Source organism: Dama dama, chromosome 11, assembly GCF_033118175.1.
Source record: "Dama dama isolate Ldn47 chromosome 11, ASM3311817v1, whole genome shotgun sequence".
Lineage (NCBI taxonomy): Eukaryota > Metazoa > Chordata > Mammalia > Artiodactyla > Cervidae > Dama > Dama dama.
This window is the reverse complement of record NC_083691.1, coordinates 12,966,608-13,110,786: the sequence shown is the minus strand read 5'-3', so window position 1 is coordinate 13,110,786 and position 144,179 is coordinate 12,966,608. Positions and strand designations below refer to the sequence as shown.

At 40.1% G+C, this 144,179-nt stretch overlaps 9 protein-coding genes and 1 pseudogene across 9 annotated transcripts; 3 read left to right on the top strand and 7 right to left on the bottom strand.

Annotated features, from left to right (window-relative positions):
- Nucleotides 1–6,826: 6,826 nt before the first annotated feature.
- LOC133065269 (olfactory receptor 1J21-like) lies at nucleotides 6,827–7,762 on the top strand. Its single transcript, XM_061156087.1, has one exon. The coding sequence runs from the start codon at nucleotides 6,827–6,829 to the stop codon at nucleotides 7,760–7,762; it is 936 nt and encodes a 311-aa protein (XP_061012070.1).
- A 5,244-nt stretch (nucleotides 7,763–13,006) lies between these two features.
- Nucleotides 13,007–13,948, bottom strand: LOC133064514 (olfactory receptor 1J1-like). Its single transcript, XM_061154731.1, has one exon. It carries the CDS (start codon nucleotides 13,946–13,948, stop codon nucleotides 13,007–13,009), a length of 942 nt encoding a protein of 313 aa, XP_061010714.1.
- A 12,599-nt stretch (nucleotides 13,949–26,547) lies between these two features.
- On the top strand, nucleotides 26,548–49,748 carry LOC133065433 (olfactory receptor 1N1-like). The gene is made up of 2 exons (XM_061156194.1): nucleotides 26,548–27,052; nucleotides 48,811–49,748. Exons 1-2 carry the CDS (start codon nucleotides 26,548–26,550, stop codon nucleotides 49,746–49,748), a joined length of 1,443 nt encoding a protein of 480 aa, XP_061012177.1.
- Nucleotides 32,513–33,507, bottom strand: LOC133064214 (olfactory receptor 1N2-like). Its single transcript, XM_061154037.1, is given in 2 exon segments — nucleotides 32,513–33,483; nucleotides 33,486–33,507. Coding segments are annotated over 2 exon segments (993 nt in total).
- Nucleotides 49,749–58,437: 8,689 nt separating the features above from the next.
- On the bottom strand, nucleotides 58,438–64,173 carry LOC133065268 (olfactory receptor 1J4-like). Its single transcript, XM_061156086.1, is given in 3 exon segments — nucleotides 58,438–59,064; nucleotides 59,066–59,393; nucleotides 64,088–64,173. Coding segments are annotated over 3 exon segments (1,041 nt in total).
- A 4,412-nt stretch (nucleotides 64,174–68,585) lies between these two features.
- LOC133065432 (olfactory receptor 1J4-like) lies at nucleotides 68,586–80,854 on the bottom strand. Its single transcript, XM_061156193.1, has 2 exons — nucleotides 80,358–80,854; nucleotides 68,586–69,528 (listed from the first exon to the last, which is right to left on the bottom strand). The coding sequence occupies exons 1-2, from the start codon at nucleotides 80,852–80,854 to the stop codon at nucleotides 68,586–68,588; spliced, it is 1,440 nt and encodes a 479-aa protein (XP_061012176.1).
- Nucleotides 80,855–88,144: 7,290 nt separating this feature from the next.
- On the bottom strand, nucleotides 88,145–100,433 carry LOC133065430 (olfactory receptor 1J4-like; annotated as a pseudogene).
- An 11,929-nt stretch (nucleotides 100,434–112,362) lies between these two features.
- LOC133065267 (olfactory receptor 1J4-like) lies at nucleotides 112,363–137,871 on the top strand. The gene is made up of 3 exons (XM_061156085.1): nucleotides 112,363–112,854; nucleotides 118,131–118,144; nucleotides 136,932–137,871. Exons 1-3 carry the CDS (start codon nucleotides 112,363–112,365, stop codon nucleotides 137,869–137,871), a joined length of 1,446 nt encoding a protein of 481 aa, XP_061012068.1.
- LOC133065429 (olfactory receptor 1N2-like) lies at nucleotides 118,565–119,512 on the bottom strand. Its single transcript, XM_061156192.1, has one exon. The coding sequence runs from the start codon at nucleotides 119,510–119,512 to the stop codon at nucleotides 118,565–118,567; it is 948 nt and encodes a 315-aa protein (XP_061012175.1).
- On the bottom strand, nucleotides 127,018–127,965 carry LOC133065428 (olfactory receptor 1N2-like). The gene has a single exon (XM_061156191.1). The coding sequence runs from the start codon at nucleotides 127,963–127,965 to the stop codon at nucleotides 127,018–127,020; it is 948 nt and encodes a 315-aa protein (XP_061012174.1).
- Nucleotides 137,872–144,179: the final 6,308 nt, after the last annotated feature.

Below are 144,179 nucleotides of genomic sequence, written 5' to 3'. Positions count from 1 at the left end.
ACCCTGATCCTGGGAAAGATTGAGGGCAGGAGGAGAAGGGACAGCAGAGGATGACTTGGTTAGATGTCATCACCGACTCAATGGACATAAGTTTGGGTAAACTCCAGGAGTTGGTGATGGACAGGGAAACCTGGCATGCTACTCTTCATGGAGTCACAAATAGTCGGACATGACTGAGTGACTGAACTGAACTGAACTGACTGCATAATTAGTATTTACTTGTGTCCCTACAAAACTCATACATTGAAACCTATTCCCCAATATGATGGTATTTAATGTTAATTAGGTTATGAGGGTGGAGCCCTCATGAATGGTATCAGTGCCCTGAAAAAGAGACCCCAGAGAGCTCCCTTGCCCCCTGTGCCCAGTCAGGACACAGCAAAAAAATGACTGTCTATGAGCTAGGAAGCAGGCTCTCACCAGACACCAAGTCTGTTAGCATCTTGGTCTTGAACTCCCCAGCCTCCAGGACTATGAGAAAACAATGTTTGTTGCTTAAGTTACCCAGTCTTTGGTATTCTGATATAGTAGCTGAAACAGATTAAGATATGCTCTTATCTACAAAAAGAAGAAATAAAGATGCAAGGTGGCCAAGATGACAGAGTAAGAAGACCCTGAGCTCCTCTTCTCCCACAAGCACACCAAAATTACAGCTATTTACAGAGCAATTATCTAAGATAATGACCTGAAGACTAGCAGGAAAGATTTTACATAACTAAATATATAAAGAAGGAAACAATGAGACAAGTAGGAGGGATAGAGATATGATATTGTCAAAATCCATATCTCTGGAGAGGTGACCCACAAAAGGGAGGGTAATCACAATTGAAGAAGTTCTCACCTAAAAGCCAGGAGTCCAAGCACCACATCAGGCTTCCCAGCCTGGAGGTTCTGCACAGGGAAGACAGGCTCCCAGAAGGTCTGGCTTTGAAAGCCAGCAGGGCTTGCATGTGGGAGAGGGCTGCAGGAAAGAGACTCTACTTTGAAAGGGCACATGCTAAATCTCACATGCTCTGAGTCCCCATGCAGAGACAATAATTTGAAAGGAGCCCCTCAGATTCACTTGCTGATCTTGGAGAACCTTCCAGAGAGACAAGAGTCAACCAACTAGGACTCCATCTGTGAGCATAGTTGCTGGCAGCAGCCATTCCTAGAAGCTTGTTCTACCATAAGAAGACAGCTGCTGGCAAGTGCCATGTGGGGGTTCTCCCTCTAGTCCATTAGCACCAGAGGTTTACCCAACCACCAGTCCCAGGTCCCTCAACAGCCAGTGGCCTAGTTACCCCCACCAGTGGGCTGACACCAACCCAGGGATGACTTAGTAGTCACACCAGGCCTGGCCCCAACCAGCCCCACCCAGTTGGAGCCAGCAGCCAACACGTGAAGAAGAGCCAGGCAGCCAATTAGATAAGGACCACTCGTACCTACCAGTTTCCTACAATAGCCAGTCCTTCCACAGCAGAAGGACTCACACAGCCCACATAGGGGGCATCCCTAGAACATATAGCTTAGATGGCCAGGGGGTAGCATGCTGTTAAGCACATAGTACATCTATATGTAGGATCTCCAATACTGGGAAACACAACCAATGTACCTAATACATAGAAGTAAACACAGAGAATTAGGCAGAAGAGGAGACAGAAGAGTACATTCCAAAAAAAGGAACAAGACAAAGCCCCAGAAGAACTAAGGAAAGTGGAGATAAGGTAATGGTCACTGTCATTTAATTGCTAAGTCATGTCCAACCCTTTGTGACTCCATGGACTGCAGCATGCCAGGCTTCCCTGTTCTTAACCATTTCCCAGAGTTTGCTCAAACTCATGTCCATTGAGTCAGTGATGCCATCCAACCATCTCATCCTATGTCACCCCCTTCTCCTCCTGATCTCAATCTTTCCAGGCATCAGGGTCATTTCACATCAGATGGCCAAAGTATTGGAGCTTCAGCATCAGTCTTTCCAATGAATATTCAAGGTTGGTTTACTTGAGGATTGACTGGTTGGATCTCCTTGCAGTCCAAGAGACTCTCAAGAGTCTTCTCTAACACCACAGGTCAAAAGCATCAGTTTTTAGGCACTCAGACTTCTTAATGGCCTAACTCTCACATCCATACATGACTACTGGAAGTGCCATAGCTTTGACTAGATGGACCTTTGTCAGCAAAGTGATGTCTCTGTCTATGTTTGTCATACGTTTCTTCCAAGGAGCAAGCATCTTTTAGTTTTGTGGCTGCAGACATCATCATCAAGTGATTTTGGATCCCAAGAAAATAAAGTCTGTCACTGTTTCCTTTTTCCCCATCTATTGGCCATAAAGTAATGGGACTGGATGCCATGATCTTAGTTTTTTGAGTGTTGAGTCTTAAGCCAACTTTTTCACTTTCCTCTTTCATCAAGAGGTTCTTTAGTTCCTCTTTGCTTTCTGCCATTAGGGTGGTAACTTCTGCATATCTGAGGTTGTTGATATTTCTTCCAGGAATCTTAAAGATGCTCAATGAAATTAAGAAAAGAATAGATGAACATGGTGAGATGCTTATGAGTTAGAAAATATAAAGAGATAAAAGAATACAAAACAGATCTAAGAGTACAAAAACTGAAATAAAAATATACTAGAAAGAATCAATGGATCAATAGATTAGATAACACAAGAAAGTGCAAATCACCAAGGTGAACAGAAAAAAAAAAAAAGAATTTTTTAAAGTGTGGATGAGTTAAGAGATTTCTGGGACAACTTAACGTTCACATTATAGGGGTCCCAGAAGGAAAAGAGAGAGAGAAAGAGTCAAGAACTTGTTCAAAGAAATAATTTCTGAAAACTTCTTTTACCGGGGGAAGTAAACAGGTATCTAGATCCAGAAAGTATAGAGACTCTATACAAAGACACATTATAATTAAAGTGACAAGAATTAAAGATAATGAGAGAATGTAAAGAGCAATAAGAGAGGGCTTCCCTGGTGGTCCAGTTGTTAAGACTCCACCTTGCAATGCAAGCGACAGGGAAGATCCCACGTGCCTCAGAGCAACTAAACCAATGCACCACAACTACTGAGCTTGTGCGCTAGAGCCCGTCCTCTGCAATAAGAGAAGCCACCACAGTAAGAGACCTGTGCGCTGCAACGAAAGGAGCCTCCCTCAATGAAACTAGAGAAAGCCTGCATGCGGCAATCAAGAACCACGCACAGTCAAAAATAATAAAATAAGCAAATCTTGTTTTAAAAAGCAGTAAGAGGAAAGCAGCTCGTTATGTATATAAGACTAGCAGCTGATTTGTCAGCAGGAACTTTGCAGTCCAAAAGGAAGTAACATGACATCTTCAAAGTTCGGGAAGAGAAAACTACAATCAAGACTACTATATTCAACAAGTCTATCGTTCAGATTTGAAGGAGAGACAAAGAATTTTACAGACAAGCAAAAGCTAAAAGACTAAAATGGCTTTCAAGAAATGACAAAGGGACTTCTCTAAGCAGAAAAGACCATAACTGGAAAAATGAAAATGATAAAAGGAAAAATCTTGTTGGTAAAGGCAAACATAAAGTAAAAATATATACATGTACAATGGGCAGCTAGTGACAACCTGCCATTAAGCACAGGAAGCTCAGCTCAGTGTTCTGTAAAACCTAGACGGGTGGGAGGGAGGCCCAAGAGGGAGACGATACATATACATGTAGCTGATTCACTTCATTGTACAGCAGAGTCTAACACAACATTGTAATGCAATTCTACTCCAATAAAAATAATAAAATCTCCAGTCATAAAGCTGGTAGAAAGAGTACAGGAAAAAGCAGTAGAATCATCTACAGTCACAATAGGTAGTTCAGGGATGCTCAAAGTAAAAGGATGTAAAATATGATGCAAAAAAATTAAATGTAGTTGCAGGGAGTAAGAATGCAGGGTTGTTAGGCTGTATTCAAACTTAAGAAATCATCAACTTAATCATAATGTGTAAACAAACTGTAGTCCGTTCCCCAGGGTCCAGTTGTGGTGACGAGACATAAAATCCCTCAACCTTTTGTTCAGAGAACAAGAGTATTAAAGTGTTTCTGGTGTTCTTAAAATAACATGGAATCCAGAAACAAGAGACTTTGGTTAACTCACTCAAGCTCCAGTTTGGTTTGTTATAGACTCTGAAACACATTTTCCCCAATGTCAACTGAGAAAGCAAAAAGCTTTGTGAATCACCAAGTTCCTAAAAGTTGCTTTGTGGGTATTATCCATTATTCCTCTGGGGTGAACGCTCCTATTTCCTGCTGTCAACAGACAGTTCTTCCCTCAAGGGAACCAAAGACAATGAAGGAATTATTTCCCATTTGTCTCTAGCCTGGAACTAGCAGTGGGGGTTCCCCTCCCATCCCCAATCTGGTCCTCTCCATTACTCATAAATTTAAAAGCCATTCCCATTGCCCAGGGGTTATAAGAAAATGTGTGTTAGCACATTTACCTTATTTGGTTTTGAACTCTTAATTCTCCCCTTTGCAAGGCTTCTTCGATATCCTTAGAGCCTCCACTGTTCCAGTGTACTTTTTGTCTTCTAGAGAGAAATGAACATTCCCATGCCTTGTAGCTGAAGGTATATGTGCTCACCACCTAAGAGGCAAGAGTAGGAGTAGAATTTATTCAGTGTGATGCATATGTTTGTGTGTGTGTGTCCAGTGTGTGTTATTGATCCCTCCTGTAGTTCTAACACTTTTCTCACCAGCATATAACAGACAGTTCCGTGTAGAATAATTTATCTCAAACTGATCCTCTAGCCAATCTTTGAGAGGATAGGGAAAACTATATCTCTTCTTACTTTTCTCCCTCATTGTTGTCTTTTTGGCTTTTCTTCTAAATTTTATCCTAAATCTGTGATGATCTTCATTTCTGCTGTTATGATCCAGGTATAATAAGCAGGTATTCTTTTGGACCTGAACTACTGCAATAGCCTCCTGTTAAAATTCTTGCTAACACTCCTGCCTTGCTATTAATGTAATCTGTCCTCTATCCAGTAGCCAGCATACAACTTAGAATTTTTCATTCAGTCCTTTACTTAAATATCTTCATAGGTGTCTATTGCTCTGAGAATAGAATCAAAGCTTTCAATCACAGCAGAAAAGGTCTTAAATAAGCTGACCCCTGGATAATTCTCCAACCATGTAAGTTTCCTGTGCTTACATTGCTCCTGAATTTTACCTATTCCTCAAACACCATAGTCCTGTACTATCCAACATAACTACAAAGCCTGTTTTTATAAGCTTTATTCAACAGGATTTTTATTATCTAGAACTCATTTTAAAGAACCTGTAAGGACAGACTTCCTCATCACCTCAGCTTGTAATTTAACAGTATCTATGACTATCATGAATTTATACAGCCTCCAATAGACTTTCTAGGAATTTATCCTACAGATATATAAGCTAATGTGAAAAGGGCATTTGAACAATGTTACTAATGATGTATCATTGGAAATAGTAAAATACTAGAAACAATCTAAATGCCCATAGACAGCTAGTTAGCACTTTTATTGTGATAAACTGATTAGTATTAGCATAGTAATAATTAGCAACACTGAAGGTGTAATTCATTTCAGGTAATAATATTAAGTAAATAGGATTTTTTTTAATGTAGTAAATTGGGGAATATAGAAATTGTAGAGATAACTTGAGTCAAATTGGGAGAACTGGTAGATAATGTAAACTTCAGTTAACCCCCAGGATGAAAGACAAGTTCTATTGTGAGATACTTTCTCAGCTCCCAAAGAGAGAGAGAACTTTAGAGTAAATGTGCTTATATAGTATGTGGATTCTATTTTTTAGTCAACAGACCACCATGTTCTCTTTCTCTATTAGTTCATGAGCATTCACATGAGCAAATCTAACTGATGTGAAGAAGAAAAATGATAATGTTAGCAAAGTGTTAAAAGTGTTAGAATACAACAAGGAAATATCAGTTATGAATCACTGGCATAAAACCTAGGTTAGGACTGTGAAAGTTATTCGGTAAATTATATTGGCCAGATACTTAAGATGAGCTGTTTTTTTTTTTTTGGGCAGATCCAGAACATGATTGAAAGAAGTCAAAGCATTTACTGGTGTTTTAAAAACTTGAATAAAATGATCTGGTCAGAACTGAGGAAATAAGTTTGGAATTTAGAAGGGAAATGGTTTTTTTCCCTCCATGTCTCATGAAAATCTCTCTACAAAAATGATGGCAGATTGAAAATGTTGAGGAATGGGAAAGTATTTTCTTAAGAGAAGAATTGATTATATTACATGGTATGTCACTAGATTTTTTATGTTATTGACAAAGACTCCTATCTTTAGTGCCTTTGTTTGACCAGTTACATGTTTTCACCAAGTCTCCAAATCCCAATTTCTGGGAGATACAGAGCAGTCCATTGGGTTGTCTCATCTTGATCCAATCCATGAAACAAAGTATAAACTAAAGTGTGTGAGAAGTATGCAGAAGGTTAAGAAAGGCCAACAGACAACTTGTAGAGTCTCTACTGATATTTCTAATAACTGGCTACTGACATAGCCATGCAACCTAATATTCTATTAATAATCTCAGATTTCTCTTACAAACTCTTGAACTCCTCGGGTTTGAACCTGATTTGATATAATAATAATTCTGATGTTACATGGTTTCTCCAAAAGAAACAGTGCTGGTTTCTAGGTGGACATTTTTATCCTGACCATCCCTAGTCCATTAGTGGAGCAAAGATCATGAGCCATTCAGGTTAAGATTCATGTACTGACTTGTTCAAAAGTATGTTTCATTATGTGATAGTCATAATGATTTCTCATTCTTCCACATTTTCATCTCTTTTTTCCATCTCCAGCAAAAGAGACCATGGGGAGGGAAAATCAGAGCCACTTGTCTGAGTTCCTCCTCCTGGGGCTCCCCATCCGGCCAGAGCAGCAGGGTGTGTTCTTTGCCCTGTTCCTGGGCATGTACCTGACCACAGTGCTGAGCAACCTGCTCATCCTCCTGGTCATCAGGCTGGACCCTCACCTCCACACCCCCATATACTTCTTCCTCTGCCACTTGGCCTTCACTGATATCACTTTTTCATCAGTCACAACTCCAAAGATGCTCATGAATATGCAGACACAGAGTCAATCCATCTCGTATGCTGGGTGCATTTCTCAGGTGTATTTCTTCTTAATGCTTGGGTGTCTTGACAGCTTTCTTCTCACCTCAATGGCCTACGACCGGTACGTGGCCATCTGTCACCCCCTCCACTATATCACAATTATGAGTCAGAGCCTGTGTTTCCTGTTAGTAATTGTGTCCTGGATCCTATCCTCTGTTAGTGCCATCTTACACACCCTCCTCCTGGCCCGTCTCTCTTTCTGTGGAGACAACCTTCTCCCTCACTTCTTCTGTGACCTTGCCACTTTACTTAAACTGTCCACCTCAGATACCACAGTCAATGAGCTGTTTATCCTCACTGTGGGAGTGGTGGTCATTACCCTGCCATTTGCATGCATACTGGTCTCTTATGGTTGCATTGGGGCCACCATCCTTAGGGTCCCCTCCACCAAGGGACTCTACAAAGCCTTGTCTACATGTGGGTCCCACCTCTCTGTGGTGGCTCTGTACTATGGAACAATTATTGGACTGTACTTTTTTCCCTTATCTAATTACTCCAATGACAAGGATGTTATTATGGCCATATTGTACACTCTGATCACTCCCATGCTAAATCCTTTTATCTACAGTCTGAGAAATAAGGATATGAAAGGCGCTCTGGGAAATATACTTAGTAGAGGAACATTTTCATAAGGATAACCTTTGTTTCCCTATTAATTGAACCCCATACATACAATGTGAGCATCCTTTCGTCTCTAATTAGTTGTTTCTTAGTGAGTCTCGATGTGGCCTTCTATCTTCAGTCTCTGCTTCAGCTTGGACATAGCTTTCTTCTCTGTTTAATTTTTTGCTCATTATAGAGAGGGAAAGATTTTACAAATATACCTGCACAACTACCATTTCCTTCCCCCCTCCTTTTTTCTGTGGGGGAAAAAATTGTTCCACAAACATTGAAAAAAAATTTTGTAGTCACAACTCTCACAATTTTGGTGAGGGGGTGTGGATAATTTACAGACCTTACGTAACAAAGCATTTCCCCCTTCTCAAGATAACAAAAATATTATTTCTGGTTGATTTGTGATTTTATTTTTTAGTTTAATTCCATAATACATTTATAATTTATCTTTTGACTGACCTTAATTAGAAATCTAGTGTTAATTCTATCTGTAATTTCTTCTCAAAATATTACTATATTTTTACTTTTAAACAACCTCCTGTTACATTTTTTAAATCCCTTTTTTTTTTATTTATTTTTTTCCATTTATTTTTATTAGTAAATCCCTTTCTTTTAAGCTTTCTTTGAAACATTTCTTTTTCTGTGGCTATCTTTTTTTCACAAATATAATTGTATATATTTAGAGTGTACAATGTGAAAATTTGATAAACCAGACAACAATAAATACTATATGGTATCACTTATATGTGGAAACTTTTTAAATGCTGATTTCATAGGAACAGAGAATAGAATGGTGGTTACCAGGCGCAGGGTGTAGACAGAAGTGGGTAATGTAGGTCAAATGGTTCAGTTTTAGCTTGAAGAAGAATAACTTCTGAGAACCAAGTGTAGTGTGATGGCTAGTTAATAACATGGCATTGCATACTTGAAAGTTTCTGAAGATAGTTCACAAGCATTATCACTACACAATGAAAAGATTAACTAAAGGAGGTGATAGGTGTGTTACTTATCTTAATCTTGGTAATTATTTCACAATATATATGTATTTCAAATCATCACGTTGTATACTTTTGTTTATAATTTCTTATAAAAGAAACACTAATCTGTTTTATTCTCTATGGCTTTTTTGTTTATTTTAAGCATTATGTTATTATGAACAATGTAGCAACAAATATTTTTTGTGCAGTACTTATTGTGTACAAGCAAGAGATTATGTAAATTATATACCCAGAAAAAGAATTATTGGATTGTAGATGTGTATGTTCAACTTAATTATCACTGCTAAATCTTCTGAACTAGTTGTACCAAGAAAAGACTACATACTGTAGTCTTTTCAGTTTGAAAAGACTACATACTATAGTCTTTTCAGTTTGAAAAGACTACATACTGTAGTCTTTTCAGTTTGAAAAGACTACATACTGTAGGATTCCAACTATATAAGATGCTGGAAAAGGCAAACTGTAGTACAGATAGACTTCATATAATCTTGAAACTAATCCTTTGTCATTTTGTATATATTTTAAATAAACGCTGTCCATTATTGGAAGCTTGCTACTTTTGCTTCTTACTTTCTATCCATGTTTTAATTTTAATGTGATTAAAGTCATTAATGTATCATTTTATGATTTGCATGATTGACTTTAAAGTGCTTCCTTGAGAAAGTCACCTTGAAAATGGCAACTGCTGTATTTTACAGACAACAAGAAAGGGATGTGACATCAGAAAAAAGTAGGGTCTGAAGAAAGGTGAACTCAGATTTCTTGTCAGCATCATGAATGTGCATAAATAGTAGGAATACCCCAGTGTAATATCCTCTAATACAATTTATTATAGGTGGGTTCAACATTAGGTGGGTCTACCTTGTACAGGGTAGAGTTGTTCAGCAAAATAGTCTACAACAAGACAGTTATGGTATGTGGGTTAACTGGCTGTCACAAACATATCACTCTGGTGGAGTCAGGGGGGCTGTGGGTATGCTGTGACAGGGGTATATAGGAACTCCATGCTTTACACTCAATTTTGCTATAAACCTAAAACTTTTCTTAAACCGTAAGATCTATAATTAAAAAAAAGACAGATATGGTGCTGCACTGTCAGTGTCAATGTCTTTCAAACTCAAACATCAATTAATATCAACGGAACACACACAAACACCATGACTAACAGCTGTTATGTACAAGGCATTGTCCAGAGTCCAGGGGAGGTTCATGACTTTGGAAAATAGCAGCAATTGAGTGTCTGGAGTAAAACCCATGCCCCTGTACTTGTTAATACAGCACAAGAACCTGAGCTATGTGTCATAAGAATAGAATAATAGAATATCAGTAGTATATTTCTTGCTAACAATTGAACAGGCTTCAGTTTTTGTAGCACTTTGGACATCCATGCCTCAGTAGGGTTTTGTTGTAGCATTTGGTAGTATATTGTGTGATTTTCAGTGTGGTTTATATGAGATATATCTGAATTTTTAAAAAGCAAAGAAAGGACTCCCCTGACTCATGTACATAAAGATAGTGTGACATTTATGCAAAAATTAAAAACGTTGCATCTAGTTCTCACTATTTTTTGGCTATGCCATGTGGTTTGTGTTCCTTAACAGAGATCAAACCCTGGCCCTGGGCAGTGAGAGTATGGAGCCCTAACTACTGGGCAGCCAGGGAATTCCCTGCCTTTAGTTCTTAAAACACATGGAGTTGTTTTTAATGCAGTAGGAAATAAAGATTTAGTTTAATGTTTCTTCATCATAATAATGAACTTCTAAAATTTAATTTTTAAAGGGTTCATGCTTTTTTCACTACTCTGCAATAGATGTCCCTGACTAAAATTGAAAGTATCAATCTGGCAATTTCATCTCTATACCAAAAAATAGACTCAGATAAATGATGGGTAATTTTGATGCAGAAGTATTCCATAAGGATGTGCTCAGAAGAGTAGAACAAAGGGGCTTGCTTAGCCAACTATTAGAAGAACTGGAGAATGAAGGTTAAAGGAGTGACCCTTGAAGACTAAAATAGCGACAACTAAAGATTTCAACCTAAAATGTAAAATAGATGGTTTTAAAAGTTTGATGGGTAGTAGCTGAAAAATCTCAAAAAATACTGAAAAACTCCCCAAAATGTCTCAACCTGCTGCAGCCACGCAGGCAGCTCTTAGAAGTCCATTGGGAAATTTCTGTGAACTTCACTTATGCCTGTTTCTGACTGGAATGCAATTACCTCCAGAAAGTAACGCCTTCTCCTTTTCTGCCTTCTAAATTTCTCATGAGTTCTTATTAGAAAGCATTAAACTTGAACAATACAGAAAGGAAAAATCTGAAAATGTTTCCAGCCTCATTGCTACAAGGAAGGGAAGACTTAGAAGTGGGTGATGATGATGCTAAATTCACAACAATCTAGTAGTGCATAAGGAAAGGTGGGGTTGGGTAGGAGGCTGCAAGTCCTAGTAAGAAGGTAAGGGATGTGTGATTCAAAACCACCCCAAATGAGCCCATTTTAGATCAGCTAACCTTGTGTCTCAGCTGGTAAATAATCCGAATGCAATGCGGGAGACCTGGGTTCGATCCCTGGGTTGGGAAGATCTCCTGGAGAAGGGAAAGGCTACCCACTCCAGTATTCTGGCCTGGAGAATTCCATGGACTATACATGTCTCAAAGAGTCGGACACAACTGAGCGACTTTCACTTTCATTTTTCAACCTGCAGCTGGCCACAGAAGCATGAGTGAGACTGGCCATGTCCAGAAAAATCACCATTCTGAACTGAATCAGCCAAGCCTCAACCAACCCTCAGAATTGTAAGTAACATAAACGTTTTCTTCAAAAGAAACATCTTTACAAAAACCTCTCATGCCTGCCTCTTAGCACTTTTTAGATCTAAAAAATCTATATCTTAAGCCTTCCTCTAGCTTGGGAGTCTTAGGAGTTATTACATTGATTATTGGACATTTCCTATAAACATCTTCACTTTATGTCTTACAACTCACTTTGTTACCTGGTGTCTATCAGATCTTGGTTCCTCAGTTGAAATAGCCAGTTTGTTGTCCTGAAACACACTGCCCCCACTACCAGTGATCATCAGAGTGAGCTAGAATGTGTCCGTCTGGATAGTTCTGATTTGTTAAGTCTCAAGTAAAGTGACATCTTCTCAAGGAAGCTTTTCATGTATCCTCTGCCACTAGGCTGAGCTAACTATTCTTCCTCCGCAGGACACAGTGTTCCATATACATGACTATAGTCCTTGGCAATGCCAATGCAGGAGATGCAGACTCGATCCATGGGTCAGGAAGATCCCCTGAAGAAGGAAATGGCAACCCACTCCAGTATTCTTGCCTGGAGAATTCCATGGACAGAGAAGCCTGGTGGGTTACAGTTCATGGGGTTGCAAAGAGTCAGACATGACTGAGCAACTAAACAATAACAACAAACCACTCTGGAGTCAGACAGCCAAGATTCAATCCTTCTTTTCACTAACTGTGATCCTAAAGTGTTCGCCACCTCTTTGAGCCTGAGTTTCTCAACGTGTCTCTGAGGGTTGCTATCAGGATTAAAGTAGAAGATTTTATCACATAGTAAATTATTTGACTGGCACCTGAAACAATAGAGGTGACATTTATCTTGTTGTTGATTATCTGCAAAGGTCTTGGGAGAAAGTAAGTGTGGGTTCTATTCCTGAAGGACAAAAGAAGTACATGTATTATGTGGGAAGAGAAAAATTGAATATGTTCTAGATAACTTCCCTGGTGGTTCCACTGCAGGGGATGTGGGTTCGATCTCTGGTTGGGAAACTTAAAAGATCCCACATGCTTTGCAGTGTGGCCAAAAAAAATTATTTTTCTTTCCTTGCAAGTTCTAGCAGGACTTGGGGTCTCTGGATGCCTAGGTGTCTGGGAGCAGGAGGAACCATATTCTCACCAAAATGGAAAATTCTTTAGAAATGGGGATATGAATGTTCAGGCACATTTTATAAAACTTTAAAATCTGGGGAAGGGCCAGCCCTGACAGCTTCCATTTAATGGCAGCAGCCAAAGTGACGTAGCATCCTCAAAGTATTTTCCAATCCCCATTATCCAAGAAAAGAGCAAATTAAGTTTTATAAAGCATATCCCCCCTTATTTTTTTCCCAACAAGTATAAGAATACTGTCAATGAAGATTTCTGAGTGACAGCTAAGAAAGGAAGACAAGGGAGCCATATTTTCAATAATTTGTATTTACATGTAATTGAGGAAATAGAATCACAGGAACTGTTTTTAAAGGAAAGGTAAATATCAGTTGGAAGAATATGTTCTCTTGCTCAAGAGTTTTCTCAAGGCCCGTTTCATGTCTTTATTTCTCAGGCTATAAATAAAGGGATTCAACATGGGAGTGACTACCGTGTACATCACTGAAGCAATTATGTTACTGTCATTGGTGCTGTTGGATGATGGAAGAAAATATACACCAATAATTGCCCCATAGTAGAGAGTCACTACTGAGAGATGAGAGCCACATGTGGACAAGGCTTTGCAGATGCCCTTGGCAGAGGGTACCCAGAGGATGGTGGCCCCAATATGGCCATAAGAAACCAGGATGCATACAAATGGAAGCATAATGACTGTTAACCCTGCAGTGAAGATTACCAGCTGGTTGAGGGAAGTGTCTGAGCAGGACAATTTGAGCAGGGCAGCAAGATCACAGAAGAAGTAGGGGATAGTGTTGCGAGCACAGAACGATAGCCGGGCTAGGAGAAGGGTGTGCCAAAGAGCACAAGCACAAGCAATGACCCAGGATCCAAGCACCAGTGTGACACAGATAGTCTGGCTCATGATGGTGGTATAATGCAGAGGGTGGCAGATGGCCACATACCTGTCATAGGCCATCGAAGTGATCAGGAAGCTGTCCAGATCAGCAAGGAGTATGAAAAAATATGTCTGTGTAAGGCACCCTGCATAGGGGATGGATTTGTGCTTAGTCTGCATGATCATAAGCATTTTAGGGACAGTGACAGATGAGAAAGTAATATCAGTGAGGGCCAAGTGGCTGAGGAAGAAGTACATGGGGGTGTGGAGGCGAGAGTCCAGTCTGATGAGCAGAATGATGAGCAGGTTCCCCACCACCGTGATCAGGTACACACCCAGGAACAAGGCGAAGAACACGCCCTGCTGCTCTGGCCAGATGGGGAGCCCCAGGAGAAGGAACTCGGACACACTGCTCTGGTTCTCCATGGTCATCAGCTGGAGGGGATTAGTAGGGAAAGTTGAAGGGAAAAGGTGAATATCTTGGGATAATAATGTGATCATCGTGGCAGAGCATGATAAAGATGTTCTTTTGATGCAGGGAAGGTCTTCATTGATATTTTCTTACATTTGTACCATGTTTTCTGGATAAATGTAGCAAAAGTGTATGTTTCTTTCTCAATCTGGTGCCAGATTCTGCAAATGACAATATTAACAGTTAATTTTTGTTAAATACTATCCTTATTCACTGTTCTTATGGCTTCTGTGTAGTAACTGATGTAATATTCTTCAGAATGGGAGCTAGGTAGATACTATTAATATTATTATTTCCACTTTCCAGATGGGGTACTTGAGGCAGACAGTCTCACAGACCCTGAGGTAAGAAGGGAAGCTGGGATTCGGACCCAAGCATGTTGACTCCAGAATTTGTTCTCTGGAAGCAAAACAAATTATTTGACATCAGAAATCTCTTTGCTCCAGTTTCATCCATCTCATTAGAACTGATTCAAATGAATTCTTTTTAATGGCTGAGTAATATTACATTGTGTATATGGATGAACTGGAGCCCATTATACAGAGTGAAGAAAGCCAGAAAGATAAAACACCAATATAGTATACTAATGCATATATATGGAATTTAAAAAGATGATAACGATAACCCAATATGCAAAACAGAAAAAGAGACACAGATGTACAGAACAGACTTTGGGACTCAGTGGGAGAAGGCGAGGGTGGGATGTTCTGAGAGAATAGCATTGAAACAAGTATACTATCAAGGGTGAAACAGACCACTAGCCCAGGTTGGATGCATGAGACAAGTGCTCCGGGCTGGTGCACTGGGATGACCCAGAGGGATGGGATGGGGAGGGAGGTGGGAGGGGGGATCAGGATGGGGAACACATGTAAATCCATGGCTGATTCTTGTCAATGTATGGCAAAAACCACTACAATATTGTAAAGTAATTAGCCTCCAACTAATAAAAATAAATGAAAAAATAAATAAATAGGTGAGCAAACAAACAAACAAAAAAGAAATCTCTTTGCCTTTCATAATTTTGTGTGTAACAATATGTTTAATTCTGCATCCTCTTCTGTACACCCTCCCTGATTACTTCTAATTTGTTCATTGGTTGTAGACACAGAATCTATCAAAGACAATTAATGCATACACATTGTAAGTTTGTTGATCAAATACAAGATGTCACATCCAATTAAACTCATTATGGTGGCCTCTTTAAGAAACTTACATCAAGGATCATTGGAGTGCATGTGTCTTTTCGAATTAGGGTTTTCTCAGGGTATATGCCAGTAGTGGGATTGCTGGGTTATATGGTAGTTCTATTTCTAGTTTCTTAAGGAACCTCCGTACTGTCTTCCGTAGTGGCTGGATCAATTTACAGTCCCACCAAAAGTGCAGGAGTGTTCCCTTTTTCCCACATCCTCTCCAGCACTTACTGTTTGTAGATTTTTTGATGAGGGCCATTCTGACCAATGTGAGATGCAGATATAGAGAACGGACTTGCAAACACAGCAGGAGAAGGAGAGGGTGGGATGAAACAGAGAGTAGCATTGACATGTACACATTAGCACGTGCAAAACAGACAGCTGGTGGGAAGCTGCTGCGCAGCACGGGGAGCTCAGCGTGGCGCTTCGTGATAAGAGATGGAATGGGGTGTGGGAGGAGCCTCAGGAGGGAGGGGCTATCTGTATACTTACAGGTGATTCACGTTGTTGTAGAGCAGAAACTAACACAACATTGTAAAGCAACTGTCCTCCAATTAAAAAATAATAAATACATTTAAAAATACTAGTGTGAAGGAGGAAACAGATCAGCAATAGGGCTGCCACTGTTGAGGAATTGGGTGAGGAGTGTGCTGTGATGTGGGAAGAATAAACAGTGGTTTGGGAACAACAAGCAGGTTATTAAAAGGTTGGACAAGAAAAAAAACAGAAATTTACATCAGGTCTTCTTCAAGACCCAGGATTAATCCCAATCATTCAGGGGCCCCATGTTATTTATTTGCTATACAGTGTGAAAATCAAGTAAGAACACTCTAAAAGCCAATAAAACTGGAGCCCATTATACAGAGTGAAGTAAGCCAGAAAGATAAACACCAATACAGTATACTAGTGCATATATATGGAATTTAGAAAGATGGTAATGATAACCCTATATGCAAGACAGAAAATGGGACACAGATGCATAGAACAGACTTTTGGACTCTATGGGAGAAGGCGAGGGTGGGATGATCTGAGAGAACAGCATTGAAACATGTACATTATCAAGTGTGAAACAGATCACCAGCCCAGGTTGGATGCATGAGACAAGTGCTCGGGGCTGGTGCACTGGGATGACCCAGAGGGATCGGGTAGAGAGGGAGGTGGGAGGGGGGATCGGGATGGGGAACACATGTAGATCCATGGCTGATTCATGTCAATGTGTGGCAAAAACCACTACAATATTGTAAAGTAATTAGCCTCCAACTAATAAAAATAAATGAAAAAAAAAAAAAAGAATCTTCTCCAGCCCCACGTTCAAAAGCATCAGTTCTTCAGTGCTCGGCTTTCTTTATGGTCCAACTCTCACATCCGTGCATGACTACTAGAAAAAACTATAGCTTTAACTATACAGACCTTTGTCAGTTATATCTTTGCTTTATCATACACTATCTAGGTTTGTCATAGCCTTTCTTCTAAGGAGCAAGAGTCTTTTAATTTTGTGGCTGCAGTCACCATCTGCAGTGATTTTGGAGCCAAAGAAAATAAAGTTTGTCACTATTTTCAAAAAATGAAAAAATAAAAGGAATTCTAATCTTTTTCAGTGTCTCTAAAATAGCCTATGCAATATTTATCTCCTTACCCCAATCAGTATTTATCCAAATTTCTACAAATATTTTTAAAAGAGAAGGTAAGAATTCACTACAACCTATCAAACTTTGTTATAAAGCTATACCAGTTACAACAAATTATATACTTTCAGAAGCACAGACCAATAAGGCAGTGGAGAGGAACAGAGAGTCTAGAAACAAAGACGCATTTATAATGAGGACTTGGCCTCACCATCACTCTGTCAACTGGATTCCAAAGGAAACCATGTACCACCATTTCCCCACCCCCAGTTGAGTGAAAGGAACAGTGTAATAACAAACCGACTCAATCCAGTAGCTGAAAATCCATATCAAATGATGTGTTTTCAGAGATTGCAGCAAAGGAGCCAATAATGTGGGAATCAGATATCAGATTAGCATATCTATGAATTCTTTACCTTTAAGTCTCCCAGAAACAGATGAAAGATAGTTTGCTACTTAGTCCTAGAGGCAGAAGATTTTCTAGCCAGATTTCTAGCACCTCGGACCCAACCCCAACCCCCAAATCTTTATGGAGTGTGGGAAATGAGCAATGCAATACTCTAATATTCTCAAGATTCAGATTTTGGGAGACAGTTTTTCTTGGGGGACATGCAGAGTTATGCCTGTGTAGTGTGACTTGCAGATCAACATTGAACCTTCTGTATCTCTACCCAGAAATCCACCCTCCACAGGCTGCTGGTACCTAAAATTCTTTCAGCTAGATTAAAAAAAAAAAAAAACAAAAAAAAACACTTTACGGTTCCAATTATAAATTAGGTTTAGAAATAAGTAATCCTGGGAGAGAGAGTCATAGGGATTCACTGAGATAGAATGACCGGGAACTGTTCATATTTGGGGGCCAGGTTTGGGTGGCTGAATAAGGGCACTGACCTCTTCAGACAAAGTGGGGAAATATAGGGAGAATAAGAGTAGAGGCTGGAGACAAAGGCCAGTTTCCTGTCTTTCCAGTTCGGCCGGATGACTACGATAGGGCTAGAAATAGTCACGTTGATTTGGCACTTGATTTGCACCAGGTGATTTTCAAATACTCTTTACTTCTTTCCTAAACTTTTCAACATGGGTGTTCAGATCCTCATTAGAGAGGTGAGCATTGAGACTCAGTGATAAAACTTGCCCAGTCTTATAGCACTAGTATATCGTGACCCTGGGATTTGATCCCACATCTACCTGGCTTCAAAGATCGTATTCTTCCCACTATTACATGCCCTCATTGCCTATATCCTCAGATAAGACAGTACTTGCTGCCTAAGAACGTTCAAAAATACCTGGAAGTAAATCAGGAAGTTTGAGGATGAGTGGAAGATTTATGGTTTCAAGATAAGTGCCTAGATGGTCATGTCAATATACTGATAATAAAATTATATTAACAATCATCTTTCAGCCACATATTTATTGTTCAAATAACATGGGCCAGCTGCTGTGATGTACTTTATATCATATCATATCATATCTAAAAGGACCACAAAAGGGCATCATTCCCACTTAAACAGTTGGAAAGTTGCACTTACAAGTGTAAATAATTTGCCATAAATCATTAAGCAAGAAAGTGATGGCCAGATCATTCGATTCCATATTTATCTGATTTCAAGTGCGTGTTCCCAGTCACCATGCTACACTGACTCCAGCAGAGTCAACTGACAAAAAAGAGGCATCTGGATACATGTTCCTCAGTAAAGAGAAAAAGGTGAGATCCGTAATTCCCCCCAAAGCTTTTGGGTGGATGTACTGCATCAGTCCTTAAATAAATAATCAGAAGTGAATAGAGAGACTAGGAGACCAGCTACTGAATTTACAAAGACAGCTGCCTACAAAATGAGTTTCTCAGAGCTACAGTACAAAAGCAGATCAAACTCTGATCAGTATTTTTCATGGACTACCTAATTTCTATCAATAAGTGAAAGGTTAAGACAATTATGGTAAACATCCATTGGAAGTAACATCATGTGGCTGATAAAATGAATTCATTAAGCTTGTAGTATGATTTTTGAAGGAACATAATAGAAAGCTTCCCAGGTGGCACAGTGGTAAAGAATTCATTTGCCAGTGCAGGAGACACAGGACACTTGGGTTCAATCCCTGGGTTGGGAAGATCCCTTGGAGTAGGAAATGATAACCCACTCCAGTATTCTTGCCTGGAAAATTCCATGGACAGAGGAGTCTGGCGGGGTAGTCCATGGGGTCACAAAAAGTCAGACACGACTGAGTAACTGAGCACACACATGTTTACTACTATTTGCAAAAACAATACAGATTATATTGTTATTATTAAACCTGGAAGGTTTTGTTCTCAGCTTGCATGCATAACAGATATCCATCAAAACTGTGAAAAAAAGAACAATTTAATAAAGGGGAAGGTATAAACTCCAAGGAATTATGGTTATTATGTCTAACTAAGTTATTGAGATGACACAACAAAATTATAAAAGTGCCAAGCACAGTATAATCAACTTTCAGATTTTGTACCAGACCACTCATTCACACACAAACACACACACACACACACACACACACACACACACACTACTGAGTGAAATCTATAAATACCACCCTTACCTAGCACAGGAGTGATGAATTCAGATAGTGTGAGCTCAAAGGTATGACATGACTGAAGCGACTTATCATGCAGTATGCAAGGGTATGAACTAATTTTTCATTTTCTCTCCAAAATACTTTGATGTGGGGAAAGGAAAAAGTCACACACTCAGTCTTGAAGTGGGAGGAGGTACACTCTTCTTTTCACCAGATCCAAGGCAATGACAAAGGTATCCATTTTTAGCAGCTAGGTTGGGACCCAGGAGACCAAGGGCACCAATTTCTGGGAAGGAACAATTTGGGAGTGATAAATGCACTTCCCTTAACCAATCCCAGTGGATGTATCTTCGCCAGATACTACAGACAGTCAATTCCTTTGGGAATACAAATGAGGACTTATTATTTCAGATTCATTTAAAGGATGTTTGCATCTAGGAACTCATTTAACCCTCTCAATCATTTTCGAGGTAGATAGTAGCTTTCCCATTTTATTGTAATGTGTATGTTCTCGGTTGCTCAGTCATGTCTGACTCTTTGTGGCCCCATGGACTGTAGTCCACCAGGCTTCTCTGCCCATGAGATTCTCCAGGCAAAAATACTGGAGTGGGTTGCCATTTCCTCCTCCAGGGGATCTTCCTGACCCAGGGATCAAATCCATCTCTTGCATCTCTTGCATTGGCAGGCAGATTCTTTACCACTGAGCCACATGGGTAGCCCTTACTGCAATGAGAGTGACTCAAAAGCAAACGGCCAAATGAGGATTCAAACCCCAACACATTAACTTCACATCTAAAGCCCTGTTCCATTGCACCATGATGCCTCTCTTTTCACAGTGGGCTCTGAATAGTGTGGATTTCTTCCTTCCACATTCAGTCTGTAACTGGGAGGAAAGTTGCTATTAATTCAGTCTTGAACTGGGAGGAAAGTTGCTATTAATACTTGTCCCTGGAGAGTGAAAACATTTAACAAAGAATCATGTGGTTTCTTCTTCTCAGAAATAGAATTTTTTTCTTCTTATAGAAATAATTGAATCCATACAGTGATTTTTTGGGGGGTCAGTTGTGACAAATAACAGTAGTTGGCACATAATTAGGGCTTAAAATATACTCTTTAGCCATAAGTATGAGTGTGAGAAGCTATCAGTGTCAGAAATCTACTCCATTTAGACTGGCAAAAATAAAAACAAAAGATACAGAATCAAGTGGAGGAGATAGCATTTTACTCAGTATTTTCCAACAGTATTTATTTACTCATTCATAAAAATATTGTGTAACTACTATGTGGCAGGGGTTTTGTGGGGGACTCTGAGTAAAGATTTGAAAGCACATTTCTTTTCCCTAAAAGAGCTCCCAATCTAGTGAGCAGGAGAGACAAAAGAGTGCGTGTCAAGTGTTCTAACAAAGGCAAGTGATGAGAGTTACAGGAGCACAGAGGAAGGGTGCCAAATCCAAGTGCAAGGAGTCAAGTAAGGTAGGTTTTAGAAAGTTATAGATGAGCAGAGGCCTAAGACTAAAAAACAAGTAAAAGGTGACATGAAAAGTGTAAAGACAGAGCACTTGGAAGAGAGGAAAACAGAGGAACAGGAAAAGGCATGGAAAAGAGAAAAAGCAAGAAATTCAGGAAACTATTTAGGAAAATTGAAAGACTGAAATGTACACTTCATCAGGGAAGAGTTTGGGATGTGGCAAGAGAAATTAGCAGGAATGAATGGTGCAGAACTCTGGAAGTCTTGTTGAATCATTTGCACTTTTCTACTCTTTGCCCTGTACTGAAAAAAGCTTTCCTTAGGATTAGGAAAATGTCTAATTGTAGTATAGTGTTAAAAGATAATAAGTAGTTATAGCTTACTTTCTATCAATGAGGGAGGGGTAAAAGTCACTATGGTATACTCCCATTGGAATATTATGTAACTGTTAAACTGATGTTTATGAAAAGCTTATATATAATTTTTGAAATGACATAATAGAAAATTTGTACATAGGCATATTTACAACTATTTGCAAAGATGCAGATTATGATTTTCTTAAAACCTAGAATCATGTGCTCCAAAATGTTAAAGTATTTTGTTGAGAGCAGAGACATATGTATTTTAAAAATACTTCCGGCCATAATACTTGTATAATCCTGCCTTTCCTTTATAAGTCTTGAAAATAATAGTTTTGTGAACTTTTGCTGAGTCATGGGAAATAGAGTGTCCAGGAAGAAAAGTCCATGGGTTGACAAACTTTAAGAAGAGGATGGGGACTTCCCTGGTGGTCCAGTGGTTAAGAATCTATCTGCCAATGCAGGGGACACGGGTTCAATCCCTGGTCCAGGAAGATTCCACATGCCATGGGGCAATCAAGTCTGAGAGTCACAACTACTGAAGCCCAAGTGCTCTAGAGTCCATGCTCTGCAACAAGAAAAGCCACTGCAATGAGAAGTCCAAGCACCACAACTAGGGAGTAGCCCTTGCTCACCACAACTAGAGAAAGCCCATATGCAGCAATGAAGACTCAAAACAGCCAAAAATAAACAAATAATTTTTTTTTTTTAAAAAGAAGAGAAATGCAGGTTGAAAAAAGATCTTCAAAGATTATTTCAAGCTATAAACACTTATTTGTCCTGTGTACCTCACTCCTAACAATCACTAGTGGCACAACAAATCATTTTCTTCAAAAAGTCAATTTTAAAGAATCTGAAGCTGTTCAATTTTGAGTCAACTTTTTTGGATTGTGTGTATCAACATCCTTTCCCATTTCCAACTTGGTTTCTTTTGTGGGTAATTTTTCATCTCTTTTCTTTCCTTCTTCCCCTCCTTCTTTCATCCTTCCCTTCTTTTCCTCCTTCCTTGAGAATTGTTTTTATTTGATGTAACCAAACCTAAGTGTCAAGAAAGGAATAAAACCTCTAAAGAAAAAACTGCCTCTTGCCAGTTTGCATTGCATAATGACCACCAGAGAGAGAAAATGCAAAATCATTTCCTTTGGGTTATCTGGTGGGAATGGCCCAATAAAAGCCTTATGAGTGGGATTGAGTTCTACCTAAATTCTCAGACACTGCTTGGTCATTTGGCTATCTGGACCTCACTGGAACCAGTAACTTTTTAAAAAATAATTCTCTGGAGTTTATCTTACACCAAAATGTGAATGAAGCTGGGAAACAGAACCTGAAGCAGGAGGAAGACGGGGGTGCCTGAGATTCTTCCTCTGTGAGCTCATTCTATAAGGCTCCAACACAAACATCCTTCCCATGGGACAGATTTCCTAGAGGAACCAAGGGGGAAACTGGGCAATTAACCCAAGTCTGAAGGACATCTTTAAACTGTAAATTACAAGTTCTTTCCCCCATCCCCTGGGGCTCCTTCCTTGGCTAGTTATACTCCTCAATTCATAGATGTGGGGCTGGTAGACAGGAGTGAGAGTCTGAGCTTGTAGCTTTTCTTTTTCACCCTCAAGAAATGTTGATGACCTTGGAAGCTGATATTCAGGTCCCCTAAAGACAATCTCAGGACATATTTACCCACCTCACACTGGGTCATAAATGCACTTAAGGTCAGTATTGGGGATGGAATGGATTTTTTTTTTTTTTCTCAGCAATATATAAGTTAAAATATGGGTATGGGTGAGGAAAAATCAGAAAGCTGATTTTGGCATGGAAAAGGGAGAGGTAAAAAGAGAAAATAAGAGAGAGTAGGGAGAAGGATTAGAGACTTGGAGTGACAAAGAATGGAGATGCAGAGGCAGAGAGAGTGAGAACTGAGAGAGAAAGTAGGAGAAACTGAAAGAAAAATAAAGTGAAGGCGGGAACAGGAAGAGAAAAAAAGCAAAAAGAGAGAAAAGTGAACCAAGAGAAAAAAACAGAGATTCAGAGAAACAGAGTCTTTCAGGAGGAATTCTACTTGCTTTGGGTCCTGACAGAGTCCAGTTGCTGAATGTAGGAGAAAGGATGTTTTTGAGTCACTGTTGTGACCAATGGCAAATGCTTCCAATGAGATAGTAACCTCATGTCCTTACATACTAGGTAGGAGTTTGCTCTATGAAGCTATTGTATTGTGTGTGTGTGTGTGTGTGTGTGTGTGTGTGTGTGTGTGTGTGTGGTATACAAGGTGAAAGTTAGGGAAGGACCCAGGGATTTTGTTGCACATTGGTGCCCAAATAACCAAAATATTTTAATATGCCTGAAATCTTCCCATTATTGGTATGACCATTTCTTATTTCCACTCTAACAAATTGCCACAAATTTAGTAACTTAAAAAACTCACATATTTATTATCTTACAACTCTGAAGGTCTTTGACTTGTTGGCATTTCTCCTGAAGACTCTAAAGGAGAATTGTCTCTGTGCCTTTTCCAGCTTCCAGAAGACACTTGCATTCATTGCTTATAGCCCCTTCCTCCATCTTCTATGCCAGGAGCATAATGTCTTAAAATCTCTCTCTGACAAACTTTTGCTTTCCACTTCTACATTTAAAGACAACTGTGACTACAGCAGGCCCACCAAGATAATCCAGGGTAATCTCATATTAAAGTCAGATGATTAGCAGCCTCAATTCCACCTGTAGCTTAATTCCTCTCTTGCCATATCCATAGGTTCTGGGTAGTAGAACATGGACATCTTTGCAGGTTACTTTCTGCTTACCATAACCAACTAGCAGGTGTATTAAAAGGCAGGACCATCTAATAAGGAGATGAAAGTTTGGGATACAGCTAAAATTTCACTTATTTTGGCATCTTTTGATAATAGTCCTTATTTTTTAAATGAGATGTTATTATGTTGCATAGAGAGGAAAGGGAATGTATTAAAAATGATACACTTTGTATATATAGGGCTTCCTTTATAGCTCAGTTGGTAAAGAATCCGCCTGCAATGCAGGAGACCCTGTTCAATTCCTGGGTCAGGAAGATCTGCTGGAGAAGGGATAGGCTACCCACTCCAGTATTCTTGGCCTTCCCTTGTCCGCCTGCAATGCGGGGTACCTGGGTTTGATCCCTGGGTTGGGAAGATCTTCTGGAGAAGGGAAAGGCTACCCACTCCAGTTTTCTGGCCTGGAGAATTCCGTGGGCTGTATTTTGTATACTTTGTATATATAAGATGTTACATCATCCCTTAGCCTTCTATGTAGAAAATAAACCATAAATAAATTTGCATGAAATATTTGCTGGGAGTCCGACTGGTCTTTGCTTTCTTAACATAACATAGAATCCCAGAGAACATACAACCACCAAAGGGGAGGGAGTCTAACTGACATCAAATCTGTCTTTTCAGGAAAGTTGGAACAGAGATGTCAGCAAGGATGAGGATGGTGGGGATGAGGAAGAAGAGATTGGAAACATAGGAGACACACGCAGATTTCTTAGGGTCTTTAAACCATCTTAAGGTTATTTCAGTTCATCTTAAGATCCATGGGAATCCTTTGAGAATTTTTATACAGGGGAAGTCATATGGGTTTTCACAAAAGGAATATAGATATATATTTTAAAAATATATATATTTTTAAAAGAATCTCTCTTTGGCTGCAAGAGCGAGAATGGATTAACATAACCCAGAGTTTCTTTCTTTTTTTTTTTTTTGGGAAAAAAGTAAACCTTTATTGAAGGATATTAACAAGACCCATATTATTTTTCATAGCAAATTTAAGCCATTCACTTGTAGATAACAAAAAAAGCAAAATTAAAGAAAGTTCAAAGGTTGAATAACATGTATATTTTTGAAAACTTCCCAGTATAAAATAAATGCTTCTGATAATTGCTATTATCTAGTCCAAATGAACAATTAATGAATAGATATGAAATGTTACACAAAATAATATTCAGTAGAGGATTCATTTGAGTTGGTTGAAAGAAACTGATTCTTTTCCATAGACCCTACTGATTAAACTAGAGATAATGAGTAGAAATACTATGAGTTAACCCCATTTCTATCAATAGGTGGTATATCCATTGGTTAAAAGACAATCTCTAGTGTGAGACTGTCTTACACTAGAGTTCTGGACTATCTGTGATATTTGAAAAAATGACAGTACTTGCCTTATAGAAGTATGTTTTTAATTAAATGACAAAGTATGTAGCATAATGTCTAGCACATAGTAAGAACCGAGTTAACAATTTATAATATGAATGTCATTAATTAAATAAAAGGAAATATCCAAGAAGTCTATGGATATGAGAATCTAAATGGTTCTATAAAAGGTAAAGATGTACTACCACAAGCCCACATCTGTTGGAAAGGATCTTTCATTTATATTATTCTGCTAACTGACAGCTTAACACTTAAGAAAAAGAAGTTAACAGACTAACTGATGCATTCAGCTTAAATCCCTCCTGACTTCACTCTTCAAATAAGCACAAATTATTGCTTTAGCCCTTCTGTATTCCAGAATGTTAAATGCTTTATTTCCCAGAGGAAGCTGACACCCTCACATTAACTTACACAAAGAAAAACTGATGGAAAGTATGTAGTAATTTTCTACCAAAATTCAGCATTTAAAAATAGCCAGAGACATACGTTACTACTCTCACATTATGGGCCATATTTTTTTTTTTATTAGTTGGAGGCTAATCACTTCACAGCATTTCAGTGGGTTTGTCATACATTGATATGAATCAGCCATAGAGTTACACGTATTCCCCATCCCGATCCCCCCTCCCACCTCCCTCTCCACCCGATTCCTCTGGGTCTTCCCAGTGCACCAGGCCCGAGCACTTGTCTCATGCATCCCACCTAACCCAGAGTTTCTTAAGGATCCTCTGTGAATTGAAAAAAATTACAAAATATGTATATGTGACGAGTGCTCTTTAGCAAATACAATACTTTTTTTTATCCTTTCATATGAAAAGTATAACTCCCTTACAAAATTTAACAGTGGTTGTTGAAGTCAGCTCTTCTAAAGGTTGCTGTGCACTGGTTGATGGTCCTCATCACAGGGCACTCACGGGGCAGTAAAATGGCTGTGTCATGTACTCACCCTCGGCGACACAGATACACGAATGCTATTTTGCTAGTGAATCAAGAAAAAAGTGGCTTTCTTTACCAGTCCCTTGCTGATAATTTTTTCTAATTCTTTATGTGTCAACATATAAGGAGTATATAAGAAATACGTTGTTTTCCACTTCCCAAAATCAGACATGTATTTTTTACATGGCTGCTAAAATTATTTCACAGAGCTTCATATTCTCAATCATTCTTCATCCACAGCATACAGGAGAGAAGCATGAGGAGGGAGAACCAGAGCAGCGTGTCTGAGTTCCTCCTCCTGGGGCTCCCCATCTGGCCAGAGCAGCAGGGTGCGTTCTTTGCCCTGTTCCTGGGCGTGTACCTGACCACGGTGCTGGGCAATCTGCTCATCATTCTGCTCATCAGGCTGGACCCTCACCTCCACACCCCCATGTACTTCTTCCTCAGCCACTTGGCCCTCACTGATGTCTCCTTTTCATCTGTCACCGTCCCTAAGATGCTAATAAGCATGCAAACCCAGGACCAATCCATCCCCTATGCAGGGTGCATAGCACAGATGTATTTTTTCATATTTTTTACTGATCTGGACAGCTTCCTTATTACCTCTATGGCATATGACCGCTATGTTGCTGTGTGTTGCCCCCTTCACTACACCACCATCATGAGGCAGGAGCTGTGTGCCTCCCTAGTCGCCGGATCCTGGATCCTGTCTGGTGCCAGCTCCCTTTCTCACACTCTCCTCCTGACCCGATTATCCTTCTGTGCTGACAACACCATCCCCCATTTCTTCTGTGACCTTGGTGCTCTGCTCAAATTGTCCTGCTCAGACATCTTCCTCAATGAGTTGGTCATGTTCACAGTAGGCGTGGTGGTCATTACTCTGCCATTCACATGTATCCTGGTATCTTATGGGTATATCGGGGTCACCGTCCTAAGGGTCCCTTCAACCAAGGGAATCTGCAAAGCGTTGTCCACGTGTGGCTCCCATCTCTCTGTAGTGACTCTGTACTATGGGTCCATATTTGGGCAGTACCTCTTCCCAACACTGAGCGATTTCATTAACAAAGACATCATTGTGGCTCTGATGTACACGGTGGTCACACCCATGTTGAACCCCTTTGTCTACAGCCTTAGGAACAAGGACATAAAAGGGGCCCTGGGGAAGCTCTGCAGTAGAGCAATATTTTTCTTACAGTGACACTCAACTTTTATTTAAATCAGAACCTCATTTTGATTCATCTCTTGTATTTGATTTTCCATTTGAATATAACTCAAAGCTTTAATGTCTCCAAACCCTAAGAAAAATGATGGCATGTTGTATTTGCTTGACAAATGTTCGTTGACCAGAATTTCATTCCCTTATTAGCAGTACTCTCCTGGTGTGGAGTAAAAGGAACCCTCTGCACTGTTGGTAGAAATGTAAGTTGGTTCAGTAACTATGGAAAACAGGATGGAGGTTTCCCAGAATTTCCATATGATTTAGCAATCCCACTCCTGGGCATATATCCAAACAAAACTGTAATTCAAAAAGATATGTGCACCCTTATTATGTTCATAGCAACACTATTTACAATAGCCAAGACATAGAAACAACCTAAATGTCCACCAACGTTTAGATGAAGGGATAAAGAAGATATGGTATATATATACAATGGAATATTACTCAGCCATAAAAAAGAATGAAATAACACCATTAACAGCAACATGGATGGACCTAGAGATTATCAATCATACTTACATGAAGTAACTCAGAAAGAGAAAGACAAATACACACGCTATCACTTATACATGGAATCTAAAATATAACACAAATGAACTTATTTATGAAACAGAAACGGATTCATGGACATAGAGAACAGACTTGTGGTTGCCAAGGGGAAGAGAAATGGGGGAGGATGGACAGGACGGTTAGCAGATGTAAACTATTATATATAGAATGGATAAACAGCCATGTCTTATTGTATAGCACAAAGAACTATGTTCAGTACCCTATGATAAACGATATAGTAAAAAATATTTTTTAAATGTGTATCTATGTATAACTGAATTACTTTGCTGAACAACAGGGATTAACACGACATTGTAATCAACTATACTTCAATAAAAATTAAAAAAAAAAACAAGCAGTGCTCTCCTTCAGAAACAACTTTTGATCAGAAAATGCTAAATTAATTTTATTACTTATTTCTACAACTTGGGGGCATTAATAACACAGAAATTTACAGTTCATTTAGTTATCTTTTATTTGAGGAGAATTTGGAAACCGATATATTTTAGGCCCATAATCTCAGGCTTTCGCACCCTGAGAATCTAAAGAATTACCTATATTTTTACACTACACTCTTATGCAGAAAATGCAGGATTTTCTTTTTGTCTTTATGGGTCTATTAAATCATAGAATCCAAACTGTCACTTAAATAAAAGGAAATGCATAACTTTCTGCCTGTGGTATAAAATGTTACAAAAACAACTCTGATGATAAGGGAACCTGGAGGAGATCAAGACTGGCCAGGAATTTCCCCTTTGCCAGCACTGTGTGGTTGACATTGATTAACCCCCAAACACAGTCAGCAGTGAAAGTACACGTAGTGCTGGCCTCCTTTGTATGTATAATGAAACGCACTAGATTATTCCAGTGCATAATCTCTGAAAACGTCACTGATTTTTGTTAATATCACTGCAGAGTCAGCACTCTCTATCCTTCCTGGACTTCTTGCTTTCCCAAATAAAGAATGAAAGCAAGGCTTTTCAAACTTTAACATGCCTAAGAATTTCTTGAAAGCTTGTTAAAACAGAGATTCCTGAATCTATCTCCGTGCATTCCAATTCCGTAGTTCTGGGACGAGATCCAAGAATTTGCATTTCTAACAAGCTCCCACATGATGTGGACACTGCAGATTTGTGAACAGTGACTTGAGGATCAGTGAAAAATTAAATGGTGGAAGTGGTAGGATGCAGGTTTATAACATCTTCCAAGAATTCTGAGAGAGTGGGTAGAGTGAAACAAGAGAACACTCGGATTATTTGGGGAAAAGAGGAATCAGTGGTTCATGGTTAATTCTAGCTATAGTAGATTCCCTTTTTCAATTTCTAATAGAAGAGGATCTTTCCTGAGCTATCAGATTCTCCTCTCTTTCACACACACTACAGACATATCAGACACTGCTGACTGTATGTTCAATGAAAAAAACCCAAAGCTTTGAAAAAAAATTGCATTCTATGTTCATTGGTGGCTTCTTGTTTATATTAAGCTACGTGGAATTTCAGTGTGACTTGCAACTTTGCTAATGTCACTCAAAAACATTTTAATATTTTGTTTTTTAATTTATTTTTCATTTGGAGGAAAATTGCTTTACAAGTTTGTGTTGGTTTCTGCTGTACAACAATGCTTATCAGCCATAATTATACATGTATCCCTTCCTTCCCCTCCCCCATTTTAATATTTTAAACTAACAGTTATTTCACATATGCTGCCAAAAACTGTACATCTGTTACACAGAATTAGTTGATTTCAGAGCATCTGTACCTCCGCAAAGGGACCTTTGAGTTCTTTTTTAATATTTAATTATTTTTGGCTATGCTGGGTCTTCGTTGCTTTGCGTAGACTTTCTCTAGTTGCAGCAATCAGGGGCTACTCTCTAGTTGTGGTGGGCAGGTTTCTCACTGTGGTGACTTCTCTTGTTGCAAAATACAGGCTCTGTGCACATGGGCTTCAGCAGTTGTGGTTCAGTGGTTCAGTGGTCCAGAGCTTAGTGGCTCAGGAGCTTAGTTGCTCAGGGCAGGTGGAATCTTCCCGGACTAGGGATCAAACCAGTGTCCCCTGTATTGGCAGGCAGATTCTTATCCACTGGGCCACCAGGGAAGTCCCACTTGAGTTCTTGACAGGACACTATAAAGGTTTTGTTGTATGATGCTATTCATGTCTAAAAGCCCTCATTTACCTTGCCATGTTTCTTGACACAGCACAAAGGATAGAATTTGTCTTGAATCCAATATTATGGGCATTGAGGCTACTTTACCCACCTTTTCCTCTTCTCTTTGTGTGTATGTGTCTGCCCTATGTAAAATGCAATATGTTTATCCAATTTTGTACATAAATATAAGACTAATTAGTATGCAACCAGCATCTGGAGTGATATTTAAGGCTAAGGTGAGGTCCCCAACTCTCGTCTGTTTGAGGTATAAAGATGGAAGTCAGAAATTTTGGAAGAAGCTTGATATTTTATATCAATATACTACATATGTAGTATATTTTGATAGCAACTTTCTTTTATCATTCATTTATTTCATTCTGTAAGCTCTGACTTAGGCAATCCCTTAGGTGAATGAAGACAATCTGGCTTTGTTGTCTCTCTTTCCATGGGATTCAACCCAGACTTCCATTCTTCATGTATTTTTATGGACATTTTCAAAGTTCATGCTTCTCTTTTCAAAGGAGCAAGCCACAGGCACTGGGGAACTAAGACAATGGAGCTCATTAAAATAGATGCTTTGGAGATATGAAAGTAACCTTGATAAGACAACTGACACAAGACATTTCAAGTGTAGTATAATTGTTAATAAAGTTTCACAATGAATTATTGTGTTAATTCAATAAGAGATCAACTAAAACTTAAAAATTTTAAGTGAATTGCTGTATTGATGCTGTGTACATTCTATGTATTGATAGGTATAGAAGCAGAAATGTAGATATTATAATACAATAAAACTAAATTATTATAGAAAAGGAAAGCTATAAAATACCATGTAAAATAAATCCCATTTATGCAAACATAAAATTTTATGAATAAGAACCATTTTAGAAGGATAAAAAATGAATAACAGAAGAGTGAAGTACTTTGTATCCTTCGTTTTCAGGTCTATGTTACTATATTTGGATTTCCATCATAAAGCAGATTTCATTTTAAAAGCAGCAAATCAAAAAGGAATTTCCACTTAGGAGAAAAATCCCTCTTCACTTCCCAAGCTGTGACTTAACTAGGAGAAGCAGTAAGCTGGAATAAATACTCAGAAAATATATGACAGCTTGAATTGCATTTGTTTCTAATTATTCTCTTGTCTTAGTAATTCTTTATATAAATTGTGAATTCTAGTTATTATTAATGATAGCTCTTGTGTATTAAATTGAGAAATTAACATCACTGGTAGAACTTAAGTCTCTAGTCTTATTTCCTGAGAAATTATTAGTTCTTTTTTTTTTTCATTTATTTTTATTAGTTGGAGGCTAATTACTTTACAATATTGTAGTGGGTTTTGTCATACATTGACATGAATCAGCCATGGAGTTACATGTATTCCCCATCCCGATGCCCCCTCCCACCTCCCTCTCCACCCGATTCCTCTGGGTCTTCCCAGTGCACCAGGCCCGAGCACTTGTCTCATGCATCCAACCTGGGCTGGTGATCTGTTTCACTATAGATAATATACATGTTTCGATGCTGTTCTTCTTTAAACAACTTTATTGAGGTATATGGGCTTCACTTTGGCTCAGCTGGTAAAGAATCTGCCTGCAATTTGGGAGACCTGGCTTCGATCCCTGGATTGGGAAGATCCCCTGGAGAAGGTAAAGGCTACCCACTCCAGTATTCTGGCCTGGAGAATTCCATGGGCTATATAGTCCATGGGATCACAAAGAGTTGGACAGGACTGAGTGACTTTCACCTTCACTATTGAGGTATATTTGACATATAAATATTGTATGTATTTAAAATGTACAGCTTGATATTTGGTACATATATGTTGTGAAATTATCACCATAGTCAAGTTAATTAATGTATTTATCACCTCCATATAATGACCATTTTATTTTTCTGTGTTTGGTGAGAAGACTTAATTCAAGAGCCACCTTCATAGTACATGACAAGCACACAATACAGTGTCATTCACTATAGTCATCTTGCTGAATATTCGATCTCAAAAAACTCATTCATCTTGCATAACTGGAACTTTGTACATTATGCTAGGTGAAATAAGTCAGACACAGAAAGACAAATACTGTATGATTTCACTTACTTGTGGCATCTAACATGGTCAAATCATAGAAGCAGAGAATAGAATGGTGGTTGCCAGGGGCCCAGTGAAAGAATGGAAATACCTTCTTTGTTAAACACCTAATTTTTAAATGTCTTGATAAAGTTCCCTTAAATCAGTCTGAGAATAGCGGAGTCATTCAAATGATGGAAAGCAGGGGTTAATTCAGATACCAGGATTGGCCATCACTCTCATGGTAAAGAGATGGTTTTCCCACTGCTGAAGAGTTTACTCAAAGCCTCATTCATATCTTTATTCCTCAAGCTGTATATGAAAGGGTTCAGCATGGGAATAATCACCATGTAGAGAATGGCAGCCCTGCTCTCCCTCTCCGCAGAGTGAGTTGATGGAGGAAGTAAATACACACCCATAAGAGACCCATAGAAGAGCAGGACCACTGTGAGGTGAGAACCACATGTCGAGAAGGCCTTCCACCGCCCTCCAGGAGATGAGATGCCAAACACAGCCCAGGAAATGCGGACATAGGAGAGGACAATCAGCAGCAGGGGAGCAGTGAGGAACATCAGGCCCATGATGATGATCATCAGCTCGTTAATTCGGGTATCTGAGCAGGCAAGCTTCAGGAGAGCACTGGGATCGCAGTAGAAGTGGGGAATGGTCTTGTGGGCACAGAAGGCCACACGGGTCAGCAATAGTGTGTGTGTCAGGGCAGGACAGTTGGTTAGCACCCAGCAAATGCTCAACATTAATGCACAGAGTTGGGGACTCATAGTTGTGCTGTAATGAAGTGGCTGACAGATGGCCACATAGCGATCATATGCCATCACTGCCAGAAGTAAGTTGTCAAGGCCACCAAACACAAGGAGAAAATACAGCTGTGCAAAGCACCCAGAATAGGAGATGGTCTGACTCTGACTATGCACGTTGATCAGCAATTTGGGGATGGAGGCAGAAGTGAAGCAGGCATCTGTTATTGATAGGTTGGCCAGAAAGAAGTACATGGGAGTATGGAGGTGAGGGTCAGAGGTGATGGCCAGGATGATGAGCAGGTTTCCCATCATAGTGACCAGGTACATGCCCAGGAAGATGACAAACAGGAGAGTTTGCTCCTCTGGCTGCTCAGAGATCCCTAGAAGGAGGAAGTCTGAAAGGGTTGTTTGGTTCACTCTGCTTGGTTTTCCCATCCTTTGTAGTTTTGCTATCTGTGCAGATAAAACACTTCCATGTGTCAATATTTACATATTAGATCAATTCACAGATAATATCTGTGTAGACCAAACTGTTCCAGGAAAAAAAGAAGAAGTGGACCTTGCCCATGAGAATCTCTGGATGTCATTATGATGTGGGAAAATACACATGGGGCATTAGAGAACAGGCAAACCAACACCCATGCAAATATGAACCGTGCCTTCATAGCTGTATATAATAGGGTCCTCAGGAAAGTGATCAGTTTGACCAGAGAAGTCCATGTTGGCAATTGGAGGAGATAAGAATTGAGCATATCCTTAAAGGCAAGATTGGAAAAATCACTTTTGCTCACCAAGTAAAAAGGAAATGCATGATCTTCCTTGCTGCCCCTCCCCCAACACCCACCCCTTGACATACACCATAGACAAGACAGTCTATTTCTACTGGCCTCCTCAATCCCTAGAACTTGACTTCACCCATTTAGCTCCACTCCCTGTACTCTTACCTCACTGGGGGCATGGATATATGGGCTGAGGGCAGGGAGTGCCTATGATGTTCCATTCTCTGCATCCACAGTAAGACAACCAGCACAGGGCTGCCAACCCTTGACCCTCATCACTCTCTCTCCTTTTTTGCTGGCGTCTTCCCCTGTGGCACATCTAGACATTTGAAAACTGATATTTCTCTCTCCCTAGTTTCTTGGACATGAACATGATCGGTACCTCTTTGTAGATGCTTGCTATGTTCCAGAGAACTTGATGGCATGGTTTTTGTTCTTTCAAGTCTGGTAGGTATCATTCTCCTCCACAATTCTGCAAATGGTACAATTGAGTCTTAGAAATATTTGATGTACTCAAGATCAGAAAGCTAATGAATGCGATTCAACAGCCGGTGTGTCTGACTTCAATGTCTATACCTTCCCTCTACACTTGTACTTTAATTCTCTGATGTTTCTTTTCATCAAAGGAAAGGTAGAAGGAATCAGTGTCTGGTTCTCTGGGCTTGAAAATGGCCACTCTGACCTTCAGTTCTCCTAGGATTTGGAGCAAGCTGGTATAAGATGTCATTTCACATTCGCCCAGACCTGATTAGATTTTGCCACTGCATTAGTACTCCATCTGTTCTTGGTTTATAGAGAGGCTTCTAATCTTAGGCATTCAGATCGGCTACCCTAAAAACTTCTACCTGGTCCTTGGGCTGGGAAGGGAGGTGTTTGTACAAGTGTGTGTGTTTGTGCCCTACCCTCCCAGATTCTCTCACCTATCAGAGTGTGGACTGGTTTCAAGCATCTTCAGATTCTCCAATTCTCTCCTGTGGATGGGAGATTCACAATAAGGAACTCTCTGAGATCTTTCTGACCTTGTAAAGCTGGGGTCTATGGAGTCCTGGGGTCATCAGGAATACCTGGAGTGTATAACGAATTTTTCAGACCTGGGAAGACCGGAGTCTTTCTTGGGGTTTTAAAGATCCCTAGGACATCATCCCCAAAGTGCTCATTAGTGCCAACCTCAGTGTCCCCGTGCAGCCTGTTCTCCAGCCAGCTCTGCTGGGGTCCTGGGGGAATAGAGGGCATCTCTTTCCCAGGGGTTAAGCTCTCAGATGGGGGACTCAGGGGTGAGATTCTGAGGCCTTTAGCTGGGATGCTGTGCACTCCAGCCTGACCAGCAGTTCTCCTGGGAACTCTTGCCTCTGCCCTGGACCATTTAATGTCTGTCCCAGGTTTTAGGTTAAACTGGATTGAGGGAGACAGTAAGAGCTTAAAATATAATGGCCCTGCTGGTGATTTCTGTAAATGGACTGTAGCCTGCCAGGCTCCTTTGACCTTGGGATTATCCAGGCAAGAACACTGGAGTGGGTTGCCATGCCCTCCTCCAGGGGATCTTCCTGACCCAGGGATCGAACCCATATCTCTTATGTCTCCTGCATTGGCAGGCAGGTTCTTTACCACTAGGGCCACCTAGATATTACCTCTCTAAACAGAGTAATGCTAAGAAGCAACTCCCCCAAGTCCTAAACTCTCAGTTACATAAGGCAGCCTATGTAGAACACACCAGCCATAATATCTGATACATAACCACAGCAAAAATGTAACATCTTCAGTATCGTCATTAATACTAGTAGTACTGGGACTTCCCTGGTGATTCAGTGGGTAAAACTTCACCTTCCAGTGCAGAAGGCATGGGTTTCTCCCTGGTTGGGGAGTTAAGATCCCACAAGCCTCGGGGTCAAAAAACCAAAGCATGAAACAGAAACAATATTGTAAAAAGTTCTATAAAGATTTTAAAAATTGTCCACATAAAATATCTTTAAAAAAATACTGTAGTACTTACTGCACACTTCCATTAAATGATCTCAAGTAATATAAGTTTATCAGAATAAAGAAACTATTGTTTTCCCTATTTTACAGATGAGAAAACTGAGGCCCAGTGAAGATAATGACTTGACCAACTAAATGGAGAGGATGGAATTCCAATCTATGTCTACATGACTCTAGTGTCCACATTTTTTTTTTTTTTTGAGACAGTGCAGGGTGTAGTATTGGCAAACTGGAAAAGAGATAGAAGGAGAAAATCAGAAGTTGGATGGAGACCTGGAGATGGAGAGTGTACACAGGGGAAGGAAAGAAGGAAGAAAGGATGGAGTGGCTTGAGTCCATGCTCTTAACCACCATACTTTGTCCCAGTATCATAGTTGATTTTAATCATTAGCAATATCATTGGCTAGAGAAGGCAATGGCAAGCCACTCCAGTACTCTTGCCTGGAAAATCCCATGGACTGAGGAGCCCGGCAGGCTGCAGTCCATGAGGTCGCAAAGAGTCAGACACTACTAAGTGACTTCACTTTCACTTTTCACTTTCATGCATTGGAGAAGGCAATGGCAACCCACTCCAGTACTCTTGCCTGGAGAATCCCAGGGACAGGGGAGCCTGGTGGGCTGTTGTCTATGGGGTCGCACAGAGTCGGACACGACTGAAGTGACTCAGCAGCAGCAGCAGCAGCAGCAATATCACTGGCACAGAATAATCTCATTTTCTATGTGAACATCTCATTTTCTCTGTGTGTGCTTTTGGTTGCTAGCAAGATCGACTATTTTTTTTTCATCTGATTTTTAACCATGAGTAACTATTCTTCAAATTATCCTGTTAATATATTTGTCTTTTTCCTACTGGGGTGCTTGTGCTTTTAAAATGGATATTAAAGGCAAAGAACAAAATTAAAATATTTTATTTGGGGTGTTTTTTATGTCCTTTCTATTGAATATTTATAGTTTTTTAAATTAATTAACTTATTTTAATTGGAGGCTAATTACTTTACAATACTGTGGTGGTTTTTGCCATACATTGACATGAATCAGCCACGGGTGTACATGGGTCCCCCATACCGAACTCTCCTCCCAGCCCCCTCCCCATCCCATACCTCTGGGTTGTCCCAGTTCACCGGCTTTGAGTGCCCTGTTTCATGCATCAAACTTTGACTGTTCATCTATTTTTATAGAAGATTTCAAAATTATTTTTTAGTCAAAATTGATAGATATTTAGCTTTGTATTTCTTCCCATTACTTTTATACTAAAATGTCCTTTCCATCCCGTAGATCAAGGAAATTCCATTTAGTTCTTTCTTCTGGTTTTAAACACTACATTAAGTTTTTCATTTACTTGCAATTTATGTTGCTGTGGGGTGAGAAAAAAGGATCTATCTTTACTTTTAATTTTTCACACATAGCTAGTTTGATTGGGGCATGAGAAGGGGGTGACAGAGGATGAGATGGTTGTATGGCATCATCGATTCAATCAATGGACATGAGTTTGAGTAAACTCAGGGAGACAGTGAAGGACAGGGAAGCCTGGTAGGCGGCAGTTCATGGGGTCACAAAGAGTCAGCAGACACGGCTGAGTGACTAACAACAGCAACAGTTTTATCAGTACCACTTTTTAGTAACTCACACATTCTCCATTTGTTTGTTAGGTCTGAGCACCTACACCTAGCCTTTCCATATATATCTGGGCTACTCACAGCACAGCAGCAGGCTTCAGAAATGGGGCATTTTGAGAGCCAACCATCTAAGAAGTCATGATGGAAGCTACATGGTCTTCATAAAACCTAGCTTTGGAAATCCCAGAATCTCACTTTCACTGTCTTCTATAGAGCAATCAATCACTAAGGCCAGCCCACTGGCTAAGGGAAAGAAGTTAAGCTCCATCCCTCCATAGGAAAAATAGGAAAGAATTTGGGACCCTCTTTCATTTAGCACAGCCTGCACTCTTGACTCAAATTATTTATATTCTTCCCAGATTCAGAATAGACTTGTTCCTTCTGTAAAGCCTCAGAATCCACATGGACTACGGACTTGTCTAAGTCAATGAAACTATGAGCCATGCAGCGTAGGGCCACCCAAGATGGACGGCCACCCAAGACGGATGGTTATGGTGGAGAGTTCTGATAAAACATGGTCCACAAGAGAAGGGAATGGCAAGACACTTCAGTATTCTTGCCTTGAGAGTCACATGAACAGTAAGAAAAGGCAAAAAGATAGGACACTGAAAGATGAACTCCCCAGGTCGGTAGGTGCCCAATATGTTACTGGAGAACAGTGGAGAAATAACTCCAGAAAGAATGAAGAGATGGAGCCAAAGCAAAAACAGCACCCAGTTTTGGATATGACTGGTGATGGAAGTAAAGTCTTATGCTGTAATAAATAATACTGCATAGGAACCTAGAATGTTAGATCCATGAATCAAGGTGAATTGGAAGTGGTCAAGCAGGAGATGGTAAGAGTGAACATTGACATTTTAGCAAAGTTAACTAAATCGACTGGAAAAGGTGAATTTAACTCAGATGACCATTTTATCTACTACTGTGGGAAATAATCCCTTATAAGAAACAGAGTAGCCCTCATAGTCAACAAAAGAGTCCAAAATACAGTACTTGGGTGTAACCTCAAAAACGACAGAATGATCTCTGTTCGTTTCCAAGGCAAACCATTCAATATCACAGTAATCCACACCTATGACCCAATGAGTAATGCTGAAGAAGCTGAAGTTGAACAGTTCTATGAAGACCTACAAGACCTTCTAGAACTAATACAAAAAAAGATGTCCTTTACATCATAGAGGACTGGAATGCAAAAGTAGGAAGTCAAGAGACACCTGGAGTAACAGGAAAATTTGGCCTTGGAGTACAAAAGGAAGCAGGGCAAAGGCTAACAGAGTTTTGCCAAGAGAACACACTGGTCATAGCAAACACCCTCTTCCAACAACACAAGAGAAGACTCTACACATGGACATCACCAGATGGTCAATACTGAAATCAGATTGATTATATTCTTTGCAGCCAAAGGTGGAGAAGCTCTATACAGTCAGCAAAAACAAGACCAGGAGCTCACTGTGGCTCAGATCATGAACTCCTTATTGCCAAATTCAGACTTAAATTGAAGAAAGTAGGGAAAACCACTAGACCATTCAGGTATGACCTAAAATAAATCCCTTATGATTATACAGTGGAAGTGAGAAATAGATTCAAGGGATTAGATCTGATAGAGTGCCTAAAGAACTGTAGGCAGAGGTTCATGACATTGTACAGGAGGCAGTGATCAAGGCCATTCCCAAGAAAAAGAAATGCAAAAAGGCAAAATGGTTGTCTGAGGAGGCCTTACAAATAGCTGAGAAAAGAAGAGAAGCTAAAAGCAAAGGAGAAGAGGAAAGATATACCCATCTGAGTGCAGAGTTCCAAAGAATACCAAGGAGAGATAAGAAAGCCTTCATCAGGGATCAATGCAACGAAGTAGAGGAAAACAATAGAATGGGAAAGTATAGAGATCTCTTCAAGAAAATTAGAGATACCAAGGGAACATTTCATGCAAAGATGGGCACAATAAATGACAGAAATGATATGGACCTAACAGAAGCAGAAGATATTAAGAAGAGGTGGTGAGAATACATAGAAAAACTATACAAAAGAGATCTTCATGACCCAGATAATCACGATGGTGTGATCACTCACCTAGAGCCAGACATCCTGGAATGCAAAGTTAAGTGAGCTTTAGGAAGCATTCCTATGAACAAAGCTAGTGGAGGTGATGGAATTCCAGTTGAGTGATTTCAAATCCTAAAAAAATGATGCTGTGAAAGTGCTGGACTCAATATGCAGAAAATTTGGAAAACTCAGCAGTGGCCACAGGACTGGAAAAGGTCAGTTTTCATTCCAATCCCAAAGAAAGGCAATGCCAAAGAACGCTCAAACTACCAAAGAATTGCGCTCATCTCACAGGCTAGTAAAGTAATGCTCAGAATTCTCCAAGCCAGGCTTCAGCAATATGTGAACCATGAACTTACAGATGTTCAAGCTGGATTTAGAAAAGGAAGAGGAACCAGAGATCAGATTGCCAACATCCGTTGAATCATCAAAAAAGCAAGAGAGTTCCAGAAAAACATCTACTTCTGCTTTATTGACTATGCCAAAGACCCTGACTGTGGATCACAGCAAATTGTGGAAAATTCTTCAAGAGATGGGAATACCAGACTATCTCACCTGCCTTCTGAGAAATCTGTATGCAGATCAAGAAGCCACAGTTAGAACTGGTCATGGAACAACAGACTGGCTCCAAATTGGGAAAGGAGTTCATCAAGGCTATGTATTGTCACCCTGCTTATTTAACTTATATGCAGAGTACATCATGCGAAATGCCGGATGGATGAAACACAAGCTGGAATCAAGATTGCTGGGAGAAATATAGATAACCTTAGATACACAGATGATACCACCCTTATGGCAGAAAGCAAAGAACTAAAGAGCCTCTTGATGAAAGTGAAAAAGGAGAGTAAAAAAGTTGGCTTAAAACAACATTCAGAAAATGAAGATCATAGCATCCGGACCCATCACTTCATGGCAAATAGATGGGGAAACAGTGGAAATAGTGTCAGACTTTATTTTCTTGGGCTCCAAAATCACTGCAGATGGTGACTGCAGCTATGAAAGTAAAAGATGCTTGCTCCTTGGAAGAAAAGCTATGACCAACCTAGACAGCATGTTAAAAAGCAGAGACATTACTTTGCCAACAAAGGTCCATCTTGTCAAAGCTATGGTTTTTCCAATAATCATGTATGATGTGAGAGTTGGACTATAAAGAAAGCTGAGCACCAAGGAACTGATGCTTTTGAACTGTGGTGTTGGAGAAGACTCTTGAGAGTTCCTTGGACTGCAAGGAGATCAAAGCAGTCAATCCTAAAGGAAATCAGTCCTGAATATTCACTGGAAGGACTGATACTGAAGCTGAAACTCTAATACTTTGGCCACCTGATGGGAAGAACTGACTCATTGGAAAAGACCCTGATGATGGGAAAGATTGAAGGCAGGAGAAGAAGTGGACAACAGAGGATGAGATAGTTGGATGGCATCACTGACTCAGTGGACATGAGTTTGAGCAAGCTTCAAGAGTTGGTGATGGACCTGGACTCCTGGCATCCTGCAGTCCATGGGGTCGCAAAGAGTCAGACATGACTGAGCAACTGAACTGAACTGAAAAAGCCTCAGAATCTCATTCCATTGGAACATGTGATCAAGGTCCAAGATCTTGTCATCTAAATGAGGTCCAAGTGGAAAAATGTCTCCTTAGATGCACCCTTCTATGTAGTGTTCCTTTCAGTCTGAAGAACTTGGATTTTATGTCCTCTACACATATACCCAATACAAGGGTGGTGCAGACATGGGATAACTACAGTGGAAATCCTCTGGAAGTGGGAGAATAGGCAGGGAAGCAAGCAGGAAACTCAAAGCTGTGTTTCGTTCATTCTCATTGCTGCTAATATTCATTAGGAAATTACCACAATTCATCTAATCTATTGTTGATAACTGTTGAGGTGATTTTCAGTTTGGTATTTTATAGATAGTGCTGGTATTAACATTTTTATCCAGACCTCTTGAGGAATATGTATCCACATTTTGGTTGGGTATATATTTAATAGTAGAATTTGGGAAGTCTAGGTTTTACATGTATTCAGCTTTAGTTTTTCAGAGGGATTGTTCTATGGTGTTGACAGTGATTATGAGATTCTGGTTGCTCCAATCTCACTAACTTTTGGTACAGTCTTTTTCATTTTAGCTATTCTGATAGATGTGTAGTAGTAACACATTGTAGGTTAAATTTAAGCTGTCCTGATAACTAATGAGGTTGGAAACATCTTCATGTGTTTTAAAAAATATTTGACATTACATTCTGATATATTTTTATTGTCTTTTGGAGTTTATTCCTATTCCTTGATTTGAAAAGTGTCTTATATATACTAGTATACAATATTTTGTGAAATGCATGCATGACACATGTCTCCTTCTTGCCTGTGTGTTGACTTTTCACTCTCTTATTGGTGCTTTTTGAAAAATAGAAGTTCTTAATTTTAATATGGCCCCATTTATTTATTTACTTTCAGTTATTCTGTTTGTGTCCTGTTTAAGAGATAGCTGCATACTTCTTGATTATGAAGATATTGTGTTTTCATCTAAAATTTTGTTATTTTGTCTTTTATTTGTATATGAATCTAGTTGGATTTTTTATGCAACATGAGGTTGGAATCAAATTAATTGATTTTTCATTTGAATGTCCAATTAACTGTGACAATTTTGTGAAAAGCATATAAATTTGAAGTGCTAACTACAACGAATTTTGCACTGGAACTGTCTGGAAGCACTGTGTTTATAGAAGGAGCTGTTGATTTTGAGTTTCACTGTAGGATTATCTGGCTGGGAAAACTTTCAGAGGGAGGCCAATGCCAGTATCCTTAGTTCTTTCCTGTTCAGCTACTTGAATGTCAAAGAAATTCTTACACTATTCTGTATTTATGATACAGGTCTGCAGGTTTCAGGATTTATCATTCAGTGTTATATATAGTCATGTAAGTGCTTCCCACGTGGTGCTAGTGCTTAAGAACCCGCCTGCCAATGCAGGATAGGTGGGTTCCCTCCCGGGATCAAGAAGATCCCCTGGGGAAGGAAATGGCAACCCACTCTAGTATCCTTGCCTGGGGAAATCCTATGGACTGAGGAGCCTGGCGGGTTATGTCCATAGGGTCGCAAAGAGTCGGACACGACTGAAGAATTTAGTGCGCACATGCGCGCGCACACACACACACACAGTCATGCAAAAGGCTTCCTAGGTGGTGCTAGTGGTAACCCGTCTGGGCTCAGACAGTAAGGAATCCGCCTGCAGTGTGGGAGACCTGGGTTCGATCTCTGGGTTGGGAAGATTCCCCTGGAGGTGGGCATGGCAACGCACTCCAGTATTTTTGCCTGAAAATCCCTATGGACAGAAGAGCCTAGTGGGCTGCAGTCCATGGGGTCACAAAGAGTAGGACATGACTGAGTGACTAAGCATAGCACAGCGAATGCAGAAGACACAAGAGAGATGGGTTTATCCCTGGGTGGGGAAGATCCCCTGGAGGAGGGCATGGCAACTCACTCCAGATTCTTGCCTGGAGAATCCCCTTGGATGGAGGAGCCTGAAGGGCTACAATCCGTAGGGTCGCACAGAGTTGGACATGACTGAACTTAGCACACATGCACATAGTCATGTAATTCCCGTTTTTGTATATGATTCATTAATCTGAATTTTATGTGACAACTCCTAGTCACAACTTCTCCAGAAAGTAAAACTACCAACTTCTGCTGGGATAAAAGAAGACAGTATTCCAGTAGTGAGGAGTGAAAACTAGAATCTAGAGATTCAATTTCTGAAATAGCTGTCACCTCTGGGTTTATTTCCTATACCCAGAGCTCCCAGTTTCTGGGGTTTTTTTGTGGATTCTTCAGTATTGACAAAATTGATTGTTTTATTTCTATCTACTGCCAGCTTATTATCGAGCTTCTTCATGTCTGTTAACCCACTCACCACTGTCAAAGATAAATTACACATGTGGAGTTAAAGAAGCAAGGAAGACTTTATTTAAGAACTGTAATTGGAGAGACAGACTGAAGTCAATTCTGCTGAAACAAAAGGCAGGGGGATTTATAAGAGCTGGGATTAGCTAGTGGAAAAGTATTGGAGGATGTTATAAAGAAGGTAGGTCAGAGATATAGACCATCTTTTAATATGCTTGCTAATTGGCATCTATTGAAGTTAGGTTCCTACCCATTCACAGAGACTGGGAGACTGGGGTGTTATCTTTATTGATAATTACATTTCAAAGGAATAGCTCCCAGGGCCTTGAGAAAGACATTTTTAAGGTATAAGAACTAGTATAACAGACAAGAACCTGGGAGACTTACAGCCCAAAAGGGCAAAGAAAGAATTTTAAAACACAATTTTTCTAAAATAGATGTTCTAAAAAATGGGAGGTCAGCAGTCTATAGTCAGGAAAAAACTAACATTTAGTCAAGTTGAGGAAAGAAAGAGCTTTTTGATAACCACTCACTCATCACTCTGCTTTCCAACTTATGAAATTTTACTATTGCTTGCTTTCCACTCTTCTCTGCCCTCATGGGTTTTATGTCTTTTTTAAAAAGTCACTTTACTTTTAGTAGGTTTGGGGGGATGGTAAAATTGAATGCATGGCTATAACATAACATCTTGAACAAGAAGTTCAAGAATTCTTTAAGCATGCCGTATGCCACTAAACTGCACATGTGAATACAGGCAGTTTCTGGATTTCTTTTTTTTTTTTTGTAATCTATTTTTATTTATTTTTTATTAGTTGGAGGCTAATTACTTCACAACATTCCAGTGGGTTTTGTCATACATTGATATGAATCAGCCATAGATTTACACGTATTCCCCATCCCGATCCCCCCTCCCACCTCCCTCTCCACCCGATTCCTCTGGGTCTTCCCAGTGCTCCAGGCCCGAGCACTTGTCTCATGCATCCCACCTGGGCTGGTGATCTGTTTCACCATAGATAGTATACATGCTGTTCTTTTGAAATATCCCACCCTCACATTCTCCCACAGAGTCCAAAAGTCTGTTCTGTACTTCTGTGTCTCTTTTTCTGTTTTGCATATAGGGTTATCGTTACCATCTTTCTAAATTCCATATATATGTGTTAGTATGCTGTAATGTTCTTTATCTTTCTGGCTTACTTCACTCTGTATAAGGGGCTCCAGTTTCATCCATCTCATTAGGACTGATTCAAATGAATTCTTTTTAACGGCTGAGTAATATTCCATGGTGTATATGTACCACAGCTTCCTTATCCATTCATCTGCTGATGGGCATCTAGGTTGCTTCCATGTCCTGGCTATTATAAACAGTGCCGCAATGAACATTGGGGTGCACGTGTCTCTTTCAGATCTGGTTTCCTCAGTGTGTATGCCCAGAAGTGGGATTGCTGGGTCATATGGCAGTTCTATTTCCAGTTTTTTAAGAAATCTCCACACTGTTTTCCATAGCGGCTGTACTAGTTTGCATTCCCACCAACAGTGTAAGAGGGTTCCCTTTTCTCCACACCCTCTCCAGCATTTATTGCTTGTAGACTTTTGGATAGCAGCCATCCTGACTGGTGTGTAATGGTTCCTCATTGTGGTTTTGATTTGCATTTCTCTAATAATGAGTGATGTTGAGCATCTTTTCATGTGTTTGTTAGCCGTCTGTATGTCTTCTTTGGAGAAATGTCTGTTTAGTTCTTTGGCCCATTTTTTGATTGGGTCATTTATTTTTCTAGAAATGAGCTTCAGGAGTTGCTTGTATATTTTTGAGATTAATCCTTTGTCTATTTCTTCATTTTCTAAAGGAGGAGCTTAGGGACAGTAATCTTGTTGCAAGGGGGCAGCTAGGAGACTTCTTTACATAGAAAGTGGCATTTTTGTCATAGACTGCAAATCAATACAAATAACATCAATCCTTAATGCTACCATTTAAGAAAAGAAATAAGTAAAGCTTCCAAGTTGTTTTAATGAAGCCAACACTGTACTAATTTGGTCTATTATATGAGATATAGAGGAGAAAGTGGGCAATTATTACTGTTCTAACAAGGCTCTGGGGAACTCTTTCCCATGACTCCCTGTCTACATATGGCCAATGTAGAGCCCTGTTCAGCCTCTTCCTGGTATTAGTCTCTCCATTTCTGAGTCCCTTGTTCAGGTTTCAAAATATAAATGTAAAATATTTCAAAATTCCTGAAGACCTGAGTGAGGTCAGTGTACCATGTGTCCCAGATAGTCTTAAATGCTTCTCATTCTGGACTTCTCTGTTCCAGTTGACCAAGGTAACTGTGATTGCTCTGACTTCCCCTTCACACCTAGCCATGGATTGACTTTGCAATCTTTTGTTGATTTCCTGGGATCCTTACTGGGAATTCTGGTATTTCTTTCTCTCCCTTCCTCACCCTAAACTTGTTTTTAACATCAGTTTAGCAATCTGACTTATGTTTCTGGATATTTGCCAATTGTATTATTCTTGATCCTAAATCCTGATTCCACATAATCCCATCACGAAGGTTGTCAGGAAGAATCTGAGCTCTTCCTCCTTCCTTCCAAATTAAGGATAACCATAGTACCTTCTTCCTGGCAACTGGTATAGCAGTAAGAAGAGAAATGAAACAGCTGCGAAATAGTAAGCCCTGCCTTTAGAAAAATCCTCTCCAAGTCAAGGCCAAGCCATCTCTTACCTGTTGGCGACATAGTAGGTGAAGAAGCAGCAGAACTAAGTAAAGGGAACTTATCACCCTGGGGTGATAAAGACAGAAGCTGGCCCAAGGATCTGGAGCTGCTCATTTTTGTCTCTAAGATCTATAGAATTTTTTGAGGTTATAGTCAGGATGAAGGATGAGAAACTCTTTTAGGGAAAGAAGAACCAAAGGATAGGACATTAGAATCAAAGGATAAGGCCCTGGATAGGGGGAAAAAAAGACAAAAGGTACAAAGCAGGGTTTACAATGGAGAGTTTTAGACCCTTTGTTGAGGATTTTGAAAATTTTCTGATGTTAAATGGTCAGTGCTATTGATGAAGAGAGCACTAAGGGAATAACCTGATTCAGGCATTACATGCTGACAGATATAGTGAAAGAAATGCAACTCTCTCCTAAGATAACTTACAGTCCCCTTGAGAAGCTTTGTGGAGATAAGTAGACTTTCTCACTAAAGGCAAGGTCTGCAGTCAGGAAAGCATAAAATTGTCTAGTCACTCAATCTGTGTCACTCTCCTCTCAATGAGATACACAATCATTTGGGTCTTAAGAGTCTGTCACTTTCCAGAACATGGTTATTAGAATATGCCCAGTCAGGGGAGTCCAATCTTTATGAGGTATCGTATTCTCCATGGAAAGATGGAGTAGGAGAAAAATAACTTAGTTAGTGGTTTTATGATCTCTTGAGAAAAGTTATATAGTTCTGAGATACATTCCTAAATTAGTATAGGGTTCAGGAATAAATATGCAGTAGAAATCAGATATTCTTCATGTTCATGAAGTATTAACTTCAAAATATGAATAATGTTTCAGTAAATCTTCTTATCCATCTATAGGTAAGTTTTTCTTTAAGTGTGGAGTTTGAATAGAAGTTAGGAATAGGAACATATTTAGATCCGCAAGATACTGATAACAAAAAAAATAATAAAAAAAGATAACTAACTTAATAGACAGGGCACTAGTTAGAGAGGCTGAATATCCTGGTTGTCATACCATATCTTCCTCTAAAGCACAGATGTAAATTATTTCAATAACTTTATTTTTGAACTTTAGCTTATTCATCTGTGAATCAAATGGAAGAGTTAAGCAAAATTATTTATTCTTAGTCTCTGAAAAAGTGAAAGTGTTAATCACTCAGTTGTGTCCAACTTTTTGTGACCCACGGATTGTAGCCCGCCAGGCTCCTCTGTCCGTGGAATTCTTCAGGCAAGAATGCTGGAGTGGATTGTCCTTTCTTTCTCCAGGGGACCTTCCGGACCCTGGTATGGAACCCAGGGTCTCCTGCATTGCAGGAAGATTCTTACCATCTGAGCCATGAGGGAAGCCCTTCTTAGTCCCTACTGAGCATTAAAATACTTGAGGAGAAGTTAGCTTTTGTTTTTAAATAATACCCAGTATTTAAACTGGGTAACCAGACTATATCCTAAAAAATTTAACTCAGTAAATCTGGGTAAGTCTGAGGAGTCTGTATTTCTAAAAAGCGTCTCATTTGGTTATGATTGTGACCAATGTTTGGGGATCTCTAGGCCATATGATCTTGTATATGTGTGTGTGCTCAGTCACTCACTCATGTCCAACTCTTTGCGACCCCACAGACTGCAGCTCGACAGGCTCCTCTGTCTATGGGACTTTCCTGACAAGAATACTGGATTGGGGACCATTTCCTCCTCCAGGGGATATTCCTGACCCAGGGATTGACTCTGCATCTCCTTCGACTCCTGTATTGGCAGGTGGATTCTTTACCACTGAGTCACCCAGGAATACCATATGATTCTGTTGGTTCTATCTAGTTCTTAAATTTCATTGTACTTCTATGAAAAATAAGTATATAAGATAGGAAAACCATAAGTGAGGTTAAAGATTCTAAAATAGAAATACTGAGAGATAAAATATAAAGGTGATAAAATATAAAGAGATAAAATAAAATAGAAAATGTAAATAGAAAACCACTTTCTATCTATATTGATTTATTATTCAGTCTCTGGCATCTAATGCTATGGGTTTGAATTCTAGCTCCAATATTTACAAATTGTTGGTGCAAATGATTCAAGTATCCTTAGCCTCAGTTTTCTTCAACACACAGTCTTAAGCATAACAATCTCTCCTTCCTTGCTTTGTTTAAGGGCCAAAGCAGACAATATGTATGAAGTGCTTAGTTGAGCACCTGATATGTAACAAGCGGACACAAATGTTAGCTGCAGCATAACCCTATGCCAAAGATAAAAACTGAAAGGCAGGGAAAAAATGCACTCCATAGTTTCTATTTCAGAAGAAAAGATAAGAAAATAATGCCTTTCACTCTAAAATGAGATATTGTGAGGGTTTTAAAAACAATTTTTTTATGGAATTCAGGAGCTATCAACAGAGTATAAGATTTAACTCACCTCCACCTACTCGTGGATCCACGCTACTAAAAGTGATGACACTGATACAGGGCTAGAGAAGTAGACCAAAACTTTGTAAGACTGAAGTTGAACATGCCCAGAGACTCCCTAAAAGAATCATGTCTGTATAAAAGATTGACCAGAGGGAAGAGAGAAGAAAGAGAAAAACTATGATATTCATAAGGAGGAAGGAAGGAAGTATGGTCAGATTGGAGGTGAAGTCCGGATTAGGGATGAAAATGAAATAAAAGGGAGATTTGGGAGTTGGAAAATTTGAGAGACAGCACAGGCAGAGTTCTAGAAGAAATCTAGCATTCTAACTCTCCTTCCTACCTTCCAGGTGCAGCAAAGTCATGGAAAACCAAACCAGCATTTCTGAATTTTTCCTGCGAGGAATATCTGGCTCACCAGAGCAACAGCAGTTATTCTTTGGAATTTTCCTGTGTATGTATCTTGTCACCTTGATGGGGAATGTGCTCATCATCCTGGCCATCGGCTCTGACCCATACCTCCACACCCCCATGTACTTCTTTTTGGCCAATCTGTCTTTTGTTGACATGGGTTTAACATCCTCCACAGTAACCAAGATGCTGGTAAATGTACAGACACAACTTCGTACCATCTCCTATGTTGGCTGCCTCACACAGATGTACTTCTTTCTGATGTTCGGTGATCTAGACAGCTTCTTCCTGGCCGTGATGGCATATGATCGCTATGTGGCCATTTGCCGCCCTCTCCACTACTGCACGGTTATGAGTCTGCGAGTCTGTGTCCTGCTGCTTGCCCTGTGTTGGAGCCTCACCCACATTGTTGCCTTGACTCACACCCTCCTCATGGCTCGGCTATCCTTCTGTGTTGTTGGGGAAATAGCTCACTTTTTCTGTGACATAACTCCTGTCCTGAAGCTGTCCTGTTCTGACACCCGCATCAATGAGTTGATGGTTTTTGCCTTAGGAGGCACCGTGCTCATGATCCCCTTCATATGCATTGTCATCTCCTACATTCACATTGTATCTGCCGTCCTGAGGGTCCGAACGCCTGGTGGGGGTGGCAAGGCCTTTTCCACCTGCAGTTCCCATCTCTGTGTGGTCTGTGTCTTCTATGGGACCCTCTTCAGCGCCTATCTGTGTCCTCCATCCGTTGCCTCTGAAGACAAAGACATTGCAGCCGCTGCAGTGTACACTGTAGTGACCCCCATGCTGAACCCCTTCATCTACAGCCTACGAAACAAGGACATGAACGTGGCCCTCAAGAGGCTCCTCGGTCATAGGAGAATTATTGCTTCTTAGCGCGAGTGATAGTAACTTTCAGTGAAAAGACATAGACGAGTCAAACTTGGCTTCAGTTTTGATCGGCCACACAATAGTCATAAAAGTTACCTAACCTCGCTGAACCTTAGACTTCTCATTGATAAAATGGAAATATAATATCTATATAATAACGTGACTTGGAGGATTAACTAAGATAAACTACAAAATGTGTGTAGTATACTGGCTCATAATAGGATGTTTTTAATAAATGATGGCTATCATTATTAGCATCATCCTCAATCTTCATCCCTCTTTCACTGAAAAGGTATAAAAATATTTTCTTTGAGATCCACTCTTTAAACAAATATACACCAGACACCTACTATGTGGGGGCAGGTTTAATAATTTCTGGGAATAGAACCCTGAACAAGACATTGACCTTGCTTTCGTGACACTTTCATTCCAGGTTGTTAATTTGTCAATCACAAAAATTGGGGGTCATCTCTCTGTTTACAGCACTAAGTGGAGGTTTGGACAAAAGAAATAAAGAATAGAAGTCCATTCTAGGAGATGCAAAATAGGTAAACACTCCCCTGACTGAACACTGATATTTCAGTGTTTAGGTTTCCATGATGGTTACTTTATATTCCATGGTTTACCAAAATTTCAACCAGGAAAGATGATTGAGTTCCATGGGCTGCCTCTTCATCCTACTTACAGGCCAAAATGTTCAATGCCAAGCATCTTTTGTGTGACCTGAAGGAGTGAACACTGCAAACTTTTCCTTATTTACCTTCAGGTTTGTCTTCAGATCTAAAAGGGGCACCACCACAGCTTAAACAATTGCAGAAATAGAAAAAAAAAAACAAAAAACCTTTTTATGGGCACCTAAGTTTCCTTCTACCTTTAAGAATCTTAAACACATTAAAAATATTATTGTTAAAAATAACTACCATAAAATTTTGACTCCTCACACCCTCCTGGTGTGACCAGGAGTCCACTGGCTACCTAAAACCCGTCCCCAAAGCAGTTTGTTTCTCAGAATCAGTCTGTCTTAAAATGTCTCATAATACCTATATGTTTAAATTAATTTTAATTACTGAGCATCCTTCATGGAATCAAATTCTCCCAGCCTTCAGCAGTGGAAGGCACAAATATGAATCATTTCAAGCAGCATGCCTCATCTTAATACTTGATGATTCCATTTGTTTGCTGATTGGAGGTGGGGCTTCTATTCTCTTGAGATCTCCTTTCCGGATAGTCTCTCTAGGAGTCCTTGACTTGGTGAGAGGGGCTTTCTTTTTTTCCCTTTTTTGTAATGAGGCATGGTTGCTCTATAACGTTGTGTTACTTTCTGCTATATAATCAAGTGTATCAGTTATATGTATACATATATCCCTTCCCTCTTGGACCTTCCTCCCACCCCTCTAGTTCATTGCTGAGCTCCCTGTGCTACACAGCCTGTCCTCACAAGCTACCTATTTTACACGTGGTAGTGTATATGTGTCAATCGTAATCTCCCAATTCATTGATTGCAGCACTATTTACAATAGTCAGGACACAGAAACAACCTTAATGTTCAATGACAGGTTTATGGGTAAGGAAGATGTAGTACATATACACAATGGAATACTACTCAGCCATAAAATGGAACAAAATTGGTTCATTTGTAGAGATGTGGACCGACACAGAGTCTGTCATGTCATATGAAATAAGTAAGTCAGAAAGAGAAAAACAAATTCAAATATTAATGCATATATGTGGAGTCTAGAAAAATGGTATAGATGAACCTATTTTCAGGTCAGGAATAGAGATGCAGACACAGAGGATGGCTATGAGGAGGACCTTCTCAAATAATCAGAGCTGGAGCTATTGAAGCCCAGAGTCCTTCTGTCCCATCTTCTTGTCGATGACTCTCCTTTCATTCTCTTGACATCTGTTATTTTGCAGTCTATGGGGAACTGATAGCCTAGTCTCACCGAACTATTAACATCTAGCATTCTTTCTCTCCTTCGAATTGGCAAGAAAATATCTTCTGCCCTTCATGATTGGCTCTTTCAGGAAAGGCATCTCTGGCAGGGTTCTAAAGCTCATGTTTTCAGGGGAAATGCTTTCAATTTTTCACCATTGAGGGTGATGCTTGCTGTGGGTTTGTCATATATAGCTTTTATTATGTTGAGGTATGTTCCTTCTATTCCTGCTTTCTGGAGAGTTTTAATCATAAATGGATGTTGAATTTTCTCAAAGGCTTTCTCTGCATCTATTGAGATAATCATATGGTTTTTATCTTTCAATTTGTTAATGTGGCGTATTGCATTGATTGATTTGTGGATATTAAAGAATCCTTGCATTCCTGGGATAAAGCCCAGTTGGTCATGGTGTATGATTTTTTTAATATGTTGTTGGATTCTGTTTGCTAGAATTTTGTTAAGGATTTTTGCATCTATGTTCATTGGTGATATTGGCCTGTAGTTTTCTTTTTTTGTGGCCTGGTTTTGGAATTAGGGTGATGGTGGCCTCATAGAATGAGTTTGGAAGCTTACCTTTATCTGCAATTTTCTGGAAGAGTTTGAGTAAGATAGGTGTTAGCTCTTCTCTAAATTTTTGGTAGAATTCAGCTGTGAAGCCATCTTGTCCTGGGCTTTTGTTTGCTGGAAGATTTTTGATGACAGTTTCGATTTCCTTGCTTGTGATGGGTCTGTTAAGATCTTCTATTTCTTTCTGGTTCAGTTTTGGAAAGTTATACTTTTCTAAGAATTTGTCCATTTCATCCAAGTTGTCCATTTTATTGGCATAGAGCTGCTGGTAGTAGTCTCTTATGATCCTTTGTATTTCAGTGTTGTCTGTTGTGATCTCTCCATTTTCATTTCTAATTTTGTTAATTTGGTTCTTCTCTCTTTGTTTCTTAATGAGTCTTGCTAATGGTTTGTCAATTTTGTTTATTTTTTCAAAAAACCAGCTTTTAGCTTTGTTGATTTTTGCTATGGTCTCTTTAGTTTCTATTGCATTTATTTCTGCCCTGATTTTTAAGATTTATTTCCTTCTGCTAACCCTGGGGTTCTTCATTTCTTCCTTCTCTAATTGCTTTAGGTGTAAGGGTGCCCACTCTCACCACTACTATTCAACATAATGTTGGAAGTTTTGGCCACAGCAATCAGAGCAGAAAAAGAAGTAAAAGGAATCCAGATAGGAAAAGAAGAAGTGAAACTCTCACTATTTGCAGATGACATGATCCTCTACATAGAAAACCCTAAAGGCTCTACCAGAAAATTACTAGAGCTAATCAATGAATATAGTAAAGTTGCAGGATATAAAATTAACACACAGAAATCCCTTGCATTCCTATATACTAACAATGAAAAAACAGAAAGAGAAATTAAGTAAACAATACCATTCACCATTGCAACAAAAAGAATAAAATACTTAGGAGTATATCTACCTAAAGAAACAAAAGACCTATACATAGAAAACTATAAAACACTGATGAAAGAAATCAAAGAGGACACAAACAGATGGAGAAACATACCGTGTTCACGGATTGGAAGAATCAGTATTGTCAAAATGGCTATTCTACCCAAAGCAATCTATAGATTCAATGCAATCCCTATCAAGCTACCAACGGTATTTTTCACAGAACTAGACCAAAGAATTTCACAATTTGTATGGAAATACAAAAAACCTCGAATAGCCAATAGTAATCTTGAGAAAGAAGAATGGAACTGGAGGAATCAACCTGCCTGATTTCAGACTCTACTACAAAGCCACAGTCATCAAGATAGTATGGTACTGGCACAAAGACAGAAATATAGATCAATGGAACAGAATAGAAAGCCCAGAGATAAATCCACGAACCTATGGACACCTTATCTTTGACAAAGGAGGCAAGGATATACAATGGAAAAAAGACAACCTCTTTAACAAGTGGTGCTGGGAAAACTGGTCAACCACTTGCAAAAGAATGAAACTAGAACATGTTCTAACACCATACACAAAAGTAAACTCAGAATGGATTAAAGATCTAAATGTAAGACAAGAAACTATAAAACTCCTAGAGGAGAACATAGGCAAAACACTCTCCGACATAAATCACAGCAAGATCCTCTATGACCCACCTCCCAGAATATTGGAAATAAAAGCAAAACTAAACAAATGGGACCTAATGAAACTTAAAAGCTTTTGCACTACAAAGGAAACTATAAGTAAGGTGAAAAGACAGCCCTCAGATTGGGAGAAAATAATAACAAATGAAGAAACAGACAAAGGATTAATCTCAAAAATATACAAGCAACTCCTGCAGCTCAATTCCAGAAAAATAAATGACCCAATCAAAAAATGGGCCAAAGAACTAAACAGACATTTCTCCAAAGAAGACATACAGATGGCTAACAAACACATGAAAAGATGCTCAACATCACTCATTATGAGAGAAATGCAAATCAAAACCACAATGAGGTACCATTACACGCCAGTCAGGATGGCTGCTATCCAACAGTCTACAAGCAATAAATGCTGGAGAGGGTGTGGAGAAAAGGGAACCCTCTTACACTGTTGGTGGGAATGCAAACTAGTACAGCCACTATGGAGAACAGTGTGGAGATTTCTTAAAAAACTGGAAATAGAACTGCCATATGACCCAGCAATCCCACTTCTGGGCATACACACTGAGGAAACCAGATCTGAAAGAGACACGTGCACCCCAATGTTCATCGCGGCACTGTTTATAATAGCCAGGACATGGAAGCAACCTAGATGCCCATCAGCGGATGAATGGATAAGGAAGCTGTGGTACATATACACCATGGAATATTACTCAGCCGTTAAAAAGAATTCATTTGAATCAGTCCTAATGAGATGGATGAAACTGGAGCCTGTTATACAGAGTGAAGTAAGCCAGAAAGATAAAGAACATTACAGCATACTAACACATATATATGGAATTTAGAAAGATGGTAACGATAAGCCTATATGCAAAACAGAAAAAGAGACACAGAAGTACAGAACAGACTTTTGAACTCTGTGGGAGAAGGTGAGGGTGGGATGTTTAAAGAGAACAGCATGTATATTATATAAAGTGTAACAGATCACCAGCCCAGGTGGGATGCATGAGACAAGTGCTCAGGCCTGGTGCACTGGGAAGACCCAGAGGAATCGGGTGGAGAGGGAGGTGGGAGGGGGGATCGGGATGGGGAATACGTGTAAATCTATGGCTGATTCATATCAATGTATGACAAAACCCACTGAAATGTTGTGAAGTAATTAGCCTCCAACTAATAAAAATAAATAAATCAATAAATAAATCAAAAAGAAAAAGAAAAAATAAATAAATAAAGCTCATGTTGACAGATCACATGGACATGACAAGGGCTGGGATGTGAGATTACTGAACACAGCATCCAACCATCCATGACCCCTCTGATACCCTGAACTTGCTGCTCATACTGGCCCCATCAGCTCACCTTCTCTACTCATTCTGACCCTCAGGTAATCTTAATCCAGTAACAATACAGTGCACATAAGAACCCTGCTAGGTGGCTGGATTTACATTTATCCTACAGGTCCCAGACAGACTAGGAAATGAGACTGGGTTCACCGCAACCAGAATAGTTATCACTGTATTCAAATTTACAAACTTATTTATCTCCTGATACATCCTATCATCCAGACCCCAACCTTTAAGTTCAACACTCAATTATTTTAGGTCCCCAATTCAAATAAGGTTAATGTGATATTGACATTAAAACAATTCACACTGGATTACAAGCCATTTCTAACTCTGCATTTTGGTAGTGTAATGTGAGTAAGAGGTGCTTTTAATTGGGATCTGTTCGTGGGTGGGTGATGAAGTTTCTGGTCACCCCTTTACTATTCAGTGTACTTGCCTTCTTCTTGTTTGGAGCCCTTTTATAAAAAAGCAGGTAGTCAGAAACTGATTCTCTCTCTCACTTAAGACTATTACAGTGTAGACAGCCCTGGCATGGTTGAGAGAAAATGCTCCAAACAAAGTTCATACTTTCAGAGAGATTTTCAGAAGTTTTATATACATAACCAAATCCATATGGCACATACCAGCTTGCTTTGGACTGTCCACAGCCAAGGAAAGCCAATCTAGCATAGCAGGGGGTGATAAAATTCTTCCCAACAAGCAAGTGCCTTTGACTTTTTTTGAGAAAAATCCATTCAGAGCACTGTCACCCACACATGACCAAAAATGTGAAGAACAGCAATGACCTCTTTAGGGAATGGGCCGGAGATGACCAGGTAGAAGATCGGGGATCCAAAAACAGAACTCCAGTGCTAACGGGGATGCTGAGCCAGGCACTCATGGGTGTGTCCGGGTCACACACAGCATCCTTTCTCTGGGACAGCACGAAAGTCCTCAGCTCTGTTCAGGTTTGGGTTCTGGAGCTGGAGGATACTAAGCCCGCGGACGCAGTAACTCCACGTCTGCAGCTTCATTGTTCAGGGTTGGGGTAGGGACACATTTGTCCTCCTACATAGGAAACTGGGATGTTGACTAGCAGCTTCATCAGCTCCAGGGGCTTCCCTAATGGCTCAGCTGGGAAAGAATCTGCCTGCAATGCAGGAGACACAGGAGATACAGGTCCGATTCCTGGGTTGGGAGGACCCCCTGGAGAAGGAAATGGCAACTCACTCCAGTATTCTTGCCTGAAAAGTCCCATGGACAGAGGAGCCTGGTGGCTACAGTCCATAGGCTACTCAGAAAGAGTCAGACACGACTGAACATGAGCATATCCGCTCCAGGTCAAGGATCACTCTCTGAGTGAATGCTAAACAAGTAGAGATTAAGATACTCTTCTGATCTCTTTCCTCATCTACTCAACCACCAACTTATCCATTGCTTCTTAGTCATTTGGTTCTAGCCCCATCAGTCAAGATGTGTAACTGTGTCCTTAGGACAGCAGATTACCTTTGTATTGGGAATATAATCTCTATTCCATGATTCCAAGTCAGCGTAATTCAGGAATACTTATGCAAGTTCTCCTCCAAAATTCACCTCTGATGAATCGGTAGGGAAAGCTAATGTTGGTTATTTTTGGTCAATTGTAAAGTTGACAAAATTTAGTATTTAATATTTTAATCAAAAATATATAAATGTTTTATAATATTTTAATTTACAGAAGAGAAATTGATATTTAGAGGAGTTAAGTGAGTTGTCTGAGGCCATACCCTATGGCAGATACAACTTCCATGAGCTCTGTCTTCCCCAAATACTCTCCTCTTATAGCTATGTGGTGCTGAGCCTCAGCAGCAGAGTTGATCATGTTTGTCTTTAAATGACTGCAGCCTGAACAAAGAAAACTATGCGATCCTTCACTGGATGTCAAAGAAAATAGATTATTTGGCTTATAACACAAACCTAGGTTCACTAAACTGAGTATAAATGAGTTTCTGGGAGACAGATTTTGACATTGAATGTGACATGCTCCAAATTCAGTGTGGGCAACCGAAGACTCCAGTCCCAGTCTGGACTGAGCAGGTATCTTCTTGAAACTCACACATGCAGTCAGAAAAGTCCATAGACTTTGTTTCAGTGTTTCTAAATCAAGAACAAGCTTTGAGTCCTAAAGTGGGGGACCTGAACTCATATCTGTAGATTATTTCCTGGAGCAATAAAGGCTACTAAACAGTTTCTTCTCCTGATCCACCATCATTACCACCACCAAGAAAAACTGAAAAGAACGCTGAAGAGGAAGTGAGGAAAGGAAAGGAGATACATTACAAATCCCAAGCTTTCTATGCTGTGGGAGGCTTGTTAGTATCTTCCAGCAGGTCATAAGCACCCTATTTCTTTTGCTCTGTCCTCTAGGAACTATGATTCTGTTCTCTGCTTCTATGAATTTGACTATATTAGATTACATACGTAAGTGAGATCATGAAATATTGTTCTTTTTTGAATTTGACTTATTTCACTTGGCATGATGTACAAAGTTCCAGTTATGCAGATGTACAACTTCTTGGGGGGTCCAAAGTATGGCATGAGGACTAAAGTTAAATGTGCTATATTGTATGGCTTCCCTGGTGGCTCAGATGGTAAAGAATCTGCCTGCAATGCAGGAGACCTGGGTTTGATCCTTGGGTTGGGGAGATCCCCTGGAGAAGGGAATGACAACCCACTCCAGTAGTTTTGCCTGAGAATTTCATGGACAGAGGAACCTGGTGGGCTACAGCCCATGGGGTCACAAAGAGTGGGATATGACTGTTTAACAAACACACACATACTGTACGCTTGATATTTACTAGTAGAGTGGATAATAAATTATATCTTCTTAACAGACACACACACAAATGTATTAAACTGATAATGAATGATGATGAATATGTGAACTTGATTGTAGTGGTTATTTCACAATGCATATACATCAAAATATCAAACATGCACTGTAAATACATACAATGTGTATATGACAATTTTAGCTCATAGATAGAACTAATAAATTCTTGAGAAATAAGACTAGAGAAATAAGACTAGAGACAAAAGTATGACCAGCTGTGTAACTTCTCAATCTAATATGCAAGATCAAAAATCAAGAATATCTACTCAGAATCCATAATTCACAATAATAAATCATAAGGGAGCAATAACTAACAGAATGCAATCAAGTGGTCAAACATTCATTGAGTATTCATTTCTTACAGGCTCAAATCTAGTGGTGTAGGATCTGGGGTTTGTGTGAACACACATGGCAGTTACAAAGACAAGCAAATGTCATTGAGACAAGACTTTTGCCCTGTGCAAGAGTCTCTCCAGGGCCCCCGTCATGTCCCTGTTCCTTAGGCTATAAATGAAGGGGTTCAGCAGTGGAGTGACCACTGTGTACATCACAGAGGCAATGGTGATCTTGTCCCTGGAGGTGCTGGATGAGGGGAAAACATACAGCCCAATAATTGTTCCATAATACAGAGACACCACAGAGAGGTGAGAGCCACATGTGGACAATGCTTTGCAGATCCCCTTGGTGGAGGGGACCTTCAGAATGGTGGCCCCAAAGCATCCATAAGAGATCAGGATGCATACTAGTGGGAGGATGATGATGGCCACTCCTGCTGTGAAAATGGCCAGCTCATTGAGGGATGTGTCTGAGCAGGAGAGCTTCAGCAGGGCACCAAGGTCACAGAAGAAATGGGGGATGCTGTGGTCAGCACAAAAGGACAGCTGGGTCAGGAGGAGGGTGTGACACAGGGCATTGGCACAGGAGAGAATCCAGGACACAGTTACTAGTAAGGTGCACAGCCCCTGTCCCATGATGGTGCTGTAGTGGAGAGGGTGACAGATGGCCATGTACTGATCATAGGCCATCGAGGTGAGCAGAAAGTCATCCAGACCAGTAAAAAAACAGGAAAAAATACATCTGTGTTATGCACCCTGCATAGGGGATGGATTGATCCTGAGTCTGCATGTTTATCAGCATTTTTGGGACGGTGACAGATGAAAAGGAGACGTCAGTGAGGGCCAAGTGGCTGAGAAAGAAGTACATCGAGGTGTGGAGGCGAGCGTCCAGCCTGATGAGCAGGACAATGAGCAGATTGCCCAGCACCGTGGTTAGGTACATGCCCAGGAACAGGGCAAAGAACACACCCTGCTGCTCTGGCCAGATAGGGAGCCCCAGGAGGAGGAACTCAGACATGCTGCTCTGATTCTCCCTCTTCACGCTCCTCGCCTGTCTGCTGGGAATGAAAGGAGAGTGAAAGAAGTATATTTTGATTGCAGCAGGTATATATAAATGAGTCCTTTCTCTTGGTGAATATGTCAGTGTCTGTCTGCATTGCTATGTCCTTGCAAAAACCCCTAAGATGAATGCTATTACCATGTATAATGAGAGAATTTACCAACCAAGAAGAGAATTTTATACAAACGAGATACTGGCTCAGTGGCATTTTTCCATCACCTCAGTAAACAGAAAGTGTCACACTGTCTTAGCAGAGAAATAGTAAGTTAAAAACCTCCCTAATATCTCTTCTATTTCTGTACATATAATCATAAGGTTTAGACCTTCAGGCTGTGACATATTGATGTATTGAAATCTGAATTCAAAGTCCTTTCATATGTAAAGTATAAGGAGGATGTTTCATTAACAAATTCTTAAAGGAAACTGGATCAAAAGTACACAGCCAAGGAATTTCCTGGCAGTCCAGTGCTTTAAGACTTCACCTTGCAAGTCAGGGGGTGTGGGTTCAACCCCTGTTCCAGGTATAAAGATATCACATGCCTTATGGCTAAAAACCAAAACATGAAACAAAACAATGTGGTAACAAATTCAGCAAAGAATTTAAAAAATGATCAACATGAAAAAATTTCTTTAAAAATAAATAAGCAAATAAATAGTCAGCTCCATTATGTATGAAGGTTGAAGAAAGATGCTTAATTGTCAACTGAACTTAGAGGCCAATCTTGCAATATCACTGCTCTATGAAGTAAAAATATTACTGTCAGTTATAATACTTTATAGCAGTTTCAGCTCAGTTCAGTTAAGTCTTTCAGTCGTGTCCGACTCTTTGCAACCCCATGAACTGCAGCACACCAGGCCTCCCTTTCCATCACCAACTCCCAGAGTTCACCCAAACCATGTCCATTGAGTTAGTGATGCCATCCAACCATCTATCCTTTTGTCCCCTTCTCCTCCTGCCCTCAATCTTTCCGAGCATCAGGGTCTTTTCAAATGAGTCAGCTCTTTGCATCAGGTGGCCAAAGTATTGGAGTTTCACCTTCAGCATCAGTCCTTCCAGTGAACACACAGGACTGATCTCCTTTAGGATGGACTGGTTGGATCTCCTTGCAGTCCAAGGGACTCTCAAGAGTCTTCTCCAACACCATAGTTCGAAAGCATCAATGCTTTCATGATCAGTTTTCTTTATAGTCCAGCACTCACATCCATACATAACTACTGGAAAAACCATAACCTTGACTAGACAGACCTTTGTTGACAAAGTAGTGTCTCTGTTTTTTAATATGCTTTCTAGGTTCGTCACAACTGTCCTTCCAAGGAGTAACCGTCTTTTAATTTCATGGCTGCAATCATCATCTGCAGTGATTTTGGAGCCCAAAAATAAAGTCTCTCACTGTTTCCACTGTTTCACCATCTATTTGCCATGAAGTGATGGGACCAGATGCCATGATCTTAGTTTTCTGAATGTTAAGCTTGAAGCCAACTATTTCACTCTCCTCTTTCACTTTCATACTAGTACTCATATTTCAGTTCAGTTCAGTTGCTCAGTCGTGTCCAACTCTTTGCGACCCCATGAATCGCAGCACGCCAGGCCTCCCTGCCCATCACCAACTCCCGGAGTTTACTCAAACTCATGTCCATCGAGTTGGTGATGCCATCCAGCCATCTCATCCTCTGTCTTCCCCTTCTCCTCCTGCCTTCAATCTTTCCCAGCATCAGGGTCTTTTCCAATGAGTCAACTCTTCGCATGAGGTGGCCAAAGTATTGGAGTTTCAGCTTCAGCATCAGTCCTTCCAATGAACACCCAGGACTGATCTCCTTTAGGATGGACTGGTTGGATCTCCTTGCAGCCCAATGGACTCTCAAGAGTCTTCTCCAACACCACAGTTCAAAAGGATCAATTCTTCAGTGCTCAGCTTTCTTTACAATCCGACTCTCACATCCATACATGACCACTGGAAAAACCACAGCCTTGACTAGACGTACCTTTGTTGCCAAGGTAATGTCTCTGCTTTTTAATATGCTATCTATGTTGGTCATATCTTTCCTTCCAAGGAGTAAGTGTCTTTTAATTTCATGGCTACAATCACCATCTGCAGTGATTTTGGAGCCCAAAAAATAAAGTCAGCCACTGTTTCCACTGTTTCACCATCTATTTGCAATGAAGTGATGGGACCAGATGCCATGATCTTAGTTTTCTGAATGTTGAGCTTTAAGCCAACTTTTTCACTCTTCTCCTTCACTTTCATCAAGAGGCCTTTTAGTTCCTCTTCACTTTCTGCCATAAGGGTGGTGTCGTCTGCATATCTGAGGTTATTGATATTTCTCCCGGCAATCTTGATTCTAGCTTGTGCTTCTTCCAGCCCAGTGTTTCTCATGATGTACTCTGCATATAAGTTAAATAAGCAGAGTACAATATACGGCCTTGACATACTCCTTTTCCTATTTGGAACCAGTTTGTTTTTCCATGTCCAGTTCTAACTGTTGCTTCCTGACCTACATATAGGTTTCTCAAGAGGCAGGTCAGGTGGTCTGGTATTCCCAACTCTTTCAGAATTTTCCACAGTTTATTGTGATCCACACAGTCAAAGGTTTTGGCATAGTCATTAAAGCAGAAGTAGATGTATTTCTGGAACTCTTTTTCTTTTTCAGTGATCCAGCGGATGTTGGCAATTTGATCTCTGGTTCCTCTGCTTTTTCTAAAATCAGCTTGAACATCTGTAAGTTCATGGTTCACGAACTGTTGAAGCATGGCTTGGAGAATTTTGAGCATTACTTCACTAGCATGTGAGATGAGCATAACTGTGCAGTAGTTTGAGCACTCTTTGGCATTGCCTTTCTTTGGGATTGGAATGAAAACTGACCTTTTCCAGTCCTGTGGCCACTGTGCGTTTTCCAAATTTGCTGGCATATTGAGTGCAGCACCTTCACAGCATCATCTTTCAGGACTTGAAATAGCTCAACTGAAATTCCATCACCTCCACTAGCTTTGTTCGTAGTGATGCTTCCTAAGGCCCACTTGACTTCACATTCCAGGACATCTGGCTCTAGGTGAGTGATCACACCATCGTGATTATCTGACCAGATGGTCAACACCAAAATCAGATTTATTGTATTCTTTGCAGCCAAAGATGGAGAAGCTCTATACAGTTAGCAAAAACAAGACCGGGAGGTGACTGTGGCTCAGATCATGAACTCCTTATTGCCAAATTCAGACTTAAATTGAAGAAAGTAGGGGAAACCACTAGACCATTCAGGTATGATCTAAATCGTATCGTTTATGATTATACAGTGGAAGTAAGAAGTAGGTTTAAGGGACTAGATATGATAGACAGAGTGCCTGATGAACTATGGACAGTGGTTCGTGACATTGTACAGGAGACAGGGATTAAGACCATCCTCATGGAAAAGAAATGCAGAAAAGCAAAATGGCTGTCTGAGGCAGCCTTACAAATAACTGTGAGAAGAAGAGAAGCTAAAAGCAAAGGAGAAAAGGAACAATATTCCCATTTGAATGTAGAGTTCCAAAGAATAGCAAGGGGAGATAAGAAAGCCTTCCTCAGCGATCAATACAAAGAAAAATAGAGGAAAACAACAGAATGGGAAAGACTAGAGATTTCTTCAAGAAAACTAGAGATACCAAGGGAACATTTCATGCACAGATGGGTTCGATAAAGGACAGAAATGATTTAGACCTAACAGAAGCAGAAGATATTAAGAAGAGGTGGCAAGAATACACAGAGGAACTGTCATAAAAGATCTTCACAACCCAGATAATCACAATGGTCTGATCACTCACCTACTACTCATATTTATCATCCTCAAATATCCTCCTGATTCAACAAAGTCCTCTTGTTGACCAGTTGTCTAATCCAAAATAAAAACAGTTGCTGCCAAGAGGTGTTGAAGAGATACTCCCTGATATGCCTTCTCCCCTCATCTTTAAGAACTAGTAATAAAAAGTATCATAAGCAAGAACACAGAGAAGTCCTGAGCATCTGTGTATATATGTGTGTGTATATATATATATATACACACAGACACAGACACACACACAGACACAGACACACACACACACACAAACTAATACACACCTGCTATTGCCATAGGAGACCCAGTTATTCTCTGAATTTTATGCTCAAGTGATCAAGATGCCTTGAGTAAGAACTGGTTTCTCAGCTTCTCTGTAGGACACCTGGAGACAAGATTGATCCACTTCTGTGGTCCTGAAACACTCACCAGCATCAGAGAAAAAGGAGTTTGATCCTCAATTCACCAATTTCAGAAATGGAAATGTGAAGACTGCTCTGTCCACCAGGGAGGGGACCCAAAGGGACAGGGCTCCAAGCTCTTGGCTAGAGACATGCATTAAACATGTATTAATTGCTCAGTTTTCTTGTTTCTCCCTCCAGGACACATGCCCTATGGCAGTGGTTCCTAAACTTTGATGTTCCCTAGAATGCCCTGGAGAGATTATTAAAGATGCAGATCCCAGCTCCAGCTCCAGTGATGCTCATTCTTGAACTCTGTGACCAGGGAACTCTGACACATGTGGTCCTAAGGGCCAATGCTGAGAAAACGGTGTCCTTAGGAAGAATGCCATGATGATGCCCTGTGAGTGTGAGCCCAAATGAGATGTGGAAAGACCCCATTATTGACGCTTCCTACAAGCTTAAAGTTTCCCCTAGTTACGTCAAAGCTTGGGATGTGAGGATGCCGTTTTCTCCCAAGTCGAGAAGCCTTCTTAGTTTGTTGCCTTTTAAGTAAATCTGCTTCATGGTAGAAATTCAAATATAAAATGAGAAAGCCAAAGTATTTCCCCTCTTTTATTCTCCAGGCAAGAATACTGGACTTGTTGTTTAACTCCAATGTTGTTCAACCATTTGTTGTTTTCAATTCCTAAGCTCTGTCCAACTCTTTGCAATCCCATGAACTGCACTCGGCCAGGCTTCCCTGTTTTTGCTGTCTTTCAGAGTTTGCTCAGACTCATGTTTATTGAGTCAGTAATGCCATCCAACCATCTCATTCTCTATTATCCCCTTCTTTTCCTGCCCTCAATCTTTCCAAGCATCAGGGTCTCTTCCAGTGAGTTGACTCTTTGCATCAGGTGGCCAAAGTATTGGAGTTTCAGCTTCAGTATCAGTCCTTCCAATGAATATTCAGGGTTGATTTCCTTTAGGATTGACTGGTGCGACCTCCTTGCTGTTCAAGGGACTCTCAAGGGTCTTCTCCAGCCCCACATTTCAAAAGCATCAATATTTGGCACTCAGTCTTCTTCATGGCCCAACTCTCACATCTGTACATGACTACTGGAAAACCAATACTTTGACTAAATTACCTTTTTTAGAACAGTAATGTCTCTGTTTTTTAATATTCCAAGTAGATTTGTCATAGCTGTTCTTCCAAGATCGGTGTCTTTAATTTTCATGACTGCAGTCACCGAATGAAGTGATTTTGAACCTAAGAAAAGAAAATCTGTCACCGTTTCCACTTTTCCCCCATCTATTTGCCATGAGCAATGGGATGGGATGCCATGATCTTTGTCTTTTGCATGTTGAATTTTAAGCCAGTTTTTTCATCCTCCTCTTCTACCCTCACCAAGAAGCTCTCTTGTTCCTCTTCACTTTTTGCCATTAAAGTGGTGTCATCTGCATATGTGAGGTTGTTGATATTTCACCCAGCCGTCTTGATTCCAGCTGGTGATTTATCCAGTCTGGCATTTTGCATGATGCATTCTATATACAAATTAAATAAGCAGGGTGACAATATACAGCCTTTATGTACTCCTTTCCCAGTTTGTTACCCGTCAGTTGTTCTATGTCCCATGCTAACTGTTGCTTCTTGACCTGCACATAGGTTTCTCAGGAGGCAGGTAAGGTGCTCTGGTATTTTCATCTCTTGAAGAATTTTCCAGTTTGTTGAGATCTACACAGTCAAAGGCTTTAGCATAGTCAGTGAAAGAGGAGTAGCTGTTTTTCTGTAATTCTCTTAATGTTTCTATTATCCAACAGATGTTGGCGATTTGATCTCTGGTTCCTCTACTTTTTCTAAATCTAGCTTGGACTTCCAGAAGTTCTTGGTTCACATACTGCTGAAGCCTAGTATGAATGGCTTTGAGTATAATCTTGCTAGCATGTGAAATGAGTGCAGTTGTACTGTAGTTTTAACATTCTTTGGCCTTGGCTTTCTTTGGGATTGAAATAAAAACTCCCCTTTTCTAGTCCTGGGGCCACTGGTGAGTTTTCCAAATTTGCTGGCTTACTGAGTACAGCTGTTTAACAGCATCATCTTTTAGGACATATTTACATAAATGGGATTTATTTTGCATGGTATCTTAGAGCTTTCTTGTCCTAAGATAAATTTATTGCAATAATACTTGCAAGTCTACATCTTTGCTTATCAGTGCATAGAATATACATAACATCAATACATTAATCTTATAAATTTTCAAATTTTTAGTTACTCTCTGGCTGAATTAACTGAGTGATTCTTTAACAAAGGATCTCTAATTCTTCAATAAGGTAAAACTTTATTAAATATTATAGTACACCCTGAAATCTTCTCCTGAGTCTATTGTCTGATCAAAGTTACTTTATTATCTCCAAAGCATCCATTTTAAAAGGCTCCATTGTCTTAGTTTCCCCATGCCTGTGGCTTGCTCCTTTAAAAAGAGAACAACCGAACTGTGAAAATGCCCATGAAAATACATGAAGGCTGGAAGTCTAGGTCGAAACCCATGGAAAGAGAGGCAATAAAGCCAGACTGTCTTCATTCACCTAAGGAATCATCTAAGTCAGAGCTTATGGAATGAAATAAATGAATAATGAGGAAAGTTGCATCATAATATTTTATACATGTATCATATATCCAAGGCTTTCAAAAAGTGTGATTTCCATCTTTACACCCCAAACAGACTAGAGTTGTGGACATCACCATAGCCTCACATGTCACTCCATCTACTGGTTACATGCTAATTAGTCTTCTGCTTCTGTATAACATTGGTAAACATATTACATCTTGCATAGTGCAGGCACACACACACAAAGGGACAAGATGAAAAAACAGGGGTAAAAACCTGATGCTCAAAAAAAGACATATATGTAGCATGTCAATAAGAGAGATAAAATGAAGTGTATAAACTAATCTCAAAGAAGGCCAAAAAGAGGGAAAAGAAAGCAAAAAATCTTTCTCCAAATCTATTTGTACTAAGTGAGATTTTCAAGGTAGCAGGATTACAAATTGATGAATAAAGAACAAAAATCACTGATACTTTATATCCTAGCAGTGAGTACTGAAAATTGAAATTTTAATATACTAATTAAAACAGTTTAAAAAGCAAAATATGCTTATGGATGAATTTACCAAAGTACTGGTATGTTAAAAACTACAAACACATTCATGGTAAATTTAAAGAGGATGAATACAGATACACTTTGCCCATAGACTGGATAACTCAATATTACTATGGAGCCAGGTCTCTCCTCCAATTGATCTATAGGGTCAGTGAAATCAAAGGCAATGTATCAGTAGCCTACTTGCAGAAGCTGATTCTTAATATTACATACAAGCAAAAGGGAAGACAAAAAAATCTTAAAATGAAAAGGAAACTGCCATACTTAGTTTACCTAATTTCAAAACTTTTATACTCCATAGCAAGCAAAATAAAAGCCATTGCATGAGAATAGGAATATAGATCAATAGAACAGTGAATAATTTTGAAATAGATCAATACACATAAAGTCAATTAATAGTTTACAATGCACCAAGGCAATTTAAATATGGCAATGATAGAGTTTCAATAAATGGTGCCAACATGCTTCAATATCAATATGTCTTAAGTGAACATGGACTCTTGTGCATGCAATACATAACTCAGAATGGGTCAAATGTGTAAGAACTGTAACTATAAAACTATTCTGAAGAAACGTTGGACAAAATTTTGGTAAACGTGGGGTAGGCAACATATTCTTAAATAGGACACAAAAGTCATAACACTACAAGGGAAAGAGCAGAATCTTGATTTCAAAAAAATAAAAGGCATTTGCTTTTCCAAAGAAAATTTTTAATAAAAATTTATTGGACTATAGTTGCATAACAATGTTATATTTTTTGACCTCAGAAAAATGAATCTGCCGTACGTATATATATATCTATACCCCTCTTTTTTGAATTTCCTTCCCATTTAGGCCACCACAGAGCCTTGAGCAGAGTTTCCTGTGCTATACAGTAGATTCTCATTAGTATTTATTTTATACACTGTAGTAAATGTCCATTGACAGAGGAATAGATACAGAAGATGTGGCACATATATACAATAGAATATTATACCGCCACAAAATGTAACAAAATTGTGCCATTTGCCGGGATGTGAATGGGTCTACAAAGTGTCTGAGTCTGACATACAGAGTAAAGAGAAAATTAAATATTATATGTTAATGTCTATACATGGAATCTAGAAAAATGGTAGTGATGAGCAGATTAGACAGGCAAGAATAGAGAGGCAGACATAGACAATGAATTTCTGGACACAGTTGAAGGAGGAGTTGTTGTTATTCAGTCGCATGTCTGACTTTCTGCAAGGCCATGGACTGCAGCATACGAGGCTCTCCTGTTCTTCACATAGTTTGCTCACAGGAAAGGAGAGGATGGAAAAAACTGAAAGAGTACCATTGACATATGTACACAACCACGTGTAATTAGATTGCTAATGAGAAACTGCTGCATAGCACAGAAAACTCAGTGTGGAACTCTGTGATGACCTGAGGTCTGCAAACATAGGGAGGGTAGGAGGGAGGATCAGGAGGGAGAGTATATATGTACTTATACCTGTTTCAACTGTGGTACAGCAAAAACAAACAAAATATTATAGAGCAATTATCTTCCAATGAAAAATAAATAACTAATTAAATACATTTTTTAAAAAGAAATAAATTCCCAGGTTGTAACAGGAGAGACTAAGTACTACCAGCTATAATTCTCAGCCTTATCGGCAAGATCAAAAATCAAGAACATAAACTCAAAATTCACAATTTATGCTAGTGAACTGTTAGGAAATAGATAATAATTGTAAAGGAATGTAATTCAACTATCAAACATTTACTGACTATTCATTCCATGATGGGATCAAATCTAGAGATATATGATCTGAGGTTTTGTGAACACACATGGCTGTTACAAAGACAAGAAAATGTCATTGAGACAAGACTTTTGCCCTGTGCAAGAGTCTCTCCAGGGCCCCCGTCATGTCCCTGTTCCTTAGGCTATAAATGAAGGGGTTCAGCAGTGGAGTGACCACTGTGTACATCACAGAGGCAATGGTGATCTTGTCCCTGGAGGTGCTGGATGAGGGGAAAATATACAGCCCAATAATTGTTCCATAATACAGAGACACCACAGAGAGGTGGGAGCCACATGTGGACAATGCTTTGCAGATCCCCTTGGTGGAAGGGACCTTCAGGATGGTGGCCCCGATGCGTCCATAAGAGATCAGGATGCATACTAGTGGGAGGATGATGACAGCCACTCCTGCTGTGAAAATGGCCAGCTCATTGAGGGATGTGTCTGAGCAGGAGAGCTTCAGCAGGGCACCAAGGTCACAGAAGAAATGGGGGATGCTGTGGTCAGCACAAAAGGACAGCCGGGTCAGGAGGAGGGTGTGACACAGGGCATTGGCACAGGAGAGAATCCAGGACACAGTTACTAGTAAGGTGCACAGCCCCTGTCCCATGATGGTGCTGTAGTGGAGAGGGTGACAGATGGCCACGTACCGATCATAGGCCATTGAGGTGAGCAAGAAATCATCCAGACCAGTGAAAAATATGAAAAAATACATCTGTGTTATGCACCCTGCATAGGGGATGGATTGATCCTGAGTCTTCATGTTTATCAGCATTTTAGGGATGGTGACAGATGAAAAGGAGACATCAGTGAGGGCCAAGTGGCTGAGGAAGAAGTACATGGGGGTGTGGAGGCGAGCGTCCAGCCTTATGAGCAGAATGATGAGCAGGTTACCCAGCACCGTGGTCAGGTACATACCCAGGAACAGGGTAAAAAACATGCCCTGCTGCTCTGGCCGGATGGGGAGTCCCAGGAGGAGGAACTCGGACATGCTGCTCTGATTTACCCTCTTCATGCTCCTCGCCTGTCTGCTGGGAATGAAAGGACAGTGAAAGAAGCACATTTTGATTGCAGCAGGCATATATAAATGAGTCCTTTCTCTTGGTGAATATGTCAGTGTCTGTCTGCATTGCTTTTTCCCTGCAAAAACCCCTAAGATGAATGGTATTACCATGTATAATGAGAGAATTTACCAACTAAGAGAGTTTGATACAGAAGAGAAACTGACTCAGTGGGATTTTTCCATCATCTCAGTAAAGAGAAATTATCACAGTATCTTAGCAGAGATATAGTGAGTTAAAAACCTCCCTAATTTCTCTTCTGTTTCTGTACATATGATCATAAGATTTGACCTTCAGGTTGTGACATATTGACCTATGGAAATCTGACTTCAAGGTCCTCTCATATGTAAAGTATAAGGAAGATGTTTCAGCAACGAACTCTTGAAGGAAAGTGGATCAAAAATACACAGCCAAGAAATTTCCTGGCGATCCAAGTCAGGATGTATGGGTTCAATCCTTGTTCCAGGTATAAAGATATCACATGCATTATGGCTAAAAACCAAAACATGAAACAAAACAATATGGTAACAAATTCAACAAAGAATTTAAAAAATGATTCACATCAAAAAAATTCTTTAAAAATAAATAAGCAAATAAATAGCCAGTTCCATTATGTATAAAGGCTGAAGAAAAAGAAGAAGCTTACATGTCAACTGAACTCAGAGTATCTTAGTGTTCAAATTTGCAATATCACTGCTCTATGAAGTAAAAAATATTACTGGCAGTTATATGTATTTTTACTAGTACTCATATTTATCATTCTCCAGTATCCTCCTGATTCAACAAAATTCTTTTGTTGAAGAGTTCCCTAATCCAAAATAAAAACAGTTGCTGCCAAGATATGTCAAAGAGATACGCCCTGATATGCATTCTCCCCTCATCTTTAAAACTAGTAATAAAAAGTATCACAAGCAAGAGCACAGAGAAGTGCTGATCACCTACACACACACACACACACACACACACACACACACACACACACACCTACTATTGCCGTAGGAGACCCAGTTCGTCTCTGAATTTTATGCTTGAATGATCTAGCTGCCTTGAGTAAGAACTGGTTTCTCAGCTTCTCTGTAGGACACCTGGAGACAAGATTGATCCACTTCTGTGGTCCTGAACCACTCACCAGCATCAGAGATAAAAGAGCTTGATCCTCAATTCAACAATGTCAGAAATGGAGACGAGAAGACTGTTCTCTGTCCATCAGGGAAGGGACCCAAGGGGACAGGGCTCCAAGCTCTTGGCTAGAGACATGCATTAAACATGTATTAATTGCTCAGTTTTCTTGTTTCTCCCTCCAAGACACATGCCCTAGGGCAATGGTTCTTAAACTTTGATGTTCCCTAGAATGCCCTGGGGAGATTATTAAAGATGCAGTTCCCAGCTCCAGCTCCAGTGATGCTCATTCTTGAACTCTGTGGCCAGGGAATTCTGAAACACGTGGTCCGAAGGGCTGACATTGAGAAAACAGTATCCTTAGGAAGAACGTCACGATGATGCCCAGTGGGTGTGATCCCAAAGGAGATGTGGAAAGAACTCCTGACTCACCCTTCCTACTAGCTTAGATTTCCCCTAGTTAAGTCAAAGCTTGGGATGTGAGGATGGAGTTTTCTCCCAAGCCGGGATGCCTTCTTAGTTTGTTGCCTCTAAATAAATCTGCTTCACGGTAGAAATTCAAATACAATATGAGAAATTCAAAGTATTTCCCCTGTCTTTTATTCATCTTTTATATTTCTAAAATGGTTTTTATTCATAAAATTTTATATTAACATTTGTTGTTGTTCTATCAAAGTGTTAGTCACTTAGTCGTGTCTGACTCTGTGCAACCCCACGGACTGTAGCCCACCAGGCTCCTCTGTCAGTGGAATTCTCCGGGCAAGAATGCCAGAGTTGTTTTTCAGCTTTAGTGTTGTTCAACTCCAGATGTTGTTGTTCATTCGCTAAGCCATGTCCGAGTCTTTACAACCCCATGCCAGGCTTCCCTGTTTTTTGCTATCTCCCAGAGTTTGCTCAAACTCTTGTTCATTGAGTCAGTAATGCCATCCAACCATCTCATCCTCTGTCGTCCCCCTTTTTTTCCTGCCCTCAATCTTTCCCAGTGTCAGGGTCTTTTCCAATGAGTTGGCTCTTTGCATCTGGTTTTAGTATTGGGGTTTCAGCATCAGTCCTTCCAATGAATATTCAGAGTTGATTTCGTTTAGGATTGACTGGCGTGATCTCCTTGCTGTTCAAGAGACTCTCAAGAGTCTTCTCCAGTACCACATTCAGAAAGCATCGATATTTGCTGAGTTGCAAATATGAATACGTCTTTTTTACATTCCAACTCTGACAGCCGTACATAACTACAGGAAAACCATAGCACTGACTAAATTACCTTTGTTGGAAAAGTGATGTTTCTGCTTTTTAATATGCTATGTAGATTTGCCATAGCTGTTCTTCCAGGATCAAGTGTCTTAAATTTTCATGACTGCAGTCACCAAATGAAGTGGTATTGAACCCAAGAAAATAAAATCTGTCACTGTTTCCACTTTTCCCCTTCTGTTTGCCATGAAGCAATGGGACAGGATGCCAAGATCATTGTTTTGTGTATGTTGAATTTTAAGCCAGCTTTTTCATTCTCCTCTTCTACCCTCATCAAGAAGCTCTCTTGTTCCTCTTCACTTTTTGCCATTAAAGTGGTGTCATCTGCATATGTGAGGTTGTTGATATTTCACCCAGCCGTCTTGATTCCAGCTGGTGATTTATCCAGTCTGGCATTTCGCATGATGCATTCTGTATACAAATTAAATAAGCAGGGTGACAATATACAGCCTTTATGTACTCCTTTCCCAATTTGGAACCGGTTAGTTGTCCTATGTCCCATGCTAACTATTGCTTCTTGACCTGCACACAGGTTTCTCAGGAGGCAGGTAAGGTTCTCTGGTATTTCCATCTCTTGAAGCATTTTCCACAGTTTGTTGTGATCTACACAGTCAAAGGCTTTAGCGTAGTCAGTGAAAAAGGAGTAGCTGTTTTTCTTTAATTCTCTTGATGTTTCTATTATCCAACAGATGTTGGTGATTTGATCTCTGGTTCCTCTGCTTTTTCTAAATCTAGCTTGGACTTCCGGAAGTTCTTGGTTCACATACTCCTGAAGCCTAGTTTGAATGGCTTTGAGTATAATCTTGCTAGCATGTGAAATGAGTGCCGTTGTACTGTAGTTTTAACATTCTTTGCTCTTGCCTTTCTTTGTAATTGAAATAAAAACTCCCCTTTTCTAGTCCTGGAGCCACTGGCGAGTTTTCCAAATTTGCTGGCATTTTGAGTGCAACAGTTTAACAGCATCATCTTTTAGGATACGTTTACATAAATGGGATTTGTTTTGCATGGTACCTTAGAGCTTTCTCCTCCTAAATTTATTGCAATACTTGCAAGTCTACTTCTATGCTTATCAGTGCATAAAACACATATAACATCAAGGTATCAATCTCAAATTTTTAGCTGCTGTCTTGTTGAATTAACTGAGTGGTTCATTAACAAAGAATCTCTAATTCTTCAATAAGGTAACACTTTATTAAACGTTATAGTACACCCTGAAATCTTCTCCTGTGTCTGTTGTCTGATCAAGGTTACTTTATTATCTCCAAAGCATCCATTTTAACAGGCTCCAATGTCTTAATTCCCCCATGCCTGTGGCTTGCTCTTTTGAAGAGAGAACAACTGAACTGTGAAAATGTCCGTGAAAATACATGAAGAATGGAAGGCTAGGTGGAAGCGCATGGAAAGAGAGGCAATAAAGCCAGACTGTTTTCATTCACCTAAGGAATCATCTAAGTCAGAGCTTACAGAATGAAATAAATGAATAATTAGGAAAGTTGCATCATAATATTTTATACATGTATCATATATCCAAGGCTTTTAAAATATTGGGATTTCCATCTTTACACCCCAAACAGACTAGAGTTGTGGACATCATCACAACCTGGCATGTCACTCCAGCTACTGGTTACAAACTAATTAGTCTTTTGTTTCTGTATAGCATTGGTAAACATATTACATCTTGCATAGTGCAGGCACACACACACAAAGGAACAAGATGAAAAAACAGGGGTAAAAATCTGATGCTCAAAAAAAGACATATAAGTAGTATGTCGATAAGAGAGAAAAAAATGAATAGTATAAACTAATCTCAAAGAAGGCCAAAAAGAGGGAAAAGAAATCAAAAAATCTTTCTCCAAATCTATTTGTACTAAGTGAGCTTTGCAAGGTAGCAGGATTACAAAGTTGATGAATAATGAACAAAAATCAATGATACTTTATATCCTAGCAGTGAGCACTGAGAATCTAAATTTTAATATACTAATTAAAACAGTTTAAAAAGCAAAATATGCTTATGAATGAATTTACCAAATATGATATGTTAAAAACTACAAACTCATTCATGGTAAATTTAAAGAGGATGCAAATGAATACAGATACACTTTGCCCATAGGCTGTATAACTCAATATCGTTATGGAGCCAGGTCTCTCCTCCAATTGATCTATAGGGTCAGTGCAATCAAAGGCAATGTATCAGTAGCCTACTTGTAGAATCTGATTCTTAATCTGAAGTAAAAGGGAAGACAGATGTGGATGTCACTTGTGATGGAACTAAAGCCCAATGCTGTAAAGAGCAATATTGAATAGAAACCTGGAATGTTAGGTCCATGAATCAAGACAAATTGGAAGTGATCAAACATCAACATTTTAGGAGTCAGCAAACTAAAATGGACTGGAATGAGTGAGTTTAACTCAGATGACCATTATATCTACTACTGTAGGAAAGAATCCCTTAGAAGAAATGGAGTAGCCATCATAGTCAACAAAAGAGTCTGAAATGCAGTACTTGGACGCAATCTCAGAAATGACAGATGATCTCTGTTCATTTCCAAGGCAAACCATTCAATATCACAGTAATCCAAGTCTATTCCCCGACCAGTAAGGCTGAAGAGGCTGAAGTTGAACAGTTCTATGAAGACCTACAGGACCTTCTAGAACTAACACCCAAAAAAGATGTCCTTTTCATTATAGGGGATGAGAATGCAAAAGTAGGAAGTCAAGAAACACCTGGAGTAACAGGCAAATTTGGCCTGGAAGTATAGAATGAAGAAGGGCAAAGGCTAATAGAGTTTTGCCAAGAGAACCCACTGCCATAGCAAATATCCTCTTTCCACTACACAAGAGAAGACTCTACACGTGGACATCACCAGATGGGCAATAACAAAATCAGATTGATTATATTCTTTGCGGTCAAGATGGAGAATTTCTATACAATCAGCAAAAACAAGACCAAGAGCTGATTGTGGCACAGACCATGAAGTCCCTAACGCCAAGTTCAGACTTCAACTGAAGAAAGTAGGGGAAACTACTAGATCATTCAGGTATGACCTAAATCAAATTCCTTGCAATTATATAATGGAAGTGAGAAACAGATTCAAGGGATTAGATCTGATAGAGTGCCTGAAGAACTTTGGACAGAGGTTCGAGACATTGTACAGGAGGCAGGGATCAAGATCATCTCCAAGGAAAAGAAATGCAAAAAGGCAAAATGGTCATCTGAGCAGGCCTTACAAATAGTTGAGAATAGAAGAGAAGGAAAAGGCAAAGGAGAAAAGGAAAGATGTATTCATTTGAATGCAGAATTCCAAAGAATAGCAAGGAGAGAGAAGAAAGCCTTCCTCGGTGATCAGTGCAAAGAAATAGAAGAAAATAATAGAATGGGAAAGTCTAGAGTCCTCTTCAAGAAAATTAGATACCAAGGGAATGTTTCATGCAAAGATGGGCGCAATAAAGGACAGAAATGGTATAGGCTTAACAGAAGCAGAAGATATTAAGAAGAGGTGGCAAGAATACACACAAAAACTATACAAAAAAGAACTTCATGATCCAAATATTCACAATGGTGTGATCATCACCTAGAGGCAGACATCCTGGAATGCGAAGTCAAGTGGGCCTTAGGAGGCATCACTATGAACAAAGCTAGTGGAGGTAATGGAATTCCAGTGGAGCAACTTCAAATCCTAAAAGATGATGCTACGGAAGTACTGAACTCAATATGCCAGGAAATTTGGAAAACTCAGCAGTGGCCACAGGACGGAAAAGGTCAGTTTTCATTCCAATCCCAAAGAAAGGCAATGCCAAAGAACATTCAAACTACCACACAATTGCACTCATCTCACATGCACATAAAGTAATGCTCAAAATTCCCCAAGCCACACTTCAGCAGTTTGTGAACTGTGAATGTCCAGATGTTCAAGCTGGATTTAGAAAAGGCAGAGGAACCAGAGATCAAATTGACAACATCTGCTGGATTATCAAAAAAGCAAGAGAGTTCCAGAAAAACATCTACTTCTGCTTTATTGACTATGTCAAAGCCTTTGACTCTGTGGACCACAACAAACTGTGGAAAATTCTGAAAGGGATGGGAATACCAGACCACCTGGCGTGCCTCTTGAGAAATCTGTATGCAGGTCAGGAAGCAATAGTTAGAACTTGACATGGAACAACAAACTGGTTCCAAATAGGGAAAGGAGTAGGTCAAGGCTGTGTATTGTCACCCTGCTTATTTAACTTATATGCAGAGTACATCATGAGAAACACTTGGCTGGATGAAGCACAAGCTGAAATCAAGATTGCCGGGAGACATACAACTCAGCAATCCCACTGCTGGGCATACACACCGAGGAAACCAGAATTGAAAGAGACACATGTACCCCAATGTTCATCTCAGCACTGTTTACAATAGCTAGGACATGGAAGCAATCTAGATGTCCATTGGCAGATGAATGGATAAGAAAGCTGTAGTACATATTCACAGTGGAATATTATTCAGCTTTTTAAAAAAATTCATTTGAATCAGTTCTAAGGAGGTGGATGAAACTGGAGTTTATCATACAGAGTGAAGTAAGTCAGAAGGAAAAACACCAGTACAGTATATTAACACATATATATGGAATTTAGAGAGATAGTAACGATGACCCTATATGTGAGACAGCAAAAGAGACACAGATGTAAAGAACAGTCTTTTGGACTCTGTGGGAGAAAGTGAGGGTGGGATGATTTGAGAGAGATCATTGAAACTTGCATATTATCATATGTGAAGTGGATCACTGGTCCAGGTTGGATGTATGAGACAGGGTGCTCAGGGCTGGTGCACTGGGATTACCCTGGGGGATGGGATGCAGAGGGAGGTGTGAGGTGGTTCTGGATGGGGAACGCATGTGTGCCCGTGGCTGATTCATGTCAATGTATGGCAAAACCACTACAATATTATAAGGTAATTAACATCCAATTAAATGAAAGAAATTAATTAAAAAATAAAAACAAAAAAGAAAGAAAGCTCTGGTACACATACACAATGGAATATTACCCAGCTATTAGAAAAAATGCATTTGAATCAGTTCTAATGAGGCAGATGAATCTGGAGCCTATTATACAGAGTGAAGTAAGTCAGAAAGAAAAACACCAATACAGTATATTCACACATATATATGGAATTTAGAAGGAGGGTAATGATGACCCTATATGAGAGATAACAAAAGAGACACAGATGTAAAGAACAGACTTTTGGACACTGTGGGAGAAGGTAAGGGTGGGATGCTTTGAGAGAATACCATTGAAACGTATATTACCATATGTGAAATAGATCACCAGTCAAGGATCAATGCATGAGACAGGGTGCTCAGGGCTGGTGCACTAGGATGACCCTGAGGGATGGGATGGGGAGGGAGGTGGGAGGGCGCTTCAGGATGGGGGACACATGTACACCCATGGCTGATTCATGTCACTGTATGGAAAAGACCACTACAATAATGTAAAGTAATTAGCTTAAAATTTTTTTTAAAAATATTAATTTTTTAAAAAAAGATTGCTGGAAGAAATATCAATAATCTCAGATATGCAGATGACACCACCCTAATGGCAGAAAGTGAAGAAGAACTAAAGAGCTCTTGATGAAACTGAAAGAGGAGAGTGAAAAATTTGGCTTAAAACACCACATTCAGAAAACTAAGATTATGGCATCCAGTGCCATCACTTCATGGCAAATAGATGGGGAAACAGTGGAAATAGTGACAGACTTTATTTTCTTGGGCTCCAGAATCACTGCAGATGGTAACTGCAACCATGAAATTAAAAGGTGCTTGCTCCTTGGAAGAAAAGTTATGACCAACCTAGACAGCATATTAGAAAGCAGAGACATTACTTTGCCCACAAAGGTCCATCCAGTCAAAGATATGGTTTTTCCAGTAGTCATGTATGGATCTGACTTGGACTATAAAGAAAGCTGAGCACCAAAGAAATGATGCTTTTGAACTGTTGTGTTGAAGAAGACTCTTGAGAGTCCCTTGGGCTGCAAGGAGAACCAACGAGTCCATCCTAAAAGAAATAAGTCTTGAATATTCTTTGGAAGGACTGATGCTGAAGCTGAAACTCTAATACTTTGGCCACCTGCTGCAAAGAAATTACTCATTTGAAAAGACCCTGTTGCTGGGAAAGATTGAAGGTGGGAGGAGAAGAGAACAACAGAGGATGAGATGGTTGGATGGAATCACCAACTCAATGGGCATGAGTTTGATTAAACTCCAGGAGTTGGTGATAGACAGGAAGGCCTGGCATGCTACAGTCCATGGGGTCACAAAGAGTCAGACACAACTGAGTGACTGAACTGAACTGAACTGCAAAGGGAAGACAAAAAATGTTAAAATGAAAAGCAAAATGCCATACTTACTTTACCTAATTTCAAAACTGTTTTATACTCCAAAGCAAGGAAAATAAAAATAATTGCATGAGAATAGGAATATAGATCAATAGAACAGTGAATAATTTCAAAATATATCAATACATATAAGGTCAATTAATAGTTTACAATTGCACCAAGGCAATTTAACGTGGCAAGGACAGTGTTTCAATAAATGGTGTCAGCATGGTTCAGTATCACTACGTCTTAAGTGAACATGGACTGTTGTGCTGCACCACATGCAAAACATAACTCAAAATGGATCAAATGTGTAAGAACTATAACTATAAAACTATCTTCAGGAAAAACTTGGACAAATCTTGGTAAACATGGGGTAAGGAATACTTTCTTAAATAAGAGACAAAAGTCATGAACACTAAATGGAAAAGAGTAGAATCTTGATTTCATAAAAATAAAAAGCATTTGCTCTTCCAAAGAAACTTTTTAAAAAATTTTATTGGACTATCGTTGTTTAACAATGTTGTGTTATTTTCTCTTCTCAGAACACTGAATCTGCCATACGTATACATATGTATATCCCTTTTTAAAAATTTCCTTCCCCTTTAGGCCACCACAGAGCTTTAAGTAGAGTTCCCTGTGCTATACAGTAGATTCTTATTAGCTATTCATTTTATGCACAGTAGTAAATGTCCAATGACAGAGACATAGATACAGAAGAGGTGGCACATATATACAATGGAATATTATGCAGCCACAAAACGTTACCAAAATTGTGCCATTACCAGAACGTGGATGGTCTACATATTGTCTGGGTCTGACATACAGAGTAAGAAGAAAAATAAATATTGTGTGTTAATGTCTATACATGGAATCTAGAAAAATGGTAGTGATGAACTGATTAGACAGGCAAGAGTAGAGAGGCAGACATAGAGAATGAATTTCTAGACACAGCTGGAGGAGGAGTTGTTGCTATTCAGTCACTAGGACTTGTCTGACTCTTTGCAAGCCCGTGGACTGTGGCATACCATTCTCCCCTGTCCTTCTCAGAGTTTGCTCAGGAGAAGGAGAGGGTGGGGCAAACTGAGAGAGTACCATTGACATACACACACTACCATGTTTGAATTAGATTGCTAATGAGAAACTGCTCCATAGCGCAGGAAACTCAGTGTGGTATCTGTGATGACCTGAGGGCTGCAAACATGGGGAGGGTAGGAGGGAGGGTCAGGAGAGAGAGAATATATGTACACTTACAGCTGATTCATGTTGCTATATAGCAAAAACCAACAAAATATTGTAAAGCAATTATTTTCCAATAAAAAGTAAATACAAAATTAAATAAATTTTTAAAAAGAAATAAATTCCCAGGAAATAAGAGGAGAGGTGAAGTACTACCACCTATATAAATGCTCAGCCTTATAGACAAGATCAAAACTCAAGAACATAAACTCAAAATTCACAATTTATGCTAATGAACTGTTAGGAAATAGACAATAATTGTAAAGGAATGCAATTCGACAATCAAACATTTACTGAGTGTTTATTCCATGCTGGGTTCAAATCTAGGCATGTAGGATCTGAGGTTTTGTGAACACACATGGCTGTTACAAAGACGAACAAACATCACTGAGACAAGACTTTTGCCCTGTGCAAGAGTCTCTCCAGGGCCCCCATCATGTCCCTGTTCCTTAGGCTATAAATGAAGGGGTTCAGCAGTGGAGTGACCACTGTGTACATCACAGAGGCAATGGTGCTCTTGTCCCTGGAAGTGTTGGATGAGGGGAAAAAATACAGTCCAATAATTGTTCCATAATACAGAGACACCACAGAGAGGTGGGAGCCACATGTGGACAATGCTTTGCAGATCCCCTTGGTGGAGGGGACCTTCAGAATGGTGGTCCCAATGCGTCCATAAGAGATCAGGATGCATATGAATGGTAGGACGATGACAGCCACTCCTGCTGTGAAAATGGCCAGCTCATTGAGGGATGTGTCTGAGCAGGAGAGCTTCAGCAGGGCACCAAGGTCACAGAAGAAATGGGGGATGCTGTGGTCAGCACAAAAGGACAGCCGGGTCAGGAGGAGGGTGTGACACAGGGCATTGGCACAGGAGAGAATCCAGGACACAGTTACTAGTAAGGTGCACAGCCCCTGTCCCATGATGGTGCTGTAGTGGAGGGGGTGACAGATGGCCACGTACCAATCATAGGCCATCGAGGTGAGCAGAAAATCATCCAGACCAGTAAAAAATAGGAAGAAATACATCTGTGTTATGCACCCTGCATAGGGGATGGATTGATCCTGAGTCTTCATGTTTATCAGCATTTTAGGGACGGTGACAGATGAAAAGGAGACATCAGTGAGGGCCAAGTGGCTGAGGAAGAAGTACATGGGGGTGTGAAGGTGAGGGTCCAGCCTGATGAGCAGAATGATGAGCAGGTTGCCCAGCACCGTGGTTAGGTACATGCCCAGGAACAGGGCAAAGAACCCGCCCTGCTGCTCTGGCCGGATGGGGAGTCCCAGGAGGAGGAACTTGGACAAGCTGCTCTGATTTACCCTCTTCATGCTCCTCTCCTGTGTTCTGGGAATGAAAAGACAGTGAAAGAAGCACATTTTGATTGCAGCTGGCTTATCAAAATGAGTACTTTCTGTTGGTGAATATGTCAGGGTGTGTCTGCATTGCCCTGCAAAAAACCCTAAGATGAATGGTATTACCATGTATAGTGAGGGAATTACCAACCAAGAATTGAGTTTGATACAGAAAAGAAACTGGCTCAGTGGCATTTTTCCATCACCTCAGTAAAGAGAAAGTATCACACTTTCTTAGCAGAGAAATAGTAAGCTAAAGACCTCCGTAATTTCTCTTCTGTTTCTGGACATACAATCATAAGGTTTGACCTTCAGGTTGTGGCATATTGACCTACAGAAATCTGACTTCAAAGTCCTTTCATATGTAAAGTATAAGGAGGACTGTTCAACAACCAATTCTCAAAGGAAAGTAGGTCACAAATACACAGCCAAGAAATTTCCTGGCAGTCCTGTGGTTATTACTTCACCTTGCAAGTCAGGGGTTGTGGGTTCAATCCCTGTTCCACATATAAAGAAATCACATGCCTTACAACTAAAAACCAAAACATGAAACAAAAATATATGGTAATAAATTCAGCAAAGAATTTTTAAAATGATCCACATCAAAAAAATTCTTTAAAAATAAATAAGCAACTAAATAGCCAGATTCCCTTAGGTACAAAGGTTGAAGGGAAAAAATGAAGCTTACCTGTCAACTGAACTCAGATTTTCTAAGAGCTCAATCTTATCAAATCACACTCTATGAAGTAAAAATATTACTGGCAGCTATATGTATACTTTTACTAACACTCATATTTATCACTCTCCAATATCCTCCTGATTCAACAAAATCCTCTTGTTGAAGAGTTCCCTAATCCAAAATAAAAACAGTTGCTGCCAAGAGGTGTCAAAGAGATACGTCCTGATATGCCTTCTCTGCCTATCTTTAAGAACTAGTAATAAAAAGTATCATAACCAGAGCACAGAGACATGCTGGACACCTGTATATACACACACACACACACACACACACACACATAAATGCACACCTGCTATTGCCGTAGGATATGCAGTTCTTTTCTGAACTTTATGCTTGATTGATCTAGTTGCCTTGAGTAAGAACTGGTTTCTCATCTTCTCTGTAGGACACCTGGAGACAAGATTGATCCACTTCTGTGGTCCTGAAACACTCACCAGCATCAGAGACAAAAGAGCTTGATCCTCAATTCACCAATGTCAGAAATGGAGACAGGAAGACTGTGCTCTGTCCACCAGGAAAGGGACCCAAGGGGACAGGGCTCCAAGCTCTAGGTTAGAGACATGCATAAACATGTATTAATTGCTCAGTTTTCTTGTTTCTCCCTCCAGGACACATGCCCTAGGGCAGTGGTTCTTAAACTTTGATGTTCCCTAGAATGCCCTGGGGAGATTATTAAAGATGCAGATCCCAGCTCCAGCTCCAGTGACGCTCATTCTTCAACTCTGCTGCTAGAGAATTCTGACACACGTGGTCCGAAGGGCTGACACTAAGAAAACAGTATCCTTAGGAAGAACGTCACGATGATGCCCTGTGGGTGTGAGCCCAAAGGAGATGTGGAAAGACCTGCTGACTGACCACTCCTACTAGCTTAAAGTTTCCCCTAGTTAAGTCAAAGCTTGGGATATGAGGATGGAGTTTTCTCCCAAGCCGAGATGTCTTCTTAGTCTGTTGCCTGTAAATAAATCTGCTTCATGGTAGAAATCTAAATACAGTATGAGAAAATCAAAGTATTTCCCCTGTCTTTTTTTCATTTTTTATAGTTCCAAAATGGTTTTTATTCATAAAACTTTATATTTACATTTGTTGTTGTTCTATCTTAATGTTAGTCTCTCAGTCATGTCTGACTCTTTGCAACCCCATAGGCTGTAGCCCACCAGGCTCCTCTGTCAGTTGAATTCTCCAGGCAAGAATACTGGAGGTGTTGTTCAACTCCACTGTTGTTCAACTCCAGTGGTTGTTGTTCAGTCTGTAAGCCATGTCTGACTCTTTGCAACGCCATGAATTTCAACATGCCAGGCTTCACTGTTTTTCACTAAAATAGAGTTTGCTCAAACTCAAGTGCATTGAGTCAGTAATGCTATCCGATGAACTATCTCATCCTCTGTCATCCCCTTTTATCCTTCCCTCAGTCTTTCCCAGCATCAGAGTCTTTTCCAATGAGCTGACTCTTTGCATCAGGTGGCTATTGTTGGAGTTTCATCTTCAGCATCAGTCCTTCCAATGAATATTCAGGGTTGATTTCCTTTAGGATTGACTGGTGTTATCTCCTTGCTGTTCAAGGGACTCTCAAGAGTCTTCTCCAATACCACATTTGGAAATTATCAATTTTGCCACTCAGTCTTCTTTATGGTCCAACTCTCACATCCATACATGACTACAGGAAAACCACTGCTTTGATTAAATTACCTTTATTGGAAAAGTGATGTCTCTGCTTTTTAATATGCTGTGTAGAAATGTCATAGCAATTTTTCCAAGGTCAAGTGTCTTTTATTGTCACTACTGCAGTTACCAAATGAAGTGATTTTGAACCCAAGAAAATAAAATCCGTTTCCACTTTCCCCCCATCTATTTGCCATGAGCTATGGGACGAGGTGCCATGATCTTTGTTTGGTGAATGTTGAATTTTAAGCCAGCATTTTCATTCTCCTCTTCCACCCTCATAAAGAGGCTCTTTAGTTCTTCTTCACTTTCTGCCATTAAAGCGGTGTCACCTGCTTATGTGAGGTTGTTGATGTTTCTCCCAGCAATCTTGATTCCACCTGGTGATTCATTGAGTCTGGTATTTCGCATGATGCATTCTGTATATAAATTAAATAAGCAGGGTGACAATCAAAAAGTGGGTCAAAGATCTAAACAGACATTTCTCCAAAGAAGACATTCAGATAGCTAACAAACACATGAAAAGATGCTCAACATCACTCATTATCAGAGAAATGCAAATCAAAACCTCAATGAGGTACCATTACACACCAATCAGAATGGCTGCCATCCAAAAGTGTACAAGCAATAAATGCTGGAGAGGGTGTGGAGAAAAGGGAACCCTCTTACACTGTTGGTGGGAATGCAAACCAGTACAGCCACTATGGAGAACAGTGTGAAGATTTCTTTAAAAACTGGAAATAGAACTGCCATATGACCCAGCAATCCCACTTCTGGGCATACACACCGAGGAAACCAGATCTGAAAGAGACACGTGTACCCCAATGTTCATCGCAGCACTATTTATAATTGCCAGGACATGGAAGCAACCTAGATGCCCATCAGCAGATGAATGGAAGAGGAAGCTGTGGTACATATACACTATGGAATATTACTCAGCCATTAAAAAGAATTCATTTGAATCAGTTCTAATGAGATGGATGAAAATGGAGCCCATTATACAGAGTGAAGTAAGCCAGAAAGATAAAGACCAATACAGTATACTAACACATATATATGGAATTTAAAACGATGGTAATGATAACCCTATATGCAAAACAGAAAAAGAGACACAGATGTACAGAACAGACTTTGGGACTCTGTGGGAGAAGGCGAGGGTGGGATGTTCTGAGAGGATGTCATTGAAACAAGTATACTATCAAGGGTGAAACAGATCACCGGCCCAGGTTGGATGCATGAGACAAGTGCTCAGGGCTGGTGCACTGGGAAGACCCAGAGGGATGGGAAGGAGAGGGAGGTGTGACGGGGGATCGGGATGGGGAACACGTGTAAATCCATGGCTGATTCATGTCAATGTATGGCAAAAACCACTACAATAAAAAATAAATAAAATAAAATAAATAAGCAGGGTGACAATATACAGCCTTTATGTACTCCTTTCCCAAACTGGAACCAGTCAGTTGTTCCATGTCCCATGCTAGCTATGCTTCTTGACCTGCACACAGGTTTCTCAGGAGGCAGGTAAGGTGCTCTGGTATTTTCATCTCTTGAAGAATTTTCCAGTTTGTTGAGATCTACACAGTCAAAGGCTTTAGCGTAGTCAGTGAAAGAGGAGTAGATGTTTCTCTGTAATTCTCTTGATGTTTCTGTCACCCAACAGAGTTGGCAATTTGGTCTCTGGTTTCTCTACCTTTTCTAAATCTAGCTTTGACTTCCGGAAGTTCTTGGTTCACATACTGCTGAAGCCTAGTTTGAACGGCTTTGAGTATAAGCTTCCTAGCATGTGAAATGAGTGCAGTTGTACTGTAGTTTTAACATTCTTTGGCCTTGCCTTTCTTTGGGATTGAAATAAAAACTCCCCTTTTCTAGTCCTGGGGCCACTGGCGAGTTTTCCAAATTTGCTGGCTTACTGAGTGCAGCTGTTTAACAGCATCATCTTTTAGGATATATTTACATAAATGGGATTTATTTTGCACGGTATCTTAGAGCTTTCTTGTCCTAAGATAAATTTATTGCAATAATACTTGTAAGTCTACTTCTTTGCTTATCAGTGCATAGAATATATGTAACATCAATGCATTAATCTTCTCAAATTTTTAGTTGCTCTCTTGTTGAATTAACTGAATGATTCTTTAACAAAGAATCTTTAATTCTTCAATAAGGTAAAATTTTGTTAAATATTATAGTACACCCTGAAATCGTCTCCTGTGTCAGTTGTCTGATCAAGGTTACTTATCATCTCCAAAGCATCCATTTTAACAGGCTCCAATGTCTTAGTTCCCCTGTGCCTGTGGCTTGCTCCTTTCAAGAGAGAACAGTCGAACTTTGGAAATGTCCATGAAAATACATGAAGAATGGAAATCTAGGTCGAAGCCCATGGAAAGAGGCAACAAAGCCAGACTGTTTTCATTCACCTAAGGAATCATCTAAGTCAGAGCTTATGGAATGAAATAAATGGATAATAAAGGAAAGTTGCATCATGATATTTTATACATGTATCAAATATCAAACTCCTTCAAAATATTGTGATTTCCAACTTTACACCCCAAACAGACTAGAGTTGTGACATTACTACAGCCTTCCATGTCACTCCAGCTGCTGGTTACATACTAATTAGTCTAATTAGTGTTTATGTATAATGTTGGTAAACATATTACATTTTGCATAGTGCAGGCCCTCACACACAAAGGGACAAGATGAAAAAAAAAGGGGTAAAAACCTGATGCTCAAAAAGAGACATATCTATGTTGATAAAAGAGATCAAATGAGTAGTACAAACTAATCTAAAAAAGGCCAATAAAGAAGGAAAAGAAAGCAAACAATCTTTTTCCAAATCTATTTGTAGTAAGTGAGTTTTGCAAGGTAGCAGCATTACAAAGTTGGTCGATAAAGAACAAAAATCAATGATATTTTATATCCTAGCAGTGAGCACTGATAATTGAAAATTTTAATATACTATTTATAACAGTTTAAAAAGCAAAATATACATATGGATGAATTTACCAAAATACCAGTACATTAAAAACTACAAACTCAATCATGGTAAATTTAAAGAGGATGGGAATGAATAGAGATGCACTTTGCACATAGACTGGATAGCTCAATATTGTTATGGAGCCAAGTCTCTCCTCCAGTGGATCTATAGGGTCAGTGCAATCAAAGGCAATGTATCAGTAGCCTCCTTGTGGGAGCTGATTCTTAATATTATACAGAAGTCAAAGGGAAGACAAAATAACCTTAAAATGGAAAGCAAAATGCCATACTTTACCTAATTTCAAAACTTTTTATAATGCATCACAAGGAAAATAAAAATAATCACATGAGAATAGGAATACAGATCAATAGAACAGTGAACAATTTTTAAATAGATCAATACAAATAAGGTCAATAATAGTTTGCAATGGACCAAGGCAATTTAATGTAACAAGCATAGTGTTTGAATAAATGGTGCCAGCATGCTTCAGTATCAATATGTCTTAAGTGAACAGGGACTCTTGTGCTTCACAACATGCAAAACATAACTCAAAATGGGTCAAATGTGTAAGAGCTATAGCTATAAGACTATTTTGAAGAAAACATTGAACAAAATCTTGGTATATGTGGGGTAGGCAATATTTTTTTAAATAGGACACAAAAGTCATGAACACTAAAAGGAAAAGATAGAATCTTGATTTCATAAAAATACAATGCATTTGCTCTTCAAAAAAAAACTTTTTTAAAAAAACTTATTGGACTACAGTTGCTTAACAATGTTTTGTTATTTTCTGCTCTCAGTAAAATGAATTTGCCATATGTACACATATGTATACCCCTCTTTTTTAAAATTTCCTTCCCATTTAGGTCACAACAGAGCTTTGAGTAGAGGTCCCTGTGCTATACAGTAGATTCTCATTAGTTATCTATTTCATACACAGTAGTAAATGTCCACTGACAGAGGAATAGATAAAGAAGATGTGGCATGTATATACAATGGAATACTATACAGCCACAAAATGAAACAAAACTGTGCCATTTGCCAGAACATGGATGGGTCTACATAGTCTCTGGGTCTGACATATAGAGTGAAAAAAGTCAGAAAGAAAAAACTAAATATTTTATGTTAATGTCTATATATGGAATCTAGAAAAATGCTAGTGATGAACCAACTTGACAGGCAAGAATAGAGAGGCAGACGTAGAAAATGAATTTCTGGACACAGTTGGAGGAGGAGTTGTTGCTATTCAGTCATTAAGTCTTGTCTGACTCTTTGCAAGCCCATGGACGGCAGCATACCATTCTCCCCTGTCCTTCTCAGAGTTTGCTCAGGAGAAGGAGAGGGTGGGGCAAACTGAGAGAGTACCATTGACATACACACAGTACCTTGTTTGAATTAGATTGCTAATGAGAAACTGCTCCATAGCACAGGAAACTCAGTGTGGTATCTGTGATGACCTGAGGGCTGCAAACATGGGGAGGGTAGGAGGGAGGGTCAGGAGAGAGAGAATATATGTACACTTACAGCTGATTCATGTTGCTATATAGCAAAAACCAACAAAATATTGTAAAGCAATTATTTTCCAATAAAAAGTAAATACAAAATTAAATACATTTTTGAAAAGAAATAAATTCCCAGGAAATAAGAGGAGAGACATGAGTACTAACAGTTATGCAAATTCTAAGCCTAATAGACAAGATCAAAACTCAAGAACATAAACTCAAAATTCACAATTTATGCTAATGAACTGTTAGGAAATAGACAATAATTGTAAAGGAATGCAATTCGACAATCAAACATTTACTGAGTGTTTATTCCATGCTGGGCTCAAATCTAGGGATATATGATCTGAGGTTTTGTGAACACACATGGCTGTTACAAACACGAACAAACATCACTGAGACAAGACTTTTGCCCTGTGCAAGAGTCTCTCCAGGGCCCCCATCATGTCCCTGTTCCTTAGGCTATAAATGAAGGGGTTCAGCAGTGGAGTGACCACTGTGTACATCACAGAGGCAATGGTGCTCTTGTCCCTGGAGGTGCTGGATGAGGGGAAAAAATACAGCCCAATAATTGTTCCATAATACAGAGACACCACAGAGAGGTGGGAGCCACATGTGGACAATGCTTTGCAGATCCCCTTGGTGGAGGGGACCTTCAGGATGGTGGTCCCAATGCGTCCATAAGAGATCAGGATGCATATGAATGGGAGGATGATGATGGCCACTCCTGCTGTGAAAATGGCCAGCTCATTGAGGGATGTGTCTGAGCAGGAGAGCTTCAGCAGGGCACCAAGGTCACAGAAGAAATGGGGGATGCTGTGGTCAGCACAAAAGGACAGCCGGGTCAGGAGGAGGGTGTGACACAGGGCATTGGCACAGGAGAGAATCCAGGATACAGTTACTAGTAAGGTGCACAGCCCCTGTCCCATTATAGTGGTGTAGTGGAGAGGGTGACAGATGGCCACGTACCAATCATAGGCCATCGAGGTGAGCAGGAAGTTGTCCAGATCAGTAAAAAAGAGGAAGAAATACATCTGTGTTATGCACCCTGCATAGGGGATCGATTGATCCTGAGTCTGCATGTTTATCAGCATTTTAGGGATGGTGACAGATGAAAAGGAGACATCAGTGAGGGCCAAGTGGCTGAGGAAGAAGTACATGGGGGTGTGAAGGTGAGGGTCCAGCCTGATGAGCAGGATGATGAGCAGGTTGCCCAGCACCGTGGTCAGGTACACCCCCAGGAACAGGGCAAAGAACACGCCCTGCTGCTTTGGCCGGATGGGGAGTCCCAGGAGGAGGAACTCGGACATGCTGCTCTGATTTTCCCTCTTCATGCTCCTCTCTTGTCTGCTGTGAAAGAAAGGATATTAAAGAAGCACATTTTTACTACAGAGGCAGATAATAATGAGTCCTTTCTGCTGGTGAATGTCAGTGTCTGCCTGCATTGCCCTGTCCCTGCAAAACCCTAAAATGAATGGTATTACCATGTAAAACAGGGAATTTACCAACCAAGAAGAGGTTTGATACAGAATAGAAACTGGCTCAGTGGTATTTTTCCATCATCTAGGAGAGAGGCTGCATCTAAGTCATAATTTGCAGCTGTATCTTTTCAACAAAGAGAAAATGTCACAGCATCTGAGTAGAGGGATAGACAGTAAGTTAAAATCTCCCTAATTTCTATTCTGTTTCTGTACATTTAAGAACAATCCTATGGTTTGACCTTCAGATTGTGACATAATGATTTTTTGAAATCTGACTTCAAAATCCTTTCCTAAGTAAAGCATAGGGAGGAACTTTCAACAAATTCTCAAAGGGAAGTGGATCAAAAATACATTGCCAAAGTTTCCATTACGTATAAAGATTGAAGAGAAAAGAATCATCTCTCTTGACTGAACTCAGAGGTTCTTAGATCTCAGTCTTGCAATATCACTGCTTTACAAAGTAAAAATATTACTGTCAGTCACATATATTTTTTTTACTAGTACTCCTATTTATCATTATCTAATCTTCTCTTGATCCAACAAACTCTCCTGACCACATAAATAGGCACACCCATAATAAAAAGAGAGGTGTCAAAGAGATAAGCCATGATATATCTTCTCCCCTTGTCTTTAGGTACGAGCATAAGAGCTGACCACCTGTGTACACACACACACACACACACACACAAAAACACACCTGCTCTAGGCAAAGGAAACCAGTTCTGCTCTGAACTTTATGCTAACGTGATGTGGCTGCTGAGACTAAGGACTGGTTTCTCAGTTTCTCTGTAGGACACCTGAAGACCAGATGTAGCCACTTCTGCGGTCCTGAACCTCTTACCAGCATCAGAGAGAAAAAATACATGAGCCATGAAGTCTGTCTCAATTCACAGCTTCAGAAATAGAGTGTGAACACTATCGTCTGCCCAACAGGGAGAGGACCCAAGGGACCAGACCCCCAAGTCCTGGTTAGAGACATGCATTAAACATAGATTAATTGCTCAGTTTTCTTCTTATTCTCTCCAAGACAGATGCCCTCAGGCACTCGTTCCTAAACTTTGATGTGCACGTAGAATCCCCTGGGAAGCTTGTTAAAGTTGCAGATCCCAGCTCCACCTCCAATGATGCTCATTCTTGAACTCTGCAGCCAGGGAATTCTGACGCACATGGTCCTAAGGGCAGATTTTGAGGAAATATTGTCCTTAGGAAGAACATCATGGTGATGCCCTGTGGGTATGACCCCCCCAAAAGATGTAAAAGACCTCTTTACCCTTCTCTACTAACTTAATGTTTCCCCTAGTTAAGTCATAACCTAGTATGTGAGCAGGGATTTATTTTCCAAGTGGAAATTCCCTTTTGATTTTCTGCTTTTAAAATTAATTCTTCTTCATGATGGAAACCCAAATACAATAACATAGATAAGAATTGAAAGAAGTACATCAGAGAACTTCACCCTTCCATTATTCATTTATCCTTCTAAAGTGGATTTTATCCAAGAAATTTTATATTTACATAAATGGGATTTATTTTATATGGTATTTTATAGCTTTCTTTTCCTATAAGAATATATTGCAATAATATTTGCATATCTACTTCTATGCATATAAATATAAGAATACATATAACAGCAACATGTCAATCTACTTAAAAGTTAAAAATTTTAGCTGCACTCTTGCCAAATAGTTCTGATGAACCAACTTATTGCAAAAGACACTGATGCTGGGAAAGATTGAGGGGAGAAAGTGAAGGGGGTGACAGAGGATTAGATGGTTAGATGGCATCACCAACTCAATGGACATGAAAAGTGAAAGCAAATGAAAGTCGCTCAGTCGTGTCCAACTCTTTGTGACCCCATGGACTATAGCCCGCCAGGTTCTTCTGTCCATGGAATTCTCCAGGCAAGGGCACTGGAGTGGGTTGCCATTGCCTTCTCCAGGGGGTCTTCCCAACCCAGGTACTGAACCCAAGTGCCCTGCATTGCAGGACAATTTTTTACTATCTGAGCCATCAGGGAAGCCCAGGAATACTGGAGTGGGTATCCTATCTCTTCTCCAGTGGATCTCCCTGACCTAGGAATTGAACTGGTGTCTCCTGCATTGCAGGCAGATTCTTTACCAGCTGAGCTACCAGGGAAGAATTTGAGCAACTGTAGGAGATGGTGAAGGACAGGGAAACCTGGCATGCTGCAGTCCATGGAGTCACAAAGATGAAACTGGAGCCCATTATACAGAGTGAAGTAAGCCAGAAAGATAAAGACCAATACAGTATACTAACACATATATATGGAATTTGAAAAGATGGTAACGATCACCCAATATGCAAACCAGAAAAAGAGACACAGATGTACAGAACAGACTTTGGGACTCTGTGGGAGAAGGCAAGGGTGGGATGTTCTGAGAGAACAGCATCGAAACAAGTATACTATCAAGGGTGAAACAGACCACCAGCCCAGGTTGGATGCATGAGACAAGTGCTCAGGGTTGGTGCACTGGGAAGACCCAGAGGGATGGGAAGGAAAGGGAGGCAGGAGGGGGGATTGGGATGGGGAACACATGTAAATCCATGGCTGATTCATGTCAATGTATGGCAAAAACCACTACAATATTGTAAAGTAATTAGCCTCCAACTAATAAAAATAAATGAAGAAAAAATCTTGAGCTCTTTAATAAAGTTAAACCTTACTAAAGATTATACTATGCCTTGAAATCTTCTCTATGTCAGTTGTCTGATCAAGGTTACTTTCACATGTCCAAAGCATCCAGTTTTACAGGCTCCATTATCATGGTTCCCCCGGGGCCCATGAGGAACTCTGTGCTCCTTTGAAAAGAGAAGAACCTAACTTTGAAAATGTCCAGGAAAAAAACTTGAAGAATGGAAGGTTAAATTGAATTCTGTGAAAAGAGAGGTAATAAAGCCAAATAGTCTTCATTCACCTAAGGGATTGCTTAAGTCAGAGCTTATGAAATGAAATAAATAAACAGTAAAGTAATTTGCCATTGTAATATTCTATTCATGTATCAAATGTCAAACTCTTTCCAATATTTTGATTTGCATCTTTACACCCTAACAGACTAGAGCTGGGGACATTCCACAGACTTAAACGTCACTCCAGAGACTGGTTACATATTGTTTAGTCTTATGTTTATGTATAAAGTTGGTAAAGATATTACACTTTGCGTAGCACCAGCACACACATGAGCTTCCCTGGTGGCTCAGATGGTAAAGTGTCTGCCTGCAGTGCAGGAGACCTGGGTTCGATCCCTGGGTTGGGAAGATCTACTGGAGAAAGAAATGGCAACCCACTCCAGTATTCTTGCCTAGAGAATCCCATGGATGGAGGAGCCTGGTAGGCTACAGTCCATGGGGTCGCAAAGAGTTGGACACAACCAAGTGACTCCACTTTCACTTTCAGCACACACATACAAAATGACACGATAAAAAGACTGAGATAAAAAACAATGCTTATCTTTCTGGCTTACTTCACTCTGTATAATGGGCTCCATTTTCATCCATCTCATTAGAACTGATTCAAATGAATTCTTTTTAATGGCTGGGTAATATTCTATAGTGTATATGCACCACAGCTTCCTTATCCATTCGTCTGCCGATGGGCATCTAGGTTGCTTCCATGTCCTGGCTATTATAAACAGTGCTGCGATGAACATTGGGGTACACGTGTCTCTTTCAGATCTGGTTTCCTCGGTGTGTATGCCCAGGAGTGGGATTGCTGGGTCATATGGCAGTTCTATTTCCAGTTTTTTAAGGAATCTCCACACTGTTCTCCATAGTGGCTGTACTAGTTTACATTCCCACCAACAGTGTAAGAGGGTTCCCTTTTCTCCACACCCTCTCCAGCATTTATTGCTTGTAGACTTTTGGATAGCAGCCATTCTGACTGGCGTGTAATGGTACCTCATTGAGGTTTTGATTTGCATTTCTCTGATAATGACTGATGAGCATCTTTTCATTTGTTTGTTAGCTATCTGAATGTCTTCTTTGGAGAAATGTCTGTTTAGATCTTTGGCCCAATTTTTGATTGGGTCATTTGTTTTTCTGGAATTGAGCTGCAGGAGTTGCTTGTATATTTTTGAGATTAATACACCAATACAGTAAACTAATGCATATATATGGAATTTAGAAAGATGGTAATGATAACCCTATATGCAAGACAGAAAAAGAGACACAGATGTACAGAACAGACTTTTAGACTCTATGGGAGAAGGCAAGGGTGGGATGATCTGAGAGAACAGCATCGAAACATGTATATTATCAAGTGTGAAACAGATCGCCAGTCCAGGTTGGATGCATGAGACAAGTGCTCAGGCCTGGTGCACTGGGATGCCCCAGAGGGATGGGATGGAGAGGGAGGTGGGAGGGGGGTTCAGGATGGGGAACACATGTAAATCCATGGCTGATTCATGTCAATGTATGGCAAAAACCACTACAATATTGTAAAGTAATTAGCCTCCAACTAATAAAAATAAATGGAAAAAGAAAGTAATCCAAAGGGTTAGTAAGAGGAGGAAAAAAAATGTGGAAAATTATGATTATGTGAAAATAAAAGTTGTGTGATGCTAAAAAAAAAACCAATACTAAAAAAGACATACATCTAATAAGAAAACAATACAGATAAAATGAACAAGTAGGAAATAAACTAATCTAAAAGAAGGCAGAAAAAGAGAGAAAAGAAAACAAAAAAGAATCTCCCTCCAAATTGGTTTGCACTAAGTGATTTTGCAAGGCAGCACGATTACAAAGCTGATAAACAAAACCCAAAAATCAATGGTACTTCATATCTTAGCATTGAGAATTAAAAATTTTTAATATACTATTTATAACAGTATAAAAACTGAAAAATATATATGGATGAATATATCAAAATACCTGCAATACCAGCACATTAGAAACCACAAAATATTTATGGTGAATAAAGAGGATGCAAATAGAGATATACCTTGCACACAGACTGGATAACTCAACATTATTATAGAGCTGGTTCTCTCCCCTATTTGACCTACAGAGTCAATGCAATCAAAGCCAAAAACATTAGCAGCCTACTTTTTGAAGATAATTCTTAATTTTACACAGAAGTGAAAGGGAAGCCACAATAATTTAAAATGAGAAAAAAAACTGCCAGACTTACTTTACCTAATTTCAAAACTTTTATAATCCATAGCAAGGAAAATAACAATATTGGCATGAGAATAGGAATATAGATCAATAGAACAGTGAATAATTTTGAAATCAATCAATACACACAAGGTCAATTAATAGTTTATGAATGCACCAAGGCAATTTAGTGTGGCAAGAATATTGTTTCAGAAACCAATGTCAGCATGATTCAGTATCAATATGTCTTAAGTGAACATGGACTCTTGGCTGCACAACATGCAAAACATAACTTGAAACAGAGCAATTGTGTAAAACCTATAAGTATAAAACTATGGTGTAGGCAACATTTCCTTAGATAAGACAGAAGTCATGAACTCTAAAAAAAATAATCTTGACTTCATAATAATAAAATGCATCTGCATTTCAAAAGAAACTCTTCTTTAAAAATTTTTATTGGAGTATAATTGCAATGTTGTATTAGTTTCTGCTCTTGAGGAAAGTGAATCAGTCATATGTATACATTTTTGTTGTTCAGTCGCTCAGTCACGTCCAACTCTTTGCCACCCGATGGATTGTAGCATGCTAGGCTTCCCTGTCCCTTACCATCTCCCAGAGCTTGCTCAAACTCATGTCCACTGAGTCGATGATGCCATCCAACCATCTCGTCCTCTGTTGTCCTGTTCTCCTGCCTTCAATCTTTCCCAGTATCAAGGTCTTTTCCAATGAGTCGACTCTTCATATTAGGTGGCCAAAGTATTGGAGCTTCAGCTTCAGCATCAGTCCTTCCAAGGATTATTCAGGATTGATTTCATTTAGGATTGACTGGTTTAATCTCCTTGCAGTCCAAGGCACTCTCAAGAGTCTTCTCCAACACCACAGTTTAAAAGCATCAATTCTTTGGTGCTCAGCCTTCTTTATGGTCCAACTCTCACATCTATGTATGACTCCTGGAAAACCATAGCTTTGGACAGACCTTTGTTGGCAAAGTGACATCTCTGCTTTTTAATATGCTGTCTAGGCTCATCATAGCTTTTCTTCCAAGGAGTAAGGTTCTTTTAATTTCATGGCTGCAATCACCACCTGCAGTGATTTTTGAGCCCAAGAAAATAAAGTCTGTCATGGTTTCCATTGTTTCCCCATCTGTTTGCCATGTAGTGATGGGACCAAATGCCATGATCTTAGTTTTTTGCATGTTGAGTTTTAAGTCAGCTTTTTCACTTTCCTTTTTCACCTTCATCAAGAGGCTCTTTAGTTCCTCTTGGTTTTCTGCCATTAGGGTGGTGTCATCTGCATATCTGATATTATTGATCTTCCTCTTGGCAATGTTGATTCCAGCTTGTGCTTCATCTAGCCAGGCATTTCGCATGATGCACTCTGCATAGAAGTTAAATAAGCAGGGTGACAATAAACAACCTTGACATACTCCTTTCCCAATTTGGAGCCTGTCCATTGCTCTACGTCCAGTTCTAACTGTTGCCTCTTGACCTGCATTCAGGTTTCTCAGGAGCAGGATAGGTGGTCTGGTATTCCCATCTCTTGAAGAATTATCCATCCACACAGTCAGAGGCCTTAGTGTAGTCAATGAGGCAGGAAAGAAAGTGAAGTCGCTCAGTCATGTATGACTCTATGCGACCTTGTGGACTGTAGCCTACCAGGCTCCTCTATCCATGGGATTCTCCAAGAAAGAATACTGGAGTGGGTTGCCATTTCCTTTTCCAGGGGATCTTCCTGACCTAGAAATTAAGCCAGGGTCTCCTACATTGCAGGCAGATGCTTTACTCTCTGAGCCACCAGGGAATGAAACAGAAGTAGATATTTTTCTGGAATTCTCTTGCTTTTTCTATGATTGAACGGATGTTGGCCATGTGATCTCTGGTTCCTCTGCCATTTCTAAATCCAGCTTGAATATTTAAAAGTTCTTGGTTCACGTACTGTTGAACCAGTCTAACTTGGAGAATTTTGAGAATTACTTTGCTAGCATGTGAAATGAGTGCAACTGTGCAGTTGTTTGAAAACTCTTTGACATTGCCCTTCTTTGGAACTGGAATGAAAACTGATCTTTTCCATTCCTATGGCCACTGCTGAGTTTTCCAAATTTGCTGGCATGTGGAGCTCAGCACTTTAACAGCATCATCTTTTAGGATCTGAAATAACTCAGCTGGAATTCCATCACCTCCACTAGCTTTGTTTGTAGTGATGCTTCCTAAGGCCCACTTGACTTTGTACTCCAAGATATCTGGCTCTAGATGAGTGATCACACCATCGTGGTTATCTGGCTTATTCTGATTTTTTTGTATAGTTCTTCTGTGTATTCTTGCCATCTCTTCTTAATATCTTCTTCTTCAGTTAGGTCCATACCATTTTTGTCCTTTATTTTGCCCATCTTTGCATGACATGTTCCATTGGTATTTCTCCATTTCTCCATTGAAGAGACCTCTAGTCTTTCCCATTCTATTGTTTTCCTCTATTTCTTTGCATTGTTTACTTAGGAAGGCTTTCTTATCTCTCCTTGCTATTCTATTTAATATACAGTAGTATTTAACACAATACTACTATGTATTAAAATACAAAAATTTAATATAATACTACTATATTTAAAAGATAACAGGTTAGCACAGGGAACTCTTCTCAATGTTCTGTGGTGGGTTTCCTTTCCATTTAGATCACCACAGAGCAGTAAGAAGAGTTCCCTCTGCTATACAGTAAGTTCTTGTTAGTTATCTTTATAGTACATCGTACTAAAAGTCTGGTTGCTTTTTTATTTTTTATCTCTGGTTCCTCTGCTTTTTCTAAACCCAGCTTGGATATCTGGAATTTCTTGGTTCACATAATGCTGAAGCCTAGCAAGCAGGATTTTGACAATAATCTTACTAGATGAGAGCAAATGTCTGGTGGTTTGAAAGGAAAGGAGTAAGACAGGGTTGCTTATTGTCACCCTGTTTATTTAACTTATGGGCTGAGCACATCATGAGAAATGCTGGGCTCGATGAGTTACATGCTAGAATCAAGATTGGCAGAAGAAACATCAACAGTTTCAGACAGGTGGATGATACCTCTCTAATAGCAGAAAGTGAAAATGAAAAAAAAAAACCTCTTGATGAAGGTGATGGAGGAGAGTGAAAAAGCCAGATGAAATCTAAATATTAAAAAAAACTAAGATCATGACATCCAGCCCCATCACTTCATGGCAAATAGAAGGGGGAAATGTGGAAGCAGTGACAGATTTCCCTCTTCTTGGGATCTAAAATCACTGCTGATGGTGACTGCAGCCGTGAAATTAGATGATTGCTTCTTGGCAGGAAAGCTATGACAAACCTAGCGTGTTAAAAAGCAAAGACATCACTTTGCCAACAAAGGTCTGTATAGTCAAGGCTATGGTTTTTCCAGTAGTCACATACGGTTGTGAGAGCTGGATGGTAAAGAAGACAGAGCGCCGACCAATTGATGTTTTCCAACTGTGGTGCTGGAGAAGACTTCTGAGAGTCCCTTGGACAGCATGGAGATCAAACCAGTCAATCTTAAATGAAATCAACCCTGAATACTCATCAGAAGGATTGATGCTGAAGCTCCAATACTTTGGTCACCTGATGTGAACAGCCAGCTCACTGGAAAAGATCCTGATGCTGGTAAAGACTGAAGGCAGAAGGAGAAGAGTGCGACAGGGGTAAGATGTTTCAATAGCATCACTGATGCAATGGACGTGAACTCCGGCAAACACCAGGAGATGGTGAAGGACAGGGAGGCCTGACATGCTGCAGTCCATGGGGTCACAAAGAGTCAGACGTGACCGGGCCACTGAACGACAACGACAGTAAATGTATATGATAGAGGAATGGATAAATATGTGGCACATAACTGTTAGTGGGAATGTGAATCGGTACAGCCACTATGGAAGACGGTATGGAGATCCTTAAAAAACTAGGAATAAAACCACCACATGACCCAGCAATCCCACTCCTAGGCATATACCCGGAGGAAACCAAAGTTGAAAAAGACATGTGTACCCCGAGTGTTCATTACAGCACTATTAACAATAGCTAGAACATAGAAGCACCCTAGATGTCCATCAACAGATGAATGGACAAAGAAGATGTGGTACATGTACACAATGGAATATTACTCAGTCATAAAAAGAAACACATTTGAGTCAGTTCTAATGAGGTGAATGAACCTAGAGCCTATTATACAGAGTGAAATAAGTCAGAAAGAGAAAGATAAATATCACATGCTAATGCATATATATGGAATCTAGAAAGATGGTACTGAAGAATTTATTTGCAGGGCAGCAGTGGAGAAACAGACATAGAGAACAGATTTATGGACAGAGAGGGGAGGAGAAGGTGAGAGGTATGAAGATGTGGCACATATATACAATGGAATATTACACATCCAAAAAATGGATCAAACTGTGCCATTTTCCGAGACGTAGACTGACCTACAGATTGTCATATACAACGAAGTGAGTCAGAAGAGAAAAAAAAAATCATATATTAATGCATATATATGGAATCTGGAAACAGTACTGATGAACCTATTTCTAGGTCAGGAATAGAGATGCTAACAGATGCAGAGAACAGACATATGGACACACCAGGGAAGGAGAGGGTGGCACAAATTGGGAGACTAGGATTGACGCATATACACTACCACGTGTAATGTAGACAGGTGGTGGGAAGCAGCTACATAACACAGGGGACTCAGCTCAGTGCTCCGTGATGACCCAGATGGGTGGAAAGGCTGGGTGGTGGCAGGCAGACTCAAGAGGGAGGGGATACGTGTATACTTACAGCTGATTCGTGTGGCTGTACATCAGAAACCAACACAACATTCTAAAGCAATTATCTTCCAATTAAAAATAAATAAAAAACAAAATTAAATAAAATATTTTTAAGGGGACTAATAAATTCCCAGGCAATGAGAGGAGAGACATAAGTACTGCCAGCTATGCAATTTCTCATTCTGATACACAAAATTTATAATCAAGAATATCAACTCAAAATTAACAATTTATGCTAATGAATTGTAAGGGAATAGACAATAACTGTCATAGGATGCAATCTAAGTTATCAAATATTAACTGAGGATTTATTCCATGCTAGGATCTGGAGTTCTGTTAACACATGTGTCTGTTATAAGGCGAGCAAACATCGCTGAGACAAGACTTTTGCCCTGTGCAAGAGTCTCTCCAGGGCCCCCATCATGTCCCTGTTCCTTAGGCTATAAATGAAGGGGTTCAGCAGTGGAGTGACCACTGTGTACATCACAGAGGCAATGGTGCTCTTGTCCCTGGAAGTGCTGGATGAGGGGAAAATATACAGCCCAATAATTGTTCCATAATACAGAGACACCACAGAGAGGTGGGAGCCACATGTGGACAATGCTTTGCAGATCCCCTTGGTGGAGGGGACCTTCAGGATGGTGGCCCCGATGCGTCCATAAGAGATCAGGATGCATACTAGTGGGAGGATGATGACAGCCACTCCTGCTGTGAAAATGGCCAGCTCATTGAGGGATGTGTCTGAGCAGGAGAGCTTCAGCAGGGCACCAAGGTCACAGAAGAAATGGGGGATGCTGTGGTCAGCACAAAAGGACAGCCGGGTCAGGAGGAGGGTGTGACACCTGCATTGGCACAGGAGAGAATCCAGGACACAGTTACTAGTAAGGTGCACAGCCCCTGTCCCATGATGGTGCTGTAGTGGAGAGGGTGACAGATGGCCACATACTGATCATAGGCCATTGAAGTGAGCAGGAAATTGTCCAGATTGGTAAAAAATATGAAAAAATACATCTGTGTTACACACCCTGCATAGGGAATGGATTGATCCTGAGTGTGCATGTTTATCGGCATCTTAGGGACGGTGACAGATGAAAAGGAGACGTCAGTGAGGGCCAAGTGGCTGAGGAAGAAGTACATGGGGGTGTGGAGGTGAGGGTCCAGTCTGATGAGCAGGATGATGAGCAGGTTACCCAGCACCGTGGTCAGGTACATGCCCAGGAACAGGGTGAAGAACACACCCTGCTGCTTTGGCCGGATGGGGAGTCCCAGGAGGAGGAACTCGGACACGCTGCTCTGATTCTCCCTCCTCATGCTCCTCTCCTGTGTGCTGGGGATGAAAGAATAGTGAAAGAAGCAGAAACTAACAATCAGGCAGATCGAAATGAGTCCCTAGCATAGTAGAGGGATGATAAGTTAAAATCTACCTCATTTCTATTTTGTTTCTGTACCTTTAAAAACAGTCATAAAGTGTGACCTTCAGGCTGTGACGTATTGAACTTTTGAAATCTGGCTTCAAAATCCTTTAGTAAGTATAGTGAGGAAGTTTCAACAACAAATTCTCAAAGGAAAGTGGATCAAAAATAAATGGTCAAAGTTTCCATTATGTATAAAGATTGAAGGAAAAAGAAGCTAATCTGTTGATTGAACTCAGAGTGCCTTAGAGCTCAGTATTGCAACATCACTGCTTTACAAAGCAAACTTATTACTGGCAGTTATATATTTTTTACTAGTACTCATATTTTTCAATCTCCAGTCTCCTCCTGATCCAACATGTTTCCATGACCCCTTGAACATCCATAGTAAATAGTGCTGTTGTAAATAGGTTTCAAAGAGATAAACCATGGCATGTCTTCTCCTCCACCACCATCTTTAGAAACTAATAATAAGAAATTACATAAGCCAAGAGCACAAAGAGGTGATGACCACCTGTGCGCACGCACACACACACACACACATACATGCACACACACACACTTGCTTTTGGTTGAAAGAGACTAAGTTCTACTCTAAACTTTATGCTCAAGTGATCTAACTGCAGGGAATAAGGACTGGTTTCTCAGCTTCTCTGGGCCTTCCCTGGTGGCTCAGATGGTAAAGAACCTGCCTGCAATGCAAAGGGGGAGACCCGGATTTGATTCCTGGGTTGGGAAGATCCCCTGGAGAAGGGAATGGCAACCCACTCCAGTATTCTTGCCTGGAGAATTCCATGGACAGAGAAGCCTGGCGGCTACAGCCAGTGGGGTCACAGAGAATCAGAAAAAATGGCTTCAGCTTCTCGGTAGGATACTCCGAGACCAGATTTAGCCACCACTTCTGTGGTCCCGAACCTTTCACCAGCATCAGGGCAAAATAAGCAGACTCCTCAATTCACAGTTTCAGAAATGGAAATATGAAGACTATGCTCTGCCCACCAAGGAGGGGACCCCAGGGACCAGGCACCAAGTTCTTGGCTAGAGACATGAATTAAACATCTATTAATTACTCAGTTTTCTTTATACTCCCTTCAGGAAAGATGCTCCCAGGTAGTGGTCCCTAAACTTCAACACTCCCCAGAATCCCTTGGGAGCTTGTTAAAGATGCAGATCCCAGCTCCACCTCCAGTGATGCTCATTCATGAGCTCTAGGGCCAGGGAATTCTGAGGCACATGGTCCTAAGGGTTGACACTGAGGAAATACTGTCCTGAGGAAGAACATCGAGCCCAAAGGAGATATGGAAAGATCTCCTTACTGCCCCTTTCCTATGGCTTAATATTTCCTCTAGTTAGGTCATAGCTTGGATATACAGATGGAATTTTTTCTCCCAAGTGGGAATTCCTTTTTGATTTGATGCTTTTAAAATTAATTCTGCTTTATGATGGGAATCCAAATATAATAACATAGACATGAAAACAAAGGAGAAAGTCAAAGTACTTCACCATCCATTATTTATTTATCCTTCTAAGATGGTTTTTTAATTAAATTATTTTAATTAGAGGATAATTACTCTACAATATTGTGATGGTTTTTGCCTTACATCAACACGAATCAGCCATGGGTATACATATTTCCATTAATGAAGTTTACTTTATATGGTAATTTATAGTTTTCTTTTCCTATTGTAATTTATTATAATAATTGTATATATACTTCTATGCATTTCAATACATAACAAAATGTATCTGTTCTTCAAAACAAACTCTTTTGAAAAAAATTTTATTGGACTATAGTTTCTTTACAACCCTGTGTTATTTTCTGCTATACAGGAAAGTGAATCAGCCATATGCATACATATACCCCTCTGTCTTTGGATTTCCTTCCCATTTAGGTCACCACAGAGAATTGAACTGAGTTCCTTGTGCTCTACAGTTATGTTCTCATTAGTTATCTATTTTATGCATAGTAGTAAATGTCCATCAAGAGAAGGGTAGATAAAGATGTGGAACGTATATACAATGGAATATTACACAACCATAAAATGGAACAAAACTGTTCCATATGAGGAGACATGGATGGACCTACAGACTCACACAGAATGAACTAAGTCAGAAAGAGAAAAACAAACATCGTATATTAGCACAAAAGAAGGGAAGGATTGATGCTGAAGCTGAAACTCCAATACTTAGGCCACCTGATGCAAAGAACTGACTCATTTGAAAAGACCCTGATGTTGGGAAAGATCAAAGGCGGGAGGAGAAGGGGACGACAGAGGATGAAATGGTTGGATGGCATCACCAACTCAATGGACATGAGTTTGAGTAAGCTGTGGGAGTTGGTAATGGACAGGGAAGCCTGACATGTTGCAGTCCATGGGGTCACTAAGAGTCGGACATGACTGAGTGACTGAAATGAACTGAACTGAACACAAAAGAAACTCAAAATAGAAAGACAGGCTTCAGAAAATATTCTCAAAATGTATTTCTGATAAAGACTTGAATCCAGAACATATACAAAAGACAAGCAACCCAATAATTTTTTTAATAATGTGAAAAATTTGAACAGATATCTCACCAAAGGAAGATATATAGCAAATTAGCATATATAAAGACACTCAACATCATTAGTCATTAGAATAATGGAAATGAAAATCACAATGATATAGCACAACAAACCCATTAGAATGGCCAAAATTCAGATAAATGGCAATTCCTAGTGGTAGTGAAGATGTGAGAACTCTCAAACATTACAGGCAGTATTGCATAATAAAGAACTGTTTAGGAAATAGTTGGTCAGTTTCTCCTGAAGTTAAATACACCCTTGGCTCTGCAATTCCACTCTTAGGGATCTATGCAAAAGAAATATAAATTTCTCACACAAAGATCTGAATGTACAGCTATGTGCTCCTGTGCTCTGCTTAGTCAGGCAGTTGTGTCTGACTCTCTGCGGCCCCATGGACTGTAGTCCACCAGGCTCTTCTGTCCATGGGGATTCTCTAGGCAAGAATATTGGAGGGTGTTGCCGTGCACTCCTCCAGGGGAACGTCACAACCCAGGGATTGAATCTAGGTCTCCTGCATTGCTGGCAGTTTTTTTACTGTCTAACCCACTGGAGAGCCCATGAATACTGGAGTGGGTAGCCTATCCCTTCTCCAGGAATTGAACCAGGGTTTCCTGCATTGCAGGCAGATTCTTTACCAGCTGAGCTACCAGGGAAGCCCACACATCTATATACATATTCATATATTAATACATGTGAGAAAGGTGATCCTGAAATGCCACGAAGAAAAGATGGATTTTCAACAAAGGGTGCTAAGGTAGTTGAATATCCATAGAGAAGAAAAAGAATTATAATTAATACCATAGGCAAAAATTACTTCCAGAAGATTATAGATCTAAAAGTGGAAGGTAAAAAATAAAAGCTTCTTAGAAATAACATACAAGGATATTTTTATATATTTGGTCATATTTTTAAAAACACAAAAAGTACAAATCATAAAGGAACAAATCAACAAACTTGACTACCTTAAATTTATGATCTGTTGTTCATCAAAATATATCATTTAGATAATTAAAAGGCAACTCACAGAGTAGGAGAAGATTCTATCTGTCTATCTATCCACCTGTCCATATAGCTGGCTACCTACCTATCTTCAACAAAGAAATCAGATCCAGACTATAAAAAAATCTTTATATCAATGAAAAAAAGGAGGAGAAAATGCAATAGAAAAATAAGTAAAATATTTGAATGACTATTTCACTTAAGAAGATATCCAAATAAATAACATACATAACAAAAGGTGTTCAAATTCAATTTTTAATGTTAAATAAATACAAATTAAAACCACCATGAGACACTATCACACACCCATCAGCATGACTAAAATTTAGAAGACTAACAATCTGAATCTTGCTGGGGTTATGGAGCAACTAAAACCATCTTTTGCCACAAATGGGAGTACATACTCTGGACCCTCTGGACTACCATTGAAAGTGAAAGTGAAGTCGCTCAATCGTGTCGGACTCTTTGCCATTTCCTTCTCCAGGAGATCTTCTCAACCCAGGGGTTGAACCTGGGTCTCCAGCATTGTAGGCAGACGCTTTACCATCTGAGCCACCAGGGAAGTCCTGGACTACCATTGGGTGGTATCTTTTCACGTATTCCCTGTGACCTAGCATTTCCATACCTAGGTATGTGCCCCCAAAGAATTACATATATATGCATATCAACAGATAGTTATAAGAATGTCACAGCAGCCCTATTCATAATAGTCACAAACTGGAAAAAAAAAATTCTAAATGCCCATCTACATTGTGTGTGTGTGTGTGTGTGTGTGTGTGTGTGTATTAGTCACTCAGTTATGTCTGACTCTTTTCGACCCCAGGGACTGTAGCCCACCAGGCTCTTCTGTACATGAAATTCTCCAGGCCAGAATACTGGAGTGGGTAGCCATTCCCTTCTCCAGGGATTATTCCCAATCCAGGGATCAAAACCAGGTCTCTTGCATTACAGACAGATTCTTTTCCATCTGAGCACCAGGGAAGCCACCATCAACATTACAATGAATTAAAAATTGTAGTATATTTGTATATTTTTGAGATTAATCCTTTGTCTGTTTCTTCATTTGCTATTATTTTCTCCCAATCTGAGGGCTGTCTTTTCACCTTATTTATAGTTTCCTTTGTAGTGCAAAAGCTTTTAAGTTTCATTAGGTCCCATTTGTTTAGTTTTGCTTTTATTTCCAATATTCTGGGAGGTGGGTCATAGAGGATCATGCTGTGATTTATGTCGGAGAATGTTTTGCCTATGTTCTCCTCTAGGAGTTTTATAGTTTCTGGTCTTACATTTAGATCTTTAATCCATTCTGAGTTTATTTTTGTGTATGGTGTTAGAAAGTGTTCTAGTTTCATTCTTTTACAAGTGGTTGACCAGTTTTCCCAGCACCACTTGTTAAAGAGGTTGTCTTTTTTCCATTGTATATCCTTGCCTCCTTTGTCAAAGATAAGGTGTCCATAGGTTCGTGGATTTATCTCTGGGCTTTCTATTCTGTTCCATTGATCTATATTTCTGTCTTTGTGCCAGTACCATACTGTCTTGATGACTGTGGCTTTGTAGTAGAGTCTGAAGTCAGGCAGGTTGATTCCTCCAGTTCCATTCTTCTTTCTCAAGATTACTTTGGCTATTCAAGGTTTTTTGTATTTCCATACAAATTGTGAAATTCTTTGGTCTAGTTCTGTGAAAAATATCGTTGGTAGCTTGATAGGGATTGCATTGAATCTATAGATTGCTTTGGGTAGAATAGCCATTTTGACAATATTGATTCTTCCAATCCATGAACACGGTATGTTTCTCCATCTGTTTGTGTCCTCTTTGATTTCTTTCATCAGTGTTTTATAGTTTTCTATGTATAGGTCTTTTGTTTCTTTAGGTAGATATACTCCTAAGTATTGTATTCTTTTTGTTGCAATGGTGAATGGTATTGTTTCCTTAATTTCTCTTTCTGTTTTTTCATTGTTAGTATATAGGAATGCAAAGGATTTCTGTGTGTTAATTTTATATCCTGCAACTTTACTATATTCATTGATTAGCTCTAGGAAATAGAACTGCCATATGACCCAGCAATCCCACTTCTGGGCATACACACTGAGGAAACCAGATCTGAAAGAGACACGTGCACCCCAATGTTTATCGCAGCACTGTTTATAATAGCCAGGACATGGAAGCAACCTAGATGCCCATCAGCAGATGAATGGATAAGGAAGCTGTGGTACATATACGCCATGGAATATTACTCAGCCATTAAAAAGAATTCATTTGAATCAGTCCTAATGAGATGGATGAAACTGGAGCCCATTATACAGAGTGAAGTAAGCCAGAAAGATAAAGAACATTACAGCATACTAACATATATATATGGAATTTAGAAAGATGGTAACGATAACCCTATCTGCAAAACAGAAAAAGAGACACAGAAATACAGAACAGACTTTTGAACACTGTGGGAGAAGGTGAGGGTGGGATGTTTCAAAAGAACAGCATGTATATTATCTATGGTGAAACAGATCACCAGCCCAGGTGGGATGCATGAGACAAGTGCTCCGGCCTGGTGCACTGGGAAGACCCAGAGGAATCGGGTGGAGAGGGAGGTGGGAGGGGGGATCGGGATGGGGAATACGTGCAAATCTATGGCTGATTCATATCAATGTATGACAAAACCCACTGGAATGTTGTGAAGTAATTAGCCTCCAACTAATAAAAATAAATAAATAAATAAAATAAAAATTGTAGTATATTTGTATAATGGAATTCTAAACAGAATGAGAATAAATAAAATACACACTAAACAGTGATGAATCTCACAAATAAAATAAATTTGGTGAACAAAATAAATCAGACAAAACTGATAAATTGGTCTACATTAAACTAAAGAATTTCTGTTCCTTAAAAGACACCCTAGTTGCACTTGATGAGGAAATAACACACAGAAGGGTTGAAATGTTTGTCAAGATACTTGGGCTAAGACCATGTCAAGTCCAAATGAAGAACTAGATTATGCCCAGACAGTTCACCCAAGTTCTTCCTCTGAGTCACAGATATAAGAGAACAGGGCAACAAGAGCAAGCCCAGAACATTGCCTCCCCAGGTGACGGACAAGAGGAACACTCTCTAAGACCATGCACGTAGAACAGGAATCCCAACTGGAAAGAGCAGGGCTCCTCCTCTCTTTAGGGATCCAGAGACAATTAGTCTCTATTCCCACTAATGAGGTCACTGGGGTCTCCAAACCTGGAAAATATTCCCAGCATGAGTCCCTCCAGGCCCTCTCAGTTCCATTTATTGTGACTCTAGAAATCTACTCCATAGTTGCTGACAGCACCGGATTTCATTTCCATTACACAAGGAGAAGAGGCTGAGTCTCCTAATGGGGCTGTGATGTGAATTTGCCACTGTCCAAGGAGAAAGTGTTAGGGTACAGAACCCCATGCTGAGTAACAGCTGAGGTTGGCTTGAGATCAGCCAGGTAAGTGCTGAATCAGATACCCTGCAGTTCAAGTCTGGGTTTTACTGCTCACCTGCCACCTCATCTGGGACAAATTGCTTCACCTCTTTACATCCCAGTTTCCTCATCTGAAAAATAGTGAGTTCATCTAATCAGAGTGAAAATACCATGGTGAGAGAAGTAAAGCACTTTTAGTTCAAAGTCTGGCAGGATGAATCAATACTTGTTATTCTTGCTATTGCTGTTAATGTGATCATTGAGATATTTTGTAATTTATCCCTGGCTCACGGATGAGAGAAAAAATTGATTGCCAGGTCTGTTTTACCCTAGAGACTGCACTCTTGAGCACTAAGTCATTCTGCCTCCTGTTGAGGGTTGGGGTGGGGCGGGAAAGACTCAGAAGAGTGAAAATAAACTGGAACATCAGAAAGCAGCTGCTCTGGGAAAATGTGCTTTTGTCATGTCAAGGAGGTGAATTTTGGACCCCACTCAAGGTAGGATGTGCTGGTTGTCAGGTGACCTCCCATGGAGGGGAGGGGCTGGAGGTTGAGTGAATAGCCAGTGGCCAATGATTTAAATCAACAATTCCAATGTAATGATGTGCTCAGTTCCTAAGTCTTGTCTGACTCTTTGTGACCCCATGGACTGCAGCACACCAGGCTTCCCTGTCCTTCACTCTCTCCTGGAGTTTGCTCAAACTTGTATCCATTGGTCAGTGTCCTATGTGATGAATCCTATATAATGGGCTTCCCAGGTGGTGCATGGTAAATAATCTGCCTGCCAATGCAGGAGATGAAAGAGACAGGTGTTTGATCCCTGGATTGGAAAAATCCCCTGGAGTAGGAAATGGCAACCTGCTCCAGTACTCTTGCCTAGAAAATTCCAGATGGATGGACATATTTCTTGAGAGTATAATTACTTTACAATGTTGTGTGATGTCAACTACAAATTGGCGCTTGCCAAGAACATTGTCCAGTAACTCAACAACAACAAGGGCATTCGCTATCTGCGGTGGCACTAGTGGTAAAGAATCTGCCTGCTAATGCAGGAACCGCAGGAGAAGCGGGTTTGATCCCTGGGTCAGGAAGATCCCCTAGAGGAGGGTATGGCAACCCACTCCAGTATTATTGTTTGGAGAATCCCATGGACAGAGGAGCCTGGCAGGCTACATAAAAAGAGTTGAAAAAAGTCAGACAAGACTGAGAGACTTACACACCCATGAACACATGGGGACTTATATTTTCAGAGCCCAAAACTAATGGTTCAAGTCTCTGTATCACTAACTCTGAGTTTAAATGACAATTCTCCTGACTCAGTTTGACTCATCCAATTACATGGTTCAACCACCTGTGGCCAAAGAGGTTGTATTACATGCATCTCATCGCCTGCTCACTACCCTCCAGTCACACTGCTTTTCTTCTACCGACCAGTCCCTTTCCCTCCTCCAGACCATCACATGTGCTGGGAAGTTTTCATCCCCTCCTCTTCTTTCTTCTACTCCTGATTTTCTCAAAGAAGTTTTCCCTGAACTCCTTTCTAAATTAGGTCCTCTAATTATATGTTCTCAGTGTCACCCCTGTATCTCTCCTTTTCATACCCAGCAGAGTTTTGACTATGTTTTTTCTTGTTCATTTGCTTCTTGTCAGTCTCTCCAATCAGACTGTACGTGCAGAGACTGTGCCTGCTTCAAATGACTTTAAATATCTCACGCCCAGAGGCATTCCTGGTGTAATGCAGGCAATCAATAAATATTTGAATAGATGAAAAATTACAAACATGGCTCCCCAGACCCAATGTAGAGGTATTCTAAAGGTTGGATTTATTTCACATGATTACAAAGTAGTTAACAAATATCTCTAGTGTGTGTTCAGTCACCCAGTCATGTCAAACTCTTTGTGACCCCATGGACTGCAGCACACCAGACCTTCCTGTCCCTCACCATCTCCTGAAATTTGCCCAAGTTCATGTCCATTGCATCTGTGATGCCATCCAGCCATCTCATCCTCTGATGCCCTCTCCTCCTTCTGCCCTCAATCTTTACCAGCATCAGGGACTTCATTCCTCTCTAGTACCCATGAGAAAATAAAGGCCTGCCTTAGGAGTTAGAATTGCATGATGGACCAATTTCCAGATTTGGTTGAAGAGAGATCTTAGTTTGAATACTGACTTATTCCCTTATAGCTGTGTGATCTTAATCTGGTCCCTTAGCCTCTCTGAGCTTTTCTGATCTGGAAATGCAGGGTAAAGATGCATGGCATAAAGGTTGTATGGATTAAATGATAGAAGTCATTGTCACATAGGAAACACATCAGAAATGATTTATATATCTATCCACAGTCCTGAAAATGGTCCCTGAAGCCTTTGCCTTTTTAATTCTCCCTCTTCTGGGAATAATTCAGAGTCATCTGTATCACTGGCACTCTGCTTTTCTTTTCTTTTTTTTTTCACTTTAAAAGATTTAATTTACATGTGTCAGTATGCTGTAATGTTCTTTATCTTTCTGGCTTACTTCACTCTGTATAAGGGGCTCCAGCTTCATCCATCTCATTAGGACTGGTTCAAATGAATTCTTTTTAATGGCTGAGTAATATTCCATGGTGTATATGTACCACAGCTTCCTTATCCATTCATCTGCTGATGGGCATCTAGGTTGCTTCCATGTCCTGGCTATTATAAACAGTGCTGCGATGAACATTGGGGTGCACGTGTCTCTTTCAGATCTGGTTTCCTCAGTGTGTATGCCCAGAAGTGGGATTGCTGGGTCATATGGCATACTGACACATGTATATGGAATTTAGAAAGGTGATAACGATAACCCTATATGCAGAACAGAAAAAGAGACACAGAAATACAGAACAGACTTTTGAACTTTGTGGGAGAATGTGAGGGTGGGATATTTCAAAAGAACAGCATGTATACTATCTATGGTGAAACAGACCACCAGCCCAGGTGGGATGCACGAGACAAGTGCTCCGGCCTGGTGCACTGGGAAGACCCAGAGGAATCGGGTGGAGAGGGAGGTGGGAGGGGGGATCGGGATTGGGAATACATGTAAATCCATGGCTGATTCATATCAATGTATGACAAAACCCACTGGAAAAAAAATAATAATAATAAAAAAATTAAAAGTTATTACAAAAAAAATAAAATAAAATAAAAGATTTAATTTAAAAAAAAGTTTGAAAACAAGTCAGTGATCACCTTAAAAACCTAGAAAGTACTAGAAGTAATACAACTAAAAAGCTTCAGAGAATACAATCAGTAAAGAAAAATGCTGAGACTAAATAAATACAGAGTAAAAGAGTAAATATTGCTGGCTAAACTGTAACAATAATAATTTTCTCTAGAAGGGCAAAGAAAACTAACAAGCAATTTCCATTAATGTTTCCAGGGCATTACAGGGATTTTTGCCATTTGAGAAATATTCTAGAAAGAGACCATTTCTTGGATATTTTAAGCTATATAATTTTTAAACAGATTCCACTGATAAAAAGAAATCACCTTAATCCTTTGTTGTTTACTTCAGAGAATTTTACTACTTGTACCTCTAAGAGTGCAGCCAGAGGACTGAAAAGCCTTAATCTACTCCATATCTCTGTCTACCACTTCTGGTTTCTTGGGCAAGTCACTAAACTCTCTAAATCATCACCCAAATCCAGCTACTTCATCCGGTCTCTATACCTGGCTGGGTCCTATATGAATTTTCTCTTTTGAAAAAATACTTACCTATTTATCTATCTATCTATCTACCTATCTGTTGATTGCTGCTTCTGATCTTCGCTGCATCATGCAGGATCTTTCATTGATTGCAGCGTGTAGGGCTCAGCTGTCCTGAGGCATGTGCAGTTTAATTCACTGTCCCCTGCATTGCAAGGTGCATTCTTAACCACTGGACCACCAGGGAAGTCCCTGAATTTTCTAACTGGTCTCCTTGTACTAAATAGTCGTTCTTGCCCCTACAGTCCTTCTCCCCACAGTAGCAGAATGATCGTTCCACACCATCAGTCAGATCCCATGACTGATCCCGTCTGCTGTTTAAAGACCCACCCATGCCAGCAGGTCTCCAGCGTCACCGGAAATCTTCACTCCGCGGTGTACGTGCTCTGCCTACCCTTATACACCCCTCCCACCCCTCTCCCTTCTCCTACCCCTCTCCGCCTCCCCTACCCCTCTCCACCTACCATATTTGAGCCCCACTTGCCTTCCTTCTGCTCTTCCAAATATATGTGCTCATGCCCTGTTTACACTTCCTGCAAACACTCTTTCCCACAATTCTTTACTTGGTTGGCTCCTTTTTAATCATTCATGGTGAGTTCTTTGCTGACCACAAAATTTAAAGCAATCTTCTAGTGATAGCTATATTTTGCCTTCATTTTAATTCTTCTTTGTTTTTTATATAAGTATTTGTATATTACAGGACTCCTCTGACTAGCATGTTAGCCACAGAAAGACAGGAACCATTGTTTCTCTGGTAGTTAGTCATAGTCAGTACTCACTGAATATGTGGAATGAATAAATGAGTGAGTTCTGGGTGCCGAATCAGAGGCAGACTGGTAAGGAGGTTAAGATCGCAAATTCTAAAATCAGAATTGCCAGGTTTAAACTTTACCTCTGACTCTTTCAAAGAAACTCGTTCCTCTATCAATAAAATGGGTATAATAATAACAGTCTCACAGATCTGTTTAGGTTTAAATGAGATAATGCACAGCTATTAATATCCTGATTACATCTTTATTTTATGCTTTTGTTTACATCTAGACAATATAAGGGCAAGAAAAGTTTCGGAAGCGTCATCCTTCATTTTATTCCTTAGTTTACACCAGTGAGATGAAACCAGGAAACCACACATTCAGTGTCTCTGAATTCCTCCTCCTGGGCCTGTCTGAGCACCAGGAACAGCAGCCTCTTCTCTTTGGCATCTTCCTGAGCATGTACCTGATCACCGTGGTGGGGAACGTTGCCATCAGCCTGGCCATTGTCTCTGACCCTCACCTCCACACCCCCATGTACTTCTTCCTGGCCCACTTCTCCCTCACTGACCTGGGTTTATCATCCACCACGGTCCCCAGGATGTTGGTGAACATCCAGGCTCACAGGCATACCATCACCTATGCTGGATGCCTGTGTCAGATCTACTTCTTCCTGTGGTTCATTGGTCTAGATGTTTTCCTCCTGGCAGTGATGGCATATGACCGGCTGGTAGCCATCTGCCACCCTCTTCACTATACCTTGGTCATGAGTCCCAGATGCTGTATCCTGCTGGTAGTCATGTCCCTAATCCTTGCTCAGGCATACTCTCTAACCCACACCCTTCTCCTGGCTCAGATATCCTTCTGCACTGACAGGATCATCCCCCACTTCTTTTGTGAACTTCTCCCCCTGTTGAAGCTCTCTTGTTCTGATACTTATGCCAACAGGTGTGTGTTGACATACTGGGGAGGGGCTTTAACCGTCTTGATCCCCTTGCTGATTGTCATTTCCTATGCCCGCATTGTGGCTGCCATAGTGCACATCCCATCAGCGAGTGGGAAGTGGAAAGCCTTCTCCACCTGCAGCTCCCACCTCTCAGCAATTTGCTTGTTCTACGTGTCTGCTATTGGGGTGTACTTCATTCCCTCCTCTGTGGATTCAGCCAGCAAGGACAGGATTGCAGCAGTGATGTACGCTGTGGTGACCCCCATGCTGAACCCATTCATCTACAGCCTGAGGAACAGAGACATGAAGAGTGCCTTGAAGAGACTTCTGAGCAGAAGGGCACTGCAGTCTCCATGAGGTCAAAGAAATCATTTGGAGGAATTCAGGGGAAATCAACTTACAGAGTTACCTTGGTTCCTCCATCCAAATTCTGCATCTGCCACTTGCTAGCTTTCCAACCCAGGGCAAATTGAATAAACTCAGTGAGACACAATTTCCTTACTCACAAAGGAAAGTAATAAAACACTCTCTACCACGCAGGGTTTCTGGAAAGGTTAGAAGAAAAAATATGTGTGTGTATGCAAATTCATTTTTTATGGTAAACTCCCAGAAAGTTCATTATTATGTGCATCATCATTTGAGTTTTTTCATTTTTATTTTATAATGGAGTACAGTGAAAGTTGGACTGTGAAGAAAGCTGAGTGCCAAAAAACTGATGCTTTTGAACTGTGGTGTTGGAGAAGACTCTTGAGAGTCCCTTAGACTGCAAGGAGATCCAACCAGTCCTCCTAAAGGAGATCAGTTGTGGGTTGTTCACTGGAAGGACTGATGCTGAAGCTGAAACTTCAATACTTTGGCCACCTCATGCGAAGAGCTGACTCATTAGAAAAGATCCTGATGCTGGGAGGGATTGGAGGCAGGAGGAGAAGGGGACGACAGAGGATGAGATGGCTGGATGGCATCACCAACTCTATGGACATGAGTTTGAGTAGACTCCAGGAGTTGGTGACGGACAGGGAGGCCTGGCGTGCTGCAATTCATGAGGCTGCAAAGAGTCAGATATGACTGCGCGACTGAACTGAACTGAACTGAACTGAACAGTTGATTTACAAAATTGTATTAGTTTCAGGTGTATAGCAAAGTGATTCAGTTATACATACACATATATATCTTCTTTTTCAAATTCTTTTCCCATGTAGGTTATTACAGAATATTGAGTAGAGTTTCCTGTATTATACAGTAGGTCCTTGTTAGTTATCCGTTTTAAATGGGTGGGTGTGTTCAGTTGTTCAGCCATGTTTGAATCTTTGCAACCCCATGGAGTCTGACAGGCTCCTCCATCCATGGCATTTTCCAGACAAGAATACTGAAGTGGGTTGCCATTTCCTTCTACAGGCATCTGCCCAACCCAGGGATAGAACCCACATCTCCTGCATCTCATCTTCTGCATTGGCAGGTGAATTCTTTGCATGTATCAATCTCAAAGTACTCTGTTGTGTAAATTTACTTAGATCTTCATTATTTTCAGCAATAGACAACATGAAATTTTGAGGCAAGTATTGTGCAGAAGAGAAAGCAAAGGTTCAAACAGGCTAAATTATATACCCGAAATAATTAATTATTACCACAGGAAGTAAGTGACAGAGTCAGAATTTGAACCGAGATATCTGATTCCAAAATGCATACACTTGGTTCAGTGGACATGAAATACACATATTCTTCTCAATTACTAGCTTTCTCTCTTTTTTTTTCTTGCTTCACATTGTTCACATACACAGTTCCAATCAACAACTTCTCCCAATACGAGCAAATGAATTGAAAACAAGGTAAGGCAAATAAGAAGCTAGAGAATGAGAGTGTGAAACAGGCCCAGAGATTCTCTCTCCTTAGGAGTGCACACCCTCTGCTTGAGCATAAGCCCTTACTTAGATATCCTGCAATAACTTGTGAATCAAGCCACATGATCAGGGAGAAGGGAACTTGGGACCCTATTGTTTGAGACTCTCACCAAGTTTCTTTCATGAAACCATCATCTTTCTTCAGCAATATGGTGACAGTCCAGGTTAGATCTGCTTTAAAAAGTAACTGTATCAGTTTCACTAGTGCATCTCCCCAGGGATGCTGCTAAGGATATATTCTAACAATCTGCAGAGGATTTTTTAATAAAATATAGGAGGAAATTTGGAACCTGTACTGCACTCTGTATTTCTCCCCCACATAACTGAGATTCTACTGAAATCTCACTGATAAACTCAGATTTTTTAAATAGTTTTTTAAATGAAAGTAAAACTTACATTAGTATCAGAAATACTAGGGTTTATAAATTAGATTTATTGTTCACTGTATGACTTTCAACAAGTTCTCAACATCTCTGAGTCTGCTTCCATATATAAACACATGAATAGTATTTGATAGCAACTACAGTAACTATCATCTAAGGCTGCTGTGAAAATTCATATAAATGATAACACATAAAATGCTTATCACAGTGATACTTATAATCTGCAAATTCTGTGTAAAATACAAATAATACCGAATTTTCTCTTCTTTTCTCTCTCTTTTCTTCTCTCCTTCCCAACTTCTCTCTTCCCTTCCACCTGCTGTCAGAGAGAAGCCTGACATTTACCATTGTAAATGCACAAGTGATATGTCCACCCTAACTTTTTCCTAGTGAGTGAAGCTCTGGTATCAGGAAATTGCTTCCAAGTTTAAAAAGATACTGGGGATGTGTCTCAATACTAAGGCTCTATCTGAACCACCTTCTCCTTCAATGGTGCAAGCAATTATAATTCTCTGCTACTCTCCATGCTTTCTACTGATGCCAATCAGGGTTACAATAAAGTGGCAAATCCCTGACTTTTCTTGCTGCCTGCAGTCTAGACAAATGTTGATTTCACCACCCTTTCTTGCTTTTTAGTGTTTGAGGATCAATTGAATCATAAAGCAGACACTAATAAATGAATTAATGGACAGGATCCATCTTAAGTGGCAGTTCCCAGTCTGCACACATTGTCAAGTTGACATGAAGAGAATGATTGGAGATCCTGAGATCAGGAACAATAGATTATCATGTTGCCTCATATATAGGGCAATAGATTCTCATCTTTTCTTGATATTATTCTGTATCCTTTCAGATATTTCTCCTGCCTTGGACACTTCTATTTTCTGTTTTGCAATGATCTACTCTCACTTCAAGGCCCATTACAAATGTTTCCTTCTGGGTGAAATCCTCCTGGATTCACCCACCCAGAGGGAATTATTAATTTACACATGCATGTACCCACACACTTTTGCAAACTTTTCTATAAAGTGATTGTAAATAGATGTTTACATTTAGCTATCTTGGGTCCACATGTTTAGTTGCTTGAGGATAGATAGTGTGTCTTAAATGCAGTAATTAGAAGAGTGTGGAAGTGGTAAATAAATCAACAAATAGGCAAGTGAATAGAACAAAATAGAATAGAATACTCAGAAATAAAAATTTAGAGTATATACAGATAGAACTTCCATTCTGGTACACAGATGCATTGTTTCAATAAGTGTCCTAGAATAAGTGAATTGCCATTTGTCATACAGGTCCTAGGAAGAAACATGGTAAATTCCTCTTTAACATCAGTATTGAGAATGACTTTCATTCAAAATCAGGAGGTAACACAAATTGGATAAATTTGATCATATAAAAACTTAAAACTTTTCACGACAAAGAAACCCTGTAAACCAAATAAAAGATCATTGACAAACTGAAAAAAATAAGATATTTGCAATGTATGTCACAAATAAAGACAAACTGTGCTTAAACTGAGAGAGAAAAACATACCAACTCTATTCACTTCCTGATATGATGTAATAAGGAGACAATTACACTTTTGTGATATGTCACACTGGTATCAGCTCAGTCTAATCGTGAAGAAACATCTGATAACTCCAAATGAGGGACAAAATTCTACAAAATAATTGTCCAGTATTCTTCATATATATCAAGGACATAAGAAACAAAAGAACTCTACAGTATTAAAGGAAATTTGACAGTGAAATATAGTGTGTGATCCTGGATTGGCTCCTAGCTTAAAAAGGACATTACGGGGACAAGTAGCAAAATTTGAAAAAAAAAGTCTACTGATTATTTAATAGAAGTTTATCAATATTAATACCTTGATTTTGATAAGTACATTACAGTAACTGGTTATCAGATATATAAGAATATTATTCACTATTTTACACTATTTTGAGAATCAAAAATGATTTCATAATCAACTGCAAAATAATTCAACACAGAACAAGTTTAACAAATAATAAATAATGAAATATGTAGGAACCCCTAAATTAACCACCATACTTCTGAAAAGAAATCATGAGTCCAAAAAAAAAAAGGGAAATAAGATAATATTTTAAGTTGTAAAAGGTAGAAAAGACAACATATCAACGTTGACCAGCTTCAGATAAAGCATTGCTTAAAGGGAAATTTATCACTTTAAATACTTACATTGAAAGAGAATAAAAACATCAACAAAAAATAACAAAATGTCTACCTTAGAAAGCTATAAAAGGCAGGATAAAAGATAGCAAAAGTATCTGTATAAGTACAAGGAAGTATAATAAATATAAAAGTATAAGTAGAAGGAAAACATAATAAAAATAAACACAGAAGTACTGAAACACAGTATTGATAAGAGAAAGAGACAATAAAAAAAAAATTTGATTCTTTGAAAAATCAGCAAAACTGATAAACAGCTACCAGATAGTAAGGAAAAATGAGAGAAAGCCAGTTGGATATATCATAGAAGGAAGAAGAATTCTCACTGATCAGAGGTGGTAAACTTTATATGGACAAAATTGTCCAACTGGATGAAATAGACAAACTCTTTGGAAAAGAATAGTTGAGTCACTTACTATACAGTAGAAATCAAGCACAACATTGTAAACCAACTATACTTCAATAATTTTTTTAAAAAATAAATGCCAAAGGTAAAACTGACAATTGTGAATTTGGTTCACTTTGCTCCCTTTTCTAGACATATTAATGAAAGACAAGAATTGACAGCATGGACAGCTAGCCACTAAAGGCATGATATGAAAGCCAAATGACTCCGCAAAAGTATTTAAAGAAACCAGCCAAAGCACAGCGTGTACTGGAGAATCACACCCACTCCTGTCCTGAATCCAGGGTTCTGATGGGAAAGACTAGACTCATGGAGTAATATTTGCCACCCCAAAGTATCTCTTAGACTTGTCCATTAGTTCAAGTTGACAACAATTAAGGCCTAAAAGACTCAGGAAGAACCTCGACCTTTCCCAGAATGCCCTAAAAGAAGGTGACAGAGGACTTGTCCCAGGAAGGAAGCCATCACCATGGATCACTACAGTGTGAACTAGGGGTGGCAGACAGAGACGAACCTAACCAAGTCTGTTAAAATCTCTCTCTGTGCCCAGTGTTTATAAGACAGTACTTGTCATTCATGAAATACACTGATGATTCACACTGTAGGATTTGGGAGCTTAAGTGAATGATTTTGAGATCACTTTTCTCAAAATGTAAGTAAATATGGTAGGGGATGGTATTGCTTTACAAACACATGGGTTCTACAGAGCATAACTGCAAAATATGGCTTGAGGATTAAAGTCCCTGAGAAGAGAGTGTGTGAATTCCCAAAAGCCTGCTCAGTGCCACCTTCATGTCCTTGTTCCTGAGGCTGTAAATGAAGGGGTTCAGCATCGGTGTCACCACAGTGTAAAACACAGCCGCAAGCCTGTCCTCACCCCCAGAATGTGATGAAGGAGGGCACAGGTAGACCCCGACTGCCGTGCCGTAGAACAAGAAGACCACCGTGAGGTGGGACCCACAGGTGGAAAAGGCCTTTTGCCTGCCAGAGGCAGATGGGACCCTGAGGATGCTGGAGATGATACGTGTATATGACAGGATGATCAGGGAGAGAGGACCTGTCAGTATCATGGAGCCCACAGCGAACAGGGCTACCTGGTTGATGCTAGTATCTGAGCAAGAGAGTTGCAGCAGAGGAACCACATCACAGAAGAAGTGATGGATAGTGTTGTCTGCACAGAAAGAAAGCCTGGCCATGAGCAGGGTGTGCAAGAGGGCAGCGAGGTTGGTGAGAACCCAGCATGCTGCCAGAAGGAGCATGCACACAAGAGGACTCATGAGTGTGGAGTAGTGAAGGGGCCGGCAGATGGCCACATAGCGGTCATAGGCCATCACCCCCAAGAGGAAGTCATCCAGTGCCCCGAATGTCATGAACAAGTGCATCTGGGCCAAACACCCCCCATAGGATATGGTCTGACTGTGAGTCTGGATGTTCACCAGCATCTTGGGAACCGTGGTGGAAGAAAAACTGGCATCAGCCAAAGAGAGGTTGGCCAGGAAGAAGTACATGGGGGTGTGGAGGTGGGGGTCAGAGCCGATGGCCAGGATGATGAGCAGATTTCCTAGCATGGTGACCAGGTACAAGGCCAGGAAGATGCCAAATAGGAGCGGCTGCTGCTCTGGGCTCTCAGAAAGACCCAAGAGGAGGAATTCAGTGACACTGGACTGGTTTATCTGGTCCATGCCACCACACTTTCTGAAGGGAGAGAAGACAGAGATGTCAGAGACTGTACAAAAGGTGGTACTTCCAACTCTCTTTGAAAGAGACGCCCCTTCATCCAGATCATATATGTGCACATCCCAAGTCCTGGATCTTCTCACATGGTGCCTATTGTTCCCTGTTTATCCCACCTAGGAAGGAACAGCTAGAGACAGAGATTTAATGCAAAAGCAAGGTGATGTGAACTAGTTGAAAAGCTAAGTCCAGGTTATGATCATCCCTATGAAATATTCACTAAGATCCACGATCCTTGGCTTCTAAGTCCTTGGCTTATCTAATTCACAAGCCATAAGAGCTGCCACCTTGAACCCTAAGCATGCTATAAAGCAATATTGAAATGACTACTCATCAATTTTACTATATCCATTTCACAAATGAGCTTTCCAAATCAGTAAAGTGAATCAGTTGCATAATATCACAAGGTAGTAAATACAAACTGGGACTCTAAAGCCACCTCCCATATCCTTGAATACTATATATCACAGCCACCTCTGAACTTAACCTCTTCCACTGCAGAAAGCAGATATAGAGGATCTGCTCCGTAAGGGAGCCATTACCAGCTCTCATCTCAGGATGCTCTGAGAGGAGGCAGGCAGAACTGGCATCTTTGTGGGTCTCAGAGGGAAGCTAACCCTCCTGTTTCTCACAGCCCTTGCCACATTTCTCCTGCCCCAAAACATCACTACCAAGGAACCCACCCTGCTCCTACAGGTCTCTTTTTAGCCTCAGAGAGTCATGCCTCAAGCACCCAGGGCTCGTCTTAACCAGTGACAGTGAGGACCCAGACTGCTGGTTGCATTGGGCCAGCAGGGGAGCAGCGCCCCGACCGCAGTAAAGGATGTTAGAGGCGCTTTGTGCACTCACCACGGGCGTGTTTCTAGGTTTGGGGCCTCTGGGGGCTGGGTTTCCTGCTGCTCCTCAGAGACAAATATGGAATAATTGCTCTACTTCCTGCTCTAGCTCCTAGACCAGTTCTCACCAAGGAGCAGGCAGGAGGGAGTGCCGAGTGCATTGGTGGCTTTGCATTTGATAAGTTTTTCCCCAGGGATGTGTGTGTATCTCTGCTCTTGGTGTGATAGTTGCTCTGGAGTATCTCCTGGGAAAGCTGGAAACTGTGGCAGAAAGGAGTCAGAACAGGAGGTGGAGGGGAACTCTTTTGGATTCCAAACCTGGTTCCCAAACACCCTGATCCTCAAACAGGTTAAGTGATTTACCTGACATTACACAGCTAGTAAGTGGCAGAGTCAGAATGTGAACTGAGGTACCCTAGTCCACCTACCAACTCGATGGACATGAGTTTGAGTAAACCCCGGGAGTTGGTGAGGGACAGGGAGGCCTGGTGTGCTGCGATTCATGGGGTCGCAAAGAGTCGGACACGACTGAGCGACTGAACTGATCCTGGTCCAAAATGCATATGCTTAATGGTTCAGTGGACATGAAATACACGTATTCTTCTCCATTACTAATTTTCTCTCTCTCTCTCTCTCTCTCTCTTTTTTTTTTTTTTTTTTTTTGCTTCCTTCATTGTCCACAAACTCAGTTCCAATCAACAACTTCTCCCAGTACGAGCAAATAATTGAAAACAAGATAGAGCAAATAAGAAGCTGGAGAAGGAGAGTGTGAAACAGCCTCAGAGATTCTCTCTTCTTAAGGGTGCACACCCACTTCTTGAGCATAAGTCCTTACTTAGATATCCTGAAATGACTTGTGAATCAAGCCACATGATCAGAGAGAAGGGAACTTGGGACCACATTGTTTGAGACTTTTACCTAGTATCTTTTACTGAACCATCTTCATTCTTCAGCACTATGGCAACAGTCTCTGCTTAGATCTGCTTTAAAATGTAATTGTATCAGTTTCATTATTGCATATCCCCTAGGGATGTGATGCTTCTAAGGATATATCCTAACCATCTGCAGAGGATTTTTTAATAAAATGTAGGAGAAAGTTTGGAACCTGCATTGTACTCTGTATTTCTTCCCCACATAATTAGACTCTACTGACATCTCACTGATAAACTTAGACTATCAAAATAGCTTTTTTAATGAAAGTAAGACTTACATTATTGTCAGAAATACTTGAGTTTATGCATTAAATTTACTATTCACTATGTGTGTAACTTTCAGCAAGTTCTCAACATCTCTGCATCTCAGTTTCCAAATATAAACATATGAATAGCATTTAATAGCAACTACAGTAACTGTCATCTAAAGCTGTTGTGAAAATTCATATAAATGAAAACACATATAAAATGCTTAACACGGTATCTCAGACATATGCTATCCTCTGCAAATTCTGCTTAAAACACAAATAATACAGAATTCTCTCTTCTTTTCTCCTCTCTTTTCCAAATTCTCTTCCCTTCCACCTCCTATCAGAGAAAAGCTTGACATGTGCCATTGTAAAAGCACAAGTGATATGCCCACCCTAACTTTTTCCCTAGTGAGTGAATCTCTGGTACCAAGAAATTGTTTCCAAGTTTAAAAAGACATTGGGGATGTATCTCAATAGTAAGGCTCTATCATGACCCTGGATCATCTTTTCCTTGAATGGTGCATGCAATTATAATTCTCTGCTACTCTCCATGCTTTCTACTGATGCCAATCAGCGTTACCAGAGAGTGGTAAATCCCCGAATTTTCTTGCTGCCTGAAGTCTCAACAAATGTTGGTTCCACCAACCTTTCTTGCTTTTTGGTGTTTTAGCATTAATTGAACAATAAGCAGACATTAACCAATGAATGGCCAGGAGCCATCTTAAGTGGCAGTTCCAAGTTTGCATATGTTGTCAAGTTGACATCAAGAAAATGACTGGAGATCCTGGGATCAGGAACATTAGATTCACATGTCCCCTCAGCTATAAAGTGATAGATTGTCATCTTCCTTTCTTCACATTATTCTGTATCTTTTCATATGTTTCTCCTGCCTTAATAAACTTCTCCTATTTTCTATTTTGCAATGACCTAGCCTCACTTCAAGGCCCATTACAAATGCTTCCTTCTGAATGAAATCGTCCTGGACTCATCCACCCAGACAGAATTATTAATTCACTTCTGTATGTATTCACATACTTTTGAAACCTTTTCTATAAAATTATTTTAAACAGGTGTTTCAGTTCAGTGAGTCACTCAGTCATGTCCAACTCTTTGTGACCCCATGAACTGCATCATGCCAGGACTCCCTGTCCATCACCAACTCCTGGAGTCCACCCAAACTCATGTCCATTGAATTGGTGATGCCATCCAACCATCTCATTCTCTGTTGTCCCCTTCTCCTCCTGCCCTCAATCTTTCCCAGCATCAGGGTCTTTTCAAATGAGTCAGCTCTTCACATGAGGTGGCCAGAGTATTGGAGTTTCAGCTTCAACATCAGTCCCTCCAATGAACACCCAGGACTGATTTCCTTTAGGATGGACTGGTTGGATCTCCTTGCAGTCCAAGGACTCTCAAGAGTCTTCTCCAATACCACAGTTCAAAAGCATCAATTCTTCAGCACTCAGCTTTCTTTATAGTCCAAATCTGACATCCATACATAACGACTGGAAAAACCATAGCCTTGACTAGATGGACCATTGTTGGCAAAGTAATGTCTCTGCTTTTTAATATGCTGTCTAGGTTGGTCTCTTGATGAAAGTGAAAGAGAAGAGTGAAAAAGTTGGCTTAATGAAATTAAAAGACATTTACTCCTTGGAAGGAAAGTTATGACCAACCTAGACAGCATATTAAAAAGCAGAGGCATCACTTTGTCAACAAATGTCCATCTAGTCAAGGCTATGGTTTTTCCAGTCATCGTGTATGGATGTGAGAGTTGGACTATAAAGAAAACTGAGCGCCGAAGGATTGATGCTTTTGAACTGTGGTGTTGGAGAAGACTCTTGAGAGTCCCTTGGACTGCAAGGAGATCCAACCAGTTCATCCTAAAGGAGATCAGTCCTGGGTGTTCATTGGAAGGACTGATGTTGAAGCTGAAACTCCAATACTTTGGCCACCTCATGCGAAGGGCTGACTCATTTGAAAAGACCCTGATGCTGGGAAAGATTGAAGGCAGGAGGAGAAGGGGATGACAGAGGATGAGATGGTTGGATGGCATCACTGACTCAATGGGCATGGGTTTGGGTGGACTCCAGGAGTTGGTGATGGACAGGGAGGCCTGGCATGCTGCGGTTCATTGGGTCACAAAGAGTTGGACACAACTGAGCAACTGAACTGAACTAAGTTGGTCATAACTTACCTTCCAAGGAGTAAGCATCTTTTAATTTCATGGCTGCAATCACCATCTGCAGGGATTTTGGAGTCCAGAAACTAAAGTCTGCCACTGTTTCCACTGTTTCCCCATCTATTTGTCATGAAGTGATGGGACCAGATGCCATGATCCTAGTTTTCTGAATTTTGAGCTTTAGGCCAACTTTTCCAGTCTCCTCTTTCACTTTCATCAAGAGGCTCTTTAGTTCCTCTTCACTTTCTGCCATAAGGGTGGTGTCATCTGCATATCTGAGGTTATTGATATTTCTCCTGGCAATCTTGATTCCAACTTGTGCTTCTTCCAGCCCAGCGTTTCTCATGATGTATTCTGCATATAAGTTAAATAATCAGGGTGACAATATACAGCCTTGATGTATTTATAACCTTTAGCTATTTTGGATCTCTATGTTTAGCTGCTTAAGGATAGAAAGTGTGTCTTAAATGCAGTAGTTAAAAGAGTGTGGAACTGGTGAATGAATCAACAAATAGGCAAGTGAATAGAACAGAGTAGAATAACATGCAGAAATGAAAATTTAGAGTATGTACAGATAGAACTTACATAATGGTACAAAGATGCATTGTTTAACAAATGTCCTAGTGTATGGGAATTGCCATTTGTCATACAGGTGCTAGGAAGAAACATGATAATTTCCCTTTGACATCAGTATTGAGGAAAACTTTCATTCAAAATCAAGAGGTAATACATTGGATAAATTTGATCATATCAAAACTTAAAACTTTTCATGACAAAGAAACCCTGCAAACAAATTAAAAGACAATTGACAAACCAAAAAAAAAGATATTTATAGTTTATGTCACAAATAAAGACGAACAGCACTTAAACTGAGAGAGAAAAACATACCAACTCTATTCACTTTCTGATATGATGTAATAAGGATATAACTTCATTTTTGCGATATATCAAGTGGTATCAGCTCAGTTTAATCGTGAAGAAACATTTGATAACTCCAAATGAGGGACAAAATTCTACAAAATAGCTGTCCAGTGCTCTTCATATATATCAAGGACATGAAAATCAAGGCTGTCCAATACACTTCATCTATATCAAGGACATGAAAACCAAAAGAACTATACAAAATTAAAGGAAATTTTGACAGTGAAATTTCATGTGTGATATTGGGTTGGATCCTAGATGAAAAAGGACCTTACTGGGACAAGTAACAAAATTTGAATAAAGTCTACTGATTATTTAATGAAAGTTTATCAGTATTAATAATATCCTGATTTTGATAAATACACTACAGTAATTGGGAAAACTGGTGATCAGGTATATAAGAATACTGTTCAGTATTTTTGCACTATTCTGAGAGACTAAAATGATTTTATAATCAAGCATAAAATAATTAAAAAGAGAAAAACTTTTAAAAATTAATGAATAATAAAATATGTAGGACTCCATAAATTAAGCACAAGACGTATACAAAAATCAAGAGTCAAAAAATAAATCACAAAGGAAATAAAACAATATTTTAAGTTACAAGACATAGAAAAGATAACATATCAACATTGATGAACTTCAGATAAAGCAATACTTAAAGGGAAATTTATCACTTTAAATACTTAAATTGAAAGAGAATAAAAAACATCAACAAAAATAACAAAACGTTCTACCTTAGAAAGCTATAAAAGGCACAATAAGAGATACCAAAAGTAAGTAGAAGAAAGACACAATAAAAATAGATACAAAAGTAGTGAAATACAGTATTGATAATTTCAGTTCAGTTCAGTCGCTCAGTCATGTCCAACTCTGAGATCCCAATGGACTGCAGCACACCAAGCTTCTCTGTCCATCACCAACTCCCAGAGCCTACTCAAACTCTTGTCCATTGAGTTAGTGATGCCATCCACTCATCTCCACCTCTGTCGTCCCCTTCTCCTCCCACTTTCAACTTTCCCAGAAAGAGAAACAGGGTCTTTTCAAATGAGTCAGTTCTTCGCAGTAGGTAGCCAAAGTATTGGAGTTTCAGCTTCTGCATCAGTCCTTCCAATGAATATTCAGGATTGATTTCCTTTAGGATGGACTGGTTGGATCTCCTTGCAGTCCAAGCACTCTCAAGAGTCTTCTCCAACACCACAGTTCAAAAACATCAATTCTTTGGCGCTCAGCTTTCTTTATAATCCAACTCTCACATCCATACATCAATATGGGACAAGTATTGATAACAGATAGAGTCATTTAAAAGAAACTAGTTGATTCTTTGAGAAACCAAAAAAACTGACAAACAGGTACTAGATAGTTAGGAAAAATGAGAGAAAAAAATTAAATATATCATGGAAGGAAAGAATTCTCAATGATCAGCAGTGGCAAACTTTGTATGGACAAATTTGTCCAATTGGATGAAATAGACAAATTCTTTGGAAAAGAATAGCTGAGTCACTTGCTATACAGTAGAAATCAAGCACAACATTGTAAACCAACTATACTTCAATAATTTAAAAAAAAAAAAATGCCAAAGGTAAAACTGACAATTGTGAATTTGGTTCACTTTTGCTCCCTTTTCTAGACATACTAATGAAAGACAAAAATTGACAGCATGGAAAATTAGCCACTAAAGGCATGATATGAAAGCCAAATGATTCCACCCATAAGTATTTTTTTTTCCTAGAAAATGAAATTTAATATAACCTCCACTTGGAAATAAAAAAAGACAATTTAAAATGGACACAAATAAAGGACTAGCCACACAAAAGTATTTAAAGAAACCAGCCAAAGCACAGCATGTACTGGAAAATCACACCCACTCCTGTCCTGAATCCAGGGTTCTGATGGGAAAGACTAGAATAGTGGAGCAATATTTGCCACCCCAAAGTGTCTCTGTAACTTGTCAATTAGTTCTAGCTGACAACAATTAAGGCCTAAAAGACTCAGGAAGAACCTCGACCTTTCCCAGAACTCCCTCAGAAGGTAGACAGAGGACTTGTCCCAGGAAGGAAGCCATCACCATGGATCACTACAGTGTGAACTAGGGGTGGTAGACAGAGAGGAACCTAACCAAGTCTGTTAAAATTTCTCTCTGTGTCCAGTGTTTATAAGACAGTACTTGTCATTCATGAAATACACTGATGATTCACACTGTAGGATTTGGGAGCTTAAGTGAATGATTTTGAGATCACTTTTCTCAAAATGTAAGTAAATATGGTAGGGGATAGTATTGCTTTACAAACACATGAGTTCTACAGAGTGAAATTGCAAAATATGGATTTAGGATTAAAGTCCCTGAGAAGAGAGTGTGTGAATTCCCAAAAGCCTGCTCAGTGCCACCTTCATGTCCTTGTTCCTGAGGCTGTAAATGAAGGGGTTCAGCATCGGTGTCACCACAGTGTAAAACACAGCCGCAAGCCTGTCCTCACCCCCAGAATGTGATGAAGGAGGGCACAGGTAGACCCCGATTGCCGTGCCGTAGAACAAGAAGACCACTGTGAGGTGGGACCCACAGGTGGAAAAGGCCTTTTGCCTGCCAGAGGCAGATGGGACCCTGAGGATGCTGGAGATGATACGTGTATATGACAGGATGATCAGGGAGAGAGGACCTGTCAGTATCATGGAGCCCACAGCGAACAGGGCTACCTGGTTGATACTAGTATCCGAGCAGGAGAGTTGCAGCAGAGGAACCACATCACAGAAGAAGTGATGGATAGTGTTGTCTGCACAGAAAGAAAGCCTGGCCATGAGCAGGGTGTGCAAGAGGGCAGCGAGGTTGGTGAGAACCCAGCATGCTGCCAGAAGGAGCATGCACACAAGAGGACTCATGAGTGTGGAGTAGTGAAGGGGCCGGCAGATGGCCACATAGCGGTCATAGGCCATCACCCCCAAGAGGAAGTCATCCAGTGCCCCGAATGTCATGAACAAGTGCATCTGGGCCAAACACCCCCCATAGGATATGGTCTGACTGTGAGTCTGGATGTTCACCAGCATCTTGGGAACCGTGGTGGAAGAAAAACTGGCATCAGCCAAAGAGAGGTTGGCCAGGAAGAAGTACATGGGGGTGTGGAGGTGGGGGTCAGAGCCGATGGCCAGGATGATGAGCAGATTTCCTAGCATGGTGACCAGGTACAAGGCCAGGAAGATGCCAAATAGGAGCGGCTGCTGCTCTGGGCTCTCAGAAAGACCCAAGAGGAGGAATTCAGTGACACTGGACTGGTTTATCTGGTCCATGCCACCACACTTTCTGAAGGGAGAGAAGACAAAGATGTCAGAGACTGTACAAAAGGTGGTATTTCTAACTCTCTTTGATAGAGACCCTCCCCATCCAGTTCATATATGTGCACATCCCATGTCCTAGATCTTTCCACATGGTGCCTATTGCTCCCCATTCATCTCACCGGGGAAGGAACAGCCAGAGACAGGGATTTAATGCAAAAGCAGGATAGATAGCTAAGTCCAGGTTATGATCACCCCTACGAAATATTCTCTAAGATCCACCATCCTTGGCTTCCCAGTCCTTGGCTCATCTAATTCACAAGCAGTAAGAATGCCCACCTTTAACCCTAAGCATGCTGTAGAGCAGCATTTAATTGACTTCTTGTGAATTTTATCATATACTTTTCACAAATGAGTTTTCCAAATTCACTGGAATGAAGTCGCTTGCATCATATCATCATATCATATCACTGGGACCTTGAAGCCACTTCTCATATCCTTGAATAGTATACATCACAACCACCTCTGAACTAACCTCTTCCACTACAGAAAGCAGACATGAGGGAGCTGTTACCAGCTCTCATCTCAGGACAGTATGCGAGGCAGGAGGCAGGACTGGGGTCTCTGTGGGTCTCAGAGGGAAACATAACCCTTCCTTTTCTCATAGCACTCACCACATTTCTCCTGCCCAAAAACATCACTACCAAGGAACCCACCCTGCTCCTACAGGTCTCCTTTTAGCCTCAGAGGACTACGCCTCAAGCACGCCGGGCTTATCTTAACCAGTGACAGTGAGGACCCAGACCTCTGGTTGCATCAGGTCAGCAGGGGAGCAGCGCCCAGACTGCAGTGATGGATGTGAGAGACTCTTTGTGCACTCGCCACGGGCGTGTTTCTAGGTTCGGGGCCTCTGGGGGCTGGGTTTCCTGCTGCTCCTCAGGGACAAATATGGAATAATTGCTCTACTTCCTGCTCTAGCTCCTAGACCAGTTCTCACCAAGGATCAGGCAGGAGGAAGTGCCGAGTGCATTGGTGGTTTTGCATTTGATAAATCAGTTTTTTCCCCAGGGATGTGTGTGTATCTCTGCTCTTGGTGTGGTGATTGTTCTAGGGTATCTCCTGGGAAAGCTGGAAACTGCAGCAGAAAGGAGTCAGAACAGGAGGTGGAGGGGAACTCTTTTGGATTCCAAACCTGGTCCCCAAATACCCTGGTTCTCCTCCTTAGGTGGGGTGGGGCGGCGGGGCGGGTGGTGGCAGGGGAGATGTTTGACTTCTATGAGACCTTGGGTTTCCTGTTCTTGCTAAGAGGGTGATTAGCTTAGACTGCTGGCTCCCACTCATGGAAATAATCCTTGAGTAACTGAAGTAAATCAAAAATCCAGGAAACCATAGTAACAGTATCAAAACATGGGAAACGCACAGAGAAAATGAAGTCAGTTTTGGTCTGGAATGGGATGTGGGGGCAGAAGCGTGGGTCAAGACTGGGCAGAGGAAGGAGGTAATGTGAGAGGATGTTGGGGAAAAGTTAGCTCAAGTCTGCGCTTGCCTCTCCCTGGCTCTTCCTAGAAAAATCACAGCCTCCCTCTGCTGAAAAAATGGACAACCAAGGCTTAGACATCTACACAAGAGACCTTCTGGATAATGAAATAGTGGAGGATAGTCACTAGTCTAAGCCATTCATGCTTCAATTCTTCCTACCAAATACCTAAAGTTGAGGTGCTACTATGGGTAGACTGTCTTTTTTTTCCTTTTTTTTATAGTTTGGCTCAAAGTATATTGTAGACCAAAGGTTATTTTAACTGGGAATTACCACCCACTCAGAAGCATGTATTTTTTTTTATTTCTTTTTCAAATTCCTTTCCCATTTAGGTTATTACAGAGTATTGAGCAGTTCCCTGTGCTATTCAGTAGGTTATCTATTTTAAATATAGCAGTACATACATGTAAATCCCAAATTCCCTATCTATCCCTCTCCCAACCTTTCTCCAGTGGTAAATTTGTTCTCTGTGAGCCTGTTTCTGTTTTGTAAATATGTTCATCTGTATCATTTTTTTAAGAGTCTGTGTGTAAGTGATATCACATGATATTTATGAGACTGCTTTTTCAAATCTTTTCTGTGGTTTTATAGAATACCATGATGTCCTGCTTAAACTAATCTTCCAGAAATTACAAAATAACATAGTCCTCTTTTTTTTTCCATTTATTTTTATTCACTGGAGGCTAATTACTTTACAATATTGTAGTGGTTTTTGCCATACATTGACAAGAATCAGCCATGGATTTACATGTGTTACACTCCCACCTCCCTCCCCATCCCATCCCTCTGGGTCTTCCCAGTGCACCAGCCCTGAGCACCCATCTCGTGCATCCACCCTGGGCTGGTGATCTGTTTCACCCTTGATAGTATACTTGTTTCAATGCTCTTCTCTCTGAACATCCCACCCTCGCCTTCTCCCAATGGATGAAACTGGAGCCCATTATACAGAGTGAAGTAAGCCAGAAAGATAAAGACCAATACAGTATACTAACACATATATATATGGAATTTAAAAAGATGGTAACGATAACTCTATATGCAAAACAGAAAAAGAGACACAGATGTACAGAACATGGTCTTCTTAATGGGTATCTCTCCTACCAGTGGCCCTCATTATGCTAAACTCTAATCCTTGGAGCTCTTTTCTTGATACCAACATGAACAGAAAACACTCTAACTGCCTTTCCTTACCTTCTGTGGTGACATCTTACATGCCAGGGCTTAGAAGGATCATTTTGAACTAGACACGAGTTCATCTCTTCCTTGCCACCCTTCCTTTCCATTCTTCCTTTTCAGTTTTGCCCCCATTACAACTGGGATAGAAGCCAGACTGAGGACAGGTTGTCAGTTATCAACCACTCACCATTTAACGCCCCACTCCCAGCTGTACACCAGAGCTGCTCTGGCACCCTGGTGATCTGCCAAAGTAACAAATTCTGCCAAAATTTTCTGCCTCTAAAGGGTAATTTAATTAAAATAATGCTAACCATGATCTCACTCAGGAAGCAGGGATCACGGCTTCAAATCCTACCTGCAACAGTGTGGATAGCAGAGACAGGGCAGGAAAGATTAAAACTGGTCAAATTCAGGAGCATCTTCCATCAAGTTATGTAGGCCCTTCCATCAGACAAATATGTCTGGAAAGGGGGTATCAACTGGACCACAGTACGCCCAAATTAATTAGTCCTACCAATGCCTCAGGTCAAAGCACCTACGTGGTACAAAGGCTATTGCTCAGCCTTCCGGATTTTCATGGCCTGGATATGACTACTGTGGACAAAAACTTTGGCCCAGCACACTGCAGGCTGATAGGTGGACCCACCTGGCAACGTGATAGCTCTAGGCTCTGTTTCAGCAACGCCCTCACTCATACTGATGTGGGTTCTTCCACACCGCTGACATAGCCAGTCATTAGATGATGTCATAATTGCAGTCTCACTTTGCTGGCAAATTTCTCTTTAGTGTTTAAATCAATCCCTGTAGACCCTCTTAAACTCGAAAAGGAGTCACATCACGCAGGAAGTAGCACATATGCTTGCTGCATGCCCCCCCATTAAGATTCTTGAATTCACGTCCACTTCCCACCTCTCAAAGACCATTACTGAAAGGTCAGTGGGAGCCTAACCTGAAGGTGCATGCAGTGAGCACTTTTGGAGTTATTTTATGTCCAGTGTGACGCCAATAAAGCAGCATCTTTTTGAATCACTGAGTTCCTCATTTTCTAACTACATTTTTACATTTCTGAGACTCCCTGGCCAACAAAGTTTTGTGCTTCAAAGTCCTAAAATCAGACCAAGATTGTCATAAACCCAGTTGGGTTCATGACCTCATGCTCAGCCAACACCATGCTGGCTTGATGGGTCACCAGATGATACCAGACTCACAGCTGGACCCGTCCCTGGTGATGACTCCAGACTCAAGCTGGGCTCATCTGGATGGTGACTTTGCTCCATTCATCGGACTCATCCAGGTGGACATTTCCACAGTTTTGAATCCTCTCTATGTCTCCTACCCCGTGGTCCCTTCACCCTCTATACCCCTCCTGCTCTTCCTATCCCTTCTTCCCCAGTCCAACCCCCACCTAAACAAGCTTCTCCTTCCATCCTTGCACTTCCTGCTCCTTCCCCAGATCTCTGCACTTCTAGCTTCACTCTGATAGACCACTGTCACCTGAAGATGCCTCACAAAATAATTTCTATGGAAGTGTCACTAAGTGAACAACCATGTTTTAAAGCATATGAATTGTCGGGTAGCCAAAAGGCACCCTCTCTACTGCCTGGCCTTTTTGTACAGTATCCGATGGATCTTAAAGAAAGCTTCACAGTAACACAACCCACTGCCTCTTCAGCTACTTGATAGGCCACATCTCTGAACCTTGACCTTGGCTGTTCTCCTGGTCTTCCCTTAAAAATACTAACTCCTCACTATTAACAGATGCAAACTATTATATGTAGAATGGATAAAAAATAAGGTTCTACTATATAGCACAGGGAACTATATTCAATAGCCTGCAATAAATCACAATGGAAAAGAATATGAAAAAGAATATGAAAATATGAATATGAAAAGAATATGAAAATATTAAAAATATATGTAATGTATGGATCACTTTCTGTGCAGCAGAAATTAACACATCATTGTTAATCAATTATGCTCTAATAAAAAATAAAATACTAACTGCAACTATCCAGAGTAGCCCCATATCATCCCATGATCAAAATGCTTACCAGAAACATACCAGTTCATGATTGCTCATACTGAATGCTAAGTCTAAGATTTTTAGCTCATGAAGATTATTCTTTTATTCCCCTAAGTATCCCTTATTCCTGCACTGATTTAGGCCTCTTACTCAGGCTTCTCCTCATAATTTAACTTGTACTATCTGCATTTTGGGTTCCTGCCCATAAACAAAGCTCACCAACCACCTTCTCACCACAAAGCATGTTATATTCTTGCCAATTGCTTTATTCTGCTCACCACATGGGAGTCACCAGTGCTGCCATGGAAGCCACAACATTGTACAACAAAATAAAATAATCAGTACCAATCAAGAAATATCCAAAATAATATCTGAATATGCTGTTTTCCTGCCACCACCCTTGAAGCCCTGACTGAAAGGCAATGCTCCCTGGTCACTGCAGTTGCTAACAATCCCTTAGATTATCTGCCATCAGCCAAGCAGGCGTTTGTTGCCTGAAGGGTACATGTTGCAGTATGTGAATACACAACACAGAGTTAATCAGAGAGCATAGCACATGGTCTTGCCTCCAGCAGAACATTTTCCCCAGTCCCACTTCTTAACCACAGAGAGTTCCCAAACCCTTTCTCTCTTTTGTCAAAGCCAACTGCTTGCTCACACCCAGGTCTCCCCAGGAGTCCTTTAGTGTGAGTGGTAAACTTTCTCTTAAATTATCTTCCTGTCTTGAGTTATTCAGATGTCTCTGACATCTGAACAAAATCATGTGCCTTCTGATATATGTGCTGTGTATACCTATCAAAGGTTTACAGTGTGAATATTCAATACACACACACATATTAATAATAAAGCAAAACATGGTAAAATGTTAGCCTTTCTGGAATGTGGGTGAAGGGCATACAGGAATTCATTTTGTCATCTTTACAACATTTTTCTAAGTCTGAAATCATTTAAAAATTATATTAAAAAATTCTGAGTCCCAGCTGGAACTCTGCCCAAGGTAAGTTTGAACTTGGAACCATGCCTGAGAAGGAAGGAATGCGAGTCAGCCCTTGCATTAGAGACACTCTCCCCTGTGACTCCTCCAGTCCCCTCTGGCTCCTGGACATGCTACTCCCAAAATGGTAGCAAGAAATTGGCCGATTAATCCACAGGGGTTCCTCCTTGACTATGAAGAGAAGCTGAGGATTTAAGCAACAGTCTGAAAGAGGCATCTGAACTCACAACAAGCACAGGTCAGAAGGAGCTGGAAATCCGCACCTGCTGGAGGATCTATCTGGGTTTGAGTGTGAGTATGTCTGTGTTCATGATTATGTGTATGTGTGTGTATGCTTGTGTACGAGTTGTCTGATGGTCATGTGTGTATCGTGTATGCTTGTGTATTTATTGCTTCGTAGTTTGTGTGTGGGGGCTGTGTATGACTGTGTACGTGTTGTTTGATAGCCGTGTATGGTGTGTCTTCTGTACCTGACTCAGAGCCTGATTCTCTTCCTGAGTTAGACCCAATCCAGGCCTGTTTTAGCACATGGAGATCTAGTTATCAGCCTCATAACATGCGATTAGCAGCTCCTGAGCAGTGCCCATGATCTTAAATACCTGCCTCCTGCTGTCATGATGGGGCATGTCCCCCACCAGGCAGGCATTACAGCTCAGGGTGAGCGCTCGGCATCAGGGCTGCTGGAGCGGATGCCCGACCTCACCAAGGAACCAAGGTCACACAGGGCTCAACCTCCACTCAGCAGCCAGAGCTTAGTGTGTGTCTGACCTGTGTTTGTGGGTGACACACTCGTGAGCGAGAGCCGGAATGTGTGTTGTTTGCTTCTGTCTCTGTGTTTGTCACCATGGGGACAGGTTGATGGTGGTGGTGAATAGGCTTAGCCTACTCATGCTAACTGCCTTCACTGCACAAGGATTTGGGGCACAAGCAAACCTCAATTAAGGGAGTGTGTGTGCTGCTTGTAGTGAGTGTATGACTGGGTGTGCATGTGTGTTGTTGGTGTGTGTCTTGTGAGATTTTTGATTTGTAGTTGGCCTTGGATGTTTCTGATGGTGTGTATGTATAGTGATGAGCTATGTGTTTGCGGTATGTTTATGTATCTTACCAGGTGTGTCATGCTGTGCCAGTGGTGTGTTGTGAGTGTATTGTTGGGTGACATGTGATTGTGCATTGTATACGTCTTGCCTTGTGTGTTATTTATGACTTGTACATATAGGAGTGTTTATGAACTGAACCAGACTGGTTATCCTTCCCCCAGAATGAGTCTCAGACACAGGTGACAGGAATCCTCAGATCAGCAGGGTGTGTGTGTGTGTGCATGAGAGAGAGAGATTTGCATGTGTGTTTGAGGGCTCCTGACTTGCATCTATGACCTCAATTATCTCCTTATGTGACCTTCTTCTAAGGTAACATCAACTGATATAACCAATGCTCCAAGTGACTGTTTCCTGTAGAGGATCCGCCCTCATTTTCAGACACCTGAGAGGGACTGAGTGTCTCAAAGTTTTGTATCTCTTTGCTTCATTTAATGTCCCAGCAAAGAAACACTAGGCACCCTGCTGAGTGAAGTTAGAGAGCAAGAGCCCCCCCCCCCCAAAAAAAAACGGGTGCAAGACCTTGGAAGGCCACTTAATTCTTTTATTTCAGTTTACATGTCTATAAAACGGAAGCTCACAAACCCTCAATAAGTATCCATGGCTTAAACATAAGCTAATGTATGTGAGAGCCCTTTGGCAGCTGGAAATTATACAAATATGAATGAAAGGAATTATCTAGACAGACACTAAGAGAATTCAGGACAACTTCAGTTTCCTTGCAGCCCTCAAATAACACAGTGTCTGGTGCCCATAACAATGAAAGGGGATGCTTCCATATTAAAGGCACAGAATCTGATCACAGGAATAGTATTAGACTGAACTACATGAAGTAACTAATAGTTGATCATTTTTAACCTACAGAAAATGGCAATTTTATATGTGTAGTACATATATATTCTTATATATTCTTATTTGTATATTCCTATACATATGTGCAGTATATTCATGTGTATGTATGTATATGAATATAGTTCAATCTATATCATATGGGGATATATACACATATGTATATGCCCCAGGTTCCATATATCTTTTTATACAGTCCATCTATGTATGTATATATATACACATATCACCATATATATTTGAATATATATGCATCCGATCTCTGACAGCTACATCAGCTACATGCCTGTGAAATTTATATCATTTATGCTGTCATTTCCTAAAAGTTTAAAAGCAGAAAGAACACTAATGCTTAGGACCATAAAAATTTTGTTGTAAGGCTGATACGTGTATTTAATTAGTAAATGTATGTAAAGTTTTAGTCGCTCAGTCGTGTCCAACTCTTTGCTACCCCATGGACTGTAGCACACCAGGCTCTTCTGTCCATGGGATTCTCCAGGCAAGAATACTGATGTGAGTTACCATTTCCTTCTCCAGAGGATTTTCCCTACCCAGGGATCAAACCCGGGTCTCCTGCATTGCAGGCAGATTCTTTACCATCTGAGCCATCAGGGAAGCCCAATAATGTATGAAAAACCCTTAGCATCGTGCTGGTAACATAGTATAATCCCCTAAGTGTTCACCATCATTATGAAAGATAGTCTGTGGACTATTTTGTTTGGGGAGCTATCCTGGCATCAAGTGGTGTTAAGCCATTTCTAGAGGACCAATGAGTTTATAGCTCTAGGTCAATGGCACTGACCAGGGTCCCAGGAGGTGTGTCACAAGGCTCCAACACCACCACCTCAGCCCAGAAACACCTGAGAGCAATTTACAGAGACTCATCTACTGTTTCTGCCACAGTGAAGTATTATGGTTTGGCGCCATCTCATTGTCATAAACTATCCCAGCAAGTTTACAGAAAATATTCTCCCAGAAGAAAGGGACCTTGCCTTTCTTATCCACTGCTGCATTTTCAATCCTGAGTAGAGGGCAGGGTTCAGACTCAATGTTCAATAAATAATGGTTGAATGAAACAGCAATCATTCTCCGGCCTTTGTGCACTGAGGTCTTGTTGGCTACTTCTGGGTGTGATGTTTTCCTGGATCCAGATTGGGATACAGAAAGGATGCATGCATCCACAGGGGCTAGAAATGAATAGAAAGATAGTTTAAAATTCATTGTTTTCTCAGAAAATGCAGTTCAGAATATATCCCTGCCATTCTTCCTGATGTTCCTAAACCCCCTTTATCCCCAGCACGGTATGAGACGTGAGAACCAGAGCAGCGTGTCCGAGTTCCTCCTCCTGGGGTTCCCTATTCAGCCAGAGCAGCGGGACATGGTCTTCGCCCTGTTCCTGGGCGTGTACCTGACCACGGTGCTGGGCAACCTGCTCATCATTCTGCTCATCAGGCTGGACCCTCGCCTCCACACCCCCATGTACTTCTTCCTCAGCCACTTGGCCCTCACTGACGTCTCCTTCTCATCTGTCACTCTCCCTAAGATGCTCATGAACATGCAGACTCGATGCCAAGCTATCACATACGCAGGGTGCATTTCACAGGTGTATTTCTTTATATTCTTCGGTTGCCTTGACAGTTTTCTTCTTGCCATAATGGCCTATGACAGGCACATGGCTGTGTGTCACCCTCTCCGCTACACTGCCATCATGAGGGATGAGTTTTGTGTCATCCTAGCGGCTGGGTGCTGGCTCGCCGCTTGTGCCCAAGCTCTGTTGCACACCCTCCTTGTGGACCAGTTGACTTTCTGTGCAGGGACTGTCATCCCTCACTTCTTCTGTGATCTTGCTGTTGTGCTCAAGGCCTCCTGCTCCGACACCTCCCTCAATGAGCTGCTCATTCTCACTGAAGGAGGACTGATCTTCACCTTGCCTTTGGGTGGTATCTTGGCCTCCTATATCCACATGGCAGCCATCATCCTGAAGGTCCCCTCCTTCACAAGAATCTTCAAAGCCTTGTCTACCTGTGGTTCTCACCTCTTCGTAGTGTTTTTATATTATGGGACTATTGCAGGTGTGTACTATTTCCCCTCATCAGGCAACTCCAAAGTCAAGGACATAGTTGCTTCATTGATGTACATGGTAGTCACCCCCATGCTGAACCCCTTCATCTACAGCCTGAGGAATAAGGATATGAAACATGCTCTTCAGAAATTTTTCAGGACCATGGGCACCCCTGGCTATCGTTAGTTCCTTCCGTATGTCATGGGCACTCATAAGGCTGTAAAATATGTTTCCTTTAGAAGCTGTAACTTGGACAAATCTTATCACTGACACCATTTTTCTCTCAGCCTCATTTTATATTTTCTCTCTTCTTTTTCTTCACCTGATTTTTTTTCCCTATCTGCTCTCTGAATTCTGTATATTAATGTTTCTGCACTGAAATTCCAAGCCCTTCCTATGACGGTCACTGCAAGCTGTGGGACTTTGAATCCACTTCCCTGAGATTTTAGCTTTCTTGTCTCCATATTTTTCTTCAGTAACCTTCTCTGTCTGGTACTGATATCAACACATAGTCATATGAATTTCCTTAATACCACCAAATCTCATTTATTTCATGTGTGAGGAATTCAGAAGAAGTTACCAAACTGGTTTATCTATGGAATGGTATCAATTACAGTTGGCATTAATTCATATACAATTTTAATGTGCAATTTATTTAATCCTCAACACCAACCTCTTATAAGGATGCTAAGATTTTCCAAATTTACAGAGAAGCAAAGAAAAGTCCAGGCTCTCCAGGTGGTACTAATGGTAAAGATCATGCCTGCCAATGCAGGAAACATACACGACAAAGGTTCTATCACTGGGTGAGGATGATCCCCTTGAGGAGAACATGGCAACCAACTCTACTATTCTTGCCTGGAGAATCCCATGGACAGAGCAGACTGGCAGGCTATATATAGTCCATAAGGTTGCAAAGAGTCAGACACAACTGAAGCGACTTATCACACACACACAGACGAAGTCCAGAGAAATCAAATAAGTAGCTGCCCTTACTTACATGTCTCAGAAATGTATGCTTTAAAACCATGTGTTTGATCAGATTATTTTATTGCCGTTATCTTGATCTCTAATGCTGTTTACCAGTTTGGATGTTTTTGTCCTTATGTAAAGTATACAGTATGTACTCTTTTGTGGTCCACTTTTTTGGTTCAGTATCACTATGGCTAACTCAGTCTCAAGGCTTTATAGTTTTCTAACACGTCTATATGCCTTCATGTATTCATCCATTCTGGTTTTGATTGACATTTGGATTGTTTACAGTTTGGGACTTGTGTATACACCTAAGAATGGAGTTCAGGGTTCACAATGAATGCATATTTTCAGCCTTAATAGTTCTCATCAGAAAGTTAAAGTGTTTGTACCAATCATCCTTGTAACACATGAAACAGTGTGGTCCACTTCCTCACCACATTTATACCATCTGTCTTTTCCACTGTATACATTTTTATGTGTTTGCAGAACTGTGTTATGATTTTAATTTACATTTGTCTGATAACTCCTATAGTTTGTCCCTTTGCCTCTACTTGTTAATCATTTGGGTATCTTCTCTTACAAAGGACCTGTTCCCAGTTCTTTGGTGCTGTTTTATTGGGTAGTCTGCTTTTATAAATTACTTTCCATGAATTCTTTAAATATGCTAGTTATGACTCCTTTTTTGGATATATATATATGTATATATATATATAGAGAGAGAGAGAGAGAGAGCTTTTTCTGTCATTATGTGGCTTGCTTGTTCAATGTATTAATGATTCTTTTGCCAAACAGAAGTTCTAATCTTAATGTAATATATATTTTTCCAATCTGGTTAATTCTGTTTGTGTCCTGTTGAAGAAATCTTTGTCTATCTAAAATTCATAAAGATATTACTCTAAGATTTTTCCTTTTAAATTTCTTGTTTTATCTTTAATATGCTTTGATATTTGTATTTCAAGTCCATCTGGGTTCACTTCTTATGTATGTTTCAGATATGGATGCAGATTAATTTTTTTCCATATGAATATCCAATAGATACACAAGAATTTACTAAAAATTATATTCTTTCTACACTAAAGCTACAAAATCACTTTATCATTTTTATCATAAATCAAATGACTGAATATGTTGTCTTGACTATTTTTTCCTTTCATTTAAATTTTAGATTCCGCTTGGCAAAAACCAAATCCAAACTATTGTTATTTTATTTGGGAGGTCATTGAACATATAAAACAACTTGGGGAGAACTGCCATCTTTAAAGTGAGAAAACTGTAGTATGCAATCAGTATTACAGTCTTTTTCATTGACAAATAATATTTCATTGTATGGACAGACCATGTTTTATTTATGCAGTCTTCAGTTGCTAGACATTGAATTCCTTTATAGTTTTTTTGGCTATTCTGAATAATGCTGCTCAGAATATTTGTATACAAATTTTTGTGGGCCTGTGTTCATCTCCATTGGATATATACCTAAGATTGGATTTTGAAGGATCATATGGTAAGTCTATATTTAACTTTTGAGAAACTACCAGACTGTTTTCCAAAGTAGCCACACTGTTTTACATTCCCACAAGGAATATAAGAAGGTTTCAACTTCTCCACATCCTCACCAGGACTTGAAATTGTTTTCTTTTTTGGTTTTCATTATCCTAGTGGGATTGAAGTGGTATCTCATTGCAGTTTTGACTTTTAGTTCTCTAAAGATGCTGAGCATTTTTTCAAGTGCTTATTGGCTTTTTTCAGGGAAATGTCTATTCAGATCCTTTGTCCACTTTTAAACTGAATTTTTTCTAGCAAGTTGTAAAAGTTACACGTATATACTTTAGAAGCAAGTCCTTTGATGACACCACCCTTATGGCAGAAAGTGAAGAGGAACTGAAAAGCCTCTTGATGAAAGTGAAAGAGCAGAGTGAAAAAGTTGGCTTAAAGCTTAACATTCAGAAAACTAAGATCATGGCATCTGGTCCCATCACTTCATGGGAAATAGAAGGGGAAACAGTGGAAGTAGTGGCTGACTTTATTTTTCTGGGCTCCAAAATCACTGCAGATGGTGACTGCAGCCATGAAATTAAAAGACGCTTACTCCTTGGAAGGAAAGTTATGACCAACCTAGATAGCATATTAAAAAGCAGAGACATTACTTTGCTAACAAAGGTCCGTCTAGTCAAGGCTATGGTTTTACCAGTGGTCATGTATGGATGTGAAGAAAGCTGAGTGCCAAAAAATTGATGCTTTTTTTTTTCCCCTTTTATTTATTTATTTTTTTTTTCAGTGGGTTTTGTCATACATAGATATGAATCAGCCATAGATTTACACATATTCCCCATCCCGATCCCCCCTCCCACCTCCCTCTCCACCCAGTTCCTCTGGGTCTTCCCAGTGCACCAGGCCCGAGCACTTGTCTCATGCATCCAACCTGGGCTGGTGATCTGTTTCACCATAGATAACATACATGCTGTTCTTTCGAAACATCCCACCCTCACCTTCTCCCACAGAGAAAAATTGATGCTTTTGAACTATGGTGTTGGAGAAGACTCTTGAGAGTCCCTTGGACTGCAAGGAGATCCAACCAGTCCATCCTAAAGGAGATCAGTCCTAGGTATTCATTGGACGGACTGATGCTGAAGCTGAAACTCCAATACTTTGGCCACCTCATGCGAAGAGTCAACTCATTTGAAAAGACCCTGATGCTGGGAGGGATTGGGGGCAGGAGGAGAAGGGGACAACAGAGGATGAGATGGCCGGATGGCATCACTGACTCGATGGGCATGAGTTTGAGTAAACTCCAGGAGTTGGTGATGGACAGGGAGGCCTGGCATGCTGTGATTCATGGGGTTGCAAAGAGTCGGACACGACTGAGCGACTGAATTGAACTGAACTGAACTGAACTGAACTTGCAAATATTTTCCCATTTCTCACTCCCATGAAAAGTGAGTTGACTTTTCATTTTCTTAATACTACTACTTTAAGCACGAAGGCTTTAATTTTCATGAAATCTAATTTTTTTCTTATGGTACTTGTGTCAGGTCTAAAAAAGTTTTGTCAAACTCAAGGTCATGGAAGTTTAGTCCTGTGTTTTTTGTAATAGTTTTATATTTTAGCTCTTACTTTTAGGAATATAGTCCACTTTGAGTTAATTTTGTGTATATAGAGGAAAAGGAGCTCAAATTTATTCTTTTGTATGTGTTCAGTTTTCCTAGTACCATTGGTTAAGAAGGTGTTTCTTTCCCACAATGAACTGTCTTGACACCTTATCAAAATTCAAGTGTATATAAATATAAGGGATTACTTCTGGGTTCTCAGCTCCATTCCAATGATCTACACATCTATCCTCATGCCTGTATCATACTATCTTGATAACCACAGTTTTATGTTAAGTTTCAAAATCTGAAATCAGAACATATGAATCCTGCCACTGTTCTACTCTTTCAAGATATTTTTTGTTAGTTTGGATATCCTTAAATTTGCATATGTAGATTAAGATCAGCTTGTCATTTTCTGCAAAGAAGCCAGCTGAGATTTTGACAGAAATCATATTGAATAGATATATAGATCAGTTTGGGGAGTCTTGCTACCTTAACAATATTAAGTTTCTTAAGCTATGAACATAGGTATATTTATACCTCTAATTTATTTCTACAATACTTTGCTGTTTTCAAAGAATGAATTTTGCACTGATTTTGATAAATTTATTCATAAACATGTTATTCTTTTGGTGCTATTGTAAGTAAAATTGTTTTGTTAGTGTCATTGCTCCTTGCTAATGTGTAGAAATACCATTGAGTTTTGTATATTGCACTTTGCAATCTTTTGAACTCATTTATTAGTTCTCATAGTTTGTTTTGGGATTCTTTGGAATCTTATATATATATAAAATCACCTGGAAATAAAGTTTTTCTCTCTTCTTTTCAATCTTGATACCTTTTACTTTCTTGCCTAATTTCACTGGCTAGAATCTTCAGTAAATATTGAATAGAAGCACTATTGTTCCTGAACTTACAGAAGAAAGCCTAGATAGAGTCAGTGGCTGTACAACACTGTGAATATACTTAATGCCACTGAATTGTGCACTTAAATTGGTTAAAATGGTAAATTTTATGATATGCACATTTTACCACTATAAAAAATAATAAGTGGTGTATATATATATATATATATATATATCCAATGGAATATTACTCAGCCATCAAAAGGAACAAATTAGGGTCGTTTGTAGAGACATGGATGGACCTAGAGTCTGTCAGACAGAATGAAATAAGTCAGAAAGAGAAAAACAAATATTATATATTAACACACATATATGTGGAATCTAGAAAAATGGTACAGATGGACCTATTTCCAAGGCAGCAATAGAGATGCAGAGAATTAACATGTGGATACAAGAGGGGCAGGGGAGAGTGGGACAAATTGGGAGACTGGGATTGACAGGTACACACTACCACGTGTAGAATAGATAGCTAGTGGGAACTGCTATAAAACACAGGAAGCTCGACTTCATGTTCTGTGATGACCTAGAGGGGTGGGATGGGGGTGATGTGAAGGAGGTCCAAGAGGGAAGGGATATGTGTATGCATACGTCTGATTCACTTCATTGTACAGCAGGAACTAACACAGCATTGTAAAGCAATTACATTCCAATTTTTTTAAAGTACAATTTATTCCATAAGCAAAATAAAGATTAATAAAAAATGTAATATGAATCCTAGAAGAACAAAAAATAAAATTGGAAGAAAAAGATTTAGAAAAATAATGGAGACAAATCTATTCAGAGTTAAATATTAACAACTTCATATTTCAAGAGTCTATAAAGTAACAAAAAGGAGAGAAAATAAAAACCTCCATAGGCTTAATAGATATTAAGAATTTCAAAGTCAAAGAGAAAATTCTGAGAGAAAAGGAAGTTTTCCTACAAAGGAACAGTAATCATAGTCACATCAGACTTCTTAATAGCTACCCTGTATGTAAAAAGACAGTGACATGTTTTAATGCATAGGGAAATACAGCTTTGACCCCAAATTTTTATATCCAGTAAAGTTGCTATTTAAATATAGAGATGTTTTCAATTTTTTTTAGATATATAAAGCCTCAGAAGTTTTGCCACACAAAGAGACTTGTGAAGGAAATACTCAAATAAAAAGAAAGAAAATTTTTAGGAAATTCTGAAAGATGTGTGGAAATGCAGATGTGGAAGCAACTTAAATGTTTATTGACAGAAGAAAGGGTAAAGAAGATGTGGTACATATATACATTGGAACATTACTGTCATTTGAAACAATGATGCCATTTGCAGCAACGTGGAAGCACCTAGAGATTATCATACTGAGTGAAGTAAGTCAGGCAGAGAAAAATGATTACCATATGATATCACTCATATGTGGAATCTAATTTTCAAAAGATACAAATGAATTTATTTACAAAACAGAAACAGACTTACAGATATGGAAAACAAACTTATGGTTACCAAAAGGGAAACACTGGAGGTGTGGGGGGAGATAAATCAGGGTACGAATATACAT

Coding starts and splice junctions, on each gene's coding strand:
- LOC133064514 (XM_061154731.1), bottom strand. CDS start 13,948: ATGACCATGGAGAACCAGAGCAGTGTGTCCGAGTTCCTTCTCCTGGGG.
- LOC133065267 (XM_061156085.1), top strand. CDS start 112,363: ATGAAACCAGGAAACCACACATTCAGTGTCTCTGAATTCCTCCTCCTG.
- LOC133065429 (XM_061156192.1), bottom strand. CDS start 119,512: ATGGACCAGATAAACCAGTCCAGTGTCACTGAATTCCTCCTCTTGGGT.
- LOC133065428 (XM_061156191.1), bottom strand. CDS start 127,965: ATGGACCAGATAAACCAGTCCAGTGTCACTGAATTCCTCCTCTTGGGT.
- LOC133065432 (XM_061156193.1), bottom strand. CDS start 80,854: ATGAAGAGGGTAAATCAGAGCAGCTTGTCCAAGTTCCTCCTCCTGGGA. Junction 69,529..80,357: donor ACCCTCCTCCTGACCCGGCT/GTCCTTTTGTGC, acceptor ACAGGCGAGGAG/CATGAAGAGGGTAAATCAGA.
- LOC133065269 (XM_061156087.1), top strand. CDS start 6,827: ATGGGGAGGGAAAATCAGAGCCACTTGTCTGAGTTCCTCCTCCTGGGG.
- LOC133065433 (XM_061156194.1), top strand. CDS start 26,548: ATGAGGAGGGAGAACCAGAGCAGCGTGTCTGAGTTCCTCCTCCTGGGG. Junction 27,053..48,810: donor CCTGACCCGATTATCCTTCT/GTGCTGACAACA, acceptor GGTGCAGCAAAG/TCATGGAAAACCAAACCAGC.